Source organism: Pelmatolapia mariae, linkage group LG16_19 (assembly GCF_036321145.2).
Source record: "Pelmatolapia mariae isolate MD_Pm_ZW linkage group LG16_19, Pm_UMD_F_2, whole genome shotgun sequence".
Taxonomy (NCBI): Eukaryota; Metazoa; Chordata; class Actinopteri; order Cichliformes; family Cichlidae; genus Pelmatolapia; species Pelmatolapia mariae.
In genome coordinates this window covers 8,982,616-9,126,794 of record NC_086241.1, presented here as the reverse complement: position 1 = coordinate 9,126,794, position 144,179 = coordinate 8,982,616, and positions in this window count along the sequence as shown.

The window sequence follows — 144,179 nt, the reverse complement described above, 5'->3', positions numbered from 1 at the left end:
CCAGATTTAAACAGAAAAGTCTGACATTTTCCTCGAGGATCTGGAGTGTTCAGGCTCTTTTCCAGCTCTGGAGATCATATAAGTAACAACATGTGGCACAATATAAGAGCACACAGGCCTTCGTGCAGCGACACATGGCTGCTGTTCCACTAATGTGTGACCTCAGACGATGGAAAATGGAAACAAGACCACACTGCTGCTATTTTACACATCCAGTCTCATACTGATATGTTTCCTTACTTGCACTGCAATGCACATAGACTGCAATAATAATAATATATGAGCTTCAATAATTCTCGAATACCTCATTTCATGTTACACATACGCTGCAATAATGAATGTAGACTTCAATAAATCCTTTAAACTTCATATCTCTATACAGACTGAAATAATGTATATAGCTTTAATAATCCTTGTACACCTCTTGTGTTTTTATACACAGCATAAATTGTGTATAGGATTTAATAAACCTCCATATTTATAGTTCCATACCTCATATTTATTTTTATACCTGAATCTCATATTCTTCTAGCTCTCTGTTTTATTTTTGACTCTTCATTCTTAATGCATGCCATGGATCAGAGTGAAATGATGTTTCAACCATATGTGTAACTTTGAAATATCTGAATTGGCTTCATATGTATTTTATGAGCTGTGATAGTGAAAACTTAAACATTAGAGGTTGTTTTATTAGTTAATTTATGATTTTTCTCTAAACAATTTAACTGATATTTCTATAAAAGTTATATTTCTACAACTGATATTTCTTTATATTTCTATAAAGCTCATTGAATTCAAATACTACTACTATGATTAAATATCCATGCAGGAAATACTGAAAAAATCTGGTAAACAGGTGAAACATACTAATTGTAAAGTGAGAGCTGGGATGACCCACATGACCCATGAACCCATTGAACAAATGATTTAATATGAATTTCACCTGTTTCAGGTGTATCAGGAATTATTTACTGAATAATTAATGAGCTCCCCTTGGCTGTGCCCGATACGTAACCGCACACAACTTTCCCGCTTTGGACACGTACATGTGGATCTCATGAAGCTGCATATATGAAATAAACTTAAGCAGATGACTGTTCAGGTTTTATTGTACCCTATGTTCACAGGTAAGTCTCATTGATAACCTCTTACAGACAGTGATGTGCATGTCCAACAAATTAAACACACATACTGAATTTTTCCAAGTACTGGTTTTCATCTTTCCTTTGATTTTACTTTGTTGTGAAGCATGAGAGTGTCATGCTCCCCTGAAAGTTGCTAATCTGTTTCAGTTCGGACCGTGAGGTTGGATAACTGTTAAAGCTATGTGCTGATTTTATACTATTTACTGGAACTCCATAACATTTAACCAACAACAATACAACATGCTCAGAAGAAATTTCACACCCCGAGGCCTTCACTGATCAGGCGTCAGTCGGTCCAGAGGTCCAAATCTGGCACTTGCACCTCAGCGATCACTGCATTGACTGTGTGACTCACACGGATTGCCTCTCAAATAACACAGAGACAGACAATCAGAGAAGTGACAGTGGCACATTAGGACAGTCCTCTGACATTAACATTTTCCCAGCATGAGCGTCTCAAGGAGGGGCGCAGGTTGCCACCGTGGTGGCAGCTGCTCTGGCTGGCATGCGGAGGCCAGTGGGATCACCCACACCTCCTCGCAGTCACTGTGGATCAGTCTCCATGAGCTGATCAAAGGCATCTGACTCCCGCCACGCGGGGTGCTGATTGCTTTTATGCACTCGCTGACACTGCTTGGCTTGGCTGAAGACACCCTAATTAAAATGGAGAGAGTGGAGAGAGAAATAAAGTTGCTCTGCTTTGTTTCCACACCAGCCCTCTGTGTGCTTTCTCTATACACCAATCTACGTGGCAATATAGCAAAAAAAAGACCTTTTTATTAATTTATTATTTTAGATGCAACTAATACAATGGTTTCTATATAACAGATGGAAGTGGCCACAATGATGTCAACCACTAATTTGTCAGCTCTACATTTTAGCTGTAACTGGATGAATGCTAAGACATCAGCTAATGCTAGCTAGCTTTGTTATCAAGTTGCATTCACAGACTGTATGGGAGCATCACACAGACACAGATAGCTGCTAATTAGTGCTTAGTGACAAAAAAAATCCTGGAATTTTACTCATCAAAAACTAGAACTTAGACTCCTTGGAGAGTCTGTCAATTAACCATACAGCAGCCATGTTATTGGTCAGATAATAGAATTCACTCGCTGGGTCCACGTCTTCATTTTAGATTTAACAACGTTTTAGTAGATAAAGATGAATGACTTGGACGTGAATTGAGCTGCGGTTTGGGGAAGGCCTCGAACGGGACTGGCAGCAGCTCCCGGGCCTACCAGATCCACATGTAGTAAATAGAAGTGACGAAGTGAAAGAATTGAAAAGGGCGGGAAGGGTGCATGTGAACTAGAATGAACAGCTTGTAGAACTGGGGGAACATATATAGATAAGAACTGGAAGAAGCGTGTTTGGAGGCGTGGTCCCGCTCCTGAAATTCCGATACTTTATCTCCAGTTAAAAAAGCTCCTACAGCACAAACATGATCCAGAAGTCCAAAACACTGGCTGTAGACATGTTTATTTCTGCTGCAAAGCTGGACATTTTAAATAGGAATCTATGGGGTCAGCTTCATATTAACGTCAGAGGACCTGCAGATTTTTTGGTGCTTCTATTTTATTTTTAACCTTGCAGATTGCTACTTGTCATTAACGTATTATCCAACAGTCTTTTTGTTTTCTTGTTTTTTAAAAATAAAATTCAACTCTTGTATGAAGGAACATTTTTTTATGTTGATTAAGAACATTTATTCAAATGTGACTCTTTCATATGCACCATTTGTCTTGTTTTGACAGTTAAATAGCGCAGTCAAGATAAAGTCAGTAAATATAATACATGCAGAAAACCAAAGCTGCTGTACAACACAGGTTTGGAAAAAATTATGGACAATATTTTTTTTGGGCTTTTGCCAGTCTGCGCACATCTTGCAATTCAGTACAGTCCCAGTTTGTAGCCGGGTACATCCAGGGTTTTTTTTTTGCAAATCGGATACAAGAGGAAAAAAAACATCATCATACATCAAAATCGAGCCCGTTCTCACTCCCGAGGCGTAACATCCCGACGTTTTGTCACGTCCTGCGGCGTTCCTGAGGAACGCGAAAGGTGACCTTCCACGTTGTTATGGTACGCGGCGGTTTCCAGCCCTGTACTGCAGCCCTAAACTTAACCTTATCACTAAGCCTAACCATAACCTTATGCCTAACCTTAACCATAACCTTATGCCTAACCATAACCTTATTCCTAACCTTAACCATAACCGTATCCCTACGCCTAAACCTAACCTTATCCCTAAACCTAACCATAACCTTATGCCTAAACCTAACCATAACCGTATACCTAAGCCTAAACCTAACCTTATCACTAAACCTAACCATAACCTTATTCCTAACCTTAACCAGCACTTTAATGAGGTGAAATAGTGTTTTCTAAAGCGATTTTAAGGGAAAAAGCGAAGATGTGTAGATTGAGTCCAAACGGTTCTCATGTGTCCGCAGTTTTCCGATGTCGTGACGTAGGAACGCCTTGGGTGCCCGAAAACGTAATATGTTGACGATTTGTCACCTAGCGTAAAATGTTACGATTTGGGAGTGAGAACGGGTTGCAAAATCATGGTTAATTAAATTTAGGCAAACACACAAAAAACAAAGCCTGCACACAAACTGAAGGCTTGGATCAGGGCACTTCCACACATATACTGTAGGCGATAGTATTCATCATCAACATGGCACAAACACTGTCATTACCACCACTGTGCTTTGATTTAGATCATCTTATACAAAGCAAGAAATCGTCTTCATATTACTGTAAGGAAGAAAGGTTCATGTACTGTGTGGTTGTTTTTTTTAACAAAAAATTGTAATGATAAATAAAAATTAGTTATCTGACATGAAATGCTCGTGACCAGACACCCACGCAATGCCCGTCCATGGTTATTGACCAGTATCACTGGAAGTATAAAATAATAAAATAAAATAATTTATAAAAGAAAAGATGTAAAAAATGTTAGAAAGTGCAAGAAGGACGTCAAGTAGATGACAGAAAAAGTGACAGAAGGCGGTGCTACTTTCATTTTAGAACCAATTGTTAACCAAGATGGAAAAAAAACAAAAAAGAAATAAAGATCAAACAGAAAGTGGGGCTTGTTCTTGTAAGTCCTGCAGTGTTTTGGTTTTTTGTCTGGGGTTTTTCTTGTAATAACTGCCTGTTTCAAATCCACCACCACATCTCCATTTCCATGTTTTTTTTCTTCCTAAAAACTCAATTTCTTTACCCTTTTGTGTCGCCCCTTGGTGGATTTACTCGAGTGTTTAGGATCGCTGTCGTGTTGAAAGGTCCACTTCTGGTGCAAGTTCAACTTTTGAACAGATGGCCTCAAAAATTGTCAAGCACCCTTTGAGATGTTGCAGAATTTATAAATTCAGTGGCTACAAGCTGCCGCGTTTCTGAGGCAGTGAAACTAAAGAAACCAGAATATTTAGACCATTTAGCTTCACAGTTGCTATGAGGTTTTTCTCTCGAGATATTCTTTTATCAAGACTAAAAATGTTCCTCTGGCTTTGATTTATCTGTCAGAGCACATTTTTCCAAAAATGTCCCCTTCTTTCCTTAAACAGTACATTCAGTGGCAAACTAATTCTGCTCTAATGTTCTTACTGGATTGCAAAGGCTTTTTCCTAGTATGCCTCACTTATAGGTCACATTTTTTGCAGATACTCTCAGATACTGTGAGTTGTAGAGTTCACGGTGTGAGTGTGACACATTTTTGGATTCATGAAGATGTCTACTCGCATTAAAAACTCTATTCTTGGACAGAATTTGCTATGATGGGCAGTCAATAAATCACACTCACACCTACGGCCAGTTTAGAATCACCAGTTAACCTACCCAGATGTCTTTGGACTGTAGATCAAACTCAGGACACACTTGCTGTAAAGCAGAGCTGCAGCAACACTTTTTCAAAGTTTCATGCCTGTGTATGTGAACATATGGATCCCTTCGTGCACCAGTATTAGCATTTGAGAGATAAGAGCTCTGTTTCCAAAAGTCTGCATTGGCGTGTTGGAGGAATGGCAGTGGTACAGTTTGCAAGTTTGCCAACCAGGAGACTGGTTTATATACTTTTGGGACCTTTTTCCAGTTGCTGATTCACTGTACTTTTGTTTTCACTGGCTGGTTAGATCCAAACACCAAAAACTGCTTGATTTTGATGAGCTACAAAAAGATTACTTGAGTTGCAATCATAAACCTGCTCTGTGGAAAGCAACAATTAGGAGCAATGGACCTGTTTTACTGATCGGATGTGTCGGGGCACAGACATCAAAGGACACTTTCTGCATATATGAGCCATGTCCGCTGCTTTGACCTTTTAATGACTGTTAAACTATTTATGTTATCCAAAAAAGGAGTGCCTCTTTGGCTATAGCATCCAAATATTCTTACTAGCTAGTGCTGCTGGGAAAGCCATGAGTTAGTGTTGTGTTACCACTGTTAGTGTTAAAGAGAAGATCTCAGCATCAGGCTTCTGGTTAATGGAGAAGTGGATTCAAATCACTGAGCATGGCTAATGGTCTTAGTGAGAGCAGAAAGAAAGTGTCTGGAGACCAGGTAGCAACACTCACACTCCCCTGAGAGCCAGAGTTTATCAAATTTCTATTTAAAATTCCAATAAGCAGTTTTGGGGGAGGGGGTCCTCTTGTCCGAGCTGTTTCAGGTAACCAGACTCTTTGTTGGTCGCTAAGCAGGAGGAATCAATATCATATCAGGGCCCAGTGGAACACCTGACAGTTCAATTTCACAGCAAGCCTCGAAATCAATACCTTTGGAATAGTTTTGGACTTTCCCAAAGGCTACCCACTGGAGTTAATCTATGGTGTCATTAGCTCGGGTCACAGCGTGCATGGTCATTACACTGTGTAACAATAAATGTTCATAAAAGACGACACGCTTTGTCCTCTTGTGCTTGACTGCAACCTCTAATTGAAGTAAATTCATTCACGAGGTAGGGCGGGCGTCTGATCGACTGGTCCTGCAGCTCCCCTTTGTAATTCACGTCCAAGACAATGTTGGTGGGAGGGGGTGCTGGCATGTGTCAGGCTGATCTGAGGGGTACAAAGCACAGGAAATTGAACAAGGCTTTATCAAGCAGAAAATGTGTTAAAGTGTTTAGTTTGTGCTAAGGGGAAGGATTGTTTACCCTTGAAACATAGTGGCAGTTACACTTTTTTTCCCCCCCCAGTCCTTCAGACAAACAACGACTTCGAAAAGTGATTTTAGACACGCTGGGGGAAGAACCACGAACATCCATCATGATCTCCACTTATTTGCCCATCATTTGGTACCCAGTTGAAACACAACATCCTGAGCCAAACGCTGACCATCAATTACTAATGCAGCGAGAGGTAAACTGCAGCAAGAGGGCGCGATGCAATCAGTCAGAGGGGAGAAATAATTAAAGCCATTTTGATTTTAGTGGCTCAACCAAATCTGTTAAACGAGACCTTAGCCAGCCACAAAAATCAGCGTGGGTCCAACTTTAATGTTGCAGATTCTGAATGGAAACCAAAGAAAGAAGAGAGAAAAAGAACCTCCGTCTCTATTTATTGAAGCTTAGCTGAAATGGTCTGTCAAAATATACCACGGAAACCCAGTGGAAAATGACACAAGCAGCCCGGCTTTTGAGTGGCACGGTGGTTTTGGCCTGAGCCCACTCCAAACTGGAGTCTTTTTTCCCCTCTCTGGATGGGGGGGGGGGGGGGGGGGGGGTCCGAACAGGAAATGGCCAAGCAGGAGAGTAATGGCTAATATTCTGCGTAATGGCAAGGTTTTGCCGCTGGATTCTCAAGGTCACAGCTTGTTTCTGTGGCTGAAGTACACATTTAGATTAAAGATATTTTTTAATTGGATTTGTGGAGAACTTGCATGCCCGTCTCCTTGGATCTATCCCAGCTTTCTGTATATTCTACACAAATATTGTACAAAAATGACATCAGTTAGGGAGACAAAAACAAAATCATAATGATTTTTCCTTCAGCACAGTGCACTCAGCCACTGACAGGAATTACTCTGCGGCAAGGAGAGCATATTTGGAAGTCCTGGTTTTTCAGGGATATCTGAAACTGGCTATTTTCGAGACAAAAATGCAGAGGTTTGCCTGACAAGTGGCATCATTTCTGGGATTCTGGCCCCAGTGCAGATATTCACACTCCTTCCATATCCTCTGCTTATATCCCAGCTGTATAATTTACTGTAAGGTTTGATGCTGAGGTCCAAAATTGTCCAAAATCGTCAATTTTCTTCCCAACACTCCACTTAAGTGCTCATTTGGAGGCTTCATTGAAATGTGAATAAAACGCTGAGTTAAAAGGTCAGAGGCTGGGATTAGAGCAGGAGAAATGATCCTCATTATTGTCAGTGTGTGTTGTAATCGGCTAATCAGAAATCCACATTTGTAAAATATGTTAACTACGGCTGGAGGTAAATGTAGGCTTCACTTTGTTTGTCATATATGGAGACCTGTGCACATTTTTTCTTTACAGTATGTCTGTGACTTCAGAATATCCTTGGTGTTTGAGTCAGTGTAATAAAATTCTAAAAATATATAGAGGCTACCTCATAAAAGTTCTTGATCATGAGATCTGGATCTTGTAGCTATGAGATTATCATTTCATATTAAAAACAAAGTAATGGGGTCTCAGTGAAAACCATTCAGAATCTGTCTGAGAATCTTAATTTTTTTTAAAAAGTTTAATGTTTGTACTTTTTAATGCATTTCTATACATGGACGTACTGAGCCCCCCCCTTCACAAAGTGTATTTTAATACATGAGAAAAGTTTTAATGCACTTACTGTACCATTAACCTGCTTCCGTCAGCATACAGTCTGTGTAAGGAGAGAAAAGAAGAAGTAGTATGACTGATTAGCAGCTGTGCGTGATCAAGTTTAAAATCACATAAAGCCTAAAATAAGACTATTGCAAATAAATCAAATAAATGAATACTGTTTTAAATTAGTCTTGTTACAATTTATTATCTTTCTAAAAATATCAGTTCTCTACCTTTTAGCATCGAATTTGCAGTTTGCATATATATATATATATATATATATATATATATATATATATATATATATATATATATATATATATATATATATATATATATATATATATATATTTATATATATATATATATATATATATATACCAGACTGACCAACCTGTGCACAGCCTGGATTGATTACAATGATGCCCCTGTGATGCCCCACAGCTGGATACTGGAATGCCTAGAATTGTACAAGATCAACAGGACCCTAAGAGCCTTCATCAGGAACTCAATGGGGATGTGGCGGACAACACTAGAGGCCAACTCCAAGCCCATAGCACAAGTCACCATCAAGTGCGGGATCTACCAAGGAGATGTTCTGTCCCCACTGCTGTTCTGCATAGGCCTGAACCCCCTCAGTGAGATCATTAACAAGACTGGCTACGGATACCGACTACGAAATGGAGCGGTTGTCAGCCACCTCCTGTACATGGATGACATCAAGCTGTATGCCAAGAGTGAACGAGACATCGATTCACTGATACACACCACCAGGCTATACAGCAATGATATTGGAATGTCGTTCGGACTGGAGAAGTGTAGTCGGATGGTAACAAAGAGAGGGAAGGTAGTCAGAACTGAGGGGATTGAACTACCAGACGGCAACATTGCAGACATAGAGGACAGTTACAAGTACCTGGGGATCCCGCAGGCAAATGGGAACCATGAAGAGGCCGCTAGGAAAGCTGCAACCACCAAGTACCTGCAGAGGGTCAGGCAAGTCCTGAGGAGTCAGCTGAACGGTAAGAACAAGATCCGGGCCATCAACACCTACGCCCTGCCCGTGATCAGGTACCCTGCTGGGGTAATAGGCTGGCCAAAGGAGGAGATAGAAGCCACTAACATAAAGACAAGAAAGCTCCTGACCATGCATGGAGGGTTTCACCCCAAGTCCAGCACCCTGAGGCTGTACGCTAAGCGGAAGGAAGGGGGCCGGGGACTGGTGAGTGTCAGCACCACAGTCCAGGATGAGACAAGAAACATCCACGAATACATCACGAAGATGCCCCAACTGACAGCGTGCTCAGTGAATACCTCAGGCAGCAGAAACCCAAGAAAGAGGAGGAAGGCGAGGAACCATCATGGAAGGACAGGCCCCTGCACGGTATGTACCACCGGCAGATAGAGGAGGTGGCTGATATCCAGAAATCCTACCAGTGGCTGGACAAAGCTGGACTGAAAGACAGCACAGAGGCACTAATCATGGCAGCACAAGAACAAGCTCTGAGTACAAGATCCATAGAGGCTGGGGTCTATCACACCAGGCAAGACCCCAGGTGCAGGCTGTGTAAAGATGCCCCAGAGACAATCCAGCACATAACAGCAGGGTGCAAGATGCTAGCAGGCAAGGCATACACGGAACGCCATAACCAAGTGGCCGGCATAGTGTACAGGAACATCTGTGCCGAGTATAACCTGGAAGTCCCGAGGTCAAAATGGGAGATGCCCCCAAGGGTGATGGAGAATGACCGAGCTAAGATCCTGTGGGACTTCCAGATACAGACGGACAAAATGGTGGTGGCTAACCAACCGGACATAGCGATGGTAGACAAACAGAAGAAGACGGCTGTAGTGATCGATGTAGCGGTTCCGAATGACAGCAATATCAGGAAGAAGGAACACGACAAGCTGGAGAAATACCAAGGGCTCAGAGAAGAGCTCGAGAGGATGTGGAGGGTGAAGGTAACGGTGGTCCCCGTGGTAATCGGAGCACTAGGTGCGGTGACTCCCAAGCTAGGCGAGTGGCTCCAGCAGATCCCGGGAACAACATCGGAGATCTCTGTCCAGAAGAGCGCAGTCCTGGGAACAGCTAAGATACTGCGCAGAACCCTCAAGCTCCCAGGCCTCTGGTAGAGGCCCAGGCTTGAAGGATAAACCGCCCGCAGGGGCGAGATGGGTGTTTTTTATATATATATATGTATATATATAAATATATATATATATATATATATATATATATATATATATGTATATATATATATATATATATATATATGTAGAGAGAGAGAGAGAGAGTTTTTGAGTGGAGACCAGTTGCAAGTCATACACTTAATCACAAGGTGATTGTACAGGTCACATAGTTGGAGGCAACTGGTCTCCAAACAATCACAGTCCATTCTGGCTGACCACAATCACTCTTAGCAGTTATTTGCAAACCTTTAGCAGTTTGTCTGTCTTATTTATCGAAACAGACAGATTGCCAATACATTGCAGTCAGTCTGCACTGACAAGCAACTTGTTTGCAGTACACCACTCAACTCAACTGGCTGCCAACTAGTTGTATTCCAGTTGTATTGCTATGTAAGCACAAGGTTGAGGACATCATGTTGCAGTTCTACAGCAATTACAGTCTCTATTTGTAGAGGAATTAAATAAAAAAAAAAATTAAATCCATGAGATTCTGCTTGGACTCTGAGTGTAAATAGTTAATGCATGTTCAATGTGAATTTATAGTGTTGTAGACAGCAACAGATTGGCAACAGACAGCAATAGATATGCAATTTTCACCAATTACAGTTAATCACCCTTATTACTGTTATTATAAAAAACAGATTGCATGTACTCGCCAGATTGACCTCCATTCAATCAAAAACTGGCAACAGACTTCTGTCTTATTTAATTATATAATTCTGTCTTATTTTAATGCCATACTGATGCAATGGCATTTTATTTCATTCCCTTTCAAAGGCAACGAGACTGCACAGCCGCAATAATTTTGGTTGTGCCGTGGTTTCCAGCCGCTGTTTTCTAGTGTTTCTAGAGTGTAACTGTAGCATTAAACATAAAGGAATTAAAAGAACTAAAAGAACGCAGTCTCTGGAGTCTCATTCATTTAACACTACGATCAAAAAAATGAAAAAAGGCTGTCAGTATTAGATCAGAAACTGGTGCATCCCTCCTCCAGGTCTTTGGAGGAGGTAAAGGTGAAAGGTGAGTGAAAACAATTTTACTTTTTCTTGTAAGAAGGAGATGAGATTCCTCATCATGTGATCATTGGTGTTCACTGCAGTTACAGATGTACTCAGTATTACCTGGTAGCGCATGTGTTTTTCACGGGAAATATGGGAGCTATTACAGCCTCGAGGCCATTAAAGCCCTCAGGCTGCATTTTAGGTATTGATTACAGTCATCTGTCTGTTTAATGATATTTTGGACATGTGCTGTAATTGCTTTAATAAATAAATGTAAACGACAAAGTGGAAGATTGTCATCTTAACGCAATCCACACCTTAACGGGGGCTCTTTTTATTTTAATTGATCCGGAAGGCTCTTTAAATATCACACACATATCCACAGAGCAGCTCAGCCCCACCGCAGAGCAGCAAAGGAAGGCTCGTCCATAATGACTGCTGGAGCAGAAACATGAGTCAGAAGGAAGGGATGAACGCTATACAAACAAAGCTCCGGAGCCACACCGTGGAAATAACAAGCAGCTGAGGACAGTAAAACACGAGAGGTGAAACCTGCGGCTTCTAATTTGTATGACTGAAACATTTCCATCAGTTTATATGAAGAGACTTCAAATCAGCACAATGTTTAGTCTGAGGGACGCATTTTTAGCTTTACATATGAGCTGTATCATACCAGCAAAGTTTGACTGGAGTGAGCACAAACATTTCAATTAGGTCACATCTGTGGAAAGGAACCAGGCAGAAAAACACAATCTGAAAAGCTGGGGTTAAATGGAATTGTGAGAAATAATTCACACTTTCATTTTTCCACGTTTTTGTAATTTCGCAGTAATTGCATCCATACTGGATCGTTTATTTTACTTCCCAAAGTAAAAAAAACTTCAGTATCCAAAATATTCCTAGAAGCAACTCTTGCAACTTGGCAGGCATCTTGAAATGAATCCAAGGAGTTATTTTGAAGCCCTTATCGTAATGAATGTGGGAAGACTTTTAATTTTAATGGTTATTGTGACATAAAATTGCATCTTGAGAATCACCAGTCAAATCATTAAATTAAAGCTTAAAAAAAAGAAAAAAAAAGAAAAATGAAGCTTCCCAGGTTATAAACCAGTGAGCTATACGATATTCTCACAACCTCAATGGCCTTGGTGCAGATTCTGTCTGAAACAAGCTGTTTTAGCTAGTCCCCTTTAAGACAACTATCTTTTTACTGGTTGCACCTCATAAACACATGGTTTTCAGGGAATTAAATGTCCTACCATTTATCCATGGTGTTATATGGATTCATGAGAACAAAAAAATGCTCATAGCAGTCTGCATCATGAGCTTTGGGCTGATTACTTGATTATTTTGGCCATATTTAATAGGAACATCCACCACAGGAAATATATTCAGAAATTAAGGAAATGCAGAAAAGCTCCAGTTTAAATACAAAAAAAAGCTTACAACTAAAACCACATTGTTCATCATTTGGCAAAGCATGTATCTCTTACCATCATCCTTTCCATGGCTTGGGGAAAGTACAGTGCATTCTCATTAAAACTCAAAACAATAAAAGGGGAATAGACTTCCATGGGCGGTACGAAGCGCTGCGAAATTACATCTAAATATTAAAGAGCAATCTGTCTTTCCAGGAACACACCGGGAACCAAAGAAATGTCCATATGCAGGCCGCTGGCTCTAATTTTTTAAGTGCTCTGAGGACCACAAACAAAATCCTGCTTGTTGACATAAAATAAAACCTGCATGGAGGTCAGAGACAAAATAAATGAGCATTTTGATAAGCCGGCCCTTATTAAGCAAAGTTTTTGCACTGAATTTGTGCACATGTGTAAAACGTCTTCAGGGCTTTTCCGTATTTTCGACTAAAAGTGCAGAGCATGCCCCTGGCAGATTTGTAACACACTGTGTTGCCTTTAAATTAACTAGAAAGGAAATGTTACACACACATGTTGAATTTCAATATATGTTGCAAAATAACTATCAAATATAAGGTATTTAAGTTGTAAGATATGTCTTGTAGGGATTATTTCTGTGTGAATTCTTGCAGAAAGTTAAAAGATGTGAGCTTTAAGTTGGTGCTGCTCCCGTAATGAAAGAAAATTTAGTTTAATAAAAAAAATCCAGGTCCAATTCAAATACACCAGTTGGTAAAACCTTAAAAATATGATCTGAGCAATGCAGTGGTGGTTTTAAAGTTTTGAAGGTCCACTTGGGTTTCACCTGTGACTTGGAAAAAAACTAATTAGATTAATTAGTTAGGCCTCCTCTGCCTAACTAGAATCAGTAATTGTTATCTTTTAGATTTGGCTCCTCTATGGTTAACTCTTCTAACAGACCATCCAGAAGTCTGTGCTGCAGTTTAGGTGAGCGAAAGTCTAAGATTTTATTAGTCTGGTACTTAGCACTAATAAGCAGATATTTGTGTGTGTGTGTGTATGAACACTACAGTGGCCAAAATGTGTAGTCCAAAACCAGAGGGTGAAATCACAGTGGCCACGTCCATCTTGACGTAGTCAACAGGCTGCCCTTGTGGCCCAACATAAAGCAACACCCAGCGTCATCAGTAGACAGACGTCATCGTGTGCCCCGAATAAGACCTCACCCAAAAAACGGCCATTAAAATCCACTCCATCTGCTAATTGCAGATTATTGGAGGCTTGATCATTGTTTTTGCCATATGTAACATTAACTGTGGTTTGGTCCTCTCTCGCTGGTTCAGGCTGTAAAGTGCGAAATATTCTCCCCGGTCTGTTTCTTGCTCACTGTGCATGCAGAGATGTACACAGACCAGCAGATCTCGGTGTTCTGTCTCCGTGCTCCCCTGACTGGTCAAAGCCGCCAGGGTTAGCAACATGTTTGCCAGAAGCCCGGGCAAGTTTTTGCATTAACTTGCTCAGAAACAGACACAAACTTTCCAACGTGACGCTACGTTGCACATTTAGCGTTAAACATTTGTTTGCTATTCACATTCTTCATAATTTTCCAGATTTAGGGTCAATTTTATTGCAGTTACCAGCCCAGGCTTGTTTAATGAACACCGGCACTACAGGCTGTAATAATCCATAAAGCTGATCAAATAGTCACACTGCATAGCCTACAATATTCAGTAATTCTCAGACAGCCAATCCCTTCATCATGTCAGCTGGGCAACGATGACATGTGCTGGTTCTTGTAGCATTTAAGAGTTACAGAGATGTGAACGCGTCCAGACGTGTTTTTATTTGAAAGAATAGGTGCTTGAATTTGTTCTTCGCCCACGTTTGGCACCTCGACACCCCTGAGCGGGTTGAGTAAAATCCTTACTTCCATTACATCAACAGTGGGAAACACTTCATGCCAGTTAATCAGTCTGAGCTCGGCTCTCTCCAACTCTGCTCTCACAGCTTTCCTGGAATGTTCAAGTTGGCAATTATTTTGCAGTTCAGCAATAAAAACAGCCAGGCAGTTAGACCGTACCGAGTAAGCTGTTGTAGAAATCCCTTTACATGCACTTATCCTGCACCTTTACTCCATTAAGACTGCTTAAATTCCATAATTACACGCTATATCGCTGGATCTCGGTCACACTTTGTAAGACATCACGGTGCAGACACCAAACTGCTCCTCGGTGGGTAAATTTTTCCAGAAGTAAAGACCAGTGCTTCCACATGTGCTCTGCATGTCACAGCTGGTTTAGCTCAACTCTGTGTGTCCTGTCACTTCACTCAGCGCTCAGTTAGCTGTGGGGTCAGGCTGGGACTGTCTTCCCTTTTAATGAACCAGCAGATAATGGCCTATAGGGGCCCAGGAGAGACATGACACAAATTGCAATGTCCTTTGACTGGGATTAGTGGTAATTACTGTTAGCCTTGGCAGATCAATGGGGTAGCAGCACAACACGTAGAGGCCACCCCGTGTCACACGCTAGCTTGATACCAGCAGTCATAAATGCACAAACAAAGGAAACGGGATCTGACGGGCACGGTCTCACACCCCTCCGCTTCTCTTCACGGTTCTCGTATTTGTTGCTCCCAGACAATGATGACAGCTCGTAGCTGTGCTGAGTTGAGTTCACGCTCTGACTTTGTTGTACTAAACACCATCCACCTCGTGTAACAGTCACACACCCGAGTTTAAGCTATTCAAACAGATCTGGGATGGCTGTGGCATATGGATATGCAAAGTGAAGGTGACAGTGCATCTAAAACTACATTTATTCTAGTGTCTGTAAGGGGACGGCTCCTCTGGGTGTAAAATTCAGTCTGACTCTATCGATGTCTATAAAGTAATGACCCTGCTACTCAGTGGATCTGTGACCTCAGTAAAAACTTTCCTGATGGGTTTATGGGCTCAGTTGCTAGTTTTTGCATTTATTTAAATATAAAATTATATGTATTTTGTTCATTACGGTCCCATTAGAGTCAGAGAGAACAATGAAGCGGGGGTGATTAAGGGTTTGGTTACCATATGATTGACAAGTCAGTGTGCTCCTTGGTTTCTAAGTCAAATTTACCCCTTGATTTTTTTTTTTCATGTTAAAAAAAGTCCATTTAAAAAACATGGACTGACATTTTGCTACAACATTTCAAAGAGCCAGAAAGTAAATAAATGGCAGATGGAAATGACGCAGGTCGAATTGTGTTTCGTTTCATACATGCACAGTACAGGAACGTAAGCGTTTTCAGTGTGGATGAAAACGATTGAAAACGATAGTGTGGACGTGGAGTGTTTTTGGACGAAAACACCGTTTTCAAATTGACCCGGATTAGTGTAGACTTAGCCTATGGGGCTGAACCCTGTCTACACATGGTAAATGGTAAATGGCAAATGGCCTGTATTTGTAAGTAAGTAAGTAAGTAAAATTTATTTATATAGCACATTTCACAGATAAAAATCACAAAGTGCTTCACAATAAGATCAGACATAGAAGTTAAAATTAATTAAAAGCCCGTTTGTATAAAAATGTCTTCAGCTGCTTTTTAAAGGAGTCAGTGGAGTCTAGACAGCGTAAAGACAACGGCAGGGAGTTCCACAGCCTAGGTGCCAGTGCCTGATAAACCCGATCCCCACGTGTTTTAAACCTAGTACGTGGGACCACCAGTAGCCTCTGACCTGAAGACCTAAGTGCTCGGGATGAAGCATGAGGTTTCAACAGGTCAGAGATATACTGGGGAGCTTCACCGTGCAGAGCTCTAAAAGTTACAACTAAAATTTTAAAATGAACCCTAAAATTTACTGGCAACCAATGAAGAGAAGCCAAAACTGGAGTAATGTGTGACCTCTTGTTTGTCCCAGTTAAAAGTCTTGCCGCTGCATTCTGTACAGACTGAAGGCGATCCAGAGCTGATTTGTTGAGACACATAAAAAGACCGTTACAATAATCCAAACGAGAAGAGATAAAAGCATGAATAATCATCTCAAGTTCTGCCTTTGACACTAGTAGTCTGAGTTTAGAAATGTTTCTTAAATGATAAAAACAGTTCCGGACAAGTTGTTTAGAGTGTTTCTCAAGAGACATTGAACTGTCAAATATAACACCTAAGTTTCTGAGACTCGACTGAAATGAAGGGTCTAAAAAACTGATATGCTGCTTAATTTCTGAGAGCATGTGATCAGGTGCAATAATCAAGGTTTCTGTTTTATCTGCATTTAACTGGAGGAAATTGTCATTTAACCATTGTTTGATTTCTGACAGACAATTATTTAAACAAGACAATTTGTAAAACTCAGAAGCTTTGAAAGAACAGTATAACTGAATGTCATCAGCATAGAGATGATAAGAAATATTACTGTAACGTTTGATAATTTGGCCTAGAGGGAGTATATACAGCAAAAAGAGAATAGGACCTAAAACAGATCCTTGAGGTACCCCAGAAGGCAGAACTGACGTTTCAGACAACACATGATTGATAGAGACAGTAAAGGATCTCTCAGATAAATACGACATAAACCATTTTAAAACAACACCAGTAATCCCAAACAAGTCCTTCAGCCTATTTATCATGATGCTGTGATCAACAGTATCAAAAGCAGAGCTGAGATCCAACAGAACCAGAACGGTGTACTCTCCAGAGTCTGCTGCCATCAAAATGTCACTAGACACTTTAAGCAAAGCTTAAAGGTTGTATAGCGCTTTACTAGTCCCTAAGGACCCCAAAGCGCTATACACGTTCAGTCATCCACCCATTGGTGATGGCAAGCTACATTGTAGCCACAGCCGCCCTGGGGCGCACTGACAGAGGTGAGGTTGCCGGACACTGGTGCCACCGGGCCCTCTGACCACCACCAGTAGGCAACGGGTGAAGTGTCTTGCCCAAGGACACAACGACCGAGACTGTCCAAGCCGGGGCTCAAACCGGCAACCTTCCGATTACAAGGCGAACTCCCAACTCTTGAGCCACGATCGCCACGATGTATAATCTCCATTGAGCAACACTGGAGTGGCTAGTTTGACATAGTGGACAAACCAAATTCAAGATTTATTAAAGTGGACTTACTTATTCTGCTCATGTCCAGAGCCATACTTTTATTCATAGACTCTACTACAGCAGCTTTGCATAAGTCACAGTTTAAAATAATCCTTATTTATCTGATTCTGGGTCTTAATACAGCCCTTTATTTACTCCTTTATGAAACATACTGTTTTAGCTCCTTCACCTTTTCAGGACTTGGCTGTCCCTCAGAAACTGCAGGTAGATGGAGCCTCTACTCACAGCCAAAGATGAGTGTCTCCAATGATGATTAGGCAAATCCACTCTGTATAACATGATACATAGCTAAAGATTAACAAAAGAAACTGCAAGAGCTTTTGGATCACAGGGTTTACTGTACAAACGCTGTCTAATGTTTCAAATAATGAGGATCACCTTTGCAAGGGTGCAGCTTCAGGTTCAATACTTCTGGTGATCAATGGCCAGAGCTATAAATGAATGTTTAAGCTGAAGTATCATGTAAGCACTAAACATCTGGTCACCTTAATGAGAAGGTGCACACAGGTGTGAAATCATGTAATACCTAATGGTTTTTTTGCCTGCAGCCTCCGGCAAGAGCACATCCCTGTTGACTAATGTGAATTTCGTGCCCTGACATCTCAATGAGTGCCATCATACGAGTCAAATGAATGCCATTCCCGTCCTCTTTAATCTCTATTTCTGCCTGCTCCCTCATCAGGCTGCCTGGTCTGCAGATGATGTCACCCTGAGTCGGCGTTGTCGGAGAGCCGAGTGTCGCTGCTCTTACCTCTGCAGTGTGGGGACGAACCCCTGATTAATGGCTCTGGCTCTGCTCTCATGGGTTTTTAATTAAAGCAGCCAGACAGATCCATGGACATACAGGCGCAAACATGAATTTAAACCACACTGACACAGACAATGTGAAGAAGACTGGGATTTAATTGAAAGAGTGTAATTTAAGGGGGGGATACAAATAGAGTGCTCTTTTATGGTGTGACAACACTCACCTCTGACATCCCTCTGTGTGAGAACTCTGGTGGTTAGTCCATTACAGCAGCGTAAATCTACATGGGGAGAGGGAGGCGTGATTAGAGCACATACTTTGAGGCCATGCAGATGACTGAGACTTGTTGAAAAATGAAAAAGTCAAATAGAAATAGTCAATATACTGCCAGAGGATAAATGACCCTGAGCTGTATTGTGAGGGGATCTGGTTCTGCTATTCACTGATTATTTCCAATGACTTCTAATAGCTGTATTAATTCAGTGTTAAATGAATGAAATACTAATAGCTGTCTTAATTCAGTGTTAAATTAATGAAATACAAGTACATCCTGCTGAATCTCTTAAAGGATTTTAACAAAAAAACAAAAAGAAAAAGGAAGCTAATGTGAAGGTGACAAAAGTCAAGTATCAAAAGTTCTTCTAACATTCACTTGATGTTATCTCTAGGAATGAGTCAGTCCCTATAGACTCACAGGTTAAAATGTCTGATTTATGGCAAAAAATAACCATGCTTTCAGCTTGATACAGTCTCCATAGACTCATTTCATCTTCATGACAACTTATAACTCAGATATTTATCTTTTGTAGGCTTACACTTTGGGGAGAGCACAGGTGATTGTAGCTGCTAGCTGTCTGCTAGGCTTCACCTCAGCTAATTTAAGTCACTGAACTGGACCTCGGGATGGTAATTGTGCTGTTTGAGCCTTTTAGAGCATTTGCAATGTAATTTTCTGACCAATAATATGGCTGCTGTGGATTATACGTGAATTATATGTGAATTATACTAGCAGACCAATCAAGAAGTCCCAGCTCCAGTTTTAGACAAATTATGGTTTTTATTTGGGTGTCACAAAGTACTAATTATCAGATGTCTGTGTCTGTGTGATGCTCCAGTACAGTCTGTGGATACAGCTTGATAACCAAGCTAACTAGCATTAGCTGATAACTTAGAACTCAGCTCTCTCATCCAAATATGGTCGCTTCTCACTCAAAAAAGCCAATATGGCTCATTCCAACAGTTATTCTCAAGGCTTTGAAATATGGAATCCAAAACTAATAGGTAAGGTCACAGTTTCCATCTTTTATATACAGTCTATGGTGAAAACAACACTTTAGCAATGCACTTTTCACATTCAAAGTCATATAACTTCTATATATGTTCAGAAAGGGTTGTATTTTCTTGATAGCAGTTTTAAGAGGATCTAGTCTGGCGGTTTCCAGTTGTTAATTTTTATTCTCGGATTTTTACTAAAGTAGCTTTGCATGATTCACAGTTGAAAATAATCCTTTATCTTATACTCAGCCTTCGCTCCATCTTCTGCTTGAAACCAGTTGCTTTAGCTCCTCACAAACATAAAGTTTGTTAGTCATGGCTGAAACCAAACTTTAGCCATGTTTAACATGAAGATCCACCATCAGAACAGGAGACATATGACAGGAAATAAAAGGAAAGCACAGCTGTTAAACATGGGCTTCTTTTCTTAAATATACAGCTGTTAAAATCAATGCACTAAGCAACAATAAATTTTTTGTGATGCGTGAAATACACATTGTCATGATTTTAAAAGCTGAGCTCAAACTTTAAGGAGAAAAGGGTATGCACTACAGAAGCACAAAAAAAAAAAGACAAGTACACTTTTCAACTAATGGTCTGGTTCCCTGAAGCTGGTGTAAACATGCTCCAGCCACTGTTTTGAGAATTTTCTCTGGATATATTATTATCTTTGCGCCATGAAGTGTCCTCTTAGTCACACCATCCTGTCTCTCATTTGTTCAAGTTGTCATCTCACATCTGAGCGACCCAGCGTCTGTAAACGATTTTAATGAGAAAAAGTTGTGTGGCATCTTAAAAAGGACAACAAAAATATTGTGATGGTTACAGAGAAGTAGGTGGACGACGCTGCCGGCGGCACTGGGCTCTCTAACCTGATGAATGCTCCTCTGCCTCATGTAGACCCAGATTAAAGAAGCTGCCACAGACAGGAAGGCCAGCGAGAGCGTTTTTGATCTTATTTCATTCGATTTGGGCAGCTGCAGCAGACACACGGCTATGTGCTTTTAAGGGCGCGCACCGGAGGAATACGCACCGCCACCCTTCACAGGCCCGGTCTCCAATGATTCGGATTAAAGGCTTTATTGGTGCAGCTCGGCGGAGGTTTTATTGTGTTTGGTTTAATTGGCATAAAGCGGGTCTCCTCTGAGATGCTTTATTATTTTAAACAGTGTAATGAGGTTTATGTAGCGCCGAGGGAGCAGAAGCCAAGGCAGGTTTTGCATCCATCATAAACAGAGAGAAGCTATAATGGGATCAGGGGCTACAGGAAAGAACAGGAGGAAATGATAGCGGGGTTATTCCATACAAAACAAGTTCCCACCTGACCCCTTCAGGATCAGCTCATTCTTTGTAACAATAACTTTAGTCTATTTAATTAATCCACACAAAAAAATTACCTTATGTTATGAATATTTGCAGAGTAACAGGCCTCGAAACATACTTTTAATTAACATTGTTTTCTCTCGGAGTACAGGAGACATCTACAATGAAATTTCAAGGGTTGAAAAACACGTTAAACTCTATTAAGACCTGATCACAGAGAATCTGCTGGTGAAAACAGAATTCAAAAACAACGAATTAATAAGGTTTAAGCACGTGTGCTCAGTGCATACAGGTTCAGCTGCTGGCACCACTGTTTGAGGTCACAAAACAGATTCATGAAAGCACCAGGAGCCTAAAAAGAGACAGAAGACTGCTAACTAAGACTGCACAGACACTAAAACCTAAGAATAAACCAAATGTTACCTGTTGAGGGTGTGGGTAGAGTTGTTTGTCCTGCCTGTTTGGGGGGGGAACTGTGCGACAGTGGTCGAAAAACAAAGTCAACTTGCGTCACCAGCATGTGTCCATTGGGCGGACACACAAAAAAAATGGGCGATTGGGTTGTTTGGTAGCACAGCATGTTCCAATTTCTCGAGTTAATGGAAAATTTCTCCTTGCTTCCTTGTCACGTTTCCCGGGGCCAGACACAGACCGTCACCAGGTAAATAACAACAACAACAACAAGCCTGATCCGGGCCTCGCTGCTCCTCGGCGCTGCCCGGAAATATATCAGCCAACGTGTTTGCTTCTCAGAGGCGTGGTGTTAGGAGGAGGAAGGCAGCGAGAAAAACAAATGTTGGCTCAGTTTCTTTTTGGAGGAGCTACAAGGCTGCCGGCCAAACACTGGCCATCACCACCGCATTCAATATGATCCCTAAAATCAACAGACATGACGAGCGGCGAGGCTGGCCGAGCACGAATTATGGTGCAGGCCAACAGAGGTTTTTCATCTGCTGTCTGTGCCTCTTTCTTCTGACATCTGTTGGGATGTCGCTCCCTCTCTCTTGCTGAGGATACTCAGTGGCATCATCACACAAACTCTGCTGTTCTTAATGAATGCAGACAGATGAGGCTTACAGGGTTTGGCTCCACAGCGCACTGCTGTCTTTCTTAAACCAACAGATCAGCTGTTAATGATGCTGATTTCGATTGCTAACAAATAAAAGCATTTATCTTTGTTTCTTTCTCTTATTTTTTCTACAGGGTATATATTCTTTTCTTTTTCTCTGAGTATCTCCCACCGTGACCTTTGGCGGTCTTTTTACAGCAGAGGTAGGAGAAAGCTCGCCCGCAGCCTCACATTATCGGATGAGGCAGCTGACAAATGTGACAGCGTTCACGCGTGAGCTTCGATTAATCTCCCAAACGATGCGCGGCCTAATGGGAAGAGGACTTACGAGGGGAAACCGCCGCTTTCTGCTCTTCCTCCAGGACACGAGCAGAGAGTGATGTCCTGTTGCAATCAGATTACTCGGACTATTTTCTGACACCAGGCACAAGAAAAGACCTCCACTCCTCCTTCACTCCTCCCGATTTATTTCACCGGCCTCTGTTAATTCCCACACGGGGACATTCATCTTTTCACTCTCCACTTTTTGTTCAGCAGAATTTAATCTTTTCCATTTTTACAAATCATTTTTCTTGTCCTGTACTCTGATTACACTGAGAGGTTGTCTGTGACAGATTCAAGCTCACACTCTGCATACGCATCGTACTCTAAGATGAGATGGTGGAAGAAGCAGTGCTAAAATCTTTAACTTAACCCTCTACTGCATAGCGTTGCCCTGAGGCAACAAACCACATTTTTATGCCTTACACTGGCCCTTCAAAAAAAAAAACTTTTTTTTTTCAAATAATGCTACCAGGCACATCTCTTTACAATAAAATGATGAGTTGAAGGTGGTGTGACTTATATTTGGGGGGGGCAGGACCCCTTTCTGCAAGCTGCAGTACATGAGAGATGTCTCCATTCAGAGGCAAGATAAAAATCACTATTTTACATGTTTATAGTGAAATAAATGTATATTAAAAAATACTTGTATGTGCATGAGTATGTTAAGAAGCATATTTGATTGTTTTTTCTACTTTTTAAAATTTATTTATATAGTAAAACTGTTAATTTTCATTCGTTGCCTCAAGGCAACACTGCGCAGTTAGCCCAATTTTTTTCAGGCACTATAGTGCATTTGCATATGTGTGTAGAGATGTGTTTGTGTGCATTTATATGATCATAGTCAATGCTTTTTACTTTACAATCTACTCATAATTACAGGACATGGATGTAAATACCTTTTATGCAAGGAAACCAAGGGAATGTGCACTTTCTGTCCTCAGAAAGTAAGGACAGTGAGCTTTCAGGGAGTGACAGTGAAGTAGAGGAGTGGATGCCTGAATGAGGTTTGAGGGACACTTAGGAGCTCAGGGGTCAGGGGTCAGTTGGTAAAGTAACTGTGTCTGTGTGTGTGTTAGTGCCCACATAGCAAGCAGGTCTGGCCAGGATCTGGTATCAAGTCGGCACTTCTGGGAGAGTAGAAAAGCGCTATATAAAAATCAGTCCATTCACTGTCTGAACAGTTTCGGTATGTTACTTTTGCACTGTTTTGCATGTTCCGGCACATGTTGTTATTGCATGGCTTGATTAAGGTACACATTATGCTGACATCTGAGGCCAGAGCTGAAACTGTTCTGGGCCAGCACAGGGCCAGCATTGTGTCTACAACTGGCCCGTGGCTGCATACCACCTACAGATGGCCCACATACCGCAATGAATAACGGCCCTTTGGTGGCCCAGATCAGGTTTGCCAGAGGTAATCCACACATGGGCCAGCACAGGACGACTAGGGTGTCTGAAACTGGCCTTGTGCTGGCCCATGTGTGGACCACCTCTGGCAAACCAGGTCTGGGCCACAAAAGGGCCATCATTCTTTGCGGTATGTGGGCCATGTGTAAACACATTGTGTGGGCCTGATCCGTGCCATACCAATATTGCTGTGCGGGTGTCAGTGTGTGTGGTCGTGTATTACTTATTGTTGTGGGGACACAAATTTGTTTACACACTCACATTGTGAGGTCTCGCCTACTTTATGGGGACAAATTGCAAGGTAAATCATTCAATTTTAGGGTGAAGGCTTGAGTCAGGGTTAGGATAAGGTTCAGGCAGGGAATAGTGATGGGTAGAGTCAGGATAAGTCTCCAGGAAATTAATGTAAGTTAATGTAATGTCCACAAAAGTGATGGAAACACAACGTGTGTGTGTGTGTGTGTGTGTGCGCGCGCACGCGCGTGCATAGGGTTAGGGTCAAATGTTGGATGCATTTTGGTGTTTTATTGGTTTGTGAAATGTTTACATTGTTTATTTGTTGTTTATTTATTTGTTCATCCTTGTTGTACTAATACAACTTATTATAGAATAACTTGGCATTTTACTACCCTTGTTGCACAGTGTTGCCTTGAAGCAACAAACCAATATCTGTTTGGGGGGGGGCAGGGTGTCAAATTTTATGATTGATATATTATTAGGGACCCTAAAGCTCCCCCAAAATAGGGAGAAATAATTTTTTCCCCAAAAATTAAAAAGTCATGCAGTAGAGGGTTAACTAAACCTTCCTGTACCACAGTTTAAGACTGCTCTGTAAGCTCTCACCAGGAGATCCTTTAGAGTAAAAGCATTCATTCTTTATATTTGCCTTCAACCAGGGCTGAAAATTGAATCCAAAAACTGCAGTCAAATGGTAGCTGTAGCTGCTAGCTGTCTGCTATAACCTCAGCTAATTGGAGTCACTTGTTTGTGCTTTTCAAAATCTTTTGGAGCATGCCCTGGCCTCCAGAATTTGCATCAAGCAGCAATCATAAAAAGGATCGAAGCTGAATTTTAGAAACCTGAAGGTCAACAGGAATGTATCAGAAAAAGCTACAAATTCATATTTGCTTAGCCTGCTGTAGCTTTAGACTGCATTTCCCCTGCGGTTTCTTGATGCCCGGCCATTTCAGAACTGGTTTATTTGGTTTCAAACAAATAAACGTGTAGAACATGTCCGCTTACTAACATTAGGAAGCATAAAAAGACTCCCTGGACATGCATAGACAGACTGAGATTTTTCGGTTTTATGAAGATTTGCTGCTGCAGTCATTTCTGTGCCGACATGTCAAAAACTCTGTCACAGCTCCAGCAGCACGCCATGCAAAACAAACCTGACGGCATAAAATTTATGTTCCATTACTTGTTCGTCCCTGCCTGCTGACATGTCTGTTAGGAAAAGAAAAGAACATGTTGTTGTTTATGCAGATGTAAGCAGGAAAACTTAATGACCTCGTCTAACATTGCCAAATATTCCTGCCACTCACACTGATCTCTGACGTGCTCTCTGCTCGGCCCGTGTTGCTACCTCAGCTGCCGTGGGAGTACCTGTGATGTGGAAGGAGAGGGAGAAGGCTCAGCTGACACCTTGTGGGAGTGTGTGTGGGGGTTTAGCTGCCGAGCCATATGGCTTACAGAGGGAAATGCAATAACGGTGTTCCAGCAATACAGACCAACAAAAAGCCTCCAAGTCAGCGACTCTGATGAGGACTTCAATATCTGTTCACCGGCCTCCCTGCACCTGCACGCCTCTCGTTGTCTCATTAAGTCGGGCTGATGCAACCGCACCGAAACAAAACCTTCCCACCGGATCACGTCAGGAAGGAGAAGGCGTGCGAGCCTGGGCCTGATTGATACACAGCACCACCCAGGTGAGTTTTGATCTCCTCTCACGTCCAGGTGTTGTGAAGCGCCGCAGAGCATTTTGAAAGTTTTTGTCCACGAGTTTAACCTCACTGAGGCCAATTTTGGGAAAATGTCAGGGTGGATGTAGCGATTCAGCAAATTCAGAGAGGCTGAAGGCTGCCAGGGCGCAGGGAGAGTATAACTGTGACATTTGCTGACATGCAGCTAAACCTCTGCAAACCTCCACCACCGCCAGCAACAATACCTTAACCTTCCACCTTGCCTTTATATCCTGAAGCCCAGGCCCTGTTGGGGGGCTGAGAGCATGTCACTTTAATTGAAGGTTGCGTTACCTTTGACCTCTTGACCCTCAGGCTGCTCCTGTTATATCGATTTTGCTTTTTTTAATCAAAAACTCTATTTTTCTTGAAATTGTTCGAAGAAGTACACTTCAGCAGGAGCTCTGACACCAAAACACATTATTACATTTATCTATTAACTTATCCATCCACCTGTTTATTGTGCTTGCCTCTTTCAGTGTAGGGTTAGGTTCACAGCCACATTCTGTAGAGTTTTCACTTACTTGCCAAAACCAAATTTGAATCCTGTATGAGATCAGGTGTAGGACTAAAATGCACGTGTGGTAGCTGATTCAAAGGTGTTTACTGTCACGTGTTACATAAGTGCAAATCATGTGAAATGCTCAAGCTGGAAGGGCCCAATCCAGGAAATATAAACCAAAATATATAAACAAAAACAGTACTTACAAATAGGTTACAATAATGCTAATAAGCATATGTAGTATAAAGCAATACAGAGAGAGGTGCAGCTTATATAAAAAGGCAGTGAACTGAGGTCAGATTGCACTTGCATGTCTAACCATGTATTGCTCATGCGTGCAATTATTTCTTCAAGTTTCTTTCAGCTTTTGGAAAAACTCTGTTCTTTGGTCTGCTGTGTGATGTGATCTATCGATTTTATATCTCCTGTCAGGCCCTTTGGATGTCTTGGGTCCTTTATGAATCTCAAATTCTTCCTGAAGCAGCGATTGTTTCGCTAAGCTGTGCACACCAGTCTCTCAAAGACCTCACATTCCTTTCTGGTTCAGTTTCTGCCTCATTCACAAACTAAGTGCACCTCCAAACCTGTGATTAAACTGCAAGTACCTGAACCCTCAGTGAACAGACTTCCTGCTGTTGGGTTTGCATACACCAAAAAAAGTAACTGCAAACGTTACAAAATAACACATTATGACCTGCTTAGCAATGACCTTTTGACCCACAACAAGGAGCTCCTAGTTAGGACCTCACCCTGCACAGCTCATGATGGACAATTATTTTGTAAATCCACTCATACTACTACTCTCCATCTGTTCATCTATCCCAGGTTATTTGTCCTGTTCTGTATCCTATGATTCAAAATAAAATAGTTAAAAAAAACCCACAAAATATTAGAACTGTCATTTCTAGTCCAGGATTTATCAGTCATGTCTTAACTTTGTCCTCTTGAAGTTTAAATGACAGGCAGGGGGACTGATTTCATGGTCATTTGCAAGCACAAACACAAAAACAGACAAACACACACACACAAACGTCCAGAATAACTAAGGATAAATTTAATCTTCCCAGCAACCAAGCCAGAAATAAACTGTATTAAAAGTATGCAGAAAAGTCTCAGCGTATTACTGTTGAACTTTATAATAAAAAGGAGAAACAGTTTAAATATGTTTCAGCTGAGAATCAAACTACTGTAATGATTTCATGAACTGCTGGGCAGAACTGGGGCAATTTAATGTGTTTTTCTCCATGTAACACTGTTTAACTTTGGAGCCAAATTAATTATCCCCGATGACACTGTGTTTAGTTAATTAAATGCAGTGTTGTTTCTCATTTAAGGCAGCTTAGCAGTGATCAAAAGCTCATGACATTCAAAAATATACATCTAACATATGAGGCTGGTGTGGATTTTTGGAGGAGTTCAGAAAACAGGAGCTCTCCAAACTGCTGCATGAATATGAAACGACTCTGAAACTGTCCGGGCTGAGCTCACCTGTGCCTTTTTCTATCTGCACCAAAACTTCAAATAGATTTTGAATTCTGTGCAGACACTCAGGCCACCAGTGACCTCATTTCACACGCTTCCTGCAGCGTTACAGTACAGGCCACGCAATGCAGCGTATAACCTGGTTTCTCTCTGACTGCGCCTCCATTTCTCTGCCAGCTCTCTCCATTCAGCAGGTGTCTGCTGTCCCGTCCCTGCACGGCACACTGCTGTGTCCTAAAACTGCTCTCGACATGCTCAGATGCCTCCTCTACCCACAGCAGGAACATAAGAAAGGATTTGGGATTCACAGAGCAGCTTCATCGAGAACATTCCGTGTTATTGAGAAGACGGTGCAGATGATGTCCTGGAACATGGTGTCTAACCAGATGCTTAGCCTGGATGGCATCGCCTTTGCCTCCAGTAACACTGTGAGGAACCTTGGAGTCATTCTTGCCCAGGATGTCTCCTTCAGTGCATACGCTTAACAAATATCAAAGGCTGACTTTTTTCAGTTGTACAATATTCCCAAAATTAGAAAAAGAAATCTTGTCTCCGAGCGATGCTGAAAAACAAATATGCATTCATTTCCTTTTTATCAGCTCTTCTAAAAGCCTGATAATGAATAAAATGCTACAGTGTAGTACGAACAGGGATGAGAAAGAGATCATATTTCTTCAATATTAGCTTCTCTTCTTTGGCTCCCTGTTAAATCCAGTATTTAAAATCCTTCTCCTCACTTACAAGGTCTTGAAAGATCAGGCTCCATTTGATCTTAAAGACTGCACAGTACCATATTATCCTAACAGAGCACTTCTCTCTCTGACTGCTGGCTTAACTGTGGTTCCTAATGTTTCTAAAAGTACAATAGGATGCAGAGGCTTCACCTATCAGCCCTTTCTATTATGGAAACAGCTTTCTAAGATTAGGCTTCAATCTTTCCTTTTTGATAAAGGTTATACTTCTCAACTTCCCATACCTGAGTCTGGTTCTGTTGGAAGCTTCTTCCTTTTAAAAGGAAGCTCTTCCTCCCTACTGTCTCCAAGTAGTGCTCAAAGCAGATCATCTGATCACTGGGGTTCTCTCTCAAATTTTACTGGGTCTGAACCCCAAGGTGACTGTTCTTCTCACTTGGTGCTATATAAAGAAAAATAAATTGAATTGAATTGAAACCTGTTTCGTGAGAGCTGATGAATCATTTGGTGGCAGGATTGACGTGGAAAGTTACAGGAGGTACCAGCTGTTGTTTTCTGGTCAAATTGCTTTTGCCACACAGACGTCATCGGTGAAATATGAGGTCAGCGACCTGTGGGGTGACGAGAAAAAAATCATCATATCACCGCTGCGGGACACTAACTATTTATGGCGGCTGGCGATTCATTCCGTCACCATGGCACATAACCTTTCTCTGTATTATCTTCTCTGTGGCTGCAGAACAAGGTGTCATCCACAAGGAAGAATCCGCTCTGCCAATTCACCGCTCTGCGGTTCTTAACTTCAGCTTTGATCAGCCGGCGGGGCCGCTGATGGGAGCAAAGTCCTGCAACCCGAGCCGCCGCCCCTTGCACGCGCTGGAATATCTGTCAGGCGGTGAAATGATTTGTTATGCAAACCATTATTCATATCTGACAACATGCCGAGTGGCTACTTTGGTATTAATGGCCGTTCAAACTGGAAGGCCTTTATTGATGTTGACAGCCACACCTTCTGCAGAGCATACTCATCACACTGGCTTGCTGTAGGATTCGTAAATAAGGAAGAGTGATGGGGATTTAATATGTGTGCACATGTATTCCTGTGCCTGCTATATGTTTATATTTTTTATTCATTAGCACACATTCAGGCCATATTCTGTCAGTGGGTTCATCTGTTAACACAACATATGCAGAGTTTTGTTATATTTAATGTGTTGGATCAAAATACTTTTTTTCCTTGGTTATTTCTTTCTGTTGCATATCTCATTTTGAGAAAACTGCAAAAACATATCTCACCATTCTGCCCTACTTATAGATCAGTGTAGACAAATATAAGACTGCACAAGATGAAGCTAAAAATAGTCCCTAAGTTGAGCAAAATTGATTCCAGTAGATCAGTCGTCCTTAATTCCAGCCCACATCAGCTAATCACTCAGCTGAGACCCTTCTATGCACCCAATTAGCTAATTTCATATAAGACGAGCTGTTGAAGATGTTTTGGCCTGCATCTGCAAGCTGCCTTGCAACCCCACATCACCCCAGCTTCAACAGTTCATGCTCTGTCTGACTTTATAAATGTCAATCTGTTTCAATGAGTTGTTTCTGTTCTGTGCTTGCTTAAATAGAAATGATAGAAATATAGAAATAATCTGAGCAGCTGTCTCGGCTACATTGGACTAGTTCTTCCACAGAGTACAAGAGCAGAAAAGAGCAAAATAGCAAGTGTTTGGCCAAATGAACAAATGATGAAAAAAGCAATTATTAACAGCTTTGAATCAGAACACATCAGCTCATTTGGCTCCTCACAATTCAAATCACATATGAGCTTCAACAGAAACCTTGGCATTGCATAAGCTCACCGCTCACAAAGACAGACCTTCAGTTGTTTCGACAGGAAGACCCATTATGCACGCCCAAGCTGAATGTTTTTCGCCATGTTGGTGTTTTAAAACAGGACTTCATACATGTAAGATGAACGTAGCATATAATCCATAATTTAGATTCCATATTGTAACCAATAATTGTAGATTCTCTTTTTACACTATCCTTATTAGGTTTAAAATAGTGTCTGTGTTTTGTTTTATTTCTTCCATATGGAGACTCCCTCTCTACATTGCAGGTCTATACTGACTATAAAACAAGCCCAAATCACCACACTTTCACCTCCGTCCTGACCACTAGCAGTGCTGATATGCTGCATTTGTTTTTTGTTGGTTTTCAAGCATTTATATTGCATTATTGTCAAACATCTCCACTTTGGTGTAAGAACATTGTTCAAGAAGTAATGTGGTTGTTCAAACGCAGCTTTGCAAGGCTAACCTGTGCTGCCATGTCCTTTTCAGAGAGAAGAGGCTTTGTCCTGGCAATCTTTTCAAACATACTAACTGAGGCCTGTAGAGCCCGACACGTAACTCTTGGGCTTTTTGCAGTTTGAGGATGCACAGTCTGACCTTGGCATGAATTTGGTGGGATATCCACTCATGGGAAGGTTGTGTCATTGTGTTAGCGCACAGATGAATGGTCCAGAACTGCAAACTGCCAAAACATTTACTTTTATAGAAGTGCTTAAACCTGCTGATGATGATCAGTCAATCAAATGTGTGGCTGCTACTTTCGCTGTCAATTCCTGTAGAAGCAAAAAGGCTTTCCACAGAAGATCTATGAAAACTTTATATTTCACATGACAGTGAAATTCCATGTGCGCATGTTCTCATTCCAGCAAAGAGATAAAAAAAAAAACCCTAACTGTACACTGTGAAAGTAATCCCCTGCATGTGATATTGTCTTCGCGAAACAAATTAAATGTGGAGATATAAGCTTGGCCTGGTGGCAGTTTGCTGATGGTGAAATCATGAGCTTAGCATGCTAGTTATGCAAACTAGATGTATTAGACAGCCCAGTGGCTGCAGTACTTTGTGATTTCACTTTCTGAAAGGAGAGCTACAACTCCCCTCTTTCTCTTAATCTTTTTGCTCTCCCTCCAGGACAGAAACATGAGAGGAAAATCATTCTCCTCTTCTTTTTTCCCCCTATCCAGCCAAGGTCAGTGAAAGCAGTCTGCAGAGCTTTAAACAAATTAATCCTTTACCTCTGGGGGTTCGGGTACCATCTATCTGAGTTGTAATGTGATAAGGGGGACAGGGCGGAGAATGGGGAACCAGCGGGTGCTCCGCTCGACTAACACACACTTATTTCTCCACCTGACACCGTTCCTTTTTGCTATTACACCTCCACAGCCTCCAAGGTGACTATGCTGCAGTTCCAGGAAATAGGGGTGGGGGGGCTGATTCTTCCCGCTTATCAAAATTGCTCCAAAATAAGCAGATCTCCCCACTTCCCTGCGGCTGATATGCACTAGCACAGTGCTGATATACCAATACGCCAGGCTGAATTCCCCTCAAGGTGCCACGGATGTGAGGAGAAACATTGGTAATCCTTCACTTACGTGGAAACCATGAGCTGCTGTACTTCTGTGGTGAGGACAGATTACTGCAGCTTCCTGATGACTGGATAGCACAGGTTTGCTGTGTGCACCAGGTGAAGTGGTGACTCTTACTCTGCATTGTGTCAGAGCGGGAGAAGTAAGGCAAAGGAAAATGAAAGCTCAGCAGAAGGAAGAGGAGGGTGAATAGGGTGATGTATGGCCCTCTCAATGCCCTTATGACATTTCCATCAACCTATAAAGACTTAATGGAGGATGCATTGTCACATGTGAAATGGAAAGAGAGAAGAGGCAAAGAAAGACACTTGAAAACTGCACGATGGAGGCTAAATGGAAAAAAAAGGGTCAGGAAGGGAAAGCTGTTAACAGGAGCTGGCGTATTGTCAGGTGAAGTGGAATAGCATGTCATCTGTAAACTGCTGAGAGGACGATACAACACTTCTGCTCACCTCCCCTCCCTTCAATATCTTTTCCCACTATTCATGGAAGGATAAACAAACTTAAACCAATGGCAGAAACTCAAAATAACTCCTAAGAGTCAATTAGCATGGCCTTGAAAATGCTGTCAGGATATCACACCTCACCTTCAGTGAGAGCTTCATCTAAGTATGTCTTTTATTTAACAATCCCTGTATCACATCATCTTATTGGGTGAGTCAGCTATTTATCACACCAACAAGAAAAACTGGACCAGACTGAAAGATGCTAGTTCATGATTTTCTGCTGTCTTTCCTGTCACGGTCCTGGGTCTGCGACCCAGCGTTTTGTGTTTTTGGTTTAATTTTTGTCCTGTGAATTATGGTTTTCAGTTTGTATTATATTTATAGTTCCTGGTTTTTAGGTTTCTGTGCCTCCTCTGTGTTCTTGGTTCTCCATGTGTTGTATGTTTAGACTTAGTTTTCTGTCTTTAGACCTTCCCGGTGTTCAGTGTTACGCCTACTGTTCCTTTTTCATGTCCCACGGTTCATGTCTCTGTCTCAGTGTCAAGTCTGCATTTCTGTGTTATGCTTCCTGTTTTACTTTGACAGTCTGTGTCCCATGTCGGTGTGTTCTACTTTGCTTCTTTGGTATCGTTATGTGTAATTTGTCCCAGCTGTGTTTCCCTCCTGTGTCTCACTCCCTCGTTACCGCCTGTGTATTTAAGGCCTGTGTTTTCTTCTTTCTGCTTGTTGCTGGTCCGTCTGTGTATCATTTGGAAGTTCATCCTCCCTGCCGTTGCTGCTTGTTATCCTCTGCTTCTTCCAGAGTTTCTTGTTTTCAGTTTCGTGTGAAGTGTAGTTTTCCCCATTTAGGTTTTTTCAGTGTAGTCGCTGCTACATTCAGCTCCTGTTTGTATTTCGTTTTTGCCCCTCTATAAATAAAGTTAGCTCTCAATAAGTCCTTCATCCATGCCTGCGTTTAGGTCCTCAATCTTTCCACGACTCGCCGTCTGCCTCGCCAGACGTGACATTTCATGTATCTTGCTGCACTCTGCATGATCTTCAAATTTTCGCTCTTGTTGTTGTTGTCGTCTTTTTATTTTCCTGAGAAATTATTTGGAAGGTTAATGACTATCAAAAATAAAAGTACATTCTCATGTTGCTGCGGCATTCACGTGTACATTTCAATTCAAAGCTGCATCTTGGCAGTTTGCGAAATAGTGATATCCTGTAATCTTTTGAGTCATGTTTCTGGACATGAATGTCACAATTTCTCTCTGTTCCTTAACACAAATTTCCCAAAATGTTACATCATTACGTCTTTTTGGATTGATCCATGTCCATGGACGCAACAATAATCTTTTCCACTTTTGAAGAAAAAAAAAAAAAAAAAAAAGGTTCACATTTGGAAGTTGGAGGGTGGTGTTGGTTTGAAACATTTTGCTGTTGATGTCAGAGACCCAAGTTGAAGTCATACACATCATATACTTTCACATAACATTTCTATCATTTTAGATAGTTAAGGATAAACATTAAAACTGCTGGATTGAGAAAAATATTAGTTTTTGTTAAAACACAACCACTTGTTTCCATGGTGATGCCTTTTCTGGACAAAATACGTTTCTCACATCAAATATAGTTTCTGTTGAAATACGTCACTTCTAACTTGCTTGCTTACTGTCAATTTTGTTATGAGACTTGTCTGGTCATTTTTAAGCCTTTACATATTGTTCATTAGTTTTATTGGAAGTAATGCATTCTATAAAATCATATGTTGGCAATGTGACTATATATATATATATATATATATATGCTAAACAGCTTTTCGTGAGTTCATATTCTTAGAAGTTCAGTACAAAGTTCATGAGTCACATGAACTTTGTATTTAGGAAACTGGCAGGGTTAAAGATCATTGATCCAAAACTCTTGCACATTAGCACTTTCATGTAAAGCTTGGAAAAATCAGGGTGGGAGTGCATGTGAATACAACGAGAGACTTGAAGCAGTTACAAAGAAACAGCGATATAAACCAACACAGACACGAGATAAATGGATCCTACCTGTCTGCAAACAGAACTACTGACAAAGGATATGAAATGGAAGCAATTAGACATATAACTTACAAATTGCATGTGACTGGAAAGAGACACCAAAGAGCCAGTGCCAGATGCAAAACAGCTCAAACATTCAAAAAGAGACTCAGAAAACAACTCCAAGAGATGTAAAGCAACTACAAAGAAAGAAGATTAGAAAAACACACAAGACATTGAAGAACCACCTCAGCCTCTTTCAGAGCCTGTGAAGCCATCACAGAATTAACTGCAGCTTCTATGTATGACGGATCTACGTCCACCAGAGTTAGATACAATTCACACATCCTGCCATCACCGCTCATCAGCTGTATGGAAAACATCAGGTGGAGCAGGCTGCAGGACGTCACCGAGCAGCTGATGGATGTCAGACAGCTTCTGGGACGTCACTCTTCATCAGTCAAGTCTGCTGACTCTGCTGTAATCCATCTTTCTGCTCCTTTATTTCATTTATTTATTTCTAAAAGATGAGGCACATGGGAATGAGGTGCTGAGCTCGTGTGGACACCTTGCAGGCCGAGCAGCCGCGGATTTGCGCTGTTTTGAAAATGAAAGCGTGGCGAGTTGTGAAAAGTAATGAAATTCACGTTTTTGTGCAGCAGATGGAACGATTCATCTTCCTGCGGTTTGAAGTGACAAAATCCAAACTAATGAGGAAACTAGATCTGCATGTACAAATGGACTCGATGGGTTTTTTTTGTTGTTGTCACATGCTCCTTTGTTTACTAAATCTGAGCTCTGTGTGTGTGTGGGTGTGTGTGCTGTACACGACTGCCTGTACACATAGACATGTGCTGACACGTCTCTGCAAATCAGCCCGTCTTCTGTCCCAGGAAGTGATAATGAGCATGTTGGGAGTGTGAGCGATGGAGATGTCGATGCCGGAGGAGTGACATATTGAACATAAAGAGGTTTGGGATATTCGGAGGCCTCGGAGTCATAAAACAAAACCGCAGAAGCCGTCATTGTCCTCTCCGTAGTCACTGTAGGCAGAAATGGTGGTTGTAGCCTCCGGGGTTTGGAAAACATGTCACCTGGAAAAATGCAATGTCAAAACAATGTCACTTCAGCGCTTCCTGCTAAACTTTCCATCTGCACACACCAGAGAGTCGATGCAAGAGGAGTCAACAGAGCTGAATGACAAGTCCGACAGCAAAGTTTTAGCTTATTTTTTGCACTAATTAATATTCTGCCAAGCAAACACTTTCTCCCCGCCTCCTAAAAATGACATTTATATACTCCGACCTCATTGATCCATTGTTCCTTGTGTCTATTTGTTTCACTTTATATGCACCTTTGACACTGTTTGAACTATCTGCGCTTTGCTCCACTGGGCCTCACCGAGTGCAGCCACAATGACTCTAATCTACTCCAAATGATTAAAATTAACATATCGGCAAAGATAAGTCTCAGTTCATTTCTGTCTCTAAGAAAGCAACTGGTGAATAATCACAAGCTTTATCACTACGGTGAGGAAGTTCAAGGCAACTTCAGTGATTTCTAACTGTTATTAGAGTTCTCTGCTCAGTCAATAAGAATAATGAAGGTTGATTCCAAGAAGAATCGGTCCCTCCTTTTCCTGATTGTTTGTGTACAATCACTTCAGTATATTTAATGGCAAATAGTTTCAGAGTTACAGACTCTCAAAATACAGATGTATTTCCATATTAAAATTAAGTGCACTTTAGTCCTCTGTATCCTTATGTCTTTAAATAGACAAAAGCATCTTTATTTTTATGATTATGTTGTGTTATTAATTTAAAAAACAGCTCAAATTCCTCCCCTGACAGCTGGTTACCAAAGTACTTAGTGTGCTATTGAGTTTTGAGCTGAAACGTGTCCTCCTACAGCACCTTTATTTCATCTTCAAAGTAAAAGACAAACTAGTATGTGGAAAAAACAGTGGGGGGTCACCGGTAGGGTGCAAGGCCCTGTCCCGATGTGAGCAGCATTTTAAGCCACTCAAACTGAGCTTTTGATAAATCCTTCCTGAAACTCAGTATCTTTATTCAACCATTCAAGGTGTGTGCCGTATTATTGGTTGTTTTTGTTCCCCCAAGGCTTCTCATTGGCTAACATCTCTTTGTAATTTTGATTACATTGCTACTTGGGGCTTTGGCATGCTTGACAGCGCCTGACACCATTTTTTTTTACCTTACTAAAACCGCTGCTGGTGTGGGTGAGATTTTATTTTAAAAAGCAGAAAATCAGTTTTAAAAAAACATCTGTGTACATGTGGACGTAGTCTCACAAAGGGGCAGCAAACCCTCAGGCTTCAGGAGACTTGCAAAGCAGCCATGAGGCAAATGAACCAGTGTGATCAGGTTGCTAAAGGCAACTACAGGAACCTTGTGAATTTTACTACTTGTTGATCTTTTTGACCTAAGGGGATTTTCTCTTTAGCTTGAGCAGCAATGAACAGTGAAAAAAAGAGATTTGAGGAAAAAAATAATCTCTGTATCCTGATTTTTCTGTTTTTTATAAACATTGGAATCCAAGATCATTGATTAATAAATACCTTTTATGAAATGGCAAGTATTAACTATATTGAGAGCAAAAGCTGACTCACTGTCATCTAGGAAATAAAAAGGCATGTAAACACGATGGTCAAAGTTGTTCTGTGCCTGCTACTATGTCATTGGCCTTGGATCCAAGACCCAGGGTTTTTAGTTTTGGGTTTGAAATCCTTCGTATTTTTTTCAGTTTTGGGGCTCTGTTATTGTTGGAATTTTCAATTCACACTGTTATTCTTATTTACGAGTCTTGTGCATTTCTTGATTCTTTGGATTAACTCTGTATGGTTCATTTTCTAGCTTTGTTGACTTTAGGGTTTTATTTAATTATCTTTTCTTTGTGTTTCTATTCTGTTTCTCTCTTTGTCTCATCTGTTTGTCTTTCAGGGGCTCCTTATCTATCTCCATGTATTATGTTAAGGAAGTCTTCCTGTCTCCTTTCTTTAGCTACTTCCTGTTGTTACTTTGAAAGGTTTAGCTTTTGCTTCGCTCCTTGTTGTCTTGTGTAGATACTGTCCTAGCCACCCCTTGTTCTTTGCTGCATTGTCCAAGCTTCGTCTCCTGAGTCCTGCATTCAGAAGACTTTAACCACTTAAGCTTCCAGAGCTATTACTGACTCCAAACACCAAGTTTTACCACGCTCTGACCAAAATGTTCTGAATGAGCCGCAAAAGAAGACCACAAAAACACATAGCGGCGCAAATGCGCTAAGACAGAAATTGGCTTACCGTCCTGATTTCCTCCGTTACTTTCGCCGGTAGCCAGTAGCCACGTGATTATCAGCAGTTACCACGCCTACCTAGCCGCATCAGAGCCGTTTTCCATCATCAGCCTCCATTTTAGACCCACCTACAGACATGTGACTGGACAGACGTCACATGCAGTAAATTTGGGCCCACGTGGGTTTTGGCCTTGCAACGTCTGATTGTTTGAAGTGACGTGAACGTGGCATTGTTACTGTGATCCTATTGGCTCAAACGATTAAAAAGAAGTTTCAATCATGACAATTGATCAAAAGAAACCAAAGTTACAGCCCCTCAGAGTTTAAAGGGCCAGAGGCCAATTAAACGCTCCATGCGCACGGCAGAAAAGGGCCATTGCCATGTAAATGTGTGGTTAATTCTTCAAAAATATATTTTTTAAAAAAAGCATTTTTAGGCCTGTTAATAAAATTAATTAATTTCTGCTCTTAAATACCTAAAACATTCAACTGGCATGTTATGCAATTGTTTGCCAAAACAGGACATTTTTGTACAACGTCTGGATATTCATGTATTGACAGTGCTGTAATTTTTCACTGTTTCACTTTAGAAACATAAATCTTTGCACAGATGATATTTATATGTTGGTTACTGAATTTCTGGAATGAAATGTGAACTGAGGCATATTTTCAAAAGGGTTATATGCTAAAAATTAAAAAAAAAAAAAAAATTAGGCGAGGATAAAATCGACTTACTTTTTCTGTGTTCCAGTCTCAGTAACTTTGACGCAGTAATATCTGCTTCAATATTTACACCTCTGATGAAATTTCACAAGTGTTAGCTTTATTTTGATACTAAGATTGTAAGCACAGAGTTTGTAATTGCAGAGAAATAATCAAGTACATTTGGACATTGCATTTTCGAGCAGGAAGCTCAGAAACCCCTTTGGGGCTTAAGAGGTTAAGACACTCAGCATACTGTGACAACACATCCATCTTTCTTTTTCTTCATGTGTTTTTACTTTGAATATTAATTCTTGGATTTTTATTGCAATCTTTAGGCCACACTGCTAAGAGATTTTCCTTTTTTTATGTGCCTGTTTTTATTTCCAGTTTTATTTTGAAGGGTGTGTTCTCAAGTCGTTTTCTGTATTTTTACTTTCCTCACCCACGGTTGATTGGTTCACTGGTTCCTTATCTTCTCTCCCTGCTGACAGTCTTTAGTCTGCCTCAGTCTTCATCAGGTTATCATGTCAGCTCCCTCCCAAGTATTTTCAGTTGTTCTGTATTTTTTTACTAACCAGTCTCATGTTGTTATTTCTGAGAATATTAAAGTTCCTATTTTCCCACTGTTCAACCAGTGTGTCTTTCCCTTTTATAAGTCCAGTTGCGCATTGTGCAGTTGTCACTGTTAGTTCAATCCCTTCAACGTGGTCAAAAATATATAATTATCACTCATAGTCTACCCTGAGCTGTATGTTGCTTTGCATTTGAAGAAGCCAAACTACAGTAACAACTGCAACTACTCTCACTACTCAGCTACAGGCTGCTTGGAAATGTAAAGGTAACAGAGTCACACATGTTGTGCCATCGCTCTCAATTCTCTACTGAACATAACACTCTAATTATTCTTCCCATAAAACTTATTATGCCAAACACTCAGCAGTATATAAACTGCATTTCTAGGAGAGTGGCTTGTTTAATTACCTTGTAAAAGTAGATTACAAAAAAAAAGCCTTCACGGTGTAGAAGACAAAACTCAATTAATTCTGCTGATTCCCTCGTCTCATCTTTAATTATCACTGCATCAGCAATGATGGAGGACACATGACAGTCTTACTGTGCAGGTGTGACCTCCGTCCATCTCTTCTTTGTTAATTACCACCAGCACACAAAGAGCCATGGCTGCTCCCGTATTCTTGCACTTCATCACCACCTCTTCTTTGCTGGTTTTGGCAGGAACACTGCTGGAAGCCATGAGGAGGGGGAAGAGCCAAAGGGGCGAAGCGGGGCAGACGTGTGTTTCAACACAAATAGCATATGGACATGCTGAATCCACACAAAGAAGGCATAATTACTCCGGAGTGAACTTCCTGCACATCTGTTTAGTTGAGGTAGAGCGATGCGAAAACTGATGCTGCCTTCTGATTAGATCCCTGCAGGAAACAAGAGATTCTCTCTGGCATGTGGTCTCAAGCTTTATTATATCATTATATTTAGCTGGGATTAAAAAAAAAAGATTTTTAGAAGAATCAGCAGCACAAATGAAACTGCAAATATTGGGTGTGCTTTGTTCAAAGAACAGGGTGGAACCGGGCGTATTGATGAAACAGATAAAAGGGCATCAGCAGGTCAAAGTGGTCAGGAAGGCGTGTTGGTCACATGTTCATCGCAGTGAAGAAGAGAAACCTGGTGCTTTTCACAATCAAGAACGGTTTACATCCCATCTTCCTTTCTCCAGCTCTGAAAATACACAACACTTCATCATCGACCTGTCAGGTCCTCTCCTGTTTTACCAAAACCTTCTTTCACTCTCTGTCAGTGTGAACATTTGTCACAGACGTTTAAGTCCATCTGTTTTTGCCTGGTAGTTACATTTGCATCGTCCATACCTGTTCATTACTGTGTTGCATTCTGTCTTTTAACCAGGTACCAACTACCAGACTTTGGTAGAAACTACAGACATGGTCAGAAGTTCATAAGTGATTAAAAGTCAAATTGTTCATTTCACTTTTGCTTGCCTAAAAGTCAGGATTGGCGGCAGACCATATGAACTGGACAGGCAACCAACTTTGGCAAATGGGCAATGTGATTGGCTCACATTTAACCTGTTCCTACCCAAAGAGCTTGCTGAGCTTTCTGCTCGAAAATGGGACGCGTATTTCTCTGCAACTGCAAACTCTGTGTAAGCAATCTTGGTATAAAAATAAAATTAACAATTGTGAGATTCATATGAGGTTTAAATATTGCAGCAGATGTTACTGTGTCAAAATTACTGAGGCTGGAACGCAAAAAAAGTAAGTCAATTCTTTTTTCTACTAGATTCTGTCTTAGCGCATTTACTATGCTAGCATTTTTTGTGGTCCTCTTTTGCAGCTGGTTCAGTGAATTTCTGTCAGAGCCTGGTGAAATTTAGTGTTTTGGAATCTCTGAGAGCTCTGCAAGCTAACCAGCCATTGTTTAGCTGGTTACATGATGTCTGGAGCATTTTTGGCTCGGTTGTATGTGTTTAGCAGACTTTTGCACATTTACGTAACTGCTCTTTTAATTAGCACTTGTTTTCGCTGTGTTTGGTGGTTGTAGAAATGGTTTATATGAGCGTTTAGCTGAGGTGCTAAGGTTTCTGTGGATACCACACATGTTGATATTTGCATAAAAGGCTTTACGTCATGGAGGGTTACATACCTGTTTAGCCCAATAGGGCTTAAAACCAGAGAATGGAAAGAAGTTAATGATCAGTTAATGTTAGTTAGCTTGGTTAGCAAACTGAATCCACAGACTGTATGCATCTATAATAAGACACTGATACCTGCTAATTAGTGCTCAGTAATATCAAACTAAAATGCTTGAACTTCACCCCCTAAAAGCTGGGTCTCAGACTTCTTTGATGTTCTGTTAGTGCAATAACTGGACAGAGGCAATATTATTGGTCAGATGATTGCATTAAAATTGCTCCAAAAGGCACAGACACAGTCCAGAGGACCAATTCAGTAGCTGTAGCCAGTGTCACTGCGCACCTGCCAATCAAAGAGGCCACATTCCTAATAATCGCTTCTGAAGAATCTGGTGGATTTTTGAGGAACTGCAGTTAAATGTTTGCTTCTTTTTTAAGCCTTGGATGTTGCTGATTAGTTAAATGTCAAACTCCCATGAACCTCACAGTGTTTTGGGTTTCTAACTGACTAACACTGAGTTTGAGCTCGTTCTGAACCTTAAACCACTGTTAAACCAATCAAATATAAATGGCTTTGTTTTTATCTACATTGTGATAAACCTGAATGATTGCACATCATGGTCCTTTTATATTAAAGTTTACTGTCAGGTGATGATATTGTGGTGCTCCTTTGACTCATTCAGATACATACAACATGGGGCCCTCTCCCTCACTTGCTGCCACATCAGAATACAATCCAACAGCACGGGCTGCTTGCACTGAACATTCAGCCTGAGCTGTTTCGACTATTTCAGTCTGTTTTTCTCTAATAAGTAGCTGTTAGCAGCAGTTGCCATGGGAAACCGCGTACACTGAGGTTTTGTCTGCTGAGAGATGAAGGATGAAGCACAGATGTGATTTGGTAGCTGGAGGCCTTGTGAACGTCTGGATCTCCGATTTGATTTGGAGTATTTTAGTGAAATGAGGAGAAGGAGCAATCAAATACAATCAGCCAAATGTAAAAAATCATAGATGGATGCATGCGTTTGTTTGAAAATCACAAATCTGCTGTTGGACTCACTGTGTGTCGAAACAAATGTGTGCAAAATGTTAAGAGGTTGGGGGTGTGGAGGAGACAGCAGAAAAGTTGCTGATACGATGAAAATGTGACATTTACAAAGCACAATTCTTGCCCTCTGCTTCATTACAGAGTCATATTCAGCATGCATGGCCGGCTGTATGTGATACGAATCCATAATGAAGTGCACGGATGTCAACCCTCCTCTTCCATTTGGATAAACCAGCATGGCTTGAAATAAAATCAGCGCCCGCCGCGCCTTCTGAGCGTGTCCTCGAGAAGGGACGAAAAACCGAGAAGAGACAAAGGAGAAGAAAGAGAGCGAGGACAGAAAAATGAATTCTAATCAGATGAGATTGGAGAACAGAAGTGGTAATCAGCAACAAAGGCAGCGGCCTTGGTGCAAGCAGCATGTTAACACACACACACACACACGCTGATACAAGCTCACTTATTAACACTGCATACGATCTGCAGATTTTATAGCTGGTCCGCCGAGAGGAAGCGCTGTGCTGCCAAAAATGAAAATGTGACCAGAGAGGCCATTGGTACCAGGACTCTAACACATTTCACTCAATTTACCAATCCAGTTGTTTCTAAATGGTTTTCCTCAGAATTTACATACAAACACGGATAATTTTGTTTTTATGTATAAAACCTTACCAGTTTTTGAAGGATGACCGGCAAAATCTTACCTTTATACTGTGAATATTTTCCAAGTTTAAGGCCCTTGAGCAGTTAGGAGTGCATTTTAGTTTTATGTCTCTGTTTCTATCATTTCTGAACCCTCATAACTTCATAAGTACAGGAGGTAGACACAGAAAAACTGCAAAGGCCAAAGATACCAGTCTCATCACAAAAGATGGTTCTGGTCTTAAAATGTAGGTAAAGTTTGTTTGTTTTTTTTGTTTGTTTTTTTTTTAAAAAAGCTTTCATATAACCTATATAGAGCAGGTACTTATCCCACACATTGGGATGAGTTTACCCAGAATGAAAAACAGTTCAGACATCCAGGGTACCAATGCTTGTTTCATTTATGCCCAAAAAGTCCCTTTATGGGATTAACCCATTTCAGTCTATGGTTTGAAGGATACTCTCTGATTTTTCAGATGCAATGTATTTCTATACATTGTCTAGTCTATAGATAATGTAAATAGTCATGATTGCAAGGTTGTATTTCTTTACATAACCACTGCAATACGTGAAAAACCATCTGCAGTGCCAGTAAGTTCTCAGACCACAAACATATTAGCGCTCAGTCTTAATTTTGATGTCAGCTTTGTACATGTGAGGTTTTATGAACATCTTACACTGCTTTGAAAACATCCCCCTGAACAGCTGGAGGATGGTGAGTTCTGGACATCTTTGCTTCTGCTCCATGATCACAACTTGAATAAGTGTCAGAAAATGGATGGATACGTGATTTCGAGCTTTTCCAACTAACAGGTAACTATGCATCAACAGAAAATACTGGTTAAATCTGATACGGCATTACCAGGTAAAGTGATTTGGAAAAACAAGTTTTTACCATTAGACAGACGTGAGTTTGACTTCCCCTGATGGGAATTGATTTTTTGTCTTGATTATTTCAACATCACATGAATGCACTGAATCACCGGCTAACTGATGAAGCTGTATTGTGGGTAATTTTGGTGCCATGGTTTGAAGAAAAAAAAGCGCAGATAGTTGGGGCAGCTGAAAGAATTTTTAACCTTTTTACAAGTGTATGATGGTTTTAGAATTTCACATGTATTTACCATATGATAGGTTTTACTTGAGGATGTTTCAGTTTTCCCTGTGTGAAACAGAATTACGTACAGGAGAAATTCATATTGCAGATCTGAAAACTGTATATAAAAAAGGCCAAATCAACAAAACATAAGATTACCTTTGCTTTAATGATGAACAATTTCTTGTTCTTCAGCTCCCACGAGGCAGCATTATTTACCCACCCAGACCTAAAATACATGTAGCTTTCCATATTTTAAAAGCTTTCTTTGTGGCAGCAGTGTAATGTGGGCGATTCTCTACTAGATGCATGTAGATATCACTGAACTGAAGCTCAGGGAGAGACGTCGCCACTTTTAGGTATTTAAATAAAGTTTCCGGAACAGAGTATGGATCACAAGTCCCCAAAGTTTCTTATCATATAATTGTTTGCCTTCCATGGATGGATGATCCAAATAGTTTTTTGCTCAAAACATGTGAAACAAACAGGACTTCTGTCCTGCAGTACTACCGACAGTCAGTTAAGTGACTGAAAACTGTGGTTTGTATAATAAAAATGAATTTGACGTCTTAATTTGAAGATTTTTTTAATTTTATTATAATATAGGATATTAAGATGGACATGTTGCAGTAGTAAACAGTATTCAATATGACTGGGAGATTAAAGTCTGGAAGATTTTAACTGAATTTAAACAGGCTGAACTGGTCCGGGATGATCTCAGGTGTGCAAGCTGATTGGTTAGCTGCTGTTGGACAGCGGAGAGTCTGCAGATCAAAAGATATAACTAAGTCCCAGCCAGAGGGGAGGGTGGGGGACACCAGGATCCCATCGTCTGCTCTCACCAGGAGGGAAAGCCTGGCAGCATCTGGACCATGAGGGTGGGGAGTACACCCTGTTTTTATTAAGCGCTCCTGTAATCGACCCGGCGCGTTGGCTCACATCGACTCTGAAGTTTAGAAATGGTTCAATGATCCACCTCCTTCATTAAGAATGAATCACACGCTTTGTGTTGCAGAGCTGACGGTATTTGTTAGAGATTATTTATTAATGGGTCATGTAGAATTGATCTGTTAATATTTCAACAGATCCATGTCCTCATCACAAATTTAAATTATGAAATCCATCATAGTCTGATTAATTCATAAAGCTCAATAGATGGAATTGTATTTATAGTAGAAGCTTTTTGGGGGATTAACATGAAAGTTGACAGTATTTAAAAAGTTCAGTTGCCAGATCTGATATTAAGTTGGCCTGTTGGGTTTTCTGCCACAAATATTTTAAAAAATACAATAACAGTAACAGCTTAAATTAGCTTGAGGTTTAGAAGGTCTATGAAATGACTTTTAATGGAAAAAAGTTATTATGCATTCTGTTTCTCCTCCTCTGAGTCATTCAATCAATAATGTAGATATACTTTCTTATAGATGCTAATTTGACTTCTAAAGCCACTATTTCTGTATTTTATATTATCACTGGGCTCAATAACAGTGTTAATTCAAACAAGTGAGCAAATGAAGAGACAAGAATCATCATCATCACCTGTCAAATCAACTTTGTCAAATCCAAGTTTGGTGATTTTGTCTCAAAATAAGATTTAAGCACATTTTTCTCCACACATGCACAGTTTGATGACATCATGGCTTCAGGAATGGCTCATTAAGCTAAGACATTAAGGTAACACGTGTCTGTCATTTTAATCTCCTGTCCCACATGTTGTTTGACTCTAATTCCCAAACTTAACACATCTCACAATAAACCTTTGGCTTGATGAGAGATTTGCTGAAGTACGGCTGCATCCCTGCTGAAATCCAAATTCATTTTTGTTCATTTATATATTTTCCTTTCACATAATCAAATGTTCATCTGTATTCATTTTAAGTCACATACATGAAAAAGTTAAACTTCACTCCCTTAACTGATCAGTGTCTTTGGGTATTTGCACCAGAGTGTGATGCTAATTCACAGTTCATAAAGAAAAACCTGTTCAAACTGTTTTGAAGCTTAATTATGCAAATTCATCGGTGCAACAACATGATTGGCTAATATGGTCCCCAGCTGAAGGTTTGATTGGAGTGGTGAGTAGGGGACCGGGTCTCGGTGGTAGAGGATTCTCTTGTAGCAGGGGAATCAGGGTTTTTAAATTCATTTCACGCAGTCAGGAGGGCCGGACTCGAAATCAAGTTTTATTATTTTATGCATATAACCTGAAAAATCATGTCCACGTGTCTCCCCTTTGTATTACTGTAAATTTTGAAAGGAAATGTTCAAGTTGAAGATTAAGAATAATATTAAGTTTAGAAAGAAAAGTTTAGCAAATTTAGACAGATTAAGAGAAATAAATGCAATTTTAACACTGTTCCAAGAATTTTACATTTGAACTTTTTGTGCTTTTGTAGAGCCACAGTAATCCATTCATTCAGAATGTGGAAAACAGGCAAAGTAACAAAAAGATGGTACATCTTTGTCATTATAACAGCAGGATATTTCCACTCCTGTGTTCTAGCACTAGTTTTACCCCTGACTGATACCGTAGGCTAGGGCTGTTCGATATAACGATATATATCGGATGACGATATAAAAACATATATCGTTTCATTTTACGCTATCATTTGTGTTTTGTGGTGTCGCAAAATAAACTGTTTACGGCAATATTTTTTCATCGTTTTGATGGTCACTGTAGTGGCTATATTAATTTCCGAAAGTTCTCTCTTTCTCTTATATTTAATATAACCACACTACGGACGAACAAGCGCCTGTTTTTATGTGTTGTCGTTAGCAACAACGGTAAAACTATCCGCTTGTTTATTTTCCACATAAACCTTTCACAATAAAGCTCAAGATCCTGTTGAGACTTTGCATACTATTTCACGTGATTCAGTTTATTTTGAAGAGTATTGACGGATGAGAAGCAAAAAAGAGCCGTCAGGCGCTAAAAAATAAACCTTAGACTCAAACGTTAGAACAGGCTTTTCCCCGCAGCACGCTGTGTAATAAATACTCACAAAGAAAACGGCGGCCGTTACAACTTATGTCTAAAAATATATAGTTTCACGCATCAGGTAAAACACTCGACTCCAGGTACACGACGCCCAGCTGGAAACACTTCACGCAGGTCGAGCTGCCCGAGATTCACAGAATTTACAGAAAATGTTAAATCTTTGTGATTTATATTGTTATCGGACGATAGATGTCTTATATCGGGATATGGGATTTTGGTCATATCGCACAGCCCTACCGTAGGCACATCTCCAAATCATCTTGGGCTATGTCTACACTAATCCGGATAAATTTGAAAATGGCGTTTTTGACTAAAAATGCTCAACGTCCACACTATCGTTTCCAATCATTTTCATCCACACTGAAAACGCTTACGTTCCTGCACCACACATGCATGAAACGTAAGACAATTTGACCTGCGTGTTAGAGTGGATTGTTAAATGTTTGTCATTTTTATGCTTGCCAACTTTGATGAAAGGGATTCCACTGTCCTTCCCCCCAGATTCTCGGGGTTCTGGGTAGGGGGCTGTAAGGTTTTATTGCAGATACATCCTATCTGGAGGATCTACTTCTTTTGATCTAAGCTTCCTGAGTTTATGACCCTTTGATCAGCAGCACACACACACACACACACACACACACACACATTCCTACTTACATATAGAAGATCACACATATACATACAATGCGGGGGGCGTTGCTTTGCTGTGTTTTGTGTGAACTGTCTCTCAATAAAAGCCAGCGAGAGGAGGCCATCATGGGGTCATTGTCGTGCTGGACACAGATGAGAGGCCTCCCTTGCGCAAGTAATCGATCGAACACTGTTGCCTTGTTTTTCTTTCATGGGAATAAGTCCTGGATACAGCGGGGTCTGAGTTAAGACCCAACACTGCGACATTTCCGTCTGCCGTTTATTTACTTTCCGGCTCTTTGAAACGTTGCGGCAAAATATCGAGGAAAAGCACCGAGTTTCTTCTTTGAAGAAAATCTATCTGGAGCATGTACAAATTAATATTAAACTTTAAAAGGGCTGTCAAAATTGAAAGCAAACAAAACACCTTCTGTACAATGCCATCTTACTTGAACTTGTCACATGACTACATCATATGACTAAAATGCATCATTGTTTTCAAAGGCCTCTGTTTTCACAATCCACACTCTGATGCGAAAACGGCGTTCTCAAATTTATCCACTTTGGAGAGCGTTTTTAAAAAGCTCCATTTTCCTTGACCAAAAAAGCCGTCTCAGTGTGGACGGAAGGCCAAAACGGAGAGAAAAAGATGTGTTTTCAAATGAAAACATTATAGTTTGGACATGGCCTTGGACGAGTATGGACCTTGATCTCGAGGTCAAATCAGAGGTCAACTTTTCTGAAATTCTTGTGAACACGATAACTTAAGAAGGAAGTCATTGAGGATTTTCAAACTGATACTATAGGTGTATCTACTGGGAGGCTGAAGGGTAGCACTGATGGCTGCCAGTATTTTAGAATTTGCAAACCTATAAAGTGGGTTAGTTTAGCCCAGATTTGTCCTCCTGGCCACGTGTTTGACACACTGTCCTACAGATTCCTGTTGAGTATTATTTGAGCAGCATACCTCTCTGTAGGCCTGAATACCAAAAAAGTCTTAAATTGTGTTTTTATTAAGATAATCAAATCCTGGGGGCAGATTAGCAGGAAAATTATAATTTTAAAACATGTGAAATTCAGTATACACACAGTAAGGGGACTTTGACTGCATTTCATCCTGTGGGCAGAAAAACTCAGCACTTTGTGTCTGCCAGCTGTGGTGATAGGCTTCTGTTTGCTGTCACGTTCACCATGACATCTTTATAATGTGAAGTTTTTGCTTCACCGAAGTGGCCAAAAATCATTTACTGCCACTTTAAATGCCACAACTTTACCTCACATGGATGTTTTTCAGCTCTTAGAACCCATTGTGTAAACTGTGATTTCCTGATTATGAAAGCATGAGTCATGCTCTTCACCCACAGAATACCAACAGTGTGTCACTCACAAACCAAATGTCCCCTTCAGGCCTCAACGAAAGCCTTGAGCCTGCTTGCTCACGACTTCCACATTAACCATGCAGAAAAAGAACTCGCACAACTGTTTGAAAAAGTGATAATATCACTCAAAGTTGTTCTCAGGGGAGAGTAGGAGGCTGTCCCATGAGCTATTAGCAGTTCGATAACCACATGCTGAGAATCCATCTCCTGTGAGCTGGCTTCACACTCTTTGGGTTTCAGGAGGAGGCTTTTAGCTCTATAAAGTGTGTTACGACTCTAGCTCTTCCTGCAATAACAGCGAGGCGCTGCTATGAATTTATACAGCTCTGTGGAGGAACATTTTACCTTTGTCCTCCAAATCTGTTAACGGCCCCGCAAGAATATCAATTAGATCCACAACGTGTGGCTTTTAAAAGCTGACAGAGCTGTTCATAGCATCCGTCACACCTTCACATTCGTGTCTTCCTCCCAATTTTAATTATTTCCTGCTCTTTGTTATTAGCTCAAAACGAGCTGATTTGATCATCTGCCAGATGTTTCTCTGAGCTCAGCAGCAGGAAACTGCTTACACTCCTCATGCAAATTGCCTCACAAATGCCGTGTTGTTCACTGGCTTCATAACTCACTGTGCGCAAGCCAATTATTAGTTCCATTATTTTCGTGAACTTGGCTGCAAAAAGTGCTGTCTCCTTTGGGTTTTTGAGAGGAAGAATAAATCCTTCCTGTCCAGTATTTGTTAAAAATACCTGTATATAGGGCGGGGATGGCCACTGAAGATCATTTCCAAACTGCTCTTAAACGACTGAGCTTTACCTTTGGGACTTTGTGCTGGAGCTCATTTCCATGCATCTTTTGAAGGAGTTTCATGCAGAACTTTCTCAATACTGTCATCTACGGCTTTACATGTTTCTTCTGTTAGTACTATAGTCTAATCACACCCTCGCACAGTAGTAGAGTGTTCTCCTACTTCTGTTGATTAAAGGTCTGGAGGTTGAGCGTGGAGGTTTCTTCTTGTTAAAAGGTGGCTTTTCCTCCCCACTTTTGCCAAATGCTGGTCATTAGGGGTCGTCTCAGTGTTGGGATTTTCCCTCGGGTATTTTAAAGTTTCTATCTTATGGCAGGATTGCAGTATAATTGCTTCACTGTGCTTTATATTCTAATTCTATATTTTGGGGTTGACCAGTAATGACTAATAGTGAGTATTGATGATCATTTTTAAATTAAATTCTTAAATTAAATCATTAAATTCTACATGAATTCTACATAAAGGGCTAGTTATGGCAGTCACTGGCAATCCATATCATCACTGGTAAAAATCTACCCCTTTACATAAATTTCACGTCTTTGGAACAAAAGTGGAAAATCTGAGTAGTCGGGGTTTGATCGAGTTTTGGTAGAGGGTAAGACAAAACCAAACTATAGATTGGTGGTTGTTAACACATTAAACTGTAGGTCATATATGGTCAGCCCATCTTCTCGCTTCTTGTCTGTCTTGTGAAGTGATTGGCTCAAGAAGCACTCAATGATCACTTAATGTTGAGTCCACACAGAGTCTATAGATCACCGGGTGACTCTCAGAGGTCCTGTTTTCTCTCAGATTAAAACATTTGCTCTGCGGTGAAAGACAGTCCTATTTCAAGCTCTGCTCAAACATGGCACTGACAGGCCTGCTGTCTGCTGGCTTTGTTCAGTCTCTGCGACGACCTCCACCGCGTTGTAAATGTGCTCACATATCGAGGGGGCCGCTCTCTCTGAGCCATTCAAACAACAACAATAGCGTGGGTGTAAATCTCCCTATATGGCCTTCGTCTTCGATAGTGAGACCTGACAGGGCTTATTTAGGTAACTGTTGCTTAGGGGCTCTTCTGACATCGGCCTCCTTCGCCAAACACAGGCGGTATTTCCACAGCACAAATCGGTGTGACCGGCAGACTTTGGATCATCAATTTTCCCTGTCAAACTGGCTTCCTCCCAAAAAAAAGGAGCTGGAAAGCCTATCCACCAGATGGGAGACCTTTTTTTATTTTTCAACAGGTTGCTGTTTGCCTTCGACATGAATCTGTTAGTCTCTTTGCTTCACTGACTGCGTATGTCTTGCATCGGGGCATATATCAAAGCGCACAGGACAAGAGTTTTTTGTGATCCTGCCAGAGCTGTTAAAGAATGTGGAGCAAGTGTGTAGTGACGGCTGAAGAAGAAAAAGGAAAACAAACCAGCCCATCATTCTTTTCACCTATTTGCTTGCCTCTCCATTCTTAAAAGACAACACGCCATCAGTGTTATTTAAATGATACGTCTGTTTAAATGGTACATTTGTTTAAATGTATTTCTTTCATGCTGCTGTAAAATATTACTCATTGATTCTGTTTTCACTCAGCTTTCTCGGTCGCTTTAAGTATTCAGCGTCTTCGCTGACTAAAAGGGGGCAATTTAGCTCCAAATGTGTCCTGAGCTCACTCGGCACCATTTGCTTCACTGCACAGCTTTTACCTTCAGTGACGCTTTGAATGCAACAACTACCAAAAGCTGTAGGTCACATAGTTTCAAATACAGAGCTCGAGTTTAGGGAATGTGACAGAAAACGTTACTAACAGGCGAACCTGGCTGCATATTCATGAGGAGTTTAAATCCTTGTGGTAAAAAGATTATGCACGCTGTAGTTTTTTTTGTCTTTTTTTTGTTCGTTTTCAGGCTTGAACCCACAAAAACTCTTCAGTAGTCATTCTGCTTAATTTTGCGCAAATTTTGGTACTTTTAACTTATAAAGGGAGCTTATATAGGGGAGAGCAGTGTGTCATGATTTATGAGCTAAATCATCTTTAATTTTCAAATTCTGAACACATTTTAATGACCATTAAATCACTGTGATTTTTACTTTCCACAATAATTAGTTAATAAAACAAAACAAACCTTTCAGCTTTTTGTGTATTTTGAAACTTGATTTTTTGAAGAGCCTGAATGTAAATGTGCTCGTCTGTAAAGTAGTCTGGGCCAACTTCTGTTGTTTAATGTGCTGCAGGTTATAAATAAAATAGATGTTATAGACAGCAAAAAAAGGTTTATGTTTGAGGTTTATTTTTGGCATTTTCACCCCAATTTAATAGGCTAAATACTAAACTTAGATGATAGGAACATCATAGGACCTTTCACACTAGTGTCCTTCCAATACTAATGCCAGCGTTGATAACGATACTCTTGATATTTGGATCAATCTGCCCACCACTAATTGACGGCCTAATTATTTCAACATTATTTATCTGTAGCACATTTTTAAGTGTTTTTAAAAACTCGCATTTTTCCAGACTCAAGTTTCTTATATTATGAAGTCTTGTACCTAATCCTTGGATGGGAATATAACCATCATATAAAGATTTGTGGAATTCTTCCATAGAGCTCTATTCAGGAATCTGAAAGCGTAATTTCTCTCCATTAAAACCTGCGATTTCTAAACTTCAACTTGAGTGTTCAAACCTGATCGTCTCGTTATAAAGGTGTCATTATTGGCTGTGTGAATATGCAGTTCATGTGTAACCAAAGACCAGATGTGAATTAGTCTCACTGACATAAACAACAGCTGGTTTAGTTTTGTTCGTTTATTATCTGCTTTATTTGAATTTGGTTCGATTTCACTGTGTGATTTCAGCTTGTTATTTCCTTTCTTTCACTCTCCTGTTTGTTCCTCTCCAGGATGATTTTTACAATCTTCTCCCATTATGATCTGTTGACATTTACACGCATTGTGTTCTTATTGTTTGTCTGAAGTTAAGCCCGTCTTACCATCATTAATTAGAGCTCGACCTGCTGCGCTCTCTCAGTTAAGCTGCTGGCTTATTGCATGCTTTCAACAAGCCTGATGGATTCCTGATGCCAGTTCATTTATCGTGCCTTTTTCAAAAATCCTTTGTGACATTTGTGGCAATATATTCTGATCTTGAAGTTCACGTATGAACCTCCCCAGCCTGCTTCAGTGATGAGAACATGTTAACGTTTCCATTCATGCGTGGCTGGTGGTGTTTGGTATGTTCCACTGAGTGCTGCTGAACGCTACGACGGATTAAACTTCAACATCTTAACATCCACCAGGTCACTGGCGAACCAGCTAGAGTTTGGGTTGGGTTTTGCCTTAGCCACATGCTAAATACTCAGAAGGTAGAAAATATTTTGTTTCAAATGAAGCCTCAGAGACTTTGGTGTTAAAGCTTTTGCATTCAGGATCAGTGAAAAACGGCCTCTTGTTCCATCACTCTACACGGCTTTATCTGTCGGTGTTTCTTTATGGCTGTTTTCACTGTTGTTCATGTGAAATTTAGGGTAAAAAAAAGAAAATACTGGTCAGGTGTTCGATCATTCCACCACACACACAACAGTGGATTATCTCTAAATCAGACTAGTTGTAGCTAGCTCTGCATGCAGGAAGCATGCTAAGCAAACACCCGTTATTAAACAGTGAGGGTTAAGTTAAAGGAAATGATTCATTTCACTTATTGACTGAATTACATGTGAAGCGTACGTCATCATCGCTTCTGGAAGACTTGTTTGCCCTGTTGGCTGAGACCATAGAGCCTGCTGACCTGTTGGAGCTGAATCTGCTGACTCTCTGCTTGAGTTTGATTGATTGGGCTCAAGTGCTTTTTCTTCACTGTGTTAGTGATTACTGAATGCTCTCTATTGGACTCTGGCTTTTCGGATTCTGTTTATTTTATTCACAGCATTTCTCCATCTGGCCTGATCTCCAGGTTAATGTGTGATGTCACTCAGCATTATCATTTTTGGGGATTTTATCAATGTTCTTCTTCCTGCTAAATGCCTCTCAGAATATTTCCCTCTTCTTCTGGTCTCTGTGAGATGCAGGAACAGTCAAGAGAGCCAGATGAACCACATTTCTTTCAAAGAGCACAAACTGGGATTTTAAATCTTTTAGAAGCTCTTCAAACTCAATAACACATATCCGCGAAGATCTAATTTTATCTGATTTTATTGACCTATTCGTTTATTCCAAATCTCCCCTCTAGTCCCATCTACTCTCGTCTCCCAGAGGGATCAGAGTGAGGAGAAACCAGACTGGTTTACTGCATTACTGAAAAGAAAATGCTTCACTGCTCTCTTGCTCTTGTGTATTCTATGTTCTGAATGTCTGGATTATAAATGTCTGAGTGCTCCTTGAGATTTTTTTTAAAATACATCTGGCCTATTATTCATCTAAATGTCAGAGGTCTTTACAGGATTTGGTGAAAATTTGGGTGAAAGCTTCAGATATTGATATTCTTGTTTTATCTGAAACTTAGCTTACAAAACCGATTACTAACAAAGGCAGTGCAATTTCCCATTAGATGGTTTTCCTTGTTACTGCCCCAGAAAAAGTGCAGGTGCTCCAGTTTAGATTAAAAAGTAATTCCATGCAGCTATCCAGCCACCAGGACCTTTTCAAGGGCCATTTTATCAGTAGCATGTCTTTACAGACCCACCTCAGCATGCAGTCAGGCTTTAATATCAGTGAGTGACAAACTATTTACGTTAGATTACAATGAAATTTTTCTGTTTGGAAAATTTAACTAGGTCCAGTTGACTTTTATCTTTATCACTTCATCATCACTTGTTGGTTTATTTTAATTTCTCCATATATATTCCTATAGTGGTTTTTCTGCAAAAGACATCAGTGACCACTGTGTGGTGGCTGCAGTCAAACAACCAACGCTCCCAAAATCATGAAAACAAAGAGTTTCTGAATGAGATTTTAAGCATTTCTGAAAGCAGGCTTACTTTCATGATTAATGGGCTGTGACTGTAATAGAATCCACCTCATTACTGATGTAGAACTAATGTGGAAATACTTTTGTAACACATTTAGCAAAATTATAGATAAACATGACCCCTTCCACAAATTTAGACTAAAAGGCTGAAAGAATCCCTGGTTTTCTCCTCAAAGAAAGGGACTCTGGCTGGGCTCAGGCCAGAAAAACAAAATCTGAAGCAGACTGGCAGATTTTTAAACAGTGCTGATATCGTTAAGCCTCCTTAATTAATTACAAAGGCCAAATCAGAGTTCTACCTCTCAAAAACCACTAAAACCTCTTAATGAACCCAAGAAAATTGAGGAAATTATCAAATTTACTTCTATGCATGCATATCGGTGTAAAATCCACAACCAGCAGAGTCTACGTTCCCACAGCATTTTACAAATGTTTGTCTCCAGAGTCAGGACAGAATTAGAAAAGACAGCTTTTAAATACACTCCTACTTTTTCCTGGAATAATCTACACAAGGACCTGAAACTGTCAGAACTTGTTACGATGGAGGAGTTAAGGTCTGTTTTAAAGGACCAAGAAAATAGTTCTCTTGATCAATGTGACTGTGTTTGAAGTTGATCTGTTATTGCACATGATTCGGATGTTTGTGTCCATTTGCCTGTACTGAACATCAGTCACATTTGTTTTAATTACTGCTTCTCTCTTTACCAAGTCTCTCTTAAAAAAGAGATTTTTAAGCTCAATGATACTTTTTGTCTTGATAAATAAATAATATAGATGTCTAAACCTGTGGTCACAACCTTAGTACTCAGTTTCTGTGTTTAAACTTAACCTGAGGTTTAACTGAAAGCTTTAACCTAAGCCTAAAAGCTTGTTTTCTGCACCTAACCTATTGCATTTAGTTGAAGAACCCATCTGGGATTTAACCCATGAAATCTGGAGTGGATCTCTTTCATCTCATTTGTACCTTTAATCAGGTGCTCCAGTTTGTTACTCTTTCTAGCCGAGAGTGACTGAATGGCATTCAGTGGTGATAATTCTCACTTCCTAACCTTTCATAGGTTGCTTTGGTGGATGTTCAGAGTTTGTTTAGGGCACAGTACCAACCTAATCCAGTCAGAAAGAGAGATCTTTTTTCTTTTTTTTCTTTTTTTTTTACACTTGCCTCCTGAGCAAAGTAAAAGTTGTTTGAAAGCTCCAAACAAAATATTCAGAAGGTATTATTCATGTTTTAAAATAAAATTTCCAGTTTCCAATCAGCAAGACCCTCATCTGCTATTCAGCAGCCCCAGATGAAATGATGCCACTGATGGGATATGAACTGGAAGACGTTCGCTGAGATGCAGTACTCTCGTTTCTCTTTGACTCTCATCCAGAAGTGACTCCTTCAGCCCGTCCTCTATTGTTCTCCCTTTACCCTTATGCTTAATTGGATGCCTTTGATACAGTATGAACAGAGAGAGGGACCCAGTTGGTGTGGATCCTCTAATGCACCCTCCAGTGGCTCTCACATTGATCGCTTTTTCTGTGAAGGCAGCACATGGGCTCAGCATGAGCTGCCATGAAAGACAACGCAGACCAAGTGCAAAGCTACTCTGATAGGAAACTGTTGTATGATTTCTTTACAGACCAGCCACGGTCGCCCAGCACCTGAGTGACTGACATGCTCATGCCACGCTAATTGTAAGCCAAACAGATCAGTGAAACGTGTTGAGCAGTTAAACAGGAGCCCTCCTGGGGGGTGTTTACATTCTGCTGATGATTTATGTGCTTATGATATGTTCAACCTGCTGCTGTGACATCTACAATTGTCCGAGATGCCGCTTGGGAGGAAAATGAATTACAAGTCTGAATCCCTGAGTCATCTGCAGCCTGTGAGGTAGCGAGCTGACGGTGTTGTATTTGTTTTTCATCAGCGAATGTTTGGCTTGGCAGCAGCTTTTCACGGGTACAGTGGGGAGTGTGTGCAGGCAGGCAGTGGGGAGGGGGGGGGGGGGGGGGGGGGGGGGGGCATTGTGATTTTGTTGTCTGAGCCAACAGACCCCTGGTTCCTCAGCAGACTGTGTTTGGGCTGCGGTTCTTGTCGCTCCTCACTGGGAAAAGGTGCCAAGTGCTTGTCCGTTATAACCAGTTCTGCACCCTCTCAAGACACCCTCCCCACCCTCCAAGCCCCAGCACCATCTCCTCCTCACGCAGTACTCCTGCGAGCAGCAGTGGGGAAACAGCGCAGGCTGAGAGTGTTGTTGACATTTTCTGAAACTGCCTCTGAGCATTTTTGGTCAGGAGCTAGCACAGGAAGACTTGGACAGCCTGAAAGGAGCTGAAGATGTGCAGCACACAGGAAAGTCTTGAACTCTTTAATTATTGAAAGGATGCACCAAACATTTTTTGGAATCACGTGAAAATTTTTTACAGCTGAGAAAGAGCTGAGACAAGAATCTCACGCCTGTAAGTTAAAGGTGTGTTTTGTGAAAGCCACTGGTGTCACTCAGCTCGCCTCATGAAGTGTCCTGTGGCTGCAGAGCTGCCGCAAAATCACCAGTTTTGGATGACTTTTGAGAGGCAGCCTAAAGTGAAACAGTGAATTCCAAAACAAATCAGTGAATAGGAAAATCTAAAAGCAAGTATAGAACGCAAAATAAACCTGCAACTTTGCTTATATTTATTCTTGTGCAGTGGTGTGTCTGCAGTGCTCTGCCAATAAAAGTGAAACTGAGATGATCTCATAGAGCAATAGACTGATCTTATAATCAGATTGTCAGAGCTACGAAAACCACTTGACAGCATATGTCCACACCAGAAGAATGCTAGCTATTGTACTGGCAATCTTGGGAAGCAATTAGAACCTCTTACACTGTATTTATTTTTATCCTAATCAACATACTGTATTTAGGTGGCGTGTCACTATTTAAGTGAAGCGATCATTGTTGTGGCCTGGAAGGACCACCACTGCTAAAAAAAAAACAAAACAAGAAAAAAAAGAAGCCAACACAGAAATTGCAGTTCCTCCAGTGACCAATAGGGGCTTGCAACGTTGGCTGTATTCAGTGGTTGAGAGGAGGTGACAGAAACACTCAAAGGACAGTCAAAAACTCACAACCACACTGGTACTGGGAATTTCACAGTGCTTGTCATTTAATAAACACACTCTCTTAACCAACCTTACAAGGCCCGATTGAACAGCTGCTGTCTTATCATACATGAAGTACAGTGTTCCTACAACCCGTAATGTTGCTTTGAGTTAGGGAGGTAAAAGATATAAGGTCCGTCTCAGTCCATACGTCCACGTGCAAGCACGTTTCTCCCACAATCTACAGAGGGCAGCGGCGCATACTTGTGACATCACTAACCATTAACTTAGGTTGTCTTAAAGAGACGCCACACAATTGTAACTGTTACAGGCTTCAGCAATGAGTCTGTCGTTATAACCTTCCATGGTTAAAAATCCAACTTTACAGCTGAAATAAACATGTTTATAGCAGGCGATAAAAAACAGTTTTGGTCAGTATGGCTCATTTTTCCCCTCCATAACGACTGTATGGGGGTTGAATTTTTATATAACTCATGCATCCGGAGATGGAGAGGTAACCACTTTGATTTGTGGCCATCATGACACAGGCAGCTGAAGCTGATAGCTCTATAAGATGGCTTCTAATTTGAGTCACTGAAATTGACCTTTCCATGGAATGAAACTAAATAACATTAAATAGCAAAACTCTCAATAAAATAACAAAACCACCAAATTCTATCAATCAGTTGAGATTTCAGGGTTTTTTCATAGAAAAGGGGGATGTAGCCACTGTGCTACCGCCATTGATTTGTGAAGCCCAAAGTGAAGCTTCTATCTTTGCATTTTGGATGATGCCATGTTCTCTTTGTTACCTTTTTCTGTTTCTAGTTCCAAAAAACAAACTTGGCACCATCAGTGTGATGAGATCCTATAGCCCCTCAAACAACAGCCCATATGCCTGTGTTTAACAGTCTGACCCTGCTCTAAGTGGCATGGAGATCTTTCTCTTTAAGGAAAGATTCACATTTGTACCTACAAACTTACAAAGTTCTGCATTTCACATTATACTTGGCACAATGACGACTACGTTTAGTTTGAGACTACAGAGACATCCAACCCGTGAACACACACTGACACACACTCGCACAATCTTACCATCTTGTGGCACTCCATTACTATTCCTGAGCTCTTGCCTTTCCTGTGAATATTGGTTCATGGTAAAATGGAGCAATCCTCTGGAGGTGAAGAAAGCCTGACACGGTGTGATTGCCAAATGACAAACTTTTGATGGCTCAGAGAAAAATGAAATTACCTCACTGACATCTTGAGAGATTACTATTTCCCTTTTCCACACACACACTCACACAGACCTTCGTTCCCCACCCGCCCTCTGTGCCCGCCGCATCACACATGGACACAGAGGAAGAGCCACAAGGAAATAAATAGAAAATATTGAAATAAAATTTGAATCAGAACGCAGGCACCCCCCGATTCCACCTCTGAGCCCTGCTCAGTGCCAGAGAAATGGATGCCAGGACATTAATTTTCATGATGTCAGGAACCTGGGGGGACGGGGAGAGGAGAGGCAGGCAAGTCATCAGTGGTGGCTGATTACCGGTGTTTGTGTGTTTCTGGCTCACTTCACAGCCTTGCCAAGATATCATCGTATCAGACTCCCCGAGAGGTTGTTTAACTTTCCCACTTTAACCCAGCAAACGGCAGGGGGATGCAAACCAGTTTATACTGGAAGAAACTGAGAAGGGTGAAAGAACTGGTTAGAACAAAAAGCAGTGTGTATGACAGAAACTACTTATTCCAGCTGCATATCTTCATTCTTGGACTCTCCTAGGGTAGCTTAGTATGAGTCACAGTTCAAAATAATCCTTCTTTATCGCTGAACAGGTAGGTGGGATGTCTTTACCTCAGATGACCATAACTTGTCATTAAAACACACGCAGATCCAAGATTCTTAAAAAAGAGAAGCCAGGTGTTTTTAAAGCCTGTAGATACTCTTGCATCACTATTTGAAAATTCATACACAATTAATATGAACGTCAACAACTGAAAAGCAGAATCCATTTAAATAACACAGGAGGTGAGTGCTGATGTTCTGCTTCAGTTTTTCACTTTTCCCTGCTTGTGGTGATTATAGCTGCACTTATTCTGTTCAGCTTCACCATAAACAAATTATTGTTGATGCTGCTAAAAGTGTAAAGCATTATTGTAGTTTACAGGATAATGTTCCCCCGCAGTCACACATTTTGTAAGTAGCCATTTTATAAGCTAAGATAAATTCAGTTTGTGCTGAATCATGCCCAGTTATGGTAAAAGTAGATTTAAAAAAAAATATTCTGCTGACTCAGTGGGATTTGGGACAATGTCGATGCATGTTTAACTGTTCCTTGCTGCTTTTTGTGTTGAGTATATACCAACTGACTTTTCCCAGGGGAAGGATACACTTAAATTAAATTTTGTTTTTTGTTTTAGCAGTTTTGATTGACTGATTTGAGCAGGATGTGAGGAGAGGAGCTCTGAGCTATGAGCTTGACACCACCATGTTGAACCATCGGCTTAGAAGGAGTTACTCATTCCTGGAGGGAGGGTCTATGGTGGTACATGAAAAACTGCATTCTACATCTCCCAGAATGCAAATACTTTGGCATAAAAGTTCTCGTAATACTTTCTGTACCTCTAATTTCTAATGTAAACTGATAATGCAGCTGATAGGTGATAAATGATAGGATCCCATCGTTACAGGATCCATATGAGCGTCCCTGCCTTGAAGTTAGCCACTTGTAATCCTCCTAAACAACACTTTCTACATAGACTGGCCTAGACATCTAATGGCTAAAATTACATTTCTACAGTAGCCAACTATCTAACATGCGTATATGAGCTTTATAATTTAGCTAAAATGTGCTTTTATGAAGTTTTCATCTAATTGATTATCAGAAGCTGGTCAAACATACAAGGTACCAATGCTGCTTTTGAACAAGTTTTCTATGAAAAATGAGCCTCATAGAACAAAACCACAACATGCAGTTCCCAGCAAGCCTTTGTTTAATTGCTATCACAGTTCATCACAATGCAGCTCGTCACACTCATCATTACAACAAGTTATGATGAGCAATTTAAACCTTGTTTGGTCTTTACATGCACGTGGCCTTGCAGGATTCAGGGCATCATGTAGTAAAATTATTAATTTGAAAATATTTTTCATGGTCATGCTAGTTGAGCCTGCACAAAGAGAAACACTGTGCAGTGGTCCTTCTCGCTGCTGCAGGCAGGTACCTGTGTACTGTGAGTGGAAAAAGTGAAAAAATATATTCTTTTTTTGGGTTCAGCAGGTACAGAAATGATTTGATTTCAGGGGCATGAAGTATTTGCATTTCAACCATGCCTGAACACAGACCTCAACTTAATGTATTCAGTGTCCACTGATCTGGGAAAGCAGGCGCTCCAAAGCCAGAATATTGAGCGGTTTCACACCAAAGACTAGTCAAATAGAAAGAGTGCACAGTGCACAGGAGTGATTTCTCTCACCTCCCTCTCGCTCTCTCTGGCCTGTTGAATGACACTGTGACAAAGCAGTTCTGCGCGTTTGTCTGAGGAGGGACGGGGAAGTCGGGGCCGTGACAAGTGCCTACTTGGGTGGGGGAGGATGACAAAGGCAGTGACAGCAACACTGGCGGACTGTGAGACACAATGCGTTGTGCAAAAACGAAGCATTATTCCTTCCAGATTTCAGTATTCACCTGCACCTGGGAGTCAGGTGCAAGAATTTAATATGGGCCAGTGATGGTCAGAAAGCCAGCGGGGGAATCTACATTTGATAAGTCAGGATCTAAATCTTGTTAAGGCCAGAGAAATGAATGGATGAGCCATTTTTTTCCTAATTGCTCTGCTGATTAAAAAGCTTTTTAACAGGATCATCTGGGGTGGCATTAGCTGTCATTGACAAGACATTATAGCCAAAGTGAAGTGCCTCTGGGCCGGCTTTAATAAATGTTAGCTTGTCTTGGCCACTAAGAGCAATAAAGATTAGAAATTACCCTTCCCCTTCTGTCTCTGCTGTCTTTTATACCTCCATACTTCCTGCCTACACCAAAACCTGGACTAAAAGCAGCTGCCTTGGTTGTTTCTTCTCAGGATGTCGAAAGTCTTATTGTATCTGACAAATTTGAATTTACAGATTTTTAAAAATTAAATGCACAAAGGTAAACTTTCTAATATCCTTTATTCATTACACATAAAGTTAAATACCTGTTTTAATTATTGATGATTATGACTTATAAGTCAAAAAAACGAGACATTATTTCATTTTAAGTTTGTGTAAATTACTATTCAAACTATATAAATACCATGTATCTCCTGGTTTAGCTCAATACACAACCTGACAGTTGTCCATGTGATGATTATCAATTGCACAAGTTGGGTGAGACACACAAGGTCGGTGTTGGCATACTGAAGCATTTTAATGGAAAATTGACAGCAAGGGAAATGCTTGGTAGGAAAAGATGCATAAGCAACATGGCTAACTGCAACCATGACAGAGTAGCCAAGAAAAATTGGTTTCTCAACTTGGGAGAGCTTCACAAGGAGTGGACTTTGTGTTTGGAGGCAATTGAACCTCTTAAACCCTGACATTTTTAGAAAAGGAGCTAGAATGGACGTGTTCCTAAACGAGAAATAACGCTAGAAGTGCCTCACTTGAGCTATTAAGAAAAAGAGCTGGACTGGCTCAGTGATCAAAAGTTCTCTCTCCATCCATCCATCCATCCATCCAAACTTCCATCATCTTCCATTTGTCTAATTTGGGGTTATGGAAGGGCTGGAGCCTATCCCAATTGCCATAGAGTGAGAGGCAGGGTACACCTTGAACGGGTCACTAGTCTTTTGCAGGCCTAACAGTAGAGACACAAGCTGCCTTCATGCTGCACCACACTGAATCTGCTAAAATGTACCCTTTTGAATTAAAAGAGGAAAAACAATAAAAAAGCTTTCCAACTTTTTACGATGCACCTTTCTGTTGCTTGCTCGGTTAGTGGCCACGTGGTACATTGCCAGTCTGATCTCAGTCTTTAATATCTAAAATAATTGATTTGTAATACTGTAATAGCACTAGTGGGTCATTCAGAAGATGCTGCTTTGGGTTTTGTGTTAATTTACCATCACACATGCAGGTGTTGTTCCTTTGGTGGTGCCGGACCAAAAGAATTCGTCAGAGATAAACGCAGCGGGCAGCGATTCAACGTTGCCGTCACGTCCATGCCCCTGTTTCTTTTTAAGTCTCTCTTAAGCTCTTCTCTTTTCACATCTTTGCTAAGAGCATTCCAATATTTCAGCTTTACATAAAGGGCCCCCGCATAGTTGACGCCTGGACTTTATTCAGACAAAGACCAGGATTGTCTGAGAAAGTCGGCGCCCATATTCCTCACCTGCACCACAAAGCTGCAGCAGCTCTCAGTACAAAAAGACGGCCCCCCACCCCTGTCAGAAGAGTGATACAGGGGCAATAAAATCAGCAGGAAGCTCTGAGATTCTCTGAACAAACAACAATAAAATAAAGAAAAAAATATTGCCCCGCTTGAAGCTTTCAGGTTGACTTTTCTCTTTTTTTTTCTCTTATTTTTCAGCATGCCAAAGTGTTTTTCAGATTGGTTGGAGTCGTGAATACATTGGAGAAGTGATCTGAGCCGAGTTTCCAAGACGAAAACAATCACCTAGTGTGTGCTGTTGCCATGGTGTTTATAGTCCTGCAGAAATCTGCCTTAGTTTGTTTATTCTTCCATAATTACTCTTCTGCTGCATATCCAACCTCCCTGAAAAGATTTCTCCTTCTATTTTTCTTAATAAATAAAGATTAGAGACATATGAGAGTGGCTTATTGAAATGTCAAATATATAACTTAGTTCGGTGCTGGTATATTGTGAGCAATATGGGGTCATAGTGTGTGATTATAACATTATATTACCTATAGTTTTTCATATTTCACTTATAGCCACGTTTCTATAAGAGGAATTTTCCCTAGATACTAGGAACTTTTGGAGGGACTCTTGCATGCAGGATACCAAAGACTATCTTAAATACTTTAGCCCCTCGGAAAATAAAGAAATAAGGCTAATCTGCAGGCAGTTTATGAACTATGGAAGTGGGCTTGGTGCATTTTCTGCTTTATGCTGCTACTGCATCGCTTGTGTCTGAATTAAGCATCACTCTGAAAAATGAAGCCAATTCAACCAAAGTGCCAAGAGTTCCAGTTCCTCTAATGTCCATGTAATATATTTAATATATTTCTCTGTCGAGGGAGGGAACCCGTTGATCAGATGATCTCCTGTGAGGAGCACTTGGTGACTTTGGGGAGGAAGAACTCCCTTTTAACAAGAAGAGGGACAGCCATCTGCTTCAACTGGTTGGGGAGTTAATGAAGACTGGGATAAGCAAAGTAAGTAATCTCTCTTCCCATCACCCATCTCCTCTTAACAGGAAAACAACTCTAACCAGATTTCAGACATTGCATCTGATGGCCTGTTTGCTTCTTTCAAATCCACAAACATCTTGTTATTTTTTATATTGGCCTCAATTAAATCAGACTCCTCTGCCAAGTCATTCAAAGCCTCATAAACCCAACTGTAACATGATTAGTGAATGACATCTAATTCATTCTTACCCTGTGCAGACATCCCACCTCACTCTGCTGAGTCAAACAAGGAGAGCGGCTCCATATTTTCATCCTACTACACAGAGAGTGAGCGGTGTAGAGAGCTAATCTGTCCTGCTTCTGTGGAAAATGATGCGGGGCATAACTCACTTCGATGGCGTCCTGCCTCCCTCAGATTGACTAATGGCTTTTTCCTTGAATGCTGAATCAAAGCAAACAAACTGACGGTGGAATTGAGCTCAAGCTGGCCCTCTGCCAGCGACACCGTAGCCAACTTCTCTCCATCTCATCCCGCACCGACTCCCGCTCCATTCGCAGGTTGATTTGTCGTTATTGAGGAATATTTCATCCACGATTGTTGACTTGGCAGTACTGAGACAGATAAAGACAAACTCACGTAGAGCTGATGGTGAGATTTTCATCGACTGAAAACAACCAGACGGGCGAAGAGTGATGAGCAGCAGATGTGAACTAGAACTCTGTTGCCGATGTCAAGTCATGTTCATCCAAAAAGTATGTAATTATCCTCTCTGCTATCTGCGCACCATTATCATAATTGTATTTGTGTGTCTTCCCGCTGTAATAACTTGGCACAGGTGCAGCAATGATTAACAGGGAGCAGCTTCAGGCGGCTGTGCAGAGGACAGCATTACATGAGCCTGGAGGTTGGGACACTTCAGAACAATTACGAGGTCCTTAAAACAGCACAGAAAGTAATAAATGCTGAAATAAATGTGGCAGGATTATTACAGGCAATCAAAAAGAACAACAGCCAATCACAAAGTCGGGTTCTCGGGTCTTTCTCCTGGGGCACCTAAACTGAAAAGTCTGTCACAAATGGGCTGGATGTTGATTTCATCAGGATTTAATTTTAAGTTGAAGTTGAAGTGGTCACTCCAACTATAATAACATATTACTGGCTGATTTATTGTTTCTCAGGACCAGAACATGAAGAGGCAAAAGCCATCAGAGAAGCTGAACCAAATCAAAGATGTGATTTTGTTCTAATGAAGAGCAATCTGTACCGAGACACAACAAACACACTCCAACGGGGTGGGCTTCAATGTTAGAACAAAAGGCCAGAAAACGAAAAGATCCAAAGTTTTTCTGTTTTGATTGAGGAGCTTTTCATGGAAACCAAATTTAAGCAGTTCTATAAATTAATCTTTTTCTCAGATAATTTAGTGTTCCTCTAAACAAAACAGGCAGAGGGGAATCTACAAACCATGCCTCATTTAAGTTCAGGGACTCCAGTTTGCTGAGGTGAAGCCTAGCAGACAGCTAGCAGCTACAGCTGCCTATGTTGCCATTCAGGCCACGCCCCTAATAATGCCTTAATAAGCCTTAATGCCATTTAAACATGTTAGTGTTAAAAAAAATTCTACCCAGTTTGCTTTGTTTCAGTTTGTGAACATACTTATATCTGCTGTAACGTCGGACATTTTAACATGCCGATCTAGTGGGACTGACTCACTGTTGGAAGCAGCCTCTAGTGGACATTAGTTGAACTGCAGCTTATGTTCTACACAGTATGTTCTACATTTAACAGCCTGGGAGGTTTCAGCTTCCCTGTTATTTCCAACCCTAAAAATTAAATCAGTTCCAACTAGACTGACCTGCGAGAGTTGTGCTGGCTGCTCATTTTTTTTTTTTTGTTGACGAGTGAAATTAATTCGAAAAAACACTTCTTGCTTGGAACTGCTCATAACAACATCTGTGGATTGTTTGGAGTTACCAGGTCATGATTTCTAAAAAGAGATGTTGCTGTTGAATCCTTTCAAATGTACATTTACATGCATTATATTCAAGAGAAGGCTGGCATCCTCACAACTGATTTCATCAAGTTCTGTGTTCCTCTTGATGTTTCCCACAATCCCGAGTCAGCCCTAATCCTGGTCGAGCACTATACTACCACCCTTAATACTAACACAAACAGAGCCTTTCCACCCAGCGTTTTAATGATGACTGACCGCAGGTGGCAGGTTCTGTTCTCGACTGCTGAACCGCAGGGATGGCAATACATTTGATAGGATTTAGTAACAGATCTAATAGTCATGGGCAGTGAATGCCAGGTTAGGAAGGGATTAGGATCCCCCCCCCCCTTTATTTTGGTTTGCTGACCAATCAGAGGAGCTCCTGTACTGGCCTATTTCATGTCATGGATTTATGCGTGGGCAGTCATGCTGACCCTGTGCCTCTCTCCTTCTGTGTCATGTGACTTTGGTTTTGTCTCTGAATGTTTGTGCAGTAAATGGGAATCATGGCTCAGTTTTGAATGAAAATAAAGCAAAATGTAACAGCAGTGTCTCATGCAGAGAGAGGGAGAAAAAAAGAAGAAGCTTCATTGCTCATGTTTCTTTGCTCCTGAAATTGCCCTGAAGATTTAACGCTGACCACATGCCAGCCTCGGTTACATAAAGGTTTGAAGGCCTTTGTGTTCTCAGCTGCTGTCCTTTAACATCTATTGTGGCTGTTTGAGCTCTCAGTGTGAATCTTTGGTAATATACTGGCCTTTTTAGATTACACTCTGAGAGATTTAGCTTCCTTTGCTGCAGCAGCTTGCTGAGAGTATTGACCTTCAGCTGAAGTATAAGTGAAATATGCTCTTTACAGCAGATGCCAGTCTTATTGCAGATTTCTGGGCTTTATTCTGTTTCAATTTAAGCTTGCTGTCCATCACCAATTCCTCTTTTCCCCATCGTATCTCACATCCATGTCTTTCATACCCCCACCCCCCCGCTACTAAAGAAGACAGGAGGTGAGGTACGAATTAATCCCCCCCACATCTTCCAATACATTCTGTAACAGGTTTTACTCCCCGTCTGGCCTTTAGCTTACTTGCCAAGCCAGGATTACTCCCAAAAGTGGAATGAAGCAGCAGAAAAGAGGGAGGAGAGGTACGGCCCAGCAGGCTCTGCCTGCATGCTGAGTGCTGTCTTGGGGGAGAAGCTGCTTCTGTCTGGCCCCGGTGTGCAGGAGATGGGAAGCCCTGCCAGCTTCTCAGGCGCTACTCCTCCACAGGAAGAAGGCCACAGCAGGCCAGCTCACAGCGGTACGGGGCAAACGGGGAGCAGTGTCTCCATGGGGAAGAGGCTACTGCAGAACGAGGAGGGCAAAGTGGCTACTTCAGGTTATTTGCGGGTCATCTCAGGGGAAATACTCAAACCATCAGAGAAATCACTGTCAGTGTCCTGAAAATGTTTCATTTCGATCCAGACAGTTTAAATTTTGATCAAGTAGAAATTGCAGTTCCAATAATGTCCACTTGAGGCTGCCTCCAGCAGTCAGTCAGATCCCCAAGACTAATGTTAAAGAACAAACTAAATTTGCTTTGGTGTCTATATCTGATTTCCCCCTTAACAATAAATGTATGCATATAACTCACCCGTTTGAATTTTATTAAGGTTTATAATTTGCATTATCATGGGTGTGGCCTCTTTGACAGACACATCTATGATAAATGGTAAATGGCCTGTATATGTATAGCGCTTTACTTAGTCCCTATGGACCCAAAAGCGCTATACACTGCATTCAGTCATCCACCCATTCACGCACACATTCACACACTGGTGATGGAAAGCTAAATTGTAGCCACATCTGCCACATCTATGGCATCACAAGTGGCTTTAGCTGCTAGGCTTTACCTCAGCTAATTAGAGCTCCTGAACTGGACCTCTGGAACATATTTGTGTTGTTGGCATAATATCAAATATTTCATACAATATAATGTCAGACGCAAAGTAACGTATGGAGAGCATTTGCAACTGGAAAACTATATAAACAAGTAAGTCCCTGGTGATATTATTCTTGGTAAACTGCATCTGGTTATCCAAGTTGTTCTTAGTAATAGAGAACACATGGTGGTGCTGGTGAGATCTGTCATGTGATTCTTCTGGGAAAGTCATTTCAACATGCAGACATCCCTCTGAGTGCCGTTATATCCCTGGACTCATATTGTTGGTATATATAATATGTGTGCTCTCTGGAGGGCATTTCTTCCTCAGCACTGAGAAGATCTCTTTATCTTTTATTAAGATATCACAGTAGGAAGAAATCCCAGAGAAAAAAGTCTGGGAAAGGTCAAGTGCCTGGGAGGGACAGGGGAAAAAAGAGACAATTTTTCATCCATGATTGATGATGATCCACCTGCAAAGCTCCACGGCTTACTGTGTGGAACAGAGGTCACGCATGCATGAGGATGAGTGTGAACAACTCTCCTTCACTCCTTTGGACCATCACAAAGTCACACACACACACCGCACAACATCTCACAAAAAGTACATTTTACACCTCACAATCCAAAAAGAGCAGGCAGTAATCAAGCTGTTGGCAGACACAACCATTAAATACAGATAGTGTGATAAAATGCCAGGACACTTCAGTCAAATCAGACATAAAAAACTTTATTCAAAAACTATATTATACAGGATTTTTATGCAGGGTCAGGGCAAAACTCTGCTTTTACTGTTTGCAGCAGCAGCAGTAGCAGCAAGAATTAGAGTTAATAGAGGTGAAGTCTAAGGTAGATTTATTGTTAGTGAGTGTTCTTGAAAATATTTCCTTTTTTAACACATCAGCAAAAGAAGAAGTAGTTGAACAAGGTACGCAGTAAGGACCACTGAGGCTCACAGAAAAGATTTTAGCCACGGTGAATGACATCGCTGTGTTAGGCAGTCTATTAAAATATTTGTAATTTAGCGACTCGGCTCTGCTGGTCTTGGTAAAACAGTGACCCTAACACCTAACACCTCACCTATGAGGATCCCTCATAGGTGAGGTGTTTCATGGATATTTCTTGGCTGGCTTGGGAATGCCTCGATGTGCTACCAGAAGATTGGGAGGAGGTAGCTCAGGAGAACATGATCTCGGCAGTTATACTTAAACTGCTCTCAACACAAACACAAACACAAACACAAATAAGCATCAGAAAAGGAATGGATGAATGGATAATTTCCATTCTCATTTAGACTACATTCTCTGCCCAACAAACAGATTGCTGTATCCTTTGTGGTGATAAAAAATGCCTCCTCCTGAAATCTTGACTCAGTCCCTACATGATACTGCTTCTTCACAATTTGTTTTTGTGGGAGTCTGTCTTCTGCATCCATATCAACGTGCAGACAGAACCCCGCTCTAACTAGTCTTGACAGCATGACAGGATGTAAAAGAAATAATGGCTCATCCCCACTCCCCTTTTTTGCTAATGATAGCTAGTTCTTACACCGAACTCACATCAACGTTTGTAGGCTTTTGGCGTAACCAGATCAATTTATGCAAGCACCACAAGGCAAGTGCAGATTGATCTCTGTGATATCGATAGCTCCAAAACTGGTCGACTCACACTAAAACAGGAAATGCAGGACATCAGGTAAGAGGAAAAATTTGTCTGTTTGATTTCCGTGTGAGCTGTCTCTTTATCCTTTAATATATATTTAACATCAATGGAGTTTACAAGACTGACGATTTATCACTTGTGTCAGACTATTCCGCATTTAGCACAGCTTAGCGCATAGTTAGAGGCAATTAAGACAAACTCAGTACAAACTGGATCAGTCACAGCTTCATATCTCAAACATGCTAAAAAAAACATCTATTCAGTTTGCACGGAAGATAAAAGAAGCAATTTTATTCCTGTGCGTCACCTCACAGCTGAGATATTCAAAGCTGCAAGTTTGTCACAAAAAAATAAAAAAATAAAAAACCCTTCGCGCTGATGGATCTAAATTTAACTCCGCCTTATATGAGATTTAATAAGACTGTTAAAGTATTGACATCATAACAAGCCTCCAATTTCAAGCTGCCCGTGACAGATGCTGTGATAAATGCTTCGGTATAAACTGATGCAGAATAAATCTCTTAGAAAACAAGACAGTCATAAACAGCTTGTTGCCTGCTGAGAGCTGATTTGCATTGAGCAGACAGGGGAATTACCGAAGTAACCCTTGAGGATCTGCACACTTCTCAGCAGCTGAAGGCGTGTTGACCAGCAGTGTCGAGCTCCCTTCCACCTAACCCTGAGACTCGTCCTCAGCCATGTTTGATTATTCCACTGGGGTAAGCAGCTTGGTTGTAAAAGCCTCCACATGTGCACTTCACCTGTACAACCGAGAGTGCTAACAAGCTGAGCTGAGCATCCATATTCATGAGATGCTGCGTGGAGGATGAGTGATGTGCCTGTCACTGGCTCTTAAATGTAGGCTTGATCGTCAATGAACCTGGAGGCACAGACTTTGTAAAGCTTCCCCCTGCGGTTACTGTACAAAGCTATAAATGGCTGTGCTGTGCGTTATCCTATGGATTCATTTACAGAGCGGGGGATTAGTGCATCACAAACACTGGCATCCAAGTCTCAGCCTGAAAGGCTGAACTAATGTAAGGCCTTTTTCTATCTGCACACATTTTCTTTCCTGGCCTTTTGTGTCCCAGTGGGTAAATGTGGAAGTGATCAAAGCATGGTGTGATCTCTCTGGCAGGGAAGCCTTTCTAACATGTGGTTAATGATGTGTAAAGGTCTATTATAAAAGTAAACCAAAAACTAAAAAAAGAAATGGAAAAGTCTACTAAACCTAAATATTTTGAACCATTTCTTTTTAACCTTTTAAGCTGGAGCCGATCCCATCTGTCTTAGCACTGAGAGACAGGGTACACTCTGGACAAGTCTGGACACAAACAACCATTCATATCAGCGGGCAATTTAGACTTTTCAGTTTTCAATTTCCCCTGTTAATCTGTTGCCATAAGGCTGATGGTACAGTGGGTCTCATTGAACCGGAATATTAGCAAGCAAATAATCACCCTCAGCAACTGTGGAGGGTGTATGATGGTGCCACCTGGTTTTAGACCAGGTGGCATTAGCTAGCAGCTACTAGCTACTAGCAGTTACCCCCTGAACATTCTATCCCAGCAGTGATGTAGCTTGACAACTACACTGCAGGTTAGCGGTGACCTCACAGTCCTCCATGCGCCTGAAGGATTGATATTGTCAATGGTGACTTGAACTTTAGAAGGTTGGATACTCACCCAATGGAAATAGCTGTGTCACGTTTACTCTACATTCTCTACACCAGTGACCTGATGATGATGATGATGATAAAACTTGCCTACACTTCATGAATCTTTTAACTAAGTAGGTTGAAAACTGCAAGCTAATTTACCAACACGATTAGGCCCTGGAGTTTTGATGAATTAGCTGAACTTATGGACTCAACACAGTACTTTCGCAACATAAGATTACTTTGTTTGTGTTGCTTTCAAGCTAGTCTTAGCTAACATGCAGCAAAGAAACAGCTGATGATTGTAATTTATCCTTAAAACCAAGTGATCCCTCCATGAATCAAACATCTTGCTGATGACCGTACTTTTCTTCTGGCATTAGTTCAGATCCTTTTTGACCAGCAGAGCTTCAGTAGATGTGACTGGGTTTCTCCTGGCTAGCATTAGCTTACCTGCTAGAATGGCCTAATTACCTGATACCCAGCATATCAAGTAATCAGTTAGCTGACTCAAGTAATAACCACTATGGCTAACAGAATATATAAAGACACATAAGTCTTTGCTATTTGTCCTAACGAGCAATTTTTATTGGAGTCTGTGTTGTGCTAAAAACTAAATAGCCGTTAGTTAATGATTGAAGATCTGTGATTAGAATCAAATTTATAAACAATATTAGTATGCAGGAGTTGGCAAAACACTTGGGAGTTAAGAAATATAATCATTTCCAAACACAACACACTTGCACTCAGATACCCTCTTTGTTTTCATTTAAAAGCATCACAATTGGCTAAACAGTGATATAAATGCCCCTAGAGATGCTGAAATGAAATGAAATGTAGTTTTGATTCCATTTATCAATCCCATTTGCAGAACATATAATGGAAACAATATATGTTGGTGACACCGGTCATCATTTTCACACAACAGCTGTCCAAAGGTGAGTCATGCGCAGACCGCACACACGTCACCAATTTTGGCCTAAAAGCATTCCTGTCTGTCACCACAGCAGCAAAGATTTACACAGAGCAATCACACTTCCTTCCTACACTCACTGAATAATCTATCAGCCCTCACGACCCCAACGTTTCACACACTCACACACACACACAGATGCACACACACCTACAGGTGGCCAGGGAACGAAAAGCCACTGATGGCTTTTCCAGTGAGCTCCACATCAACAGGTACTGCTGAGTACAGGAGTGAAAGAAAAACAAAAAAGCTATATCATAAAGAATGGGAAATGTAATGGACGCTTATTTTGGACCGTGTGACAGGCTGGCGTGCCCCCGCGCCACCCCATCTGAAAGCTAATGGGTTTGTCCATTGTGCCATTTCCTGGTATGGACAAACTCTTATGAGGCTGAGAGTGGGTGCTGTTATCTGACGTTCTGGGCTGGAAGCAGAAGCAGGAAGTGACTTCACCCCCAAAGAGGGTCTGATAACATACTTCCAGTTACATGCATGCCAGTGTGTTGGCCTGGATATTCCCCTCTCATGCACACAAATAGAACTTGCTGTCATTTCAGGGAGGGGAACTTTAATCAGATGATTTTCAGGATAAAGAGGGAATTTTGATTAAACAATGACACCAAAAAAACCCTGAAGAAAACCATTTACCAAACAGCCCCGAACAACAATTAATCCCTGCTATTAATCAGCAATCTTCTCCTCAAAACACTGAGGTCATACCAAGCTCCAGTATTAACTTTGAAGAGCTGCTGCAGAGAATTCCTGTGGAGCCTAGTTTTAACAGAAAACCTCTAAGGTACTCCTTTCCCACAGTGATATGGAGCAGCTCATGAATGCTTTCATCTACTCCCCTTTTCAGCCTACAAGTGTTGTTAGATCTTTTAAATACTTGCTAATAATGTGAAAAGATCAATAGTATACATGCATTTACTCTATTTTTTATTTGACTTTTATTTATGTGGGCCTTTACACATTTTCTAGGCAAATAATGAACTGCAGTTTGATGGATTTCCATTATTTTTTATAGACATTCATGGTCCCCAGAGGCTTACAGGATAATGACTTTTGAGTTTCCTATTTTTTTCTTAAGTGCAGACATAAATTAGATTTTTTTCCCTTTTTCATCAGTTGTTTGGGTCTCTTAATAGATGAGATTTGGCACTGATCCATGAATCATAAACCCTGCTGTGATTTAGTTTTCCATTTCATCATCAGAGCAAAAAAAGTCATCTGGTACTTTTAGTGGTAATTAGAAGCAGCAGCCTCTAATACAAATATAAAGCCAAAAGCTGCAGTTCCTCCAATGTCCACCAGAGGCTCCAGCTGTGAGTCAGTCCCCTTATGTTAAAATGTCCAACTTTATAGCAGAAATAAACATGTTTACAACCTCTATCCATCTATTGTCTTCTGTTCAAGGTTGTGGGGGGGCTGGAAACTATCTCAGCTGTTATAAGGCTAGAGGTGTGGTGCACCTTGGACAGGTTGAGAATTAAAAAAAAACTGTTGTTACAGCTTTTTTACAGTTAATTAAGGATATATTTTATACATACATAGCAGGTGGATGTATAAGCTGCCAATAAGTGGTTGTGTTAAGGATAGAGGAGTTATAATAGGTTGTTTCAAACAGATAATGAAGTTAGGGGATGCATCAGGGTCCAGTGTAAGATGAAAAATTAATATTCGGGAATCATGCAAAGCTGCTCTAGCAGAGTCTAAGAGTAAAAATCAGCAGTTGGAAACGAGCAGAATAGGTCCACTTTAAGTGAGAGGAAATAAAGGCTTGTAAAATCAGATATGAGTCTCTCTGTCATATATAGAACAGAAAATACTGTGGTGCTGTGTCCTGAATATCTATAACAATGTAAAAAAAAAAAAAAGAAAGAAAAAAAAGAAGAAGAAGAAATATTAGAAATATAACACAATTTGTTCCTGGAAGAATAGCTGAAAATTCCCACCAAGCCTTCTTAAACACTGTTGCTTAAAGGTATGTGAATCACCTGTTCAAGCCTCTTCAATGATTTATTCAGTAGTTTTTGATACAATAACACTGATAAAATCGGGAATGAGACGCCAGTTCACCCCAGTAGGAGTTTTCTGTTGTCAGCGTTAGATAAACGGCTTGTGATCCACATGAAAAAAACCATTAATAAACCCTGAGTTATTCTATGATTCTATGACAGCCAGTGTCAGTCAGTCAGAAAGGAGAGTGAAACAAGCCGAGACTCATATAAAACCATCTTTTGAAAGCTGTAAAAATTCACCAGGAGCTGCTTCGATTTCTCATTCAAGGTTTCACTGAATAAAAATAAGTCTTGACCCTTCAATGCACCATATTACAGCTTTATGATCACATCTCTTAACTTTTCTGTGCAGTTTCAAAGCCGGGAGCATAAAGAAATCGCTCTGAGGTTGTTGCACAGTTTCTTTGTTGTATTTCGACAAGTGTAGAGGAATGAGGAAATGGACTTAGAGCAAAAAGCTGTTCTCTTACAGGAAAATAAATGCCGGAGAGGACGGCTGTTCCTCTCAGACAGCGTCAGATTCGCCTCTGAAAAGTGACGGATCGAATAATGATAATAATAAAAAAAGATCTTGAGGCTGAGTGGCAGGAACGCAGTTACAGTCTGTCTCCGAGCGGCAGGAATCACACACCGCCACTATAACCTTTGCCGCCATCTCAGGAGTGACTGAGATCTCCATGACGACCAAAATCTGAATAGGGAGAGTTTTATTGGAAGTGACACATTAATAAACCGCAGCCTGTAGAGGGACTTTAATCACACCTCAATTACTTTTCCTTCCTTCCCCCACACCTCAATGTATTTAATCTGTTAGTGCCTTTAATATAATGGGACCTATGGGTCACTGCAGTGGATTGTCACACAGTTAACAGCTGATAATAAGGATACCTGAAAAATCAGGTTTATTTTAATCTGCGTTAATACACATAAATATTCAGACTCAAAGAAATTCCAGATTCAACATCCATCTCATCCTTCCATCATTTCCACTTATCTAAAGTCAGGTTGTGTGACAGCAGGTCATGCAGGATTCTCCAAACAGCTTTCAACCTGGCAACATTTTGCAGTTTCTCCTGCAGGATCCTGTCACATTCCCAGGCCAGACTAGATATATAATCTCTCAAGCGGATTCTGGGTCTATCCCAGTGTCTTCTCCCAGCTGTGTGTGCCTGGAAAACCTCCACAGGGAGGTGTCCATGAGGCATCCTAAACAGATGCCTGAACCACCTCACCTTTGACATGGAGGAGTAGCGTTCTGGTTGTCTGTGCTCTTCATCCTCTCTCCAATGCTAAGCCCAGACAGCCTAATAAGAAAATTCATTTCATCTGCTTATACTAATGATCTCACTCTTTACTCGATTATTACCCAGATCGCACGACTATAGGTTGAAACGTAGCTGGATCAGCGAACTGAAAACACCAGCACATGTCACATCCCATTTTCCTATCAGAGTTTACAGAAATAATTGACACAGGAGTAAACTCATCCCCCTGAGGTTTTAGATATCTTTGGGGATGACCTCAACCTTAGCCCTGAGCCGTTGCACCAACCATAACCCTATGATTGTTTTTATAAATGTCAGAATGATTTTATTTGTCCCCTAATAGTTAAAAAAAATTGTAATAATGAAATATTCTGGTCAGGTTTCAGGTCATCACTGATCATGACATCAGAGGGTTAAGTATTATTGGACAGGATGGTAATAATTTAGAGAAACAGCAGTGTGAATGACTAAAACTGTTAGTAAGTATCAAGAAAAATAAGATCTTACTCTCACTAGAAGCCTCTGCTGCCCATGCACCTCTTGGCTTCAGCAATTTTAGACATTAAATTAAGTTGACATGAGCCGGGCCCTGAGCTCACTCAGGTATGTTTTAGCCTGGACATTTTGGATTTCACAGGGGCAAAATAACTGCACATCTGACAGTTTTGTTACAACCCATTTATTCATGAAAAGCTTTTATACCTGAGAGTGATCTTCATCTTGTGGCTCGAGATGCACAACAAATTTGGAAGCATCCTGACTTTGAAGTATTGTCTTCATGTCACGAAATCTCAGAGGCTCCTTCCAGATTTTCTATTTACTGTCTTTGAAGTGGAGCACGGTGATGCTTACTCCTACCTCTGGAGATGCATTAGTGTCAAAGCGAGTGCAGTAATATTCTCCCTGACTCACTGACACCTCGCTCAGTGCTATCTGACCCCGTCTGAAAAGTTTATGAGAGCGACTCTTGCTCTTGACTTTTACAATTCACAGAGAGAGAGAGATGCATCTAATCCTGATTTCCTTTAAAGAGATCTGACCTGAAACAGTCTGTCTCAGCGCTGAATGGCTGAAACTTGCTGTGTGCAGCAGGATGAATGGTGGTTTTGTTTAGCTAACCTGAGCTTATGTGTCTGACTCTGAGAAAACTAACAGAAACTTCAGCGCTGACGGCTGAGCCTCCGGTGAACAGCGACATTGTATCTAAACAATACTCGACAAACGTGGCCTGTGGGCATAAAAGCAGGAAGCTGGCATGGTGGGTGAAGGTAAATACAGCCACGCTTCCCCTCCTCGGTGCTTGGCAGCATTGTTCTCAGCTGAGGAGCTGCAGCTCTGAGAAAAAGGGACTGAAACAGACTTCTGTGCTTAGTTTTCCTGAATTGAATGAGAATAATAGTAATAATAACAGCAGCTCCAGCACAATAGCAGCGGCTATACAGAGACGGGTTTAACTGAGAATGGAGATCAGTATCCTTTCTCATCTGTGCATTCACTATTCTACACATCAATGGACCCCTGTGAACAATCATTACAGAGTGACTCACCGTATAATAAAGAAACAGCCGTGTACACCGATCAGCCACTGCATTAACCTCTTAACATCCACCAGGTCACCAGCAACATGCATTCATAGCCACACCCTTGGACTTCTCACCTATTTAACTATCATGCCAAAATGGATTCAAAAGGCCTGAACTGAAAGCTAACATCATCTAGTTTTTGAAACTAGATGATGTTAGCCATAAGTGGTTCACTGGGATCGTAGTGGATGTCAAAAGGTTAAAAAATGTAATTTCAGTTTTATAAACTGAATACCAAACTCCACCCCTACTAATGAACCAGTGTGTTGTAGAGTTTTCATAAGGGTGGATTTTAGCCATAAGCCTGTTGTATTTCCATTCAAATCTTTTACAGGGGTTTTTGACTTACGCTTCTTCTGTTATGAGATTTCCAGTCAACACTTTTCTAGAAGCCTATACTGGACTTTAAACATCTCACATACACAGCCAATTCAGAATGACCAATTAACCTAATGCATGTTTTTTGGAATGTGTAAGGAAGTCCAGGGGTGAACGTTGAAAGTCCAGGAAGTAGCCCAACCAGAGCTCAAACCGGGAGCATTCATACTGATAGGTGACATTACTAACCACTGCACCATCTATTCACCTACCTATTTAGATATATTGAATATGTGACATGTCCCACCGGGAGGGGGCCCCGGGGCAGACCCAGGACATGCTGGAGAGATTATATCTCTCGGCTGGCTTGAGAACACCTTGGTGTTCCCCAGACAGGCTGGAGGAGGTGGCTGGGGAGAAGAGAAGGAGATCTGGGTTCTCTGCCCTAGTCCCAGATAAGCGGAAGAAGGTGGATGGATGGATGGATGGATGGATATGTGAATGGAATGCAACTCTAACACTAGCCCTAATCACTGGCTCCAATATATTACTATCTGTTCATGTATCATGTTCATGATCAGTGTTGGGAAGGTTACCTTTACAGTGTATTCCACTACAGATTACAGAATACATGCCCCAAAATGTATTTTGTAACGTATTCCGTTACGTTACTCAATTAGGGTAATGTATTCTGAATACTTTGTATTACTTAATGTATTATCATGTTTTTTACAACTACATGAATGTACTATTGCTGTGTGATTTATTACTATTACTGAAGGTTATTCGCTATACCAATACCAACTAGATTTTTAAATCTTAATATAAAAGTAGTAACAGAGTAACAGTTGGGTGGACATTAGGTAAGGCTGCACTTTTTGCAGCGATCTCATATAGAAAACTATTCCACGCGTATATAAAACAGGTCCGCGGCTCCAAACCGTAGTAAAGGGACTTCGGGCTCGTAACCGAAAACTAGCTTTACTTTTAGTGAGAGACAGAGAGAGGCGTTGAAAAGCTGCTCCAACGGAACTTATTGTTTCAGAGGAAAACAGGAACACAGTGTACAGTGGAGTCTTAATAGCTTACTTACAATTGGGCTCGTCAGGCACTCTTTTTGGCTGCAGTGGTTATTATTATGTTTACATGCTTCCATCTCCCGTTTCTGCTTGGTGACAACTCGTACTTTTTGACTCTCCTTTTTCTCCCTCCCTCGCGCTCACAGACACATAACGGGTATGACAGTCCATTCTCCCTGCAGCACGGACTACATACATTCTTTAGGGCTGTGTCTGTAACACTCCGCCTATTGCATTCATATGAAATAATTTTTTGAATATTTAAAAAAATATATTTCTTCATGTCATTATGCGGGCTGCAAGTAGGGGTGACATGGGCTGCAAGACTGAGACACAGGCATTTGAGCCTCTTAATTTGTGTTTTGTTTGGGTTTCCACTGGCGTGGAATTACCAAAAATATAGAGGGCATAGCCTAATATATGAAACAGGAGAAGACCGCCGTTTAATCAATTTATTTCAACAAAGTAACTGTATTCTGAATACCACCCTTTTAAACGGTAACTGTAACGGAATACAGTTACTCATATTTTGTATTTTAAATACGTAACGCAGGTACATGTATTCCGTTACTCCCCAACACTGTTCATGATGTGCAAATCCATGTGTAACTTTAAACAAAAATAATCACACAACCACTGTGGTGGAGGTCCAATTAGATCTTAGTTACTGTGAAGATGTAGTACGAGCCATTTGGTACCAGTAGAGCAGGGGTGGGCAACATTATTTTTCTGTAGGGTCATAGCTTAGATAAAGTAAGAAAAGGCCCAGACACTAAATAATTGACTCCACATATGGTTACAAATTATTATTAAAATATTATGAGTATAAAAAGCCAGTGCTGAATGACATTAAAACGAGCCTTTTATCTTGCCTGACATGCACCATTGCATAGGAAGATGATGAGAAGATCATTCCATTAGAATTAAATCAACAGTTCACACTGCCTCTCACTGATTTGGACCGTGTGTGCATCTGAGCTTTGGTGGCTTCCACTTTGACTTATACTGCAGAAATGAAAATGAGAAAATGAATGAAGATGCATGCATGAATCTAAAATTGTTGATCTTAAATTTGGGGAACTGAAATCATTAAAATGGTTCTATATTGAGGTTACAACACCATGGTGCCATTATACTTCTTTCTTCTAAAAATATATATTTTTATATATAAAGGCAGCTTTATATTGGTTAAATTTACATCACAGGGTCAAAGGTTGGGTTGGAGGTCCGAGTTTACTACCTGAAGGATACACATACTCAGGCCAGGAAATGACTTTATATTGAACTGCATCATATCTGATGGACAATATCATTCTGTCACATCATTAAACTGCTGCAGCACATCAGTGTAACATTAACATACATGTATTTAAAAATAAATTATTCTCCTCTGCTTTTGATCTCTACCCTGCAGTCGCCCTCTTTTTGTAGACTGCCGTCCGCAGAAGAACCGTACCATCAGCTGTCTCTTGTCTTCGTTGTCATCCTGTCACTGTTTTCTGTTCTCTGCAGCTCAGCCACGGTGAATCACAGCCGCTAAATTTATGACAGTGTCAGTCTTCCAGCTCTGCATCTCTGGACTGTGTAATTTAACATGACAAAAGTGCACGCCGGATAAATGCGAGCAGAGAAGCTCGCCGGTGGCATTCAGACAGTGAACACTGAAGTTATTTAAATGTAATGAAAAGGAAAGAAGAAAAGCATTTATCGTCTCTGGAAATGGAGTGTTAAAACTGTACAAAGAGCAATAGATATGAATGAAATGTGTGCATGGGTTCAAGAACTTGAAAGTGGATCTTTTTGCTTATTTCCAGCTCCATGTTGTAACTGTTGGACTTACAACAGGAGCTCTGCATGTCATAAATTAGCTGTAATCTGAAGTTGTGGGTATCACATTCTCTTTGTTTGTGTACTTCTTCACATTTTATTAATAATGTCTATATGCTATGAACAAGCAGATGAAAATAAGCTTGTATGACCAAATATGCCTTTTTTATATTAAGGAACCTAATGTCTATGGCTTCTTGAAAAATAAATGTAAAAAACTCAAAAAACAAACAAAGCTAGACTCATTCACAACATTTATTTTTAATGTGTTTTTTTCTCCTGATTTCCTTATCATATACATCCTGTTCAAATGGTGGCTGCCCCTATTAAACATAAGCAAAGTTTATTTAATGAGGTAAAACAATCACGGTAAAAGTGTAGGCTGCAAATCGCTCTAAACAGTCTTTTTTTAAATTTTGTTTTTAGTTTTTGCAATTTTTCTGCTACTAACGGTCTGTATTATGTAATGAAGAGGTGGATACCCTCAATATGGGCAGAGAAACTCACATAAGCCCCACCTACCTGCTCTTCAAACCTTCTGTTTTTAAGAAGAAACCAATCAGAATCAGGTTGAAAGCAGGAGCAACTGAAACAGCTTGTTTCAGACTAAGGATGAGGTGATGGGCACTGAGGCCCAGGATAAGATTAGCATAAGGAGGATTATGTTGAACTGTGACTCATTCAAAGCTACCTTTGTAGAGTCAGAAATGAAGACGACAGATCTACTTTAAAAAAAAGAAAAGAAAAAAAGAATCACTATCCCATTCATAGTGAAAATTGAGAGTCCAGTTTATGTGTGTTGAGTTTGGACCCTCTGCTTGCAAAAACATCTGACAAATGAATAATTCAGCTGAATCAGGACTACTGTTTCTAATGGTCACAGACGACTTCATGCAACTAATGAGATTTTTTTCTACAGAAGAATAGTGTCCTTTGTTTTCAGCACCTGGGCAAGAAATCAATTCATCATTGGTATTGATCAAAAAAACCCAATCAAGCTCCCATTATAGTCATTTGCCACTTTGGCACAAAAACTACCCACTTCCCATTAATAATGTGAAATATAGACCTTCTCTGCCATTCTTTTTAATGATCGTTTCTCATTTTGGAATAAAGCCCTTAACGCACACACACACTGATGTTTCCAGGAGGAATCAGTGAATCACTTTGGGATGGGTGGAGGAAGATTATTCCACTGGCAGCTCTGTTGCTGCTCTGCAGCATGAGCTAACTTTGCACCGTTTTGTCCTGGCTTTGGTGAAACTGTGCTGGCGTCATAGATCAAAGGGGACACGGTGTTTGTGGTGGGGGAATGTGTGTGAATGTCCCTCCAGGGGCCCCTCCAGAAGCTCCGTCCTCACACAGATGTTTCAAATCCTTTGCTTGCAAAGATATGCAACACACATGAATGACACAGTGGACATGCAACCATTATGGACTACACGAAAAAGCATCACTATCTATGTGCACTGATTGTTTTTACCACTAATTTGTCGCAGTGGAAAACTTTTATGTTTTTAGTTGGTTACTACAGATTACTAGAGGCCACTGGCTTTAATCCAGTCCCCTGCTCTTCTACTTGAGATCGATCCACTCCAACTGGGGGAACTGAACCAACATTTATGCTTCTCAGAAGTGTCATAATGTTTATGCATCATGTTACTTTATGCATCAGTGGCTAGCTTTACAGAGTTCAAGGTGCTCCCTAGGTCAAACATCAGGGCTGAAAATGAACCCAACTTAGAAGTCATCAAATGTCTACTTGAGGCTTCGGCAGTGAGTCAGTCCCAAAGATTCCCATGTTAAAATGTCTTTAGAGCAACAGAAATCCACATTTTCATCTAAATATGGTTACTTTGGCCCATATGGCTTTCATTCTTCCATGTTATCAAGGAGGGCATGTTAGTTGGAGGTATCCTGAAAAATGAACAGATAACTGAAGCAGTGAGATGGCACTATGTTACTACATAAAACAGTGAGTAAGGAGGAGAAGTAGGAACTTTTCTTACTGTTGAATATGGCAGAACGAACCAGTGTTTTGTAGAGTATGGCTCAAACCATAGTCAGAAAAATAAAGGAATAACAACTTTTCTTGTGCTGCTTAATAGATGAATCCCCTGAGTCAAACATCATGTCAGTGTTTCGCAGTGGCCATCAACAGTTTAGTCTCTGAATACATGTCACTTTCATGTGACAGGGTGTGTTTTATTCCAAATCTGCCTCACAATTTTTCTGAAACTCTGGTGAGAGAAGACTATTTGCATGAAACGTGTGATTCAGTCAGACAAGTCATTGACCTTTGGAGAGGAAACCAAACAACTCGGGATGACAATGAGGTTCCCCTGGCAACCAGAAAAAGACAAAGCATCCCAGCGCTCTTTGTGATTAGTAACCAAACAGAATGAGGAGGAAAAAAGGAAAGAGTTAAAAAGCGAAAGAGGGTTTAAAAATGGAACTGGAAGAGATGTGTTGATTGGTCTAACAGAGGATAAATTCATTTGTATGATGAATGATGATTTTAATTCTCTTCTCTTTCAGTTATAGCTTTGAGGAGCAGAAGCTCTAACTGTAGATTTATTTACTGTAAGAATGATAATCTTGTACGTTACCGTATAAGCATATTTCACTAAAGATCAGCCACGCGACTGACGGCAGACTCTAAGACAGACAACACCCAAGTGCCATATCTTTATTTTTGTGTTTTTATAAAGCCTTGCTGAGCAATAGCATTTGGCTCCTAGCTGCTCTTTTCCTGCAGCTTCTGCTAACATTAGAGTCTTGGGATTAGCAGAGGTGCTAGACAGGAGCCAAAAACAAATCCTCTCACACACCTACCTGTCTCTTTTATCAAACACATCCAGAGAGCTGTCCTGGCCCTCGGGATATTGTGCTAGTACTATTCACTGTCGAGCTGCAGACAGTTAAGAGCACCTTATTACCGGTGTGAGGTTTGCTCAAAGGTGTTGCGCCAGCCATCAAATGAGGATCTGCCTCGTTGTGGCTTGTTAACTCACGGCGTTGTGAGGACAGAGCAGCTCGAGCTGTTTAGGATCTTGTTTCTCAGAATCAGGATAGAAGAGGGGGTAGGGTGGATTAATAGAACTGGTGACCTGAAGGAAACAAATCAATAGGCCAGCTGACGGGTAATGGAAACTACCCCCGAGTGAAGATTGAAGACCTCAGTGTGCTTCAAACAAAGTGACCGTTAGACTGTCTGACAGCATCTGAAACACCTTTTCCACATCGGAATTGGGTGGATGTCCAAAAATTCTTCTAACTTTTAGAAAGTTACAAACTTTAAAGCACACCTGATTCATGAGGTGACTGCGCAGGTGTATGAAGGTGTGAGAGTAAGGCACCATTATCCACCATTTCACAGCATTTGAGTGTGTCTGTTTGAAATAAACACCTTTGCCCTGAAATGGACCACCCAGCTCAGCTTTCAGACATACTGATCTTTTTATGTGGTCCAATGCTTCCATATATCGACTTTGTCATCCACTTTAACTGAGGATCAGAGGGGGGCTGGAGCCTGTCCCAGCTTATATCTATAAATAATATTTAGATGGCCGATACAAAGTCCTTTTTTCACTTCAATTTTAATTATATAGCACCAGTTCATAACAACAGTCATCTGTTTTAGTTTGGTAAAGGCCATACAATATTAGAGTAAGAACGCAAAAAATCAAAGGACCCCTATGAGAAGTAAATGGTGAAAGTGGGAAAGAAGAACCCCCTTTAACAGGAATAGACCGTCCAGCAGAACCAGGCTAAGGAAGGGGTAGACATCTCTCTGTTGGAGGACGGGAAAGAGAAGGCAAAAAAGAAGAATATGATGGCAGTGGCTCGCACTCGTAGATTTTAGTTTGTTTCTTATTTAATCAACTGTTTGGTTTGGTTTAGTCACCAAAATACTTGGAAGAGATCACAATTTAGACTGAGAGGAAGTTAAGACTGAAACTCCCAAAGGAAAAGTATGACACAGGAGAACTCGTTCTGCATTCTGAGATCCCAGCTTTGACATTTCGGGATGTCTGACAATAACAACACACTCATAATCTTTAACAAATATATATTATATATAAACTGTTATACAATAAGTGCTGATGCTGTCAAAACCCAGTAAATGCAAAATATAATGCAAGAGTTAAATGTATTGATTTTGCAAACTAATGCCACCAGTGTGACCAAACATAGAAGCTGTTGGGTTGTGGTTACTATGTTTTGTTAACATGCTCTGATATGCAAGACATACTGAAAAGGGCACCGATTATGCTAACAAAAAGAAAACCCTACTGTGTTATTTACTCCTGCTCATGTTATCTTTTTAAGCGTTTAGGAAAGGAAAGGTTAGAGTATGCAAGAGCACTTACACAAAGCTCTACAACAATGTGACAGCGACAGTGAAAATATGGATGTTTCTGCAAGGCTGAAGTAACTGAGGAAAGACTACAAAAAGCTCATGTTAGATATTTTCCCTCATGTGCTCTTATATCATTGTTTCATAGATGCTAACAAGGACATACCACAGAAAGATATCACTTCATTACCAAGGTTGGATTGTATTTTCCAGGTAATATATATGAAGTGGAATTAAACGGAGATTTTGTCCACTCTTATTTTCTCTTCCTGCTGGAGCGATGAGCCAGTGTAACTCCTGTCTTTATTAATTATTTCAGTATTTACAACCTAAATACATTTACTTAATAATAAGTGCAGATGATGTAATACACCAACACTTAGACTAAGGATAACCAACTAACTAATGTAAAGTGAATTATAGTGACCATTAAATTAACTTTGTTCTTTTTAACAGACCTCATAATCTTTATTTAGAGAGCTTTTTTAAAATCTAAAAAGTCAATTGTTAAGGTTCAAAACACATCAGCAGGTTATAGTAGGAAATGGAAAACAAATTGTCGGGCTGCTGTTGGTACAGCATTCTTTCCTCTCCCATCTTAAAGGATGCTCCAGTGTATCCTCTGCTAAAGGAGCTAATAAAGGAAACTGAAGCACCTTTCTTATAGGCTTATAGAATCCCAGCAGCTTTTACTTTGGCTGCCACACAGATACTTCAGGATCACTTCAGGAAAAACCTTCTTGAGAAAACTTGGCTGCAGCCCTGGTCTAAAGCAGTCTTTCCTTTAGTCTCCATAAAGACACAGCTACTGCAGTTTCATGTTTAACCTTAAGGTGAAGTCCCATTAAGAACTAATACATGCTGGCTCCAGAATCATTGACTAAACAAGCCTTCTCAAGTTTTTTTTCTTACATAGTCACAGTGGCCTTAGTTTCTAAATTTGGGACCTGCAGAAAGTGTGTCACATCAGAAATGATTGCTGCGTGAATGAGATTTGAAGGTTTAAGAAGGCTTTTTGTCTGCTGTGTGGATGTTGATTGACAGCTATGATTGGCGGTTGCTCTCCCTGCTCCTGAACTTCGACTGCGTCGCACTTTTAAAACATCTGTTTAAAAAACTCAGAGTGCAGTTAAAGTAGTCAGTGTTCATTTCAATTTTGCATCAAAGTTTTTGACATTTTTTTATTCTTAAATTTGACTTTGTTTTGTTTAAGCTTTTTTTTTTTTTTTTTTTTTTTTTACCAGATTCCCATTGTTAGTAGATGTATTTACATCATAAATCTGTTTCTTCGAAGTCACATTCTTGAAACCCACAGTGTTACTGACTATACCATTATACTCAAATGACATAATTCAGATGACTTCTAAAATAGCATAAAAAACTGTTTAAGCCAGAAAACAGGTGGACTGTAAATCCAGAGAGGCCACCATTCGCAGATTCTGGATGTAGGAAAGTTCAGTTCAAATACAAGATTTTGAGCCAGGAAAATGGGCTTCGTGTCCCTATTGTCTTATTTTTAATTGTCATCTTTAGGGTAGATGGTAAATCTATGCAGTTTGTGCATCCAGTGGTTAAAGTGGGCTAGAAAAATCTAGAACAGCATTCCAGCACGTTCAGTTAATGAGCAGTTAAATCTGATATGCATGTTACTGTCAAATTAGTTCATTATTTTGTGTACTGCAGCCTCGTGTTGGTTCTAGTGACCCGCCCACACCTTCAACATGTTCCTTTTTCCTTCTCATCACTGTGATGCATTTATTCTGCAGACGTAAATAAAGTTGCTGTCATGATACTCAGGATCTAGCCAGCACTACAGAAGAGAAGCACATTTTCAAAAAAAAAAAAATCAAGTTGGAGGTAATTTTAAATGCAGCCGTATGATTGACCTCCCAGGCAGGAAACAAAAAAAATCATTGCTTGTTCTCATACATGATTACATCCATGTTAATACACAGTCTATGCACCATATTCACCATTTAAAAAAACACACCAAGACTAGGCTGTATGCAGCCTGTGAGGCTAAACCCAAGGAGTCTATATAATGTTTTTGCTCCTCTGGCTGCTGTTTGCCGACATTATTGCTTTCAGTGCGCAGCAATAACTGAAGGCAACTCAGTCCGCTATTGTTATCAACTCTTCTCATCTATCATCTAAGGAAAATCGACCCTGTGGTAAAAATAAAGAGCAGAAAAAAGCACACACCCCTCAATTCCCAGTGGAAATTGTTACCCTGCATCATCTTACAAATGCACAGAACAAAATATGACTTAGTTTATGTCATACTCCTCAGATCTCATCATCTCAGCTTTTTCTGATGTTATCGATGCTTTTTTGGTGAAGTATTTTCTAAAAAGAACAGCAAAGAATGGCTTTTATTCTCCAAATTACCACGCAACCCTCACTGAGACACTCATCTTATGGCATGTGGGTATGATTAAATAGTTCAATTGCTGCCGTCTGCTTTTTAGAACTCTGATATTGTCATCCATGACCTTCAACATCAGTCGAAACCACTGGAAATCAAGAGCAATTGAGTTTAGTATTACTCATGAAATGGAATAGATCACCATTACAGACTATTCACATGGTAATTGTAGGTTTTTTTAAAAAAAGTGAGTGATGCTGTGGGGCTAGACTAGCTGAAATTGCTGGTGGGGGATCTCATGACTGTTTACTGTGCAATCAGACTCATACTGTTCACAATCAGGCCCATTCTATCAATCAGAACTTTGACACTTATGGCATTTACCATTAGCATTTAAATGCTGCTCAACACCTGTAAATCTGCTGTGTAGTCTCATGCTGAAAAGGGCTGAGAACGGACGGGCCACACATTTGGAGGAAGGTTTGGACAGGACTTACTGCTTTGGAGCATAGAGTGAAATCACTTTGATATAGAAAACATTGAACATCAATGCTGATATTTTTTCACGTAATCTGACCACGGCCATCAGTACAAATCTGTTATTCTCTGCTCCGCCCTGTCTGGAGATGATCTGTCCTGAAGACAGTGAGATAATCAGACAGGTGAAGGGGTGATGCTCAGACTGCTACTAAAAGAGTTGGCTGCAGGATCGAGAAAAAAAAAGAGATATAAAGAGAAAAAGGTGGAATCCTCGAATAGTCCAGAATGCATATGGCCAATGTAGAAGATGCCTTTCTGTAACCAGTAGGCATGTCACAACACCGTGATTTAACCTTCTAGGACCTGGTGTCCACATATGTGGACATCACATTTTGGGTTGTCTAGACCAAAATACTAAATTTTGCTCTACAAGGGCCTGATATCCACTTATGAGAACATTATACTGCCACTGTTCTATTGAGATTTAAAGCAAATGTCCTCAAATGTGGATCTCATTTTTCTCAGAAACAAAAATCAGGTAAAAAAAAATAAATCCCACAATTCTTTGTTTTTACATTCATCAGGTCCCAATCAAGCCAAATAGCAAAGAGAAATTAAAAATTCATGCCATGAAAGAGTTCGGGTCTTAGGAGGTTAAGGTATAAAAAATAAAGAAGGCAGAAATAAAGGCTTTGCAGCAGCCTCCTGATAGCGTCTCCTTCAATCACCACAACCAGCTGCTTCTACACACACAGGCGTTGCTGATTTCCTCGACATCGAATTATTGCCTGAAACGGAGCGATCAAAGAATGACCAATGGACCGAGTTCTGGTTTCTTTCAAATATGCAGAACAGTGCAGCCAGATTATCAGGCCTTTTCAGTTGTTTTACATCCGATATAATAAAAAAATATTTCAGTCTTGCAGATGAATCCATCTTTAAGCCTAAATAGCGAGCTGAAAGAATCTAGGTGTGTGCAGGTTGGATGCAGTTTTTAGTTCCACAAAGTTCACACTGCATGATGAAGCCTTGCCTGAATTTGATTGGGACTCATTTGTTCATTTGCATAAAGGTCTCATGCTTTAATTTTTTCAGTTTCCCCCTGAACTGCATATCAAAATATAAGGCAGTGTGCCAACAAAAGCAGGGAAGAAAATAACAGCTAGCTTGCAAAAAGTGGCATCCTTCAAAGCCAGCAGTGTAGTGCGAGTCTTAGATGATAATTTAGTACTCCATTCTTTTGTCTAAATATGGGCACATCTGGCTCCCAAAACCAACATGGCTGCAGTCAAAATGCTCATGTTTAAGCTTTAAAATTCAGAGTCAAGAGAGAGAAAGGTCAGCGTGACTGCCTCCATCTTATCCATAAGGTCTGGTATACATTTTGTGGAAAAGGGATTAGGGATGTATACACTGCAGTTTGGTGAGTAATCCTGAATATAAACAGGACTTTATTTATTTGGGTTATTTACGAGAAAACTCCACAGGCCCCGTTTAAAAATCCAACTTATACATTTTCAGCCACTGAAATGTATTTTAAATCACAGACTGAGACATTATCAGTCTCTGTGTTTTGCTGACCTCAGATATAAACAGATAGTTACAGACAAACAGAGAAGAAGAGATAGGTCATTTAGAGCACAGAAAGGAGAACAGAGTCTAGAGAGCAGCTTGATAGATTATGTTGATTCGCTACATGTTCAGTCAGCGGACAGGCAAACAGGGCAGGCTAATTAAAACTCCATAGATTCCACTAAACACAGTTGGAGCTCACATTAGATCAGTGAAGTTCACACATAAGGGAATATTACAACATGAAACTGGAAGTTTATCCTTACTCTAACAACGAATTAAATGGCCATCAATGTATTAAAAAAAAAGAAAAAAAAAGACAACAACCCCCCCAGGTTTCCCAGCTCAGCTTTACAAGTCATTAGGCACTACTACAAGTACTTGCTCAGGTTTAGGAAATCAACACAGCTTGGAGCCAGTGAACATACCCCAGGTAATCCTACTTTCTGAAAATAAGTATGACCAAAATTAACAAAATAGACCATTTTTTAAATTTCAGTGTGACCCAAAATGACTGAGTGACCCCATAAACTGAGCATTAAAGGTGTTTACAGAGGTCTGAAAGCCATTTTTGAATTCTATAACACTGCAATGTCTTTAAAACCACAGGTATCGCCCACCAGTGGCTCATTTAAAAGAATGCAGGTTTAAGGCACTTTTCAGAACCACAAACTACTTTGTCACACCAGGTAGGTAGGAGTGAGGTATATCACCATCTGCAGTGCAGCTTTGACAAAATAGCATTATTTTTCACTTCCAGAATGAGACCTGCTTGACAACAGTTTGGTGACTCCTTTGGAGCCCTTTGTGAGCACTGTGTGTCTTTGGTGTTTAGCTGTAACTAATTACTTGTGCACAGGTGCATAGTCAAAATATTCCTGCACTCTGTTCTTTGCACCTATCATGTTGTAGTTTAATTAGCACCAAGTAATTAACCTTCATCTCATCCCATGGCTGGAAACTACAGCACATGTAGGTCAGGCAGTATTTTTGGTGTTTGAATAATCATTTCTATGAGTCCACTGTTATTTATGTTATCCTGAGATGGCATTAATGGAGTTGGCAACGTCTGCGGCAATTATTTCTCCTGATTTAATGAAGTGTTGTGAGAGCTTTATGGCTTCAATTCTGCATCCATACATCAGTTTCTCTGTGAATTATTACAAGGGTATTATTAGACCTGCTGCTATTACTATAACCGTCTGTTAGCTTTTAAAGTTTCCATGTAAATTGCCAGTCTAGTTACACAATCAGCTTGAAATGTTGATTTGATTGATTTGCTGTATATTATTTTTGTTCATATTTATTTTCAGACCATAAAAACCTACAGTGATACAAGTATTTAGCTTCTGATTTACTAAGACCATATTAAAATGAAATCTGTTCTTAAGTGACAAAAAGAGCTCTCCCAACTGCAGATATGCTGTATGTTGCCTAGATAAGTTGTACCATATAGGGTGATCTGTGGTTTACACCAAGTCTTCAGTCAACTATCAGTTCTCAGCCACAAGATTCAATTCACTTTTATTTATGTAGCACCAAATCACAACAACAGTTTCTTCAAAGCACTTTATATTGCATGGTAAAACCATGCAATAACAGAAAGAAAACAGATGGGACAGAAAATACAAAACAAACTGAAAATAGGACAAAAGACATGCTGTAGAAGATTATTAATAACCAATGATTAAATGCAAAGTGGTATAACAACACATACAGTGAAAAGAGGTCAGTGAAGAAGTACCCCAGTAGCCTAGACCCATTGCAGCATAATTAAGGGAGGGTTCGAGGTCACCTGATCTCATTTTTTTTTATGACGACCTGATAATGCTAAATTACAATAGTCTGTTCTGGAAGTAATAAATGGATGAACTAATTTTACAGAATTAACACAGGGTGTTGCTAATTTTAGAAATATTGCAAACATCCACTTGGAAGGATGCAAACTGGTAAAAAATGAGTTCAAGATTCCTCACAGTTATTGGAGGCCAGGGTAATGGCATCCAAAATATGTATCTTGTTTCACACCATGTTTCTAAGATTTTCAGAGTGCAGTAACTAGTTGTGTGCAAAGCAATACTGAAATATCAGTTATATTCCTCCAATACCAGATATTTATGTTCTAGAATCAATTCTGATATTAAAATATTGCTATTTTAGTAATTTGGGGAAAATTGGATTTTGTCATTAACAGGAACACAATGGAAAATAACTATATTACTGGGATCACCTAAATCAGGGATGTCCAACTCCAGGCCTCGAGGGCTGGTGTCCTGCAGATTTTAGATGTGTCCTTGATCCAACACAGCTGAGACCAAGACCAAGACCAAGACCAAGTCGAGACGAGACCAAGACCAAGACGAGACGAAAAAGTCTTTAAACTGCAGCCAGATGCTGCTTCGTTTACGGGTGTCGGGCATATTTATGTGTTTTTGCGATTCACTCACACAGCCCTCTCTGTTTTTCACATAATGATATTATCCTATATCCTTGCATGTGATTGGCCACAATATGGAGGGATTGGATCATAGCTGAGCCACTGTGTGAGAGCTGAGCAGCGAAAGGAAATTAAATGAGGAGCCGGCTCTCGCTCAATGGGAGTCGACTCTGATTCACTACAAAGCACTCTCTAAGCACGGCTCTTAGAGCTGATACTTTTGCGCGTGACACATTATCGAATGTTACGTTGTGTGTCATGGAGACTGTTGACTGACTCCAAATCTCCCAACCACTATGTCGATCTGAGAAAGCAAGACTGAGACAGCGAGACCAAGACAAGACTGAGGGATCCGAGACCAAGACAAGACCAAGACCAAAGTCCGTCGAGATCAAGACAAGACCAAGACCACGTAAAACCAAGACCAGTCTTGGTCTCGAGACATCCAACTCTACCTGGGTGATATCTAAAACCTGCAGGACACCGGCCCTTGAGGCCTGGAGTTGGACACCCCTGACCTAAATGATTGTTAGAAACTACTTCTTCTTCCACCTGTCATAGTGATATGCAAAATATGGCCGTATAATTGCTCCCTCACTCAATTGATAAAATAGCTGATCGTAAGCAGAGTCATGTTAACAGCCAAGATGCGGTTTTTGACACATGTGGCAAGACCACAAACCTCGTCAAACACAAACAAAAAAGATGATGATGAGTTTATGATGAGGCGAACTGAAGACAGTCCTGTGGTGTTCAGGCACTATCCAAGTACAGATGAAGAAAATGTGGAGCTGTTGGTGTGTAGCACTCTTGCTGAATTTTGGAAAATTACTTACGTCTTTGTGTTGTTTAAACGACTAGAATTTATCGTATCCTTAAAACCATGGAATCCCATTTGTTTAAATTTACATTAATAAATATGGTTATGAAATAAGTCATGGAATAAATACATGCTACAATCGATATTATGTATGCTTTTAGCTTGGATAATATGTGTGTCCCTGAAATCTCCTTACATCAGTTCAGTTGGCCTAGATTTAGTCAGGTAAGGTTGTAGAGCAAGTGGATTGTATAGACAAGTTATCATTAAAATATACAGCATACCTACAGTCAAACAGTCACTGTAGGCTTAAAAAATAAAAACAATTCAAAAGTATTTCATGCATAACATAGATGGATAATAACATGTGTGTATAAAATTTATTATTATTATTATTATTATTATTTGCAGTCTCATTGTTTTGAGTCATTGTTAACTGAAAATTTTAGATATTTTAGATATAATTTAGATATTGACGTTTATGGGTTTGTTAATTTATTGTATGTTAATTCTTCCTAATTAAACAGTAAAAACAAGTGGTCTGATGTCTTGTATTCATTGTACAGATATAATTTGTAATAGACTACCTTTTATTATTATTTTCCAAACACATTATGTTTTTATACAAAGTACCTGAATCGGATCAGTATAGTCAATGTAAACCTGAATTTTACTTGGTATCGGATTGGAATGGAAGTCAACCTCAGTTTTATCTGACTTTAAAAGAAGGAAATTGGAGGTCATCCAGCTCTTTATGTCGGTAAGAAATTCTGGTAGTTTAACTGATTGGTGTGTGTCATCCAAGTTCAAGGACAGATGAAGATAAAGTTAGGTATCATCTGCTTAACAGTGAAAGCCTCATGCTGTCTAATAATGCCTGATCAAAATGCTTCAACAAATGAATGGTGATCTTTCATCTATTTATTTTTAAATTAGCTTAAACCTACATTTAGTTGCACCCAGATACTGCGCACACACACACACACACACACACACACACACACACACACACACACACACACACACACACACACACACACACACACACACACACACAGCACACACACACACACATCATTGTATATCTGCTAGCCTCATATCACTAACCCTCTAAATCTCACTGCCATTTAGTTTTCTGTCATTTACATCCAAAGTTATAGCTGTATGTTTTAGGGTTTTTTTTTTAGAAATTCATCAGTCAGAACAACCCTAATCTTCTTTACTTATCTAACTTGTTGCTAACTACTAATTAAAACTTATAAATAATCTTTTTTAAGGATGTTGTATGTTAAGTGTTATTGTAAATCCACCGCCACACTGATAAGATTATTCTAACTTTAATAATTTGGACAGTTATATGTATATCCAAGTGGTGCCAATTTGTTTGAGTTTAGGAGCTACGGGGTTGTTTAGATCTGTAATGGTCATCAGACTAAACAGACGGATTACTTTTGGGAAGCTTTTAAGAGACGGCAGACTCTATCAAGCTGTGTGTTTTTGTAGCTTCATCAGTTACTTGATTGTGCTGATGCATGCTGAAGGTGGAGTCCTACAGGTATAAAAATAAGGCACCAGGAAACTGTGATATGTCAGAAATGATCGGCTACAAGTACAGCAAAGCAGTGAAAGCCTTTAAGATTCTGTAGTCATTTCTATCTGTCATCACACTAAGAACTGTGAACCCTGTTTTGTTTTGTTCCTTGGATGAGGGACTCTGATTCCCTCCATGGAACTGTCTGATAAAATGGAGGTTAGATAACAGCCTACAGTCGTACAGTATGTGAAAATCCTGCAGAGAATATCAAGCTCATGCAGGTCACTTCAGTTCAAACCACTGTGGATGTCCACACAAATGCATTTCTGCACAGAGAACAGAGCTGTGTCGGTGCTGCTCAGAGTTAATGCAGAGCTACACCTCGCCTGTTTAGTGGGAGGCTCAAATGTGCTGTGACAAGCAGTGAGACAGCTTCCAGTCGGCGGCGGAGGTTGCGGTGACCTCATCACGGACACATTATGAAGATCAAGTGTCGATGCTGAGTAAATGCCACAGTGTAGCAGGGGAGTTTATAAAGATCAGCCTCCTTCCATCAGAAAAATCTTTCAGTCTTGAGGTCAAACGCTGAGCGCTGCGCTACTTTTTCACATCCTCAAAGTGACAAGTGGGTGCACTGTGCAAATATCAGGACATTTATTCCTGCAATCGCTGTTACACTGACTGAATAAAATCAGGTTTATAGAGGTGGTGCAGCCCTCCCACCTGGTGCTGTCAGATCCCTCAGCTCATCATATCACACAATATGTGTGGGTTCCTGCAGGGCATCTTGACGGCACTCTGACCTATCTTTATCCCTTAGTTTTACATCAGTTTATAGAAATAAGTATGAACGTTTTCACTCAATCTCGTCTGACTGATGTTCTGTTCAGACATTGTGATTACTTCTCACTGATCCAACCTGCAACTTTGTATAACGCAACTCAAAACATTTGAAGCTGATTTGACCTCAGTGTGTTAAAGAACACTTTTGCTTTGGATGACATCAACAACGCCAACAATGAAAGACTCGAGCTTCAGAGGCCTCAAATATCCTGTGAATTCATCCATTTTTAGTACTGGGTCATTCAATAAGAAATTTATGAGTGACCCCCTGGATTCAATTTATTTGAAGACTTCTTTTTACCTTTGTACTATGAATAATTTTTAGTTACAAGCCCTCAGCAAAACCACAGAATTTCACTCACCAGAACTGGATCACAGAATTCTTGGACAGTTGTGTAATTAAATTAATCACACAGCAGCCATATTAATTGTTAAATAATTGCATTAAAATGCTCCAAAAGTCATCAACGCAGTCCACAATCTGCTATCAAGTTGGATTTCCCATGGGAGTCTATGCGGGCTGACTCACTGCTGGAACCAGCCTCTAGTGGACATTAGAGGAACTTTGTGCTGACTTCATTTATCAGCCCTGGAGTTTGCCGTTTAGATTAAAATCATGTGATGGGGAAAAGCATACGTACATCAGAGTTAGCTAAAAGAATTTATTAAAGCCTGCATATATATAACCTTCGCCCTCGATATGAGCACTGCTCTTACTAGAGCAGAAGGAATGAGGAACTCTGGCAGGGAGATCAGGCTCGGCTGAGAATGGACTTCCAGCATGTGAAATTAGCTCCCCTGCTGTAAGTTACAGCCCCTCTGCTGAGGAGAATATAAATATTTCCTCGTACTTCAGTGCCCCTGGGTTAAAACCTTGCAAGCACTCAGTACATGAGGGATATACATTATGGCTTCTGTCAGACCATAAAAAACATGTTTCTTGATGCTTTAGCTGTGATTATTAGACAAGCCAGAGGGGCGGTGGGAACACTGGGGTGGTTTCTGCTCCAAAGCCACGGTGTCTCCACACAGATGCGATAATGGCACATGTCAGCAGAGTTTAGCAGCAGAAGACGACTCCAAAGTAAGCGCTATGCTTAATGTACATGTAATTCAACAAGACAAAGTTTTGGCAGCAGAGGGTTTTTTATTGCCATAGCTGGAGTGCAGAGGTTTGTGGAAAACAACATCATTCAAGATGTTGCTCATGACATACAACCATAAGGAAAAACAGGAGAGGGTTGTTTCTACTGGTTTATATTGTGAGCGATGGAAATGTTCCACACAGAACAATAAGGCAGTAAGGCCCTCTCTGAGACTGTGCAGCTGACTCTAATGTTCATGTTTCACCGTGTTATTAGAACAATGTGAAACATGAACTCATACAGACGAAGGTGACAAGTGAAGTTCTTAACTCTGTCAGATCTAAGTCATCTTTAATGATAAAAAGTCAGAATCCTTTTTTTCTTTTGTTGTTGTTTAGTCAAAGTCTTGGATACTTAACATTATAACTTAAAGCTACAAAACTTTAAAGTATGTTTTTTATGAGGTGGGTTTTTAAATAAAGAGCAAAAGAGGTGGAGACAGTGGGGAACAGAAGTTTATCCTTTAGGGTCCTAGTTAGGTGTGTTTTTGAGAGTAACCACCAACCCTGTGTGTCTGCCTTTATCATCATCTGTGAGAAGTGCCTTAAGTCTTCATGCTTTCTAATGGCCACCAGGGTGCGAGCCTCGTAGTTGCAAAAAGCAACAGCACAAAGTGTTCACAGAAGTTAGATCAGTCAGTAAACACTTTTGGATAGGTTTATAGGTTCAGCCACTCATTTCAGGTTATATAGAATAAAATGTGAAGTGGATTCTGTAAATTACGGTTGTATAATTTACGGATTAGGTTAGGATTACAATTAGATTAGGTTAGGAAGGGTACATTCATTGGCTAACAACTTGTGGCTGAAAACGAGACTTCTCTAACTAATGAAATTAGCTTTCATGTGCTAATCCGAATGCTTATAGCTCAGGTGTTCATGCTAATATTTACTTCCTGCATATGCATATGCACTCTCTCATCCATCTATGTACAGACAGAATGGAGACACAAGAACCTTTACATGACATTCATCAATCAACGACATTTGATCTGTCCTACCAAAGTTATTCAACATTTTTGAAGATATGTCTGCCACCACATTACTGAAACTGTTGGGAATAACCACTGTATAAGTACATCAAAACAACTAGCTCATATGTGCTTGGTTTTTGTTACTGATTTGCTCTTCTGTAGCCAGGAGCAGGACGATCACCATCTTTGTTAATTGCAAAATTCTCCAATTTCCATTCATGATTCTTTGCCATGTTTCTCTTGAGTTATGGTCAGTGTCAGTAGTGGCATTTTAAAACTTTAGGGTTATTTTGGGACCATCTCTGGTGTGTTTTTTCTCCTGCTGATGTTGGAACTTTGAGCTAAAGCTCAGAAGCAGGAGGTTAGTGACCCTAAACACTTGAATAAATCTACTACAGAATTGCTTCAAACCAAGAAGGAGCCCGGCCAGAGTTCAGACTTCAGCCCACTGACCTAGTTCTGTAAGAAGGGAAGGACAAAATTCAATATGTATGCTGATTGTGAAAGTCTGGTTATTTTTGCTCCTCATCCCGGCTTGTGTGACTTGCCTTTTGGAACACTCAGAATGGTAGAAAATGACAGAAATTTCATGAAAGAAAAAACAAAAGCAAAACCCAGGGAATCTTTTATCATAGATGAGACACATTATATCAAATACTAAGCAATCTTTCTCTTAAGCAGAGTTGCTAATGTTGCTTGTTTATATTTTTTAATCTAAGAATTATAATTGAAAAATAAAAAATGATAACTTCAAAAAAAAAAAAAATCCACTGATATGCTTCAGTAGAGGTAGCGGTTTATTATTTGTTTCTTTTGTTTCTATGTTATATTGTTGCTTTATATAATATAATATATAATACAATGGTGAAATCTAATCCCTCTACAGACTCCAGAACTTGCCTCACAGACCAGGCTCTGATCATCCTGCTAAATTTGCATAAATTAGCCAGATCTATCCTCACGAGACTTGAGGTATTTTGCAATGTTAGCTTGTAATAAATACACGTTTGCATGATTTTGTCCCCATAGCTTTACGATTTCTGTATGAATCAAATGATCTGCTGATATTGATAGTGATTTTTATCTCATGGGCAAAGTCCAGCTTGCAAACATGGGTTTCATGTTTTAGCTTACCGGCGATCATGGACTAATATTGACTTGACAACCAGTTAGATAGCTAACCTTAGTTTGCTTTCTCAAACTACTTTTGTGTCCTAGGCGTCCTAGCTTTTGTTGCAAACATAATATCTCAGGTCATTTCTTGTATTTCTTGGCATCCAACAGACTTGCACTCTGATTTGAGAAACATCCATTAACTGAAGAAAAAACAAAACAAAAACTTGTAATTTACTGAAATGCATGCAGATGGAGTGCATAGTCTGAAAGAAACACAACTCCCTCTACTCGTTATGCACTCAGGAGGATGATCAGCGCTGGCCTCATTTCAGCGTTGTAAATATATTTCTATAATAACTCATCCATCTATTTAAAAACAGTCACAGACGACTTCTACAATGAAGTTTGTCCAAGTGGAGGAGATAAAAATATGTTTATGAGTTATAGTGAAAGGCTGTTGTCCAAAACTCCCATAAGCAGTGCTTGAAATTTCATCCATCAACATGCAGTCGAACAGCACCTGTAGCACAAACACACATTAACTCATCACATGGACTGACAGGAGACCAAAACAACCTCCACATGAGGTCAGACCAGGAAAGAGCAGTGTAAGGAACAGCTTTTCTCCAGATGAACTATTATCAAGTATTTACGGCATCAGCGAGGACCTCACAGCTCTGACAGGCGCTGACAAATCACCCCTCCTCCTCCTCTGCCGCCACTTTCTTCTTCCGCTGGACCAAACGAGGGAGCCATTAGAGCAACACAAAGTGTTTAACCTCGAGGAAAATGCACAAACAAATGCAAGGCTGTGCTATCATAGAAAACGTGCTCTGACACAGGTGCTGGGAGGAAATCAGGACACAAAAACACCTCTGTAGATTACTTTTATTTGTGTAGACTAAACAAACTTAGTTTCCCTGAAATAATGTAAAGGAGATTTTTAATTTTGTGTCCATAATCATATGTTTTTGTTTTAAAAATAATTTTGCCAACTTTCCACCCTGCCTTGCTGCGTCCGGAGTGCCTAAAACAGACTCTTAGAAACACAGCTGACCAAGAAAACACTTTTCGAAATGTAAAAAACCCCTCACTCATATTCATTTAATGATTGGCTCTGATCAGTAACTACATGTCCTTCCTGATTTTCTCCCACAAAGCCACCAACCATCTGCTTCCTGTTGACGCCGGCACGCGCATATGGTAATTAGTTAAATCCACATAATATTCTGGAATTTAAGTCATCAATGCTGAAGCACAGACTTCTTTGATGGTCCATTAGTCAAAATTAAGTACACAGCAAGCCATTGTGTTTGTCAGATAACTGCATTAAAAATCCTTCAAAAGACTCCAACAACACAAACACGGATCAGAGGTCCAGTTCAGGCACGCCAATTAGCAGTTAGCAGACAGCTAGTAGCTCCAGTCACATGTGTTGGAACACATGCCAAAAAGGATCATCCCTAACTCTAGTTGGGACGATTAGTTACAAAGAAGTAATTTAACCCCCATACAGCTGTTTCGAAGTTTGTAATTATCCAGAGAAATCGTCCATTCATCCACTGTCTGTTGCTTGTCTGAAGTCAGCTCTTGGTGGCAGCAGGCTAAGACATCCTTCTTCCCAGCCACAATTCCTAGTTCCTCCTGGGGGATCCCAAAGGTGCTCCCAGGATATACGAGGCATATAATCTCTCCAGCGGGCTCTGGCCTACCCCAGAGTCTCCTGCCAGTCTGTGTGCCTGGAAAACCTCTCCAAAATCTACTTGAAGATCCCTATGGATGTCTTAGCACAGCCACTCTATGGAGGAGATTCGTTTCAGCCACACCTTTAGATTTAAGGTGATCGCCGATACTTTATGACCATAGACAAGGTTTGAGACATGACGGACTGATAAATTGAAAGCTTTTGTAGCAGGCTGTAAACCTGCTTGGTACTGCTGCAAAGCTGGACATTTTAACATGGGACTGACTTACTTTTGGAGCCAGCCTCAAGTGGACATTAAAGGAACTGCAGTTTTTGGCACTAACCCGTTTGATTAATTTTGTCAGTCCTGGAGGGTTGATGCTTGGTTGGAAGTGACAGCAACACCTCAGAAATACCACAGACACATGTGGCAGATGTGGCCAGAGCACCTGGGGTCCACTCTTCGATGGGTCACAGTTGTTTTAGAGGCACTAAAAGGTGCACCTGCACAAGATCAGTCAAGTGGTTTTAATATTGTTGTTGCTGATTTCGAATATATGCTGTAAAAAACAGTATTTATTGGGACCTGAACCACAATTTATTTTTAATTTAGCAAAGGAGAAATGGAGAGCAGACAGCCCCTCATGTCCCCCGTGACTGGGGTGCCTTTACTGTGCTGTTGTTGTCATTTACATTTTCTTCTGTTTCTGTTGTCAGACAACAAAACTAGTATGAAATCTGAGCGTGGTTCATAAATACCACGCTGACCACAAGTCGTTATCGAGGCGCCGAGCTGCAGATGAAATCATTATTTGAAAATGAACAAAAACACAAGTTGACAGCAGCGGTGCAGAGAGATCGCCTCTAACAACGTTTAAAATGAGAAAAGACAGAGAAGGTGAGAAGGTTGTCGAATACAACTTGCTTGTAGAACTTGAGGACATAGTATTACACTCCTTTTTTTCCCCTCACAAACTATGGTGTGAACCGTTTCAGCCACATAAAGGGGACACACACAGTCAGTAAATATAAACCGTGCAACAACTAAAGTCATAAACTGGACTTTTTCATCAATGGCAATTTATTCATTCATTTGAGTTAAAACATATTGTACATGACTACACGAACTTTTTTTTGTTGTTGTGTACAGACACACGTGGACTGCCCCCCTCTCACGCCACACACAGACCAGCCTGCGGGGATCCCGCCTTCCTTCCTCTGTCCACTCGGGCCCACCCTGCACCTAACTCAGGACGAGACACACCTGCTTCCACTCAGCTGCGGTCCCTTTGAAGCCAACATGTGGAGGTCTCTTGCTGAAGCGCTTGGGGCTACTCTGCCCCAATTTCCCACTGTATACACAGATTATCTGTGCCTGGTAATGCAAACAGAGGGATCATCTAAATGCATGTGAACGCCCCTAATGGGCCCGGCCGATTGGACCTGGAACGGGGCCGCTCAATGTGGGGATGCCTGCAGTTCAGATTTGCACCATGGCAATTCGTCAAAGGGATTACACACGTCTGCAGGGGCCGTTCCACAACTCCAAACTATTGCTATGGGAATCGTGCATACTTATGATGTATATATACAATATATCATCCCTTTCCGCTGGATTTGGAAAGAGCTGCCTCTACTTATTCATAAACTAAACATGAAACTATTCCAGCTCCTTGAAAGGTTTTTTTGCAATCAGTGAAGATTTCCTTGGATGAGTTTTGGAGATGGATTTCTACTCTGCTTGGCACTGCTCTTGACATTGTGTAGAATAACTTGAGGCAGCAGTAGCACCACAAATATGGGTCATGTAATCTATTCGAATTGATATTTAAATCATTTATATGTCAAATGGTGTTTTGAAGTAGCAGTCCAAACGAAACTGTTGATTTGGCAGGTTTGGATAAACCAGCAATCAAAATTTCTTTCTTTCTGAACTCACACACACTTGGATCCACTTTAAACCAGGCGTCACTCCAAATGAAAGACAACCACAATGTGGCGTGGGATGCAGTTAATGAGTTTAAAAGTGCGACAGCATCTGCTATGAGCCCCTACGAGTCGGATTGACAGGTAGGGCCAGAAAATCCACAGTCGTTGCAAACAAGCTGCTTCCCACAGATGCTGCCGACAGATGACAGTTGCTGGGCATCGTCGAAGCCGTCATGAAGAAAGGAGAGCTCCCACTTTGCACCTGATAGAGCGCACAAAGGCTTCCAGGCAGCAGGCCCGGGAATTCAGCTCAGGCCCCAGGAAGTCAGAGGAAGCCACCTGGAGGGATGGCACAGCCAAAAGAAGAAGCCCTCTTCAGTACAATAACTTCAGCGTGATGTGAAATCAGCCCACTTTCATGCGGGACTTTAATGAGGACTGGGTAGTTGTGAATGTTTACTGACTGCAGATGCCCACCTGTCTCACCCACTAACCCCCTTTAAATAAATTGTTGATTTGAGGGGCATTCCCCATGGCCGATAGCAGGTTCCCATGATCAGGTAGACGTTCATGTTCCAGAGATGACAGAAAAATCATCCAGATGTGTAGCTGCTGCTGCATCAGAAGCTGACGTGGAAAAATATATGATTTACATCTGGTGCACTCAGCACATATTGCTAGGCTTGCGCACACGCCCCGTAAGACTGCACATGATGTCAGGTTCCAAGCACGGAGTGACTCCAGACTTCTGACAAATTGCCGTCTTTGATTTTATTGGTATTTGACCTTGAGACTGATGTGGGTTCCCTTCATATTATGAGAGGGCATAGATTATGAGCCAATGTGTTTTCAATAGAGCCCAGATCCATCCATGCTAGCCGGTTTACGAGCAGTGGAGTGATGAAGTGGTTATTCAGGGAATGCCATAAGTGAGAGGGACAGGGATCGCCTTTCCAAAAGCCTTCTTTAGGGCAGACGGGGCATCCTTAAAATCATTTACAATATATCCTCTGGTGCACTCTAATCGAATCTGAATCAGACTGCCAGCCACGGCTTAGGGCTTTCTGACTGGAAACATCTTGCTTTCCATCGTAATATGTGCTATAGTATACTGTAAAAGAGCGCTACGACTAACTGCAAACCAGGATTGTGAGATTCTCGCTGCTGAAGGTTATCAAAAAGAGACACGCACCATAAAGGAATGTCATAAACATCGCCAGCTTCAATTTCAATGGAAACCTCGTGAAAATAAACTTTACAAGTTTGTTTTAAGTTAAGTTTTATTGATTGATGTCTGCAACATTTCAGAATTTAAAGGCTGTCGAGTCAGCTCTTCTGCAATGTCATGCTTAATAGAATTGGGACAAATGTACAAAGATCTCCAACATCAACTGACACTGCTCAGCATCAGCTCTACCCTTAAAGATATAACATGCAATAAATATATACAGATGCTGTTTTTGTTTATTCTCATCTGTGTTTCCAATAAACAATAAAATCAATAGAATCAGTAAGAATTCTATTGATTTGATGGTCTCAGTGATTTTTGATGCTTCTTCTTCCCCTCACCCCCAACCAGTCACAGAAAATGGCTGTTCCTGAGCCTGAATTAAGAATTTACTAACAGATTAAACAGGATTTAAGTCAAGTAGTCTGCATCCCTGATGGACATCCTGAGCCTGGTTCTGTTTGAGGCTTCTTCCTGTTCTTCCTTCACACTGACCCCAACTTATGCTCCTAATGAATCAATTGATCATTATGTTTTTATCTTTTATATTATGGACTCATCACTTTACCGTAGAAAGTGGCCGTATAAAGTTGTGTACGGTGCTACATAAATGAAACTGAATTAAAATGTTTAGTGGAATCGAGTTCTGCCACATCTTAACCTGTATTTGATTATACTACCTTTTTCTCTGAATTTCTAAAAGAGTAGTATTTTTTTTAGTGCTGTGGTGTTGAGATAGTTGATCATCAAAGTGAAGCTATCAAATTATCTGTTCAACTGTGTTTCTATCCTCACCTTCGACCACAAGTTTTCAGTAGTGATAATAGAAAGATAAGATTGTGGATTCAAATGGCAGAATTTCATCTGAATGGTGTTCGGACTCAGTCTTATGGTGTGTTTACACAAATACAAAGAGAATTTACTTTTTGCCTTGTCTGGTTACACATGAAGTCTATCCACTGAGGTCAACCCATGCAACTAGACATGAGCCAGTGTTTTCACAAATTAAAATATTCACTCCCCGCGGCACCACGAAAACCAGTGAGCTGGAATTCTCCCAGCATCACTGAGTATCAGAAATGGAGACTTATAAATGCCATTAGAGGGCAGCTGGAGCTAAATTGTTCAACTTAACTTTTAACAACAGTGAAAAAGGATAAGGTATTATTATGCTACTGTAATTTTGTCCAACAATCGGTTGTGCGTCTCCTTGCCTTGTTTGGCTTTCAGGGCAAATATTTGTGTTCGTCACATGAGTAACATGAGGTAAAGCTTTGCATTGCGTTTGGTGTGACTGCACCCTTAGAATTTAGGAGGTTGGCCACTCAGGTGGAGCTCAGACTCACTGCATAAGCACAGCGCAAGGAACCAGCTCAAGCTGTTCAGGTGGAGCAGGGTGTGTAGACCCAGGAAACTCTATGGAGGAAGTTATTGAGAGGCATGTGACCAGCAGTATTAAAAAGGTCTTAAATTTATAGTTTCTTAAGAGAAAAAGGTGATTACATATCATGTCATTAGGTTATGTTACATTTTAATGTTGACCAAATGACAACAAACAGTCAGACAGCAGTGTACTTAGTAAACTGCACTGTGTATTGTTGGTTTTAGCACCCGTCACTTCTAGCATTTATGATGGATTACAACCTCACGTACAGCAAGACCCCATCAGCACACACATGTGTATGCCATTTCCCTAATCCAACTTATATCAAAAGACACAATTTATTATCCTTTCTCTTCTTGCATTCCCCTCTGCTCGCTCTTTCTCTCGGGCTATGATGAGGTATTGAGAAAGAGAGAGGATTAAGTTACCAGGAAATTGAAAAGGTGCAAGAGCAGCCAGAGATGTGAGATTACTCTGGTTTATAACACATCTCCTGATGAGGATAACACGTGTGTGTTTAACACAGTGCGTGAGACGGGTCCAGCCGAGGGGTGTGGGGGATGGAGGGATTGCAGGGTGGAAGGTGGTGATAGACTGAACGATACCTGCGGATAAACAGGAAAGCGGAGAGGGAGGGGAGCTGTGTGCGGGTCTCTGATGTGGTTTGGACCTCAGTCAGGTGAGGCGTGGGTGTGCTTGTGCATATGTATGTTTAAATGTGATTGGAATGCAATGAGGAAGAAAATTTCTGTCAGGAGCTTTGTATATAAGAATCTGATTAATTTAAGTGTTTTGCATGAACCAATGGAGCATATCAGTATTTACAGCTTAGGCAAAAGTCCACTATTCCTGTCTCCATACCAAGTTTCCTGTGCTTCATTGCCTTACTACAGAATGAATAAGTGTAGACAGATATACATTTTATTACAAAATAAATATTAATATCATAATAAAGGAAAACGAAACAATTATCAACTTTCAAAGCGTACTAAAATGGTTTTTAGATAAAGGGGGAGGAGCTAAAAACAGACAGGATGAACTGCAGGCCCTCAGTTCTGCAGTGCAGCTTTGTATTAGTTAAACCAAGATTAGCTAATACAAGGCTTAAACTGAGTCATGCAGCTTTAGCAGAGACCAAGAATAAAAACATGAAGTTGGAAATAAGCATAATAGGTCCTCATTTACAAACAAACAAACAAACAAACCAAAAACTGAGAAGCTCATTTTGGTCTTCAAGGAAATTATTGTAACTTGTAACTTATTGTAACTTCTTGCACATCCGGCCATTAGCCTGAGCCACCACTGTGTGACGGTTTCTTCAGGGAAATTTAACGCCATCATATCAAAGTGGAAAATAAATGAACACAGACCCCAGAGAGCATGTGTGCATCCATGAGATATGTTTGTGCTTGTGATTGTGTTTGTAATAGGGGCACATTTGTATGAATAAATCATTAATGGTGTTCACCATGTGCCGTAGGTGTATGCGTATTATTTGTTTCCACTTCCGTTGGCATGTCTGCTCATGTTTGAGCAAAAAGGAGAGCGACAGCAGGAGGTGTCTTCAGAAGCACTCCCTGCTGTGAATCAAGCCCGGGTTTCCTCTCAGATGTAATTATCACTCTGTAATTATTGACTAATTACACTTTATAGCGACTGGAAATCCTCCTAATAACTTCTCTTATCTCCAGATGGGGAAAGAAATCTGCAGAAAATGTGTGTAGGTGCAGAAAATAACAATAGTGCCATACTTTCTGAGCATAATGAGCAATGAAACATAGTCATTAACTGTGATTTTCCTATTGTCATTATCATTTTTATAATGATATTCAGGTCAATGCACCAGCTCAAATGCAGCAATAAGTGTCATGACTTTGGTGCCTCGATTAAGCCTGTGAAACACGTGTGAGGAAAGTAATGTGCTCATTTTGATTGTAATAATTACAGATAATGGCCTCAGCAGTCAGTTCTATATCATTAGGCCAATAGAGTTGCATGTATATATTTGTTCAGAAGCACATCTCTGCCCGTGAAAAGGTTACATGACACAAACTAGCCGTTTCTGTTGGTCTGAGCTGAACGTGTTGCATTGTGCTCACAACACATGCCCTCAAGGGCTAACATACATGCTGTTCCTATCTGTCAGGCTGGGAACAGCATATCTGGGCCAAATCAAACCTACTGTTTTATGCGATGACAACTCCGGCTGCTGAAACATCATTTTAACGTGTAACTCTATAAATCCCTGGTGAATGCTGTCAGCCTCTGAGGGTCGATTCCCAGAGAGCTTCCGACGCTAAAAACGGCTGCAGAGACGGTGCTGCGAGGCAAGCGAATGTCATTATCTCCACGTTAGGAGGCATCCCTCAAAAGTTCTCCATACCGAGCCAGAAGCATTTGTTGAAAGATGATTGTGGTTTAATGCGAATTGGGTTTTATTTTTGTATTTCCGCTGGAAGACGATGACATGGTTCAAGGAAAACTGGGTGAGGTAAAAAAAGAGCTGTCAAGCAATGAGGAAGCAATAGTGCATCTTAAAAAGGTAAACTTATATATATTCTTTATACATGTGAAATTCCAAGTCCCGTTTTTGTTTATTTGTGATGATTATGGCTTATAGCTAAGTATTATGCTTCAGTCAGGGTAATGAAACTTGCTAGATTATTAACATCTGAGTGGGCCCGACCCAAGTGGGACATCATTTGTTGGGGGTGAATGTATTGACTGACTTGGGGTATTTGTACTATGACCTATGCTTTTAGTCACACTGCAGTTATATTTAGTTTGTTTTAGGAAAATATCACAGTTAGAGTTAAATTTTGGGGTGTGCAGGATAAAAAGAAAAAAAGTTATTACACTTATACACAGAACTGCCAAAGACGACATTTTGACAGCAACCACTGCAGCATTTAAGGTTACCTAGCAACATTTATTATTTTTGCACATTTTGATGCTGTAGCATGAGTCACGGCAAGCTAGATGTGATGGACAAATAAATATATAGCGGACTTTAGATTAAAGATGAATAATTACTACAGAGCTGAACAAGTCATGCCACCAAGGGATTTAGTGTATTTAAACTGTTGTAAAGGAGTTGTTTTCATTACAAGACAGAAATGGCAATCAGTTGTGATATTCATATATTCTTTATTTATCAAGGTAAAAACTCTGGCTTTCAAAATGTCTTTTTTCATGAGATATCTAGCCAAAAGATCATCAGAAATGCAAACAAATATAACATAACAGTTCTGTAAAAAGACTGATTGATGACAATGTATAACATAATGTAGGTACAATAACATAGTCATGAGGATACTTGCAAAACAGGTCATTTCTTTATTTTATATGTAACTGCTTCCTAAAACCTGCTGACTACAGCATATTTACAAACATAAGCAAAGATATGAGACATAAAAACACAAAAAAACTTCAGATACACCCTTTGGCTGAGCGGGGAAACCCTAACTGAACAGAGTCCAAAGTGTAGAGAACTAATCTAGAGTGAAATGAAAGAGTGAAAATCGCAGCAGAGCTGTTTCAGTTTGAAGCTGCAGACTAGAGCAATGTGGACGCTCAATGAGAGGCTCTAGGTCTGCTGATTAAAAGCAGATGTGGACGAGATGATAAACTTTGACTGTTCTATTTTGACAATAATTAACATATTTATTAAAATGTGTTTCTTGTCTTTTTGTAGTCAGCTATGAGGTCGGTTTTAAAATGTCAGCAATGAGCTGTTCACTTTCTTTTAAAGTGAGCGCTCTGTTTTTATACCATCTTAAAACGAATCCCACCCATTAATGAAAATGTATTTTGTGCTAGCTATTGTGTTGCTTGTTGTACCCTTTGCTTAGTAGTTTACCCTGTTTTTTAACTTTAGAATCTATAATGAAAATATATAAACAATTTAAATAATAAAATTTCTTTGTCTTACTTTTGTCAAACCTTACTTAAATTCAGAAAATGGGATGAAAATAAGAAACTCGACTTTCTGAAGAAACATCTTTGCAGTTACTGCTGTTGTTGTAGGATGGGGTCAAAATGACCCCTTCTGATGGTTCTAATGTTAAAGGTAAACATCACATTTCATCAAAAAGACACCCCTGCTTGTTGAAGAATGATAATAACGGTCAGTCTATGAATGTGACTTCACAGGGCTCTGACCAAACATCAGTGATAATCTAGGAGTGAGGACTGGCCTCTCTAAAAAGTTTAATAATTATGCAAATCTTCAAAACTTTGAATTCCATTTTACAAAAATAGCACGCTCAATACCAAATTTTCAATAAAATGTGATGACTAAACCTCAGTAATTAGATACATACTAATAGACACATTTCTCCATGTGTGAAGATAAATTTAATCTAAAAATGAAATCATGCACAGCTACCGGTCTAACTGACTACCTACCTTCTACAGACCCAGGAGGCAACACTAGGATAATTTGGCCAAGTACTCATTCATCTCATATCTACATTGCTATACCTACAGATACATAGAGACACTCCAAACAGACTCCAAATAAGCATAAACTGAAAGCTGCAAAAATTAGGGATCAGCTGGGAACACAGCTCTCCAACCTCCAGTCAGCATGCAAAATGTAATTAGTGTGATGAGTCCCCTAAGTACCATCACAGTATCCCTTCCTCTCCCTCTCTAGTGCCTTAATGAAATATCAGACTTTTATTTTGGCACTGAGACCGCTGTTAACCTCGGCTGCGTTTTCAATGTCAAGCGGCTGCATCAGCAAGTGATTCATGGCATTATTAAACGTCAATAAAAATCAGAGAAATCTCTCTACTATGCACTGCTCACAAACACAAGATGTGCTATTATTTATGATAAAGTGCTCTCCAGATGAAAGCGAGATACCTTAGGGTTATGTTTGGCAGCGAGTAGAAAGATGTGTAAGCTTTATGTATATCCTTAGGTGAAAGGGGAAACATCATTTGCAGATGAGTAAGAAGGCAGTGAACACGACGCAGTCTAATCTGTACTGGATCAAAAAGTGTTAAAGGAAGGTATTATGCTGGTATTAACTTCTGGAGGGCCAATTTACTGCCCACTGCAGCCATTTTACACACACATACACAGGACACATATGATAAACTCCCCATTATCTATATGTGCAGGTAAGATTTTTTTTTTCATTTTTTAAAATTTATTTAGACAATTGTTTGATCTGCTCTGTTTTTTATGGTTTTACATAAACTGCATTGAACCAGTGTCTGTTGATACTTCTTAGATGCATTTACTGCGAGGTGAATGCCACTCTAATTTCTTTAGAAAAACTTCTGAAAAGGTCTTCGTGTTGTCTTCAGTGACTGTAGTCAGGCATATGGATGGAAGCAAAAAGAATAAAGATAGATTCAGTAAACTGAAGGTTGTGCTTAAGTGCCTTAATCCTGCATTCTTACTAATAGCAAGAAGGGGCCAATTTCTCTAGTTTAAAGAAGTAGTCAGTCAGTAAGAAAATAATCTATGACTCAACAAATACTTTCTTGTTGGATTTCGGTAGGAATAAAAGTGCTAATAAAGTTTATGCACAGCACTTATAAAAAAGTAAGGCAGTTTAAGTTGGATCAGTGGATTGATGTGGCATCCAAACTCACCATAGTGCTGAGTTGGAGGTTGAAGCTTTGAAGTTACGAGTTACTATAATCTGTGGTCAGAACAGCTAGGTGCAGATGCACACCATCAAAATGAGTTTTCCAAGACATCTTGTTTCTACTTAGAGACTGATCACAACGCCTTCTGGACATCTCCTTTTGAAGGTTTTCCAGTCACTCCCAACTGGAAGGGTTTAAACACAGAACACCCTCAAAAGATTATCTCTCTCATTTGGCCCAGGAACACCTCAGGATCAATGGATGGATTGATAGAATCAATTTCAAATAGAGAGACGTTAGAGTCAAGAGCAAACATTAAGAATACAGTGACTGAAAAGATTTATATGAAGGCCCTATTTTGACAGGTCATTCCACCACTGAGCAAACTCATGGTCATCTTTTTGTTCATAGTCTCTTTCCCACAACCAACAAAACCAATCAGATAGTTGCCCTTCCCTCTACCTGTTTCTGTAGGAGGTCTCTTTCTGTGAAAAAGAAGTTCTTCCTCCCAAGTCGCCAAGTCTTGCTCTAAGGGGGGCATCGAAATGTTTGGCATCTCAGAATCTTTACCTTACTATCAGTGAAGTGAAACATCTTTGTAATGAACAGGAAGAATATAAAAAAAATGAAATCATTAAAGCATGTTATGGTTTAGGTTATAGCTAACTTGTCACTGAAAAGTCGGTACCACAGAATGCATTTTTTTAGTGTCTTGGTCAAATCAAGGCTACTTGTGTCCAAAAAAAAGAAACAAACAAACAAGATGGCCAAAAACAAAAATGCTTCAAAACAGAACTTCAGTGCCTTCATCCATACTTCCTATTCAATGTTTTTTTGTTTTTTTTTCCGGTGCGGAAACACCGAGGCTCCTTGATGACCCATGGTGATGATATATGGAAAGCAAAGGGAAATACCTGCAAAGTGTGCCCAGTTCAGTGGAAGGTTCCTCTTTGATTTCTGTGCTTTGGTCCTTCTCTCGTTGTTTCAGGCCCTGGTCTGAGCCAACACCAGCCTGTGAAGAGAAGATAAAAAGTAAACACGTGCTCTCAGAATTGGAACATGGCTTCATCCTCTCATCCTCCAGTATTCTTGTTTTATTCTTCTCTGAAAATCCCCATGAACTGTCACATTTTTCCAATCAGCTAGGGAGTCCAGGAAAAAAACATTTAGACTACATATCACATACCCACAGGCACACATGCATCTTTAGTGTGTTTTAACCAGCTTTAGCATGTTCAAATCTGATTTCTTGTCTTTGTTTGATTATAAAAACAGTAACAAAAAAACATGTACTCACACTAAATAAACTCATGACTTCGTACAGTAATATCTCTCAAAGCTGTCTGAAGACAGAGGGGATGAAAAGCACCTTGAACGCAACTTGAAAGAGAATGTCAGGTGTGAAGATTTGAGTGGATGCGTTCAGATGGAGGGGGCACGGTCCAGCGAAGCCGAGCGAGGAGAGACATTCAAAACACAATGCATTATTCATCCTCCAACTTGTGCTACTGTATTCCTCAAATAACATCAAGGATACGAACTGGCACAGATCACAGTATGAGGGCTCCGGCTTTGTCTGTGCTCTGACTGTGAGGGGTGTGATCAGTTCTAACACATCTGAACAGAACAGGTCTCAAGACGAGCTTGGTGGGTTCAGTAAACACACACACACACACACACACACAGAATGTGGCTGCTACCTTCTATTGCACACACAGTTCCCCTGGAGCGCAAGCAAAAAGGTCAAATGCCTCATTCTCAATGTTTGGGTTAATTGTGAAGACATTAGTATGTAAAAATAACAACAACTATGTGACCAAAAGCCTGGTGTGAAATAATCAGCTAAATATCAGTTCTCTGTGCATGAAGCCAATGTATTAATCAGTGCATCCTCTGGGTATGTTCCCCTCTAAAGCTTTGTAAAGTAAGGAAAATGAATTTGTCATCTTATGATAAAAGAAAACTGTCACAGGCTCAAGAGAGCGCTCACTCCTCCTGAGGCCATCAGTGATACAGATCCTTTAAGGATTTAGAAAAACTGCTTCAGACCTAAAGTTGTTTGATTGATGTTCTCTGTCCAAAATGTAATGTAGAGCAAGTAAACACCATCCAGACTGACGGCGAAACAACTAGTAGCTTAGTGTCCCAACATTCAGAAGAAGCAACAACTGGATCATCACCCCCACCTGAGATTCGAGACCAAGCCCCAAGTATGATTGAAGGTGTGTTGAGTGTAAAAGCCACTGACCTGAGAGATAGAATCATGGGAAAACTGGAAACCTGGAACCTCCGTAGCAGATTACCAAGACTAAGTATCCTCTGAAGGTCTACTAGAAGATGTGAATGTAGACAATCCCTACTGCAACCATCCATCCATCTTCTTCAGCTTATCCAGGGGCGGGTCACAGGGGCAGCAGCCTAAGCAGAGAAGCCCACTCTCACCCTAGGGTGAAGCCAGCGATTTTGTTCTTTTGGTCACTACCCACAGCTCGTGAACATAGGTAAAGGTAGGGACATAGATCAACCGGTAAATCGAGAGCTTTGGTTTTACACTCAGCTCTCTCTTCCATAAAAATTATGAACAGATTCATTGACAAAGGGCAGCCCTGGCGGAGTCCATCACCCACCGGATACGAGTCCGACTTATTGCTGGCTATGCAGACCAAGCTCTTGTAACGGTTGTATAAGGATCCAATGGCCAGTAGCAATGGGCCAGATGCCCCATATCCCGAGGGATACAATCGAATACCTTCTCCACCACATAACAGGAGGTTGAAAGATGTTAGCAGGCAGCACATACATGGAATTCCATAACCAAGTGGTTGGCACTAGTGTACAGGAACATCTGTGCCAAGTATGGCCTAGAAGTCCCATGGTCAAAAGGGACACACCCCCTAGTGTGGTTAATAATGACCGAGCTAAGAAGTTCTGTTGGACTTCCAAATACAGACGGATAAAAGGGTGATAACTAACCAATCAGACATAGTAGTGGTGGACAAGCAGAGGATGACAGCTGTAGTGATAGATAGGTAGTTACTAAGTGATAACAACATCAGGAGGAAGGAAGACGAGAAGTTGGAGAAGTGCCAAGGGCTCAAAGAAGAGCTCGAGAAGATGTGTAGGGTGAAGGCAACAGTGGTACTTTTTTTTTATAACCCACCCAGGTACACATACATATGGAAAAAATAAAAACTCTAATTCTCATGTTATGAGGTAAACATTTGTGGGTTCATTAAAACAATCAGATATCAGATGACCCTAATGAGCAGCACTTGGTGATGGTAAGGGAGAACTTAATTTTAACAGGAAAAACCTTCAATATAATCAGGCTTAAGGAGGAGCAGCCATCTGCCTCAAGCAGCTGGAGGTTGAACTAAAGACTGAAAGAGTGAAGGAATAGCATCTTTTGGAATGTCTTTTGAAATCATTTCCTCTCAATGCACTCTGAAATTGTTTTCCAAAATGTCTGAACCTTTCTGTTCATCTACCACATACTATGTCTGCTGTACTCTAATTCTAACCAATGAACCTGCTAAGAGCTCCATAGATTCACATGATGCAGTTATGTTAGTCTGGGACATGCATTCACTACCTGAGTTAAAATCGTCTGCTCAGATTTCCCTTTTCAAATCTTATTTTAATGCATTTAGCTTAATCTGAACTTTTGGAAGTACAGGATGGGACTAAAAACTCTGATTTTTATTCTGTTTCTTAAACAGTTGTTCGTTATCAATGTCATTATTTCAACTATTTGCAGTGAATTATGTTGATAAAGCTTCCAGAATGTCAAAAGAAATGTTTTCTATTCAGACTTCATTTATATTATAGTTCTTCAAAAGACGTATCAGTTTGAATCTCATCAATTCTGAGTGGACTAATACACAGTTTGTGTTCTAGTAACTTCATGCAATGGTCATTGTAATAAAAGGACACGCCAAGCAACACAACTAAATTGTTGTTAATAGATTTGACAACAATAGAACTCCTTAGCACAGAGGAATGAGATCCATATCAGGCTTTGGACACAATACATGTTTATCTGATGCATTCATTTCTGGTTTTTGGTGTTTGGGGAAATTTTTTCAACCCTTTAAATATAGAAAGTTGTGTGTAATGTCCTTTTTGTTCCACTCTCTTAATTCAACATGTGAACGTGCTCTACATGAGGTGTAGATGGCATAGCTTGTACTTATTATCCTATTGGGTTTGTTCTCCGATTAATAAAAATGGAGAGGAGCAACAACAACCAAAGGTCAGTTCTAGAAAGTGGAATTTACCTCACATTTAGAGCTCCATTAGATTACAGTTGAGATCAAAGGAAGAAGCACCTTTTATTGCTGTGGGGCTCTGCTGAGGATAAGCTGCCTGTCATAAACCCTTCAAAAAGGCTGTGAGGATGATCCCAGAATGTAAAGTGATTCCCTGTTCAATTAAAATTAAAGGCCAAAAGGTGCTCAGGCATACTGTGGATGAAAATCACTCTATGCCAGGAGCTGACCTGCTGGAATTAAACTTTAAAAGCAGCGTTCTCATAGAAGTACCTTGACTGACAGGTGGTGGCCGGTTGGCTTAATGTCACGCTATGGAGTTAACTGACAGTGTAAGGAGAGGCTGGAGAACTTCTAACATACTCAAAGTATTTCCATTAACCCCCAAATAAACCATTGAAGAAACACGGTCAATGCCTTGTTGTGACATTTAGTCCAAAAACACGAAGACAGGTGGAGGTATTTGTGCCGTGTTGAACATATAGTAGTACAGCCAGCCGTACTTAAAGTACACATGCTAAAGGCCTTGTACAAATATTGCTGTCAGTGTTTTCATTAGCTCCAAGTGTGGCACTAACGAGGACACAGAGGAACATCTGTCAGCACCGACTCTAAAGGCTCTTGCATGCCATTGTGTTTCGTATTTACATTTATGACCTCTCCAGTCTGGGCTCTTGTTGTGGAGAGCTATGTTTACTTTAATGCTCCATTCATAACAAGGCAGCAGAAGAAAAGGAGCAATGCCGCATTTAAGCTCCAACCACTTGTTCTGTCTAAATCTCGTTTGTTACCCTGAAAACCCTTGTAAAGATCTTGAGTATTTTGACCTCGGATTCGTCAGTCAGTAAAAATTGTGCATGCAGGTTAGACAAAAAAAAAGCGCCTTATCTTCCTAAAAGTTCTCACGAATCACAAAATCACATTCTGCCATCAATCTGCAGTTGAATGAGGTCAGATTGGCAATTACATGCAATTTGACTGTGATAATACGGCAATTAACTGTGATAAATCAGCCAAAATGGTGAATCTTCTGCAGTCTGACTTCACATTCAGCCCAGACAGAAACTCATAGATCTAAAACAGAAATACCTGTACAAATAGTGACCAGTTTCTCTCAGATGGTGAATTAACTGCAAAACTGAAGGACCATGCTTTTACATGCTTTGACCATACAGGAAGATGGCTGAACTGGTTGCCAGTCGGTTGTAGTCTGGTCGAGTTCCCTATTACAAAGAGACACAGCAAAGTACAGATACAGTTGTGCTCATCAGAGATCTCTAACACATTGCAATCAAACTGTCTGCATTTATAAATTTTAGGTAGCAATTATTTGCACATCTTTAGCAATCTGCATGAGAGTGACTGCGATCATTTTGAGTCGGCTCGCAATTGTTTGTAGACAGGTTGGCACCAGCAGGCAATTGAACTGAAATTGGCCCCTCAGACGCTGAGGAGGTTGCACACTCAATCTTGGGGTAACCAGTTGCCCTACTTGCTACTGGTCCCCAACAGCAAAACAATTCAACACAGCCACAGTCCAAGCACCGATTATTCCTAGTCACATGCATGTTGCTGTTCTGCTTTTACTGTAGTCTAATCATTGTTGAGTGCATTGCACTCTACCAAATATATTTAACCAAAATGGTTATGTCTGATTTAAAAGAACCAACCCTGCAGCACCAAAAAGGTAAATACTAGACTATTGTTGAAAAAAGAAAGAAGAAATAAAAATCTGATGAATTTTATTCTTTAAAAAAAGACAGCAAAAAAAAAAAAAACCCTCTGTAAAAAAAGATCTAATGTGTAAAGGTTTGTGTCACTCCCTTGTTTTCATTTTATTTCATTTCAGATCTGCATGCTTTAATTACATCACCTGGCTTGAAGCGAGGGTCTCTGCAGACAGTGGTTTATTACATGTTGGAACACAACTTTTCAGTGATATCCTTCATTGCAGAAGAACATTAGTTCTGCAGGTATGCTCCTCTGGACAACATAATTGCACAGGAAGGTTGTTGACTTACTGCCTCAGAGGCAGTGAGCCTACTGGGTAGTACCCTGTAGGTTGATGACTTCTTTAATGAGACTGGAATCAGGCGAAGCAGCATGTATAATAAGTTAACACTCTATTTGAAACTGCTCTTTTCTGTAGGGGGGAGAATGGCAAACAGAGCTAAGAGCCATCTGGGTTGAACTGTAAAAGTATTTTTAAATATTTAAGTCTGTGTTTGTATTGGTCTGTGGGAGGGCAGTGTGACCTTTCACCTGCGGTTTGGTCAAGACAGCCGTCAGGCTGGATAGAAACAGCAGGGTGTGTGAGGAGACTTGAATGAAACAGCAGGCAGACAGTCGCAGATAGCAGGCCAAGATTTAATATGAGGTAAAAACAGGAAGAGGAAAACAGAGAAATAAAGAGAGAAACGCTTTGGTGAGAATGTCCACCCTGCAGATACAAAAACAACATTATGGATCATTTGTTTTTACAGCCTTTTTAAAAATCACTAAGTAATTCCCCCATCGTAATGGACCTGCATTTTTTCCAGAGCACATTCCTGGCTAATGTGTCACTTTCTCTAACTGTATGACAAACACACACAGGGGCGGCGATGTTACAGGGGTTATCTTATCAAGCAGTGCAGGCATTCAGGGTCAAGACAGGTAACCACAAGCTCACATGGCAGTGTTCACACTGATCAGGATTTCATTCCCGGAAAGAGGCGCTGTCAGAGTGCAGATTTGTACTCTGTGTGAGGCTCATGAGTCTTGTGGCGACCATGTGGAGCCTAAGTGACAGGAGCTGAAGATGACAACAGTGTGTGTTTTTGCATACTAATACAGCCAAACACATGTACGGAGCCAGGAGTCCTCTCATCTTCAAGTATTTGTGTGTGCTTCTTTTCATGTAAGTACACTCAGTGACGCTTGGCTTCTTCTGGATGAAGCAACAGGAACATGAACTCACCACTTCAGCAGACTTAGGCAGTACTTTGCAGTTATAGCTGTCAAGTCTCAAGTGATGCTCTGTCAGAAACAACGGGGATTAGGCTAATGATTTTCTTTGCAGCCTTTGGAAAGTTTGTTATTGTTTTATTATTGTGCTGCTAGCACTCCCTATATGTTAGAGTGGATTCTTAAATGTTTGTCATTTTTATGCTTGCCATCCATTTCTACATTGTTTAACTGTGAGGCTGAAGTGTTTTATCACAGGGAACATCCTTGTGGAGGTCTGTTTGATGTTTGGTAGAGCTTCCTGCCCTTTGTATGGTTTCACTGTGTTACCTATGGTAAACCATACATTGGGTGTGGGGGAGACTACCCTCTTTATGACCAAGGATGTTCCCCCTGCTTTTAGGGTTTATGACCCTTTGATCAGCAGGAGGGCACCTACATACACACATACACACACACACACACACACACAAACACACACAGTGCCTCGTCTTTGTAACCAAGGGGGGTTAAGAGGGGAGGTACGTGTTGTAAACTATTGTGTGAACTGTCTCTCAATAAATAGCTGCGAGGGAAGCTGCTCTTTGAAGGACTTTGGGCTGGAGACAGGTTAGGAGCGTGAGCTCCAAGAGCTGGTTCTTGACCAAAGGCCTCCCTTGCGCAAGTAATCGATCGAACACTGTTGCCTTGTTTTCTTTCATGATGAATAAGTCTCTAGAACTAGCAGGGTTTGTGGGAACAGACCCAACACTATAATCCCCATTATCTCCAGATTACCTCATTTGGAAAGAGCTCACTGGGTATTCCCCATCGTTTTACCTTGGTCAGAGGATGAAATCGGCATCTGAAAGTGTATTATTATAAACACACACCGACACAAACACACACAGACAGGACTATTCATAGGCACAGAGTGTTTAATTAAGAGATATGGAAGGGGGGGCAGACAATAGACTATTGTTGCCTGTTTGGATTGGAAATTATAGTAGTGAGTGAAGAGCAAACTGAATCCATTAGCTGAAACAATTGATGCTTTATGGAGAAAAGTCCCAACGCACACATCCTGGCATCACATGACACAATGATAAAATCAGTTCATAGTTAATCTGTTGTAAGTATGGCACAGTGATACGCACATCGCCATTTCACTGAAACCTTCCACTTTATTATCAAAGGTCTAATCTGAATCCTGGTTTAAACTGGCTCTTAAAAGGAAAGGAACTAAAAGCCCAGAATTATAATTTTGTATTTGTTTTAGACACAATTAAAACATTATTTTATTAAAAAAACAAAACAAAAACAAACATCTGTAGCACCATTTATTCAAAAGCAATTTTAAAAAGAAGTGGCTTAGGCATTAAGAGTTAGCATTACTTAGAAAAGGAAATTTCAAGGGGCAAAAGATATTATTTGTGAATGCAGGTATTTGTTACACAACAGTAAGAAGATGTTCCGCATGAGTGGTAAGTGGTACTTATCTTATTATAAAATGTTGAAACTTCACTTAAAGTTAGCTAGAAGGACCAAAACAGATTTTATATCAGGCTGAAAACATATTTCTGCTGTAAAGTTTGGTGTGTAATATGTGGATTTAACATGGGAATTACTGGGTAGTAACTCTTGTTTTAGTTTCCAAACAGTTTATTGGGCTGTAGAATGATGACACTGATTGGTTCCCTCTGTTTGGCATAGGTTTGGCAAAAGAAAGGCTTAACTGTATAGCCCAAACAGGAAAATAGTAGTGGACTAATGGGGAGAAAAACACTTGAATGAGAGAAACCCAAAGTGAAAGAAGACCAAACCCTGGACTGCCTTTGGGTTGATAGGAAGAGTTCTGAGGCTTTAGACTGTGCGCAAGAGACACTCAGCAAAACAAATTAGAGCAAGGCTGCTATCATAAAAGAGTGCAAAAGAGCAGAAAGTTATTTTAGTGTGCAAATTTATGAATATGTATGCAGTAAGTTCATTTTAGTATCTGTCAGTGTCACTTAGCTGGTCACAAATAAGTTGACCTTATGTGGAAGCAAGTAATCTAAAAACATAATACAGTGTAAGTGCAGGTCTTGTGTGTGTTTTCCTCTCTGAAAACTGCATAGGAATTCAGATCGATGGGAGTCAGCTGAAGGAAACGCAGCGTGTTTTGATGCAAGCAACAGATGAAAACTGTATGAGGTCATAGAGATCAGGCCGAGTCAGTCTTTGGATATATTGTATAGAACAGCTCAGGTTTGTTTAGGATTTATCCACAGACTGTATGAAACATGGACGTCACGTCTGGGTTGGAAAAATTGAGCCAATGAGTAGGGGTTTTATAGCTGCATTATATCTGAAGGCCACCAGATGGCGATAGCTGTGGTTTCAAAAAGACGTCCGGTATTTCCAGTCCAGTCCCAGGAAATCCAGTTTCTGACTTTCCAGCTGAGGTTAGAGCTCAATTATTTGTTTTAGATTGTTTTGAAAAAAAAGTTTATTTTCTAAATCGTACTCATTCCAACTGGCGGATGATCTGTGGCACTCATTGGTTGGTAAAGGAATAACAAAAAATATTTATTTTTGCATGCTGCCACAATAAAGTAAAAACAAAGAAGCATTTTGAGGCGATGGTATACCCATTGCTTGGTGTTTGGCTTTTTGTCAGACTCAGGTACTTGGTACCAGGTACTATCACCTATGGGAAACCCTAAAAACGTAGGGCTGATTCTAGCTGAGCTGATCTGATTATGTACTAATGGAAAAGGGTTATTCGTCACACATAATAAGCCTGCTGTATATTATTTATTTATTTTTTTTGGCCACTTAGGGGCAGCAAAATGTGACACTAAAACAAAACTGGCATCCAGCTGTTAGCTGCGATAAACATGACTTTAAAAGAATGAAGAGGTTCGTCCGTGTCTGCTTGGCTGTTCGGAGTTACATACACCAAGTTATAAAGTCATTAAAAATAAAGGTCATAAAACAAAAACAAAAATTAAAGCAGCATTAACACCCCAAACATTCAATTTTTTAAATTCAAAATTCAAGCAATTTAGTGAGCATCTGCCAGGATATTAAAAAAAAAAAACCCAGCAGGACCACCTGTGATTACCAAGAATGGGTCCTCAGCACAGTGTTGCCACTTAGTGATCCAGTGAAAATCACATATTAAAGTGAAAATCAGCCAAAATAAAAGAAGTGACTGCCAAATCATTATGTATAATCAAAAGGCTGTTATGAAACAGACTCTTCTGAATGTGAGAAAAGCCAAAAAAGTTTAAACAGCTAGTTTAATTTGCTAGTAGATTAATTATTTCATTAATTTCATCTTTGTTCAAAAATCCAGTCAAGTTTTCCTTTTCATCCGTTTATGGAAAGCCAAACGTGTCAGTCTCTGTTTGTGGATTTAAAGCAGGTCTTGGACATACGGCACAGACCAGGTTCACGATGAGGTTGCCCTCTTGTAAATCTGTCGTCACCTTGGCACACGGTAGAAGCCCAGCTCGGCCTCGGCTGATTTACACGCTGTGGGGAATGATGGGCAGGCACTCGGGCCGACAGCTCCTGCTCCATGTCTGGACGTCATTGCAGCAACGGTTGAGTGGAGGAAGTGATTTTTCGAGTAGGGGGGGCAAAGGGCTCCACTTGAGACTGTCCAGGGAAAGAGAAACAGCAGCCAACAAAGCCTTCCTTACAGTACAGTACAGGGCAGGGATGTGGGGTGGGGGTGCAGCCTTTCCATCTGCTGAGTAAGCCTGCACAGGGTTGATGCTAATGCTAATTGAACGGGTTATAGAAGGCTCGTGTCCCCCCTGCTTGTTTTCGGGGAGCGTGTGCATGTTCTCAGTGTGGGTAGTGTGAGAGTGTGCGATCGTGGTGAGTGAGACTGTGCATGTGGGAAGTGTGAGAGTCTGTTTGGGTAGGTGGGAGTGTGTACGAGGAAGTGTAGGAGTCTGAGTATTTATCGTGTACATTTTCTGAGAGTGTGCACAAGCATGAACAGAGTAGGTGGGTATATTTATGTTTCTACATAAAGTGGGAGATTCTCCATGTGTACGTGCATGTGTTTAACCGTCGGTGGCTGTGAATGTGAATGGGCTCATATAGAGCTGGAATTATTTCATGAATCTACATGTGTGTAATGGGTTTACACATGAACACACGTGAGTGTGTACGAAATTGCAGCGCAGGTTTACCTCACTCTTCCCCAAACAAATTACATTCATGTAATAACATGTAATCTTAATAAATTGGTGTTAGAGTGCAGGGAATAATTATGGTGTGTGAATATAAAATATCTCTCTGCTACATGTTCACTCCGATATTTGACAAATGATATACAAAATCAGGATATTGTGACGGTGCTTAAGTGAACTCAAATTGACTTTGAAGAGCCATTTCAAACTGAATACATCTGAAATAGCTCTTCGGTGTTTAGTAACTCTGACATTTTCAAATTTAAATGTTTACTCATGTTGGTTTCAGGTTCGAAGTCACAGTGTGATCGATTGATTCGTTTATGGCAATGAACTGTAGAGCTTCCAGCCTGAAACAGCAGCAAAATGTGTTATGAAGCATTCGGTTAAAGGCTATTCATAAAAGATGGACGTAGCTTCCAGTCCAAGAAGAAAAAATGAATGAAAAGTGCTTTAACCCTGCATCTTTATGATGACCTGCAGGCTGTGACTCCTCTGGATACAAAAAGAAGGCCATGAGACATCAGTAAACACTTTTCTGATAACTTTATGGCCTCAGTCACTAATTTCAGCTCTCTATATCCAGTATGTAGACATGAGCAACAGGATCGATAAGTTTCAGGTGTGATATCATAAAGATTGTCAAGCAAAAAAGGAAAATTTGCGTCAATGTACACTAAATGTACCTTTGGAGCGGAATTCGCAAGTTCGATTCCCTGCCATTATCCAGTAAGGGGCCTGGCTAGGCCCCCTATGCCAAAAACACCAAGCCCTGGAATGGCGCGGCCACGTCTGCAGCCTGTCCGCAGCACGGACAAGACACATTTCACTGCATGTTGTACTCTGTATGATTGTGTATGTGACCAATAAAGCTTGTTTCTGTTAAATGATCGACTTGATATATTGTCATGAGACCAAGGCTAAAATATCGTATCATTCACATTTATACATTACTTTTCCAGCAGTTTACCTATCAATAGTTATCCATGTCCTTCCATGGAAGTAGCTTTAGTGAATTCTTGCAAAAATGTATTCATTGCCTTTAGGTTGTTATCTCACCTGATCTTTCATCTGTTACAATATTTACTCACTATCATATTTCAAGTGAGCATTGGTTACATTTCACAGCTTAAAGGCTACATTTAGCTAGCCCTTTAGGCTTTTTATCCAGTACTTTTGTTCAGACTTTTTTGCTTATTCAATTGTTATAGCTGATTAAATATACTGATTGGAGAATCTATTTAAGAAAAAAAAAAGAGAAAAAAAATCCATATTTTATCTACAGTTTGCTTTTATCTGGTGTAGAAGTTAGGGTTTTGCTTGGAAATCACTGGCCTAATGATGGACCCACATCAGTTACTTAAAGGTACAATAAGATTCAAGCCACCTGACGATTGATGCTAATTACAGTCTAACAGCTGCTGCTGTCAGTTAGCTGGATTTAATAAAAGGAAAAACGAGAAATCAATGATGTAATCAGTATCAGATGTAATAGCGTTTCCTTTGTACCCTCTTTTAAAGAATGTTCTACTCTGTCCAGTAAATCTTATTAAAATGTCATAAAAATGTATGGTCCAGCCTTGTTGTGCATCATTTGTTTCTGTTTATATTTTGCAATTATTTATTTATGTATTAATTATAGATGTGTATGTTAGTTGGGACTATGACTTCATGAATTTCCTGGAGCTCTGGCAGCATTTTGAATTTGATTGCGTGTTTACTTTTGTCATGAATGAATCATGTGATACATTTCTTCTTCTTTGTCATTTCGGCCATTTGCCTAAAGAAGACCTAACAGAGAGTGAGTGTTAGCCCGTGTGCAGAACCTTTATTTTTTGTCCATTTACCTCACATAAATATAAGGCAGGATTTGAACGTGTGATTCAATCTACATGTTAAAATCCCGCTGTTTTAGGTGAATAATGAAGACACACGGTGCAGGAATCTGTTTGATCTGGAGGTGTAATATCCACGAGTGTGTTTATGGAGCCGTGGTCAGCTGTCGCATTGACACTTCATAGCGGCTTGTTGATATCCAGTGCTTAGCCAACAGCTGACCACATTACCTAATTTCACTAAATAGTGCGCTTGTATCTTTTTCCACTACGATAAAAATATTAATACTAAATTAAAAGCAACCAAACTGACAAAGGCAACTTCTTCTACGTTTTGGTTATACTGTTAGTACCATTTCATTTTCAGATGATCTAAAAATTGGTCCTTGTTTAATCAGTTGTTAAACTAGAGTACTAAAACTGCCAAAGGAATTAAAAAAAACCAAAAAAAACCCCGTATTTAAACACCTTTATTTAAACATTAAATAGAGGTGTCATTAGATACAGCAAAGTAAAAAGAAAAAGACTAATAATCATTATTTAACTGCTATAAGGTGATGTTTCTGTTTTAATGTCCACAGTTGTTATATATTTATCTGTATGTGGTTCCTGGGCATATTTTTAATCTAATTTTTAACTTTTTCTTCTTTCTTTTTCCATCTATGGGCAATCCCTTCACTCTTATTTGAGTTACTAGTTACAAATTAGCCACTATGCACTACTCAACAGCTTTTCCCCTTTGTTTTCCAGTTGAATACTAAATTCCCCCTTTGCATTCATTTTGCCAAATTCTGTCAATTCTATATTTTCTTTTTTAGATTTCTGTATGTATTCCTCTTCATTACCAAAATTAACAGTTGTTCCTCAAAGTCTGCTATGGGGTCATATTCATTTCTATAATACAAACTATATGTATAAAAATGGGAAATGAATGAGGAATTAACACAAAGGGTAAATAAATATTGCAGCAAATAAAAATGATGTGTCACTTTTTATACAGTGATACTTAATACTGAATAATATATTAGTCATGCAAAGACTATAATACCATTATTTAGGATTACAGAACAAAACAAGATAATTACCAGAACAAACTTATAGAAGACCTTGTTAACACTATTGCCATATTTTATACACACACACATATACATATATATATATATATATATATATATATATATATATATACACATATATTCTGACAGCTGTAATTCCTTCATGTTCCTATGATTTTGAAAGCAATCACATGAATCTATTTTGTAGGTAATGTACTTACTTTTTCGGGGGTAGTATTTGTCTTCAATACAGAACTTTCGAATAATGCAAACAGCCACTGTGAACATGTAGCACCACATGAGGCACAGCAGAGAAGAATGTACCTTTTCAAACATTGTTTTGATGTCTTAGTTCTATTAATTAACTTTTAATCAGAACACAGTGTTTTTCTGTGTGCTGATGCTGTGTTCATGTCTTCAGCGTGCTGGAATATTCATGTTCCTCCCATGGGGGGCACTCTTGAGTCACACAGAGAAAAAGTGAGTGAGAGGAGTTTTCTCAGACAGAGAAATGACAAACCCACTCGCACATAAAGACACACAGAAAGGGAGAGAGATGGGAGTTTAGCAGCCCACCCCCCTCCTCCCTCCTCCCTGTGCAGCCGGTGTGTACCTTGCAGAGCTCGGCCGGCCCCTCTCTCTCCCTCTCTCTCTCTGGGAGGGGCTCTGTCATTGTGCAGCGCCTGGCTGTATTGTCTGGATGTGTATCTGCACAGGGTGTACGGAGCTTTTCCCAGGGTTTGTCCTGCCCCATGTCTCCTTCCAATGCATAGCGGCTTCCTGTCATTCACAGCTGGTTCCTTCCCCTCTCCCCTGCCCAAACACCCACGCCTACCTCCCCTCCCACAGAAATTAAATAAGCTCCTCATATTGGTGCACAATTACAGCCATAGTTCAGGTATTTCTGTGAAGTAAACCTGCAGATGATTCTTTTATTCCCCTCAGGCAAAGTAACAGCAGACTGACATTTCACTGCCGAATGAAAAAGGTAAGGTGTGCGGTGGAAAATAATTTTTTGATTAGGAAGGCTCCTCAGTGAGGGCTTTGACCCAGAAATGTCTAAGTGGAAGAAATTACTGGCTCAATAATGTCTTGAAAAGTTAAAAGAAAATGGGACTAAGAACCTTAGAAATCACACCAGCATCCTTTATAAAAGAAAAATAAATGAGGGAAACTGTGGAACAGAGAAATCGAATGAAAGTATAACAGAACAGTGATGAATTCTGCTTCTGGATTTTAGAGGAAACTCAAGTTTGTTTGAGCGGTGACAACATTTGAAATCCTCCTGGGTGAAGGAAACACTTGAGTGGGTTTACACTGCAAATATTTCCCCTTCATGATGTGTAAGTATTTCAAATTGGTCTATTTAAGAGTTTCTATACAATCCCTACCTTCATGGAGGGTTCAGCATCAAAGTGTAGGTTAATCTTGCAACTAAGAGCATAAATGGCTTTGTTTAAAAGCACTTGCTTGTTTTCTGAAAATAAGCAGGCAGGGTTTATTACCAACAGCTGAAATAATGGGCACTGAATGTCACTTTTGAAGCCTCTCAAAGCCCCAAGCTATCTCTACTCAGTAAATGCCAAGCAGTAACCCCCAGGGTTGAAAAATTAAACCAACATGGAAGTCATAAAAAAAACAAAAACAAACAGCTGCATAATTACATGCATACAATTCCAGATGTTTAAATATGCTGTCTTAAAAGACAACAGTTATTTCCTGTTTTCATGGCTGATTAATCGTTGATTGAACCTCTGGGGCTGAACAATTAAGCCAATGCAAGTTGGCATCAAAACCTGCAGTTCCTCTAATGACCACTTGTGGCTGGTTCTAAAAGTGAGTCAATTTCCATAGACTCCCTTGTTAAAATAGCTGGGATCAGCACCTCAGAGGACATTTAAATTCATGCCTCCACCTTCAGACTCAAAATAGAAAGGATTATAATTATGTTTTATCACCTGAGCAGGGATCCCCTTCACTGAAGAAGCAAAAACATGGTGGAAAGAGACAATGCAACCAGCATCATAATAAAATGTCATCCTTTTCTTCCTCACCTCAAGCCTTATCTTCTGATCTGGGTCAGGGCTCTAATGCCAGCTAAAAGCAGCCAACAGAATCTTATAGACATAAAATTTCAGGAAATCCTCAACAACTCACCTTAGTATTGCTGTCATTGGACAGAAGTGAGCTTAACTAACTCATTAACATTAACTCATTAACAGCCTCCACCAGAGGAATAGACGTGGACACCCAACATATTGACAGCTGAGGTAAACAGCGTGCTGACAGCCTTCCCAGATAGCTAAAGCTCAGCAATGCTGTATTACCTTGGATAAAAATACATTAATAACAATAACCCAATGTTAATAGACCAATGCTTATAATATGGACCTTTTGACCTTTACAACACTGTGATTATCTGAAACACAAGGGTTAGTGGGTCATTTGCCTGGTTTGTTGCAGCTTCATAAACGCAGAATTTAAATTTGTGACACTGTTTCAGACTGTGATGGTTGTTGTTTGGGGTTTAACAGTTTAACGGGAATTTCTCAAGTTAAAAAAAAAATTCTTTTTTTATTATTTCTGTCCTGTGGGGGGAAAAACCCTCAGAAATGAAAATGTTATTGTTTTTTATGGATCGTGGGATTCAATTCAACTTTTAAAAAGAATCCATGGATGACATATTAGAGCTAAAATAAAACAGTTTAGTTTGATCTATTCTAATGTCTTCAAGTTTTGAATTTTTCTTTTTTCGTTGAACTATGACAAATAAACATAGAGAAAAAGAATTACTTTAATCTATTGCAAAAATCATTTAGCTCACTGACTTGGGAAGATTTTATTTCCATGACATTTGCTGGAAGCCTTTATTGGAGCAAATCATTTTTAAATCTAATTTCTACACACATTACTTCCTACTGTTACAGATTCTCAAAGGCTGTTGTTCCGATTCTTTTCATCACAATGAAATAAAAATATAACTTATAGTATGAAAAAAAATTAATTAATAAATTGAAGTAATTGGAACAGAGTCAGCTTGAATCAGAAGAAGGCAAGAATATAGTGGCATTTTAAATTTTAAATCCAACTAGAGACCAGTTAAGGACATTTCATGGTTTAATTAGGTTTAAATAACCCTAAAAGTATTGTGGTTACTCAATAAAATCATAATATCCAGAATTTTTATTCCAGTGATGGATGTTCATGGCCGGTGTTTCTAACACGGATGTCATTATAGTAATCCCCGTTATGTGCACAGACATCCCACCCAACCACCTGCTGTTTGAAAGTGAGGGGCAGCCAATCAGAAGGGAATTGCTTTTTATGGGCAGGAGCTAAACCAGCTTGTTTGAGACAGGATGAACTAAGAGCTGCACCAAGGCAAAGTGCAAGATAAAGAAGGATTATTTGGAGCAGTGAATAATACAAAGCTGCTCTAGTAGAGATGAGTATTAAAAATATGGAGTTGTTAAACTTTTCATATGACATCCAATTTCTGTAACAGCGAACATGCTGTAGTATCATTTCTTAAAAATGTGTAGCGTGTTTAATGTTTTGCCAGGATCAAAAAATGTTCTGATAATCATTACTAAGAAGTTTTTTTGTACTTAAACTTGACCAAATGGCAAGTGGAAACATCCACACTGAATCAAGACACAAAGCTCACACATTCAACACGAATTACAGCATTCTGGCCAACAGCTTTCACAATTTTAAACCAAACTCCAATATCACCAATATCCAAAATCCAGTATCGCCTGAATGTAAGAAAATGAAAAGAGGAAAATGTAAAAAGAAAAGTTAAATGTCTTCTCACAGGACCCCATTTATCCCCACCCCCTGCTTTAAATTCACAGCAACATCACTTGTAAGTGTTAATTCAGACCTTAATGATCGATTTATGCGGGTGAAATCTGGCAAGCTACCTTTGAAATCTCGAGAGAAAATCCTGGTGGAGTTTTAATAGAAGATTAGCATCAGCTAAGCTAGCTGGATGTTATTAACTTATTAATTTAATTCAGTTAAACTTTATTGACAGTTCACAACATTTGTCTAAAGGTGCTTTAAGGAGAAAGGTACAGACCGTACAATATTAGAAAAAGAAATCCACTGACCAGACAAACCCTGTGAAGAGTACTTTGTGCTACTTGTGAGGAAGAACTCCTTTTTAAGCAGGCTCAGGGAGAGACAGCCATCTAGGTAACAGGAATAGAAAGAGAGGATAGGACCATATAGATCGACCACATGGTGATTACTCAATGATCCACCTGCTCAACCATTTTCACTTCTACAGTTTCATAACATGACATAAAGTGATTTGATGGCTAGCTGCTAAACTATGCTGGCTGACTGATGTAATGCTTTAAGAGTTGATCTTTTCTTAAAACTTTTCTTTAAGCAAAGCAACACATCCAGATTTCAGTTCTGCAAAACATGACACCACCCCATCCACAGCAAATGAGAGGTGAGAGAGTGCAATCACAGAAACTCGCACACAAACACCTGGACTCTTTGACTCCACTGTTTCTACCTAGAAGTCTAGAGGAGCACAGTGTACACCTTATTTTTCACTGTAATGCTCTTCTATCTACAGTAATGGTGAGCAGCAATGTGAAACAAAGAGAAAAGCAAGTAAGCAAAATGTGACCAACTTTTTAATTTGCTCCACAGGGTCTGAGAAGCAATTAGGAAAGACACTTGCTGATAAGACAAAATGACATTGTTTGTGTGCGCGTCAGTGCAGATGGAGGATAGGATGGATGGACTGATGAGTCACAAACCTTGAGAGGTTAAATGCGTCTGAGTCAGCCATATTTACCTCGGTGGTGTAACGATCACCGAGATTAGGGTGCAAATGGATGGATTAATGTGAATCTAAATAACCGGTTCTCTTTAACACTATTGTTTTGTCAAGGAAGAAAACATCGCTTTCAGCTCAGCCAGGCCCTTATCAGCGGTAGCTGCTCTCCTCTTGAATACAGTCACTAACCTATTAGCCAAACAGAGGCTGCTTCCATATCTGCTCAAACATGTAGGCAGTTTTGTTTAGCCGGCCAAATACCGAGCCGACCGGCATCAGAACAACAGGGCAGAGGTTAAACCTGATGTGAAGAATGAGCACATTTCTGAGTAAAATAGTTGGCGCTTGAGGTAGTTATGAAACTGCTGAGAACATAACTTACATATTTTAATTGCTGCTAAACTGCATTTCATAGTAGAACCTATAAAAAAAAACAAGCTAACAGTCTAAAACAGACTCCCCTGTGGGCTGGGGATAAATCGCTGCCCAGCTTTGAGTGGGAAGTTTTGAAGCTGGTGGCTCTCTTTGTTCCAGCCCTCCTACTTTCTGATAATAAGCAGACCTAAAGAAAAAACTTCCTGCTTCTATATATACTTTGTTAAAGCAAACAGCAGTGTTTGTTGTGGCACTGGAAATGAAGAATGGCAGGCTAACGTCTGAATGCAGAGTCTCAGAGAGGCGCCACTTTACAAGGTTGGCTCAGAAATGTCTCAGATTAACACCATGCAGACCCTAAAACATGTAAAGAAAAACAATGCAAGTATTCCAGTCAAACAGTAATGACTTAACTCAACCTTATGGTACCCTTTAGTTAGTTTTAGAGCAGCATGTTACTCTCTTATGAACTGAACTTTTAAAAACACTCACAAAAATGATCTTTACACAGCTGAAACCAGTAAGAATAACACAGGGGGAGCAAAACAAAAAGCACGACACAGGAGACAAATGAGTACCAAAATTAAACAGGAAACTATAATAAAATAATCACAAAATCTCTAATAATAAACCACAAAAGCCTGGGATCATAGCGTTAACCAAGCAGCCTTTGGACTTCATTAAAGTGATATAAAGTTTCCTGTTATCGCTATGCTGAACCTTCTTCAGTGCAGAAAGAATGATGTAAACAGTGTCTAACAGGAGGAAACGTGCATGCATGCACTAAATGTACCCTTTTCCTTCAATACTTAAAAAAATTAAAAAAATATATAAAATGGCCTGTTACTGTTAGTTAGCCAGAGGGTTGTGGGGCTGCAAACACAGCTGTTTGATTAGCTTATAAAAGATTAACATAACTTAGAGAAGAACTAGGAAGGATGATGCCATTTCTAAAAGGTGAGATATTAACTGACAGTGAGGCCGGTGGATGTATTTCATTGTAGATATTTGCAGTAGCAAGAACAGCCAATGCAAGGCAGATTTAATTAAAATGAACTCACTTCCATTAAGTATCCCTGAAACAGGGTGTTTCTCACATGAATACCATCGTGCTATTCCTAGTGAACAACCAATGGGACGAGCAGGGGTCCAACATATTTTATGAACTTACCATGGAGTCCTAAAATTTCACTCACTTTTCTGCTTCAGATGCCTCAAATGGCATCAGTAATCTCCTCCTCAATTTCTGATTGTCGCCAATACCAGCAGAGAATCTATGAGAAAATCACTGCTGATAAGTTTTTTTGGTTTAGGGTGAAGTTAATACAGTAAAGCTGTTGTGCAAATGTGAATTTACTTCTGCAGATGTTTATGTAGCGTTTGACGTGCCTCACTCTTGTGATGCACACCAAAGCAGCACTCTGCAGTATACTGAAAGTAACTTTTTGTGGATGGTTTGAATAAAGGTCGGTCTCAGTGGAGCTGAACTGCACGCTGTGCAGGAACACTCTGTTTCCTAATCTGCAGTACAGATAGGAGGAGGTTTATGAAACTCTGTATGAGGTTAGAACTCCCTCATGTTCCATAATAAATGTATCTGTAGTTTGTACCATTACAGCCCGTTCTCATCCCCAGGGTGTCGGTGCCATTTTTTGGTGTGTTTGTGTCCTGTTGCACCAAGTTATGAAAAGGATGACTGGTCACTCCCAACTTTTATCAATGAGCAGGATCACCATTGTGAAGGGTCGGTTTTTAACCCAAACCATGATCTTCCTTTCTAGCACTAAGTAGGGCCTAAACTCACCAATAACTGGAAGTGAAAATACAAGTGGTCCCAAGATAGCATAAAAAGGATTAGGAAAGTATAGACAGACTAGAAACAGTCTTTAAAAACTTTAAGAGCCCTTCACATAGAATACAACAACAGCACCACTGCACTGTGAAATCCATTGTTTTCTATGGCTAGCACCTTTCAGTAATGGTTTCCTGCTGTGTCGAACAAAGTACAGTCAAACATGCCGACCATGGAGCACCCGTGCATAACGCTGTGTGCGACACACAGCCAATAGAAATGCACAATGAGGGGGACTCGGAGCATGTACAATACATATAAAAACCGTGAGCAACTAATAAAATTATGTTTCACAGACAGAGCGCAGCAGGTCAGTGCAACATAAGGTGTATTACTGTTTATGCACAGAGGTCTGTGGGTTTTTCGAGGAACACTAATGCTATTTTCCAGAGAGCTAATGAGAGAGCAGGTGATGAGTTTGTACCTGATGATCTCTAATCTAATATAACCTGCTGCAGCGCAGCATGAGTTACCATGGCAATATGTCCTGGTAGGAAGTAAACCCCGTTTGTAACCCTGAAGCACAGGACTAAACCTGGAGTTGCATTGCTTAAGTCCCAAATCCTGCTTTAGAATACACACCTCGGGGCTAAGTCCAGCCCACCGACGGGGACTGGTCGTAAATGTTTCGATTCATCATTGTGGACAACGGCTGCAAAGAAAACAGAATCAAGGGAACAATTTCTAAGCCGGCATCCAGTCCTCCAGAGGGCCAGAAGGTTGATTGGTTTAGGCACATGACTGCCACCAGCATGCACATGAAAACATCAACTGACCCAGCATCTGCAGAAAAGTAAGTTTTGAATCATCTTCATTTTTTTTTCTGCACTGTTAGAAACAAGAAATGAAGAAAGGTGTCTAAATTTTTTGACTTGAACTATTTGCATAAAACCAGCCAAATATTCAGCAGCTCCATGTTTTATGGAGTATTAGGAAGACGATGTTGATGCCAAATTCTTCAATATGCACATTCAATGGCACCACAACAACTGATGAGAGATTTGGGGCAATTTTGTTCAGACTCTGAAGTAGTCAGGACCCACGCTTTTTTGACTAAAACCAGACCGAATCAGTATCTACACAGCTTTAGATAAATTACTTTATCTTCTGTTTTGTTTTGTTCTGTGTCCAAACTGTTTGACCTGGATATGATGAAATTAACCAGCTGAATACTCAGAAGCTTCACCTTCTTTCCAACTAATAAAAATCCATTATAATCCAAATTCTTATCACTTTAGTTCTGGTAGTTTTACCCCAAAGGCTTTACATACATAACAACATTGTGTTACAGGAACAAACATGAAACATTTGAGTAAGATGGAAGATATTTTTAAATCCAATTGACAATGAAAACTCAATAAATCACCCTCACTGCTGAAACCCAAACCCATATTTTTGTTCACTTGTGTATGCTGATGTCCCCTAGCGGTGTGTCCTCACAGCTGTTATCATTCAGTCAGAGGTGTGTGTGTGTGTATGAGACATGGGCCCGTGTCACGGCAGGGAGGACATGTAACTCATTTCCAGATAATGGCAGGGTTCTGTCTTCCCTCGCCGCTGCAGCAGGCCCAATTCGCCAACTCATCAATCCACTTGCAGGCACACCACGCCCCCGCAGGCCTCTGCTCACTTATCACCCCAAAACTACAACGCCGCTCTCCAAATAACTGCTTCCCCTACACTAATCTGTTCCAATCCCCCACAACGTCTTTCATCCTCTGCATCAAGCCCCTTCCCTATCTTTTTTTTTCTTTCCACGTATTTGCACAGAACCTCCCATGATAACAGTGTTGAGACAAAGGACCAAATGTTTCACTCCCTCGTTTCATCTCCTAGACGTGGCATCATAGTTATTTTTGAGGTGTGTGGCAAGCGTCTCCCGATGATGAATTCAGAAGACCGTAGGTGGAGGACGGTCGGAGCGAAGATGGCGGTGCCAATTTGATCTCCATGGGTGGTCTGCCCTGTTTAAACTGACCTCAAGCTTAATGAGGAAAACTAACAAGCTTGTGGATTACATGGTGGTGGGGGGTGGGGGGACTGGAGGGAAATATGCAGATGCTTTGAAATGCTGCTCGAATCTTACAGCAGGTCTGCGGTTACTGTTAGGCCGAACGGGCCTGCCACTTTGTGTTTGGGGGCAGCGCTGAGCAGACACCCTCCTTTGATTAAAGGTGTTTACACTGGCCATCTGATCCGCTGTGACAATAGGCCAGGGTCCGACTCTAACCTGAAGCCAAGTATGCACTAATGAGGACCAGGCCCGGCTGGTCTCCCTCTCTTCAATAAATGTGACATTGTGAATCAAGCTCTCACTACCTGAGTGAAAGAGCCTGTGCTTGCTGCCATCTTTCAGATGGCCAACAGGAGAACCGTTTGCAGGTGGGTGGGTGTAGGGGGTGACTGCACTCATTTAGTGCCACGTGTGTGCGTGTGTGGTTACCCTTTATTGTGCGTTCAAGTAGCAGGAAGTGAGGTCAAGAATTAACAGAATCTTATGTTACCTGGCAGCTTTTGAAAATAATCCAAAATATCCAGAGTAAGGATTCATATTGATTTCTTCTGTTATACTATCTCAACCAATCCAATCAACCAAAGCACTTTTTATTGCAAGCCACAGTCACCCATTCAGACAGCGCTTTACCTTTAAAGTGGTTTGTAACATACTCTCACTGACAGATGATTTGAGGCCAGTTTGGGGTTCAGCCTCTTTCCCAAAAACACTTTGATCCCTGCCTCTCCTAGTCTGTGTTTCAAACAACCGACTCTGCCTACTATGGATGATAAATTAGGCCTCCATCCTGAATATTAAATATAAGGAAAGAGAAAGTGCAAAAATTGAGTTTAAATTAAGCTTTTATATAAGGATTTCACTAACAAATAACTGAAATCACCTGGGGTGCGTCCATTTTGCTTGCATCCTCTGTGGTTTTTAGAACAGTGTACAAACTTAGTGCAACAAAGCTTTATTGGTTCCTGTACAACGCAGAGATAGATCCAACAGTTGTAATCCAATATCTGACGCAGGGCTTGCCGCAGGACAAATTATCTCTCTTGCACTGATGCCTAATGCGTTTTTAATAATATATTTGCCTCATCAGCAACTCACCTCTCAGGGCAAGGCTGTGTACTCTAAATGGGCAAAGGAAGAGGGGGGCAGACAAATAGCCTTTAAGAGGTCTTGGTGAGGAATGATGGCAGGGAAGACGTATGGCTTAGCAAAATTAGATCCATCCTTGGGGGGGAAAAAAGCAAAACTTAGAGGAGAAAAGTGCAGAACTTTTGCATTAGTTCAAAGTAATGTAAAGGATGAAACTGCCTCATGAATCACTGCTGGTCACTTTATTCCCTTTTTTTCCCCACCCTGCACAAATGGATCAGGAGCATCAAGGACATGATTATAAAAGATTTTTCACAATGACAAACCATAAAAGACCTATCTATTGAATAAAAGTTTAAAAGGGCAGGACATATACAAGTTAGAGTTGTTAGTTATCAAACTCCTTTGTATCATCAAGGTTAAATGCACTGTATACTGCGGAGCAGCAGCATCTCATCATTACCACGACATCACTGAAAACAATGGAGATGCCCCTGTCCACCCATACTCGTGGCTGTGATTAACGATTACTGATCCAATTCAGTCTCACATCAGTTTCACAATAAATCCTTTGAAGTTGAAACATGATACTCCACCCCGGTCTTTCCTGTAGACCTGCGCTGACATCATATATCAAGTTTCTCTCTCCACAGAGCTAAAAGAAGCAACAAAGTGCACCTCAGGAGGTGGTGCCATTTGGCTTTTACCCAGGAAACTTTCAACATTCATCCAATTGCTCTGATCCTATTTTAGCCACCAAGAAAATCTCATAATTAATTTTGCTTAGTTATTTGACATCTGTCAGTGCATATCGCTTGTATTGCATTTATTTAATGCATTTAGCCAAGTTTTGCTTCATACTCATTATGCTCATTTACTTTTTTAATGTCCTTATATTTGGACTGTCACTGGAGTTTTACCTTCAGACCTTTTTTATTCTGTGCACCTCAGAGGTAGATGAGCTTGAACCAAAGGTGCTCTGATAAACCAAAAGTTCCAGTCTTTACCGGTGGACAAGTAAATTACACCATTCACCTCTAGTAGGATTTCAGAGGAAACAACTAGTGGCAAATAAACATGACTTTTAGGAGATGGGGTTGAATGCAAAGGTCTTCTGAAATGCTTTCAGCTCATTTCACAAAATGTGCTCAAACATACAAAAGTCCCTTTTGCTTCAAGTGTTAAATTCAGATGCTACTATTTTCAAGCCTCCTAATCCTTCATTCTGAATTTGACACAAAGACGGTTGCTCTAGGCAACTTTTTGACCCCTGTTGACCTCGAGCCAATCACAACCTGAGAAATGATATAAAGGGGGGACTGAGTGCCAAATTTATGGGCTACAAATAGGGGCAATAAGGCATTACCAGCCGCACAGGGTCAGGACAGCCATTAGGCTGGATCCCAAATATCCCCCCCATCGCTCTTCCAATTAAGCCGTCAAAGTGGGGCAGATGGTTGTGACGCTATCGGGGTGCCGTGCTGCCCTCGTGCCCACATCTCGTACCCTCTCAGAGCCATCCATCACTGGAGGAGCTCTAATTAGCTTGTTATTCTGACATGCAAACTATTCCAAGCTTGTGAAAAGGCCTCCTCATGTTTTGAATGACAGGGAAAGCATTGAGAGAGGGCGAATGGGAGGGGGAGAGGAAAGCCAATCAATGCGCACAGAATGGCATCTGAATGGCCTTTTCAGCACACTACAGCAGCAATTATATTCCCCCCTCAGACCTCCTGCCGGGATATTTTTCTTTGTTGTTTCTTCATCAAAACGGTGCCATCAATTGACAAGTTAAGCTCGACTGAATAAAAGGCCGAATGAAAGAGGTCAAAAGAGTCGTTTCTTCTCATCTGAATGTCACTGGTGTGGAAACAAAGAAGAATTCAGTTTGGGAAAAAGATAAAAAAAAAAAAAAATCAGCCACTGTCAGACTGCACCAAAGTGTTATTCACCTTTTCCTGTAAATACACCATCTGCTTTGCTCAGGTAGAAGCTGTTATTTACATAGGCCTTCAAAGGCCTCCCCGTCCTTTGATGGGACTGCCACCATCAGTCCTACCATACGTTTTGATTTACAGTCTCCGCTCGTTTGTTCACACGGTTTCAACATACAGCGACCATCTGTATGAATGTCTGAATGTGCAGAAACATTCTGCACAATGTAAACATTCCCATCGTTCTTTGTATGTTGTGAACAGGAGGGCTAATGAAGATCTGTGCTATTAAAAGTCGCACCACAAAATAGCAATTATAGTTAATTTATTAACTAGAATTAAAACCACGGCTGCGCAGATTATTTTCATTCTGAAAACCATTTGATGCTTCTGAAGCATGGAATGAAGTTTTACACATGCAGTCAAAACAAAACAACATGTCGGTCCAACACATGCTGCCAAAATAGCCAGACCTACTGAGACTCTGCGAGACCTCTGAGAGGTTTCCTGTGGTATCTGGCGCCACAGATATGTTAGCTCTGATCCACAGTCAGTGTTACCTGCAGTCGATGGCAGCAGGCCATGCCACCAAGCAGGATTTAGCGCTGTGGACATGGTCAGCAGAAAGATGGATTTTACCACAAAAAGAATCAGAATCTTTAGAACATTCTCAACAAGGCAGTCACGTTACACGTCACAAAACTCCACTAACAAAAAAACTATTATTTTAGGTCATAAAACATGGGGGATGTTCATATTCTGCCACGTCAGCTGGTTGGTTATTGCTATTGAGTGATTTTCGATCCAACTTAACACTAATGTTCCACACTGAATCGTCACAGTGATCACAGATCCTTTAATCTGAGAGGTTAAATTGAATTTATCTGTGTGAAAATCCCGGAGGAACCCACCCGATGGATTAATAAAGTTTTATTTAATCTAATAATCTAATAACTTTAATCTCAGCCAAACCGATTTACTCACGAATAAATAAAACACTGAAAAAAGCCAAACAATAACATTTTTAGGTTATCTAAGTGACTTATATATTACGTTTAACCTGAGTAGCGAAAGACCGCGGTGATCTGAAAATGATGTGCCGGGAGTTTGCCGTTCTCGGCGGCTTCAGACCGAGCAGATATTTGAAGTTTACGCAGCTACATTCTCGCCTGAAAATATGTTAAAAGTTTATTTTGTGACCCAGAAAGAGTAATAAGAGTAATATCAAAAACTTAGTAGCGACCGCCATTGTTGAAAACTGGAATTGGCTGAGCCGCGCTATGACTTCTGGGATATGGTGGGCCACGAAGGACACACCCGACCCATCCTTCAAATTCAGGGAAAAGGAGGACACATTTGTCGGCTGCATTCGGAGGAGTCTACGAATTTGGACAGCCTTCGCCACGTCGCTGTGACGTAATCGGCCTACAAATGCGGCCTCAGGAGGATGCAGCCCATGAATTTGGACACCCCCATGGAGTACACACATGATTAAAGGCTAATGATATTCACCTGAAAGGAATTCCCTAATTAGCCACTGTTAGTGGGGTAAACCATTAGATGAGAGCTGAGGGTGGGAGCGGGCTGGAGCTTCAGTTTCATTTGATTTAGTTAGTTTTTATATTATTTAACTGGGGTTTGTTTTGTAGTCAGATGTATGTTGGGTGTGTTAAACTGAGTGCAGTATTTCACTGTTTATGTTTATTTGTAGCTGGAGTGTGTAGGGGTGAATCTCTTTAATTTTATTGGTGGTATGATCGGTGGCTATTTGGGGGGGGGGGTGTACATGTTAAGATGTGCTGCTGCTGCTGAGAGTGTTGAATCTTTGTATCTGTAACAGACATATATTCAGAGCTCTGGAAAATGACTGAAGTCTGTTATGGTTGTTTTTCCCATCATCTGGTCCCTTTCATGTTAACCACCAACCTCAACAGTAGTACAACCTCAAAACTGTATCAATAGAAACAGTTGTTTAAATGTCTTAAAAATGAAGACAAATACAGTTTAATGCCTGGATTCATTGTCTTCCCTTTGTGTGCAAGATCACCAACAAAATCAAAACAATGTGACTTTATCAGAAGCCCAAGTGCAGCTTTTTCCATTAACTTCTCATAGTATGAGGCCCTCACCAGACACCACTTTTGATTTAAACTGTTTTGTATATTTGTTGTTTTTTGTAGACAGTACTGTTTTTATCCTTTATGGTGCTGCTGAAAGACAACAATTTTCCCTTTTGGGATCAGTAAAGTATTCATCTGTCTACCTCTATCTAACTTGTTGCACTAACTCATTCTGAAGCAAAACACGTGACTCAGGATTTTTAGAGTGAAGCACAATGTCTTTTTGCATTTTTTAGTTTATTGCATGTTGGCCTCAGCCTCATGTTTCAGTTGTTACTTTTTTGTTAAACTAATTACAAACCAGAATTTTTGTCCTAATTAACAAGCGCTCGCTGCATTTTGGATTTGTAAGACGGGAGTCGTGCAAGCATTCAGCAAGCCTTTCCCTAATGCTGATACTTGTCCTGGGAGGAGGATGCATTTGCAAAATTCAGTCATATCAGTTCAGCAGGCCTAATTAGTTTCACTTGACAGTCAGAAGCATAAGCTGATCATTATGTAATAAGCACACATTTTCATTAATCCTAAAATACAGAAAATGTGTTTGGACTCAAAAGATATAACATTCATTACAATGTTGCTTTTTACTGTACATCCCATTAATGCTTTTTAAATTAGTTCTGCCTGACACACTCTGCGTTTCTGATGCATTTACGTGCACATTTATAGACTTGAAACTACTTCTCTTACTCTTTTCGCAAACTTTTATATTTTAATGGCACAAATTTCCTTCTGCGTCTCATCCATCCAACCTCCACTCATTCTGATGCACTCTTTAACCTCACATCATCGAGCAGGTTGCCTCATGCTGCTCATTTTCATTCCATCTTTCATTAGCTCCCTCAAACAGAAACCAAAAATATCAAATCTTCTCGTCTTACTTTGTACCACTTTGGAAAGTCAAATGAGGCTCCCCCCGACCATCCTGCCCTCCAGTGAGCAGGTTATGTCTGAAGCTGTGGGATACATCAAATTAGTTTGGCACCTAACATGTAGCACCTGGTGGAACAAAACACCTCATTGTTGTTCACATGCATCAGAAACATGCCCTCATAACTGCTTCACCAAAATCCACATGCAGCCTTTTCAGCCCAACAAGATTCAGATTACACAAGAGCCAAAAGAAGTCACAATATTGTCTGCAGTAAGGCAGATTGGCCAAAAAGCTGGCTAAACCAGTATAAATAAATGTCACTGATATCTGCAGTCACTCCACAAGTTAAGGCATCACGCTGCAGTGACTCAATCAGGCCAGGTGCCGCGAAGAGCCAGCTAGCATAAACTCAAATGCTCAGAAAGTGGAGAAGACAACAAAATAGTGATTACATGAAGAAAGGGTACCTGAGTTTAGCTGCACCTGTATGAGTGACTCAGTCTGACTTGTTGGGTTTGAGTAAACTCTTGTGTGATAGAAACTGTTGGAGCTGCTGAAGAGAGAATACACTGCAGCTGTAGTTACTGAAAGAACCGTGATGAACTACAATGTGAGCCTGTAACCCCAACGGTGCTGCCATTACAATATATGCTCATTTTTAAAATGTTTAAAGATGACAACCTGAGGTTTTAACAGCAACTTAAAAGAAAAGTGAATCAAGAATCACCAGAAGCACTGCGCATCTCAGACTTCTTCATACTCAGAGATCACAGCTGTAATAATTGGCTCCATGTCGCAACTCAAACATCGTATCACAAAGTAAAATGGCACCTACCACCACAAGCAGATTAAATACCTGTATAAATACCTGTGTTTGTCACACTTCTTTCAACCTTTTAGTTTTCATAGCAGCTAATGTAAACGCTTCACCAGAATAAGTCTTGCCATAGCTCCTTTCTTGGGATTTCCTTCCTGTTCCCTACAAAGTCAAGATTCGATGACAAGATCTTGGAGTAAGATCAGATGTCTCCAGCCCAGCGATGCCCTACAAACAAAAAGGAATAAAGGCTGTTTGAGAAAAGCCCTTTTTGTCATTTACCATGTCTGTTATTTACAGCAGAGAATGAACCATCACAAGTCCTGCTTGTACCCATTCTCAGTGGTCTCCCTGCCCTGTGTCCTCTACAGTTTATAGTCCATTAATTCAACTGAGTCTTGGCTGCTGATTTTAACCAGGACTTTGCCGTTTTGTGCACTTAACCATCACCTCACAGGACCTGCTGCTCAAGTTCTTTTAGGGAAACTGACCACAAAACAACACCAACATGCGTCTGAATTCATCGCTGACTTTTGGCCTGCCTGCCGTCCAGGCTTTCACCTACAACATATATGTGGAACTTTTGCTGGTGATTTTCACAGAAAAGCATCAACTCCTTTTAAATACAGCCTTCATTCACAACCAAATCATGCTGAAGGCTGGCAATAGCTGTGCATTAGTATTTCAGGTGTTATATCAACAGGCAGTAATTTCAAAAAGATAGCAGCTATGAGTTGATTTCGGTGAAATATACACAACCACTTCCATTCTGTGAGCTAACTGTTTCTTGTTGCTTAATTACATATCCAGATGAATCTCAATTCATGCATCAAGCTCGTTTCATTCATCAGTGATTTTTAATGGAATACTTCAAGTATTATGTTATGGAAAGTAAATATGAAGACCTCAGTGATTAAGGCTAAACAAGAGTGTTTAACGGAGAAAATGAAAAAGCAGAAGTGGAAAAGGAGAATTAAATACATCTGTTTCTCCATTATTAAATCTATTAAAATGTTAAAAAGACAAATTTGCCTCATTTAATACTGGATCATTTTAGGTTTACGCTGCGCAGCAGCCTCCAGGGCTGAAAAGTGAAACCAACATTTTTAATGCAATTATCTGACAAATAATATGGCTGCCGTGTAGTTAATTTTACCAACAGACCATCCAAGAAGCCTGAGCTCAAGTGTGGGTGAGTGAAACTAGAATGTGTTTGATGCTGAGCACTAATTAGCAGGTATCCGTGTCTGTCTGTGGATGCTGACAGATGACCAACACTAGCTAGCATTCTCTGATGACATGGCTTTGCCCCCCCTGCAGTCCAAATATGGCCACCTCTGGCTTCAAAAAACTAACAGTGGTGACAAATACACCAATATTAAAGCATCTAAAATAAATGGGTGTGTCCATCCAAGTGTCTTTTTAACTTGGGTATACACTAATTGGCCACTTTATAAGGCAGGCATGTGAACTCAGTCACGACTGGAAACAGCTGCTCTGTCCTGATGTCTAATTTTCTCTATTTTTCTTTATGTTAAATGAGGTCACATCTCATTAGCAGACCTATAAACTCACATGAGAGAGGCAGAATATTAGGAATAGTTAAATATAAATGCAATCCAATACATCAGCACCACCCACAATGACCCCGGTAATAAAGGAGAATGATTAAGATGCATGGCCTTACTCAGAGGATGAGAGGAAGAGCACACGTTTTACACAAGCGGAGCTAATAAAGTCATCGTTCTGTATAGAAATATTACAGCTATTATTACATGGCAGAGCAACAGATCACACAGAAAGGAGTTTTTGATGATGTGCTATACTATTTCCAAGAAACTGCACAATTTCCTTATGTTTGAGGATCTGACTGAGCCTTTTAAGATTCTGACATTTGTGTCCTATTTTATAAATTTCCATCTTTAGAAGCAGCAGACCTGAGGCTGAGCCGTGCAGTCTAAGAAGTCAATGAGAAATTCACTGAGAGATGGACTGAAACGATTCTGGTGCTTTCTTACAAAAATAATACTAATTAAAGAAACAAATTAACAACAGTGTTATGCTTCGGTTTTCACAAGATGAGACATGTTGTTGAAGCAGCTTTGGAGTTATTTAAAGGCACATTTGATTAAACTGCTCTAAATAAAGTAAATTTTAATAAGTGCGAGGTTTGGTTTTCTGGCACATTTTATGAGGAAGTTCAGAAGCAGCTGACAAGAGTTGGACTTTCAGTGATAAAAATATACTCAACATTAATTTTCAACTTACAGGTAACAAAAGGAGCTGAACGAAGGAAATACAACAAGATAATGAAGATAAAAAAAAACAAAACAAGGAAAAATAAATTTGGGGAGTGAGCAGGGAAACAAAGGTTAAAGATACAAAGTAGAACAAAGACTGAGAGAAAACATACCAGGAGGAGGACAACAAGGCACAGGTGAACTCTTCCAGGTACTAATGAGGGTGGGAAGGAAACAAAATGAAATGTAAGATGATAAAATAACTTAACTGATTTCTTTTCATCATCTGCTTTCACCTATCTTTTAATCTCAATTACACTTTTACCCGGATTAGGAGTTAGCAGGAGATGAGTGTAACAGTGAAGCTGCAAGAAGAAGAGATGGTAAATGTAGACAAGTTTAAATAGCCCAGGCAGGGTGGAGTAGGTGAGAGCGAGTGTCAGAGTGTGTTGAGAGTGATATGTGACAGAAGTATAGCAGCAAGAGTGAAAAGAAACATTTACAAGCTGGTACTGAGACTTACTGTGATGTATTTTTTGGAGACTGTGTCACTGACAAAGAGATAAGAAGCTGAGCTGAAGCGCCTCGGAGTTTCCACGAGTGACCAGGATGGACAACATCAGAAATGAGTACATCAGAAGAACAGCTTGGGTCGAGCAGTTTGGAGGAAACGTTAAAGAAGCAAGGCTGAGATGGTTTGGACATGTGCAGAGGAGGGATAGTGGATAAACTGGACAAAGAATGCTGAAGATAGAACTGCCAGGCAGGAGGAAAAGAGGACCACCAGGTAATGCTTTATAATACGCACTAAACTTAGGATGTGATTCCCCTGTAATACGTGGAATTTCAACATAATTTATTTGATTTTACAATTTAATTACTTTAACCTACAAATATGTAAAGGTAGGTACAATAGGGTGTAACAAGCCAGGATTTTATAGAGAACAAATAATTATACTTATAATTTTAAGGAATATGTACTAAAGACCACAGAGAAAATGGACATGAAGGACATGCAGAGGGTTGGTGTGACAGAGTTAGGGACAGGCTGAAATGTAAGATCTGCTGTGGTGATTCCTAAAGAGAAGAGCCGAAAGATGGCTATGCTAACATCATCGATCACACTCACATTCCCATGAAGGGAGTTATCATCTCAATAAGTCAACACAGGATATCCCAGTCTAGCATGTATGCATGTATGCATGTGTTCAAATTAAAGAGATTTTGCAGCGAGTGACCTATCAGAAACATGAGCAGGCTGCCTGGCAGCACAGTGTCATTGTACAGAGGAAGAGAACTCTATAATGAAAAATACAAGGAGGTTAAACACAGAATACAGACTGAAAACATCAAACCAAGGAGCTGTGCAGTATGTGTATAGTATTAAAGAGCAATGTATAAATGTGTGTGTGTGCTTTAAAATGTTTTGATCAGTAAGTTAGAAATGAAGTCTATTTGAAGCCAGGAGGAAAAACTGTGTGAAATTTGACTTTTCAGAAAAACTAAATAACTGACACAAAATCATATCTTAAACCATACTTGCAACTTTTATTTGCAAGCTAAAATAGTGCAAGTCTTATATCTTAGGATCATCACTATATTGAAGCTTATAGAATAATAAAGTTGTCCGAATTTACGTTTTACGAGTCTCAGACATCTTCCAGGAACGGTTATGCTTCTTCTTTGGAGAGCTGATTGGTCAGGAGGTGCTTGCTTTGTGCATGTTGATCTCTCATCTCACAAACAGTTCCTGCTTGTGAGCATGTTAGGCCTCCAGCATAAGTTACCATGGCGATGTACCGCAGTAATAAAAGAGCCATGTTTGCAACACGGCACAAAGTACAGAGTTAACCCTGAAGGCTTAAAATGGAAGTGCTGTTGATCTTTTCCACCCTTCTTCTCACCTCTTAATCCTGTCAGTATTTAAATCTACCTTTACTTCTTGCACTTGCTCTTCAGTGTTTTCTTATTTTCTGATCGTATTTTTTTGGCCCTTTACCTGAATTCAGGACTCTCTCTATGCCTGTCCCTTCTCATTTGGACGCCCGCTTGCTTTGCACAACCTCGTGCTGATCTCATTTTTACCATCTCGCCTCTTGTGCTGTGCATGTGTGACCTC